Raw genomic sequence first — 132694 nt, 5'->3', positions numbered from 1 at the left:
TGTCTGCAATGCGTTTGGTGTCTGCAACACGTGCTCGATGCATGCAACACGTGCTCAGCATCTGCAGCACGTGCTTGGTGTCCACCATGCATGCTCAGCATCTGCAATGTGTGCTCGGTGTCTGCAACGTGTGCTTGGTGTCTGCAACGTGCACGCTGTCCGCCACACATCCTCAGGGTCTGCAACACGTGCTCGATGCATGCAACACGTGCTCAGCATCTGCAACACATGCTCAGTGTCTGCAACGTTCTCAGTGCATGCAATGTGCTCAGTGTCTGCAACGCATGCTCAGGGAGTGCAACACATGCTCAATGCATGCAACACGCACGCTGTCTGCAATGCGTTTGGTGTCTGCAACACGTGCTCGATGCATGCAACACATGCTCACTGTCTGCAGCACGTGCTTGGTGTCCACCATGCATGCTCAGCATCTGCAATGTGTGCTCGGTGTCTGCAACGTGTGCTTGGTGTCTGCAACGTGCACACTGTCCGCCACACATCCTCAGGGTCTGCGACACGTGCTCGATGCATGCAACACGTGCTCAGCATCTGCAACACATGCTCAGTGTCTGCAACGTTCTCAGTGCATGCAATGTGCTCAGTGTCTGCAACGCATGCTCAGGGAGTGCAACACATGCTCAATGCATGCAACACGCACGCTGTCTGCAATGCGTTTGGTGTCTGCAACACGTGCTCGATGCATGCAACACGTGCTCACTGTCTGCAGCACGTGCTTGGTGTCCACCATGCATGCTCAGCATCTGCAATGTGTGCTCGGTGTCTGCAACGTGTGCTTGGTGTCTGCAACGTGCACGCTGTCCGCCACACATCCTCAGGGTCTGCGACACGTGCTCGATGCATGCAACACGTGCTCAGCATCTGCAACACATGCTCAGTGTCTGCAACGTTCTCAGTGCATGCAATGTGCTCAGTGTCTGCAACGCATGCTCAGGGAGTGCAACACATGCTCAATGCATGCAACACGCACGCTGTCTGCAATGCGTTTGGTGTCTGCAACACGTGCTCGATGCATGCAACACGTGCTCACTGTCTGCAGCACGTGCTTGGTGTCCACCATGCATGCTCAGCATCTGCAATGTGTGCTCGGTGTCTGCAACGTGTGCTTGGTGTCTGCAACGTGCACACTGTCCGCCACACATCCTCAGGTTCTGCGACACGTGCTCGATGCATGCAACACGTGCTCAGCATCAGCAATGCGTGCCCAGCGTCTGCATTTTTGCTCGTGCCTTCAACGCCTGCAGCGCGCTGAGCGCGCACCCGGCCTGCACACGTGCTCAGCCGCAGCACACGCGGTTTGCACACGCGCTTGCCGTCTGCTCGTGCACGGGGCGTTTGCACGTGCATTCGGTGTCTGGCCGGTCGCGCGGCTCAGGCTGGGGCTGACGCCGACATCGAGACCTCTGCTTTCCGTCGTGCCCCAGACCCCACAGACGTGAGATTTGGGGTCCCCGTCATCTCCGCCCTGGTCCCTTGGGGGAAGGAGGGACAGGGAGCTGCTGCCGGGCCACGCGAGGGGAGCGGGGGGCAAGCAGGAGCCGCGGTGACGCCGCAGCGATGCTGGAGACCCCCCCTAAAGTCCCCAAGCCCAGGGAGGGCGCGAAGGGGCCCGGGCGCTTTGCAGCAGCAGCCCCACAGGCGCACCGAGCTGGGGGGTGCTCAGCCTTGGCCCTGCGAGGGGAGGAAGCCCAGCCAAGAGCCTGTCTCTCAGGAGCGGGATGGATGGAGCCTACCTACACCTCCCCTCTATATATAGAGCTGCGGGGGCGAGCGCCATGTGACACCTTGCACAGAGAAGTGATTAATTGCGGAGTCATTTACAAACAACTTAATAAATTCCCGACACCGGCGGTGTTTTAGCACCGAAGGGTGATTTCTAGCCCCTCCGCAGGCCGCGGGAGCCCGGGGCACGCGGCAGAGCCGGCAGCGGCCGTGCCCGTGGTCTGGCAGGAGCATCGGTGGCCGTGTGTGCCGAGCACACGCAGAGCACGCGCCAGGAGCTCGCCTGCCGCCGAGGGCGATGCTCGGGGAGCTCGACGCCAGCCCCCGGCTTCCCTCCAGCCTCGGCCGGCAGGGGGTGAGTCCCCGGGGGCTCAGCCCTTTGCACAGGGGGAAACTGAGGCGGGGGGCTCAGCCCCGTGCTGTGCAGGGTGAATAAAACACATTGCCATGGTCTAGTGTAACCGAGAGTTTGCTTTCCTGAGCAACACCCCGCCGGCTCCCCAGGGCTGGGCCGTGGCACCGGCTCCCCGAAACAGCCCTGGCCGGCTCCCACGGGCTCTGGGGTGGCGATGTGAGGGTTGCGGGCACACACTGCCTGCCCTGGGTGCTGCCTGCCCTGGGGGCTGCCTGCTCTGGGTGCTGCCTGCCCTGGGGGCTGCCTGCTCTGGGGGCTGCCTGCTCTGGGGGCTGCCTGCTCTGGGGGCTGCCTGCCCTGGGGGCTGCCTGCTCTGGGGGCTGCCTGCCCTGGGTGCTGCCTGCACTGGGGGCTGCCTGCCCTGGGTGCTGCCTGCACTGGGGGCTGCCTGCCCTGGGTGCTGCCTGCACTGGGGGCTGCCTGCCCTGGGGGCTGCCTGCACTGGGGGCTGCCTGCACTGGGGGCTGCCTGCCCCGGGGGCTGCCTGCACTGGGGGCTGCCTGCCCTGGGGGCTGCCTGCTCTGGGGGCTGCCTGCACTGGGGGCTGCCTGCTCTGGGGGCTGCCTGCACTGGGGGCTGCCTGCTCTGGGGGCTGCCTGCCCTGGGGGCTGCCTGCTCTGGGGGCTGCCTGCCCTGGGGGCTGCCTGCTCTGGGGGCTGCCTGCCCTGGGGGCTGCCTGCTCTGGGGGCTGCCTGCACTGGGGGCTGCCTGCTCTGGGGGCTGCCTGCACTGGGGGCTGCCTGCTCTGGGGGCTGCCTGCACTGGGGGCTGCCTGCCCTGGGGGCTGCCTGCTCTGGGGGCTGCCTGCACTGGGTGCTGCCTGCACTGGGGGCTGCCTGCACTGGGGGCTGCCTGCTCTGGGTGCTGCCTGCACTGGGGGCTGCCTGCTCTGGGGGCTGCCTGCTCTGGGGGCTGCCTGCACTGGGGGCTGCCTGCCCTGGGTGCTGCCTGCTCTGGGGGCTGCCTGCACTGGGTGCTGCCTGCTCTGGGTGCTGCCTGCTCTGGGGGCTGCCTGCCCTGGGTGCTGCCTGCTCTGGGGGCTGCCTGCCCTGGGGGCTGCCTGCTCTGGGGGCTGCCTGCACTGGGGGCTGCCTGCACTGGGGGCTGCCTGCTCTGGGGGCTGCCTGCTCTGGGGGCTGCCTGCACTGGGGGCTGCCTGCCCTGGGGGCTGCCTGCTCTGGGGGCTGCCTGCCCTGGGTGCTGCCTGCACTGGGGGCTGCCTGCACTGGGGGCTGCCTGCCCTGGGGGCTGCCTGCCCTGGGGGCTGCCTGCTCTGGGGGCTGCCTGCCCTGGGGGCTGCCTGCTCTGGGGGCTGCCTGCTCTGGGGGCTGCCTGCACTGGGGGCTGCCTGCCCCGGGGGCTGCCTGCCCTGGGGGCTGCCTGCTCTGGGGGCTGCCTGCACTGGGGGCTGCCTGCCCTGGGGGCTGCCTGCCCTGGGGGCTGCCTGCTCTGGGGGCTGCCTGCCCTGGGGGCTGCCTGCCCTGGGGGCTGCCTGCCCCGGGGGCTGCCTGCCCTGGGGGCTGCCTGCTCTGGGGGCTGCCTGCACTGGGGGCTGCCTGCCCTGGGTGCTGCCTGCCCCGGGGGCTGCCTGCCCCGGGGGCTGCCTGCTCTGGGGGCTGCCTGCACTGGGGGCTGCCTGCTCTGGGGGCTGCCTGCTCTGGGGGCTGCCTGCACTGGGGGCTGCCTGCTCTGGGGGCTGCCTGCCCTGGGTGCTGCCTGCTCTGGGGGCTGCCTGCTCTGGGGGCTGCCTGCTCTGGGGGCTGCCTGCACTGGGGGCTGCCTGCTCTGGGGGCTGCCTGCCCTGGGGGCTGCCTGCTCTGGGGGCTGCCTGCTCTGGGGGCTGCCTGCACTGGGGGCTGCCTGCTCTGGGGGCTGCCTGCACTGGGGGCTGCCTGCCCTGGGGGCTGCCTGCACTGGGGGCTGCCTGCTCTGGGGGCTGCCTTCCCTGGGGGCTGCCTGCTCTGGGGGCTGCCTGCTCTGGGGGCTGCCTGCTCTGGGGGCTGCCTGCCCTGGGGGCTGCCTGCACTGGGGGCTGCCTGCTCTGAGAGCTGCCAGCACTGGGGGCTGCCTGCCCTGGGGGCTGCCTGCACTGGGGGCTGCCTGCTCTGGGGGCTGCCTGCACTGGGGGCTGCCTGCCCTGGGGGCTGCCTGCTCTGGGGGCTGCCTGCACTGGGGGCTGCCTGCTCTGGGGGCTGCCTGCACTGGGGGCTGCCTGCACTGGGGGCTGCCTGCTCTGGGGGCTGCCTGCCCTGGGGGCTGCCTGCTCTGGGGGCTGCCTGCCCTGGGGGCTGCCTGCTCTGGGGGCTGCCTGCCCTGGGGGCTGCCTGCTCTGGGGGCTGCCTGCCCTGGGGGCTGCCTGCCCTGGGGGCTGCCTGCTCTGGGGGCTGCCTGCCCTGGGGGCTGCCTGCACTGGGGGCTGCCTGCCCTGGGGGCTGCCTGCTCTGGGGGCTGCCTGCCCTGGGGGCTGCCTGCTCTGGGGGCTGCCTGCTCTGGGGGCTGCCTGCCCTGGGGGCTGCCAGCACTGGGTGCTGCCTGCCCTGGGGGCTGCCTGCTCTGGGGGCTGCCTGCTCTGGGGGCTGCCTGCCCTGGGGGCTGCCTGCACTGGGGGCTGCCTGCTCTAGGGGCTGCCTGCCCTGGGGGCTGCCTGCTCTGGGGGCTGCCTGCCCTGGGGGCTGCCTGCTCTGGGGGCTGCCTGCTCTGGGGGCTGCCTGCCCTGGGGGCTGCCTGCACTGGGGGCTGCCTGCCCCGGGGGCTGCCTGCACTGGGGGCTGCCTGCTCTGGGGGCTGCCTGCCCTGGGGGCTGCCTGCTCTGGGGGCTGCCTGCCCGGGGGCTGCCTGCACTGGGGGCTGCCTGCTCTGGGGGCTGCCTGCCCTGGGGGCTGCCTGCTCTGGGGGCTGCCTGCTCTGGGGGCTGCCTGCCCTGGGGGCTGCCTTCCCTGGGGGCTGCCTGCTCTGGGGGCTGCCTGCACTGGGGGCTGCCTGCTCTGGGGGCTGCCTGCTCTGGGGGCTGCCTGCACTGGGGGCTGCCTGCCCCGGGTGCTGCCTGCTCTGGGTGCTGCCTGCCCCGGGGGCTGCGTGCTCTGGGGGCTGCCTGCCCTGGGGGCTGCCTGCCCCGGGGGCTGCCTGCTCTGGGGGCTGCCTGCCCTGGGGGCTGCCTGCCCTGGGGGCTGCCTGCTCTGGGGGCTGCCTTCCCTGGGGGCTGCCTGCACTGGGGGCTGCGTGCTCTGGGGGCTGCCTGCCCTGGGGGCTGCCTGCCCCGGGGGCTGCCTGCTCTGGGGGCTGCCTGCCCTGGGGGCTGCCTGCCCTGGGGGCTGCCTGCTCTGGGGGCTGCCTTCCCTGGGGGCTGCCTGCACTGGGGGCTGCCAGCACTGGGGGCTGCCTTCCCTGGGGGCTGCCTGCTCTGGGGGCTGCCTGCTCTGGGGGCTGCCTGCTCTGGGGGCTGCCTGCACTGGGGGCTGCCTGCCCTGGGGGCTGCCTGCACTGGGGGCTGCCTGCTCTGGGGGCTGCCTGCCCTGGGGGCTGCCTGCCCTGGGGGCTGCGTGCTCTGGGGGCTGCCTGCCCTGGGTGCTGCCTGCTCTGGGGGCTGCCTGCTCTGGGGGCTGCCTGCACTGGGGGCTGCCTGCCCTGGGGGCTGCCTGCACTGGGGGCTGCCTGCTCTGGGGGCTGCCTTCCCTGGGGGCTGCCTGCTCTGGGGGCTGCCTGCTCTGGGGGCTGCCTTCCCTGGGGGCTGCCTGCACTGGGGGCTGCCAGCACTGGGGGCTGCCTTCCCTGGGGGCTGCCTGCACTGGGGGCTGCCTGCTCTGGGAGCTTCCTGCTCTGGGGGCTGCCTTCCCTGGGGGCTGCCTGCACTGGGGGCTGCCTTCCCTGGGGGCTGCCTGCCCTGGGGGCTGCCTGCCCTGGGTGCTGCCTTCCCTGGGGGCTGCCTGCCCTGGGGGCTGCCTGCACTGGGGGCTGCCTGCACTGGGGGCTGCCTGCACTGGGGGCTGCCTTCCCTGGGGGCTGCCTGCACTGGGGGCTGCCTTCCCTGGGTGCTGCCTGCTCTGGGAGCTTCCTGCTCTGGGGGCTGCCTTCCCTGGGGGCTGCCTGCCCTGGGTGCTGCCAGCACTGGGGGCTGCCTGCTCTGGGGGCTGCCTGCTCTGGGGGCTGCCTGCCCTGGGGGCTGCCAGCACTGGGGGCTGCCTGCTCTGGCGGCTGCCTGCCCTGGGGGCTGCCAGCACTGGGGGCTGCCTGCTCTGGGGGCTGCCTGCCCTGGGGGCTGCCTGCTCTGGGTGCTGCCTGCTCTGGGGGCTGCCTGCCCTGGGGGCTGCCTGCTCTGGGGACTGCCTGCCCCGGGGGCTGCCTGCTCTGGGTGCTGCCTGCCCTGGGGGCTGCCTGCCCCGGGGGCTGCCTGCCCAGTCCCTTGTAGGAAAGTACCGTGATGCCCCTGTCAAGAAGCAGCTCGATGCCCCCAGCGATCCCTCGGTGCTGCCAGAAACGGGCGATGCTTCGTGCACCCCGACAGGTACTGCTGCCTCTCGTTGAGGGGGAGCACCCCATATTCACCCTTCCTCATTTTGGCTACCCTCAGGGTGGGCTGCGTAATGCCGGCAGCCTGGCGCAATGCCACAGCCATCCTACGGCACCCGTACGTGCTCCCCCGTGGGTTCCCCCCACGCCGGGCCAGCTCTGCCCCCCTCGTGCATCCCGCACCCACGGCAGCTCAGCCCCCAGCCCCGCAGCCAGCCAAGCGGCTGCTTTTCCCCCACCACAGTAATGAACTCAGCAGATTATCAGCTCCCGGATTTAATAGAGGTGCAGCCACACTCCAGCAGACTTTAAAACAGTCATTATTTCATCAGCAGCCCCATTAAACTGTCACTGGCTTTTATCAGGCGCTCTCACATTTATCTCCCCCTTCTTTTCCCTCCTGCCTTTTCCCCATCGCTGGTTTTTTATCGGAGCATGGGGCTGCCTCCCTGCTCGGGATGCTACCATGGGGTGACCAGGGATGGAGGATCACCACCTCCCTCTGCTCTCGGTTTACCCGCCCATAAAATGGGCTCAAGCTGGGGAAGGATTTGGGGAAACCCTCTGAAAACACAACCGCCAGCTCCATTCCCAGACCTGGCAGAGACGTCCAGGGTCTCCCACCCACCCCGCAGCTCCACTCGCTTCCAGCCCAGCCAGAGCGGTGGGAAGGGGCTCCAGATAGTGGGGAAGGGGCTCCTCATGGTGTGGAACAGGGAGAAAAGCCACTTGAAGGGTTTTAAGAGCAAAAAGTGATGGGGCAGGGGAAGGACCCCACTGCTTGAAGCCTTTTATCCATCCCTGCGCTCCCCCCGTCTCCCTGCGCTCCCCTTCTCCCTCCCCGGCGGCCGCCCACTCGCCGCTCCTGGCTTCGTAGGAAAAATAAAGGAGATTTAAATCACTAAATCAATGCTGAGCAGGCGCAGGGGAGAAGGGGGTGCAGAGGCGGGCTGTGCCCGGGGAAATGCCCCCTGTGGGATGGGGGGATCCGCCTCTCCCCACTGCCGGGGGGCACTGGCGGCAGTGGGGGGCTCGGAGCCGGTGATGGGCGGCGGGGGCTCGGCACCAGGCGGCTCGTGGGGATGGAGAAGGAGGTGTTTGGGTGGGGGTGGCTGCCCTTGGCTCGGCACGACCGGAGCTGGGCGAGGAGTCATGGCCAAGGCCAGCCGGTGGTGGGTGGCGGAGGCAGGAGTCAGGCTGGGCTATTCCCAGTCTGAGGAACCCAGTGCCCCCAGTACTGTGGGGTGCCCAAGGGCCCGTCCCAAGGCCAGTGCTCTCTTTTGGGGTGGGGGGACAGGCGGGAAGTGCTGCTCCCCGGGGACTGTGGGGCTGCGGAGGGCACCGGTGCTGCCGCTGTTGCCCCGGCTCCTCGCCCCGCCGGCGGCTGCGGCGTGGGGCTGATTTTCACCCGCCTTCATCGCGCTCGCTGCGAGGAGCCGGGCTTGTCTTCCTCCATTAAGCCGACATCAATTTGCAATTTATTTAAAAATAACAGAGCTTTCAATCTCTCTGTTAGCATCGTCTCCCGCCCCAGCCGCCCCGCAGTGATGCTCCGGGGTTGTCAGCCCGGAGAATTCCCCGCTCCGTCCTTGTCCGGGGCTGGGATGGGTGCCAGGCGAGCAGGGTGGGACCCCCAGGGACACGTGCACCATGTGGGATGTGCAGATATATCTAATTACTGACTCAGCACGGCCCTGGGCTGCTCCTGCAGCCAAAGCTGGTTGGCAGCCTTACAGGAGCAGGGCACGGCTCTGCTTCCCCACCCACGAAGGATGAAGCCTGCGTGGCACCCGCCTGGGGCCCGAGCTGCCGCCGGGGGGTGGCTGTCACCTCCCGCGGTAAAACGCGGGTCGCCGGGACTTGAAAACCCCCGTTTTCCCCTTGATCCATCCCCTGGGAGATCGCGCCGAGTGGCAGAGCGGGAGGGCCTGGAGCTGCAGAGGCGCCCGCGCCGGGCTGCGGCTGCCCTAACACACGCTCGCGCCGGCACGGGTCTGCACATGCAATTCCACGCAGGCGTGGAGCGCGGGAGCGAGCGGGCGGGGTGCGTGCCCAGGCATCCGAACACGTGCACCCACGCGCATTTATTTATCCAGGCTCGCGTGGCTGAATAACTGCCCGGCCGAGGAGCGGCGCTGTGCACGCGCGGCCCAGCACGGCCCAGCGCCCGCGGAACACTCTCCCCCCGCTTCCAGATTTGCTGCCACCGGGATAAACCCGCTTTGTTTCATTTAACACAAAGAAGTGTCGTGAGTCCCCGCCACATGGCAGCGATCAGACCTTGAACGCAACATAAAAGGAAAAAAAAAGAGGAAAAACCTTAAAAACCATCGGGACTCGCTCACATGCATATAAAAAAATAGCTCTTTGAGGAGAATCACTTTAAATTGGCTATTTATCGGCGCAGCATCCCGCGGGGAGGTTTCCATGGCTACCTGGAGCTCTGAGAGCCCGCCGCTGTCCCCGCGGGCCCACCGGTGACAAACCTGTTGCTGTTGGCGCTCGGCAAAGCCCACGGAGCTCAGCCCCGGCGTGGGGAGCCGATCCCGGACCCGAAGGGTCGCTACCGATCTGGGGAGATGCCGCTGGGCATCCCACGGGATCAGAGGCTGGAAACGGGAGGCGTTGCAGGTCCACAGCCCTGCTCCGAGCCCTGGAAGAAGGGCCAGCGATGCAGGTTGTGTGGCTGTAACATCCCAGGGCTCTGTGAGACCCCCCTGCAGCGCCGCCTCCAGCTCGGGGCTCCTCAGCACGGGACAGACACGGGGCTGTTGGAGCGGGGCCAGAGGGGGCACAGAAATGCTCCGAGGGCTGGAGCCCCTCTGCTGCGAGGCCGGGCTGGGAGAGCTGGGGTTGTTCAGCCTGGGGAAGAGAAGGCTGCGGGGAGACCTTATTGCGGCCTCCCAGGGCTTAAAGGGGGGCTGTAGGAAGGAAGGAGATGCTCCAGGGATGCTGCGGAGATGCTCCAGGGATGCTCCAGGGATGCTGCAGGGATGCTGCAGGGCTACCGGTCCCTTCTGCAGCCCGGGTGGTCACAGGGTCTTCCCACCACCCCTGGAAACCTCAGCCCTGCTTTCCCCCACAGCGATAAGCCCTGGCGCACGGCGGGGAGTGGGGCTGTCACCCAGGGGACATGCTCTCGCTGCCCCGCGGGGGCTGAGCTGCCCCCTCCCCACTTGCAGGCTGTGGTTCGGGGCAGACGGATTGGCAAGGGGACCCTTGGAAAGCGGCTTTCGGCGCCTCGTGCCGTCCCTCGGGGATGCTCCCGGTGCCTTCGGGGGGACGATGTGTGGGAGCGAGCGCGTTCTCCAGCTCAGCGCTCGCTTGGGCTCACTTCAGGGCTGGGGACGCTGCCGGGGGGAGCAGGAGGTGGACGGGACGTTTCCCAGACCCCACTGAAGCTAAGGGCTGACCCCGGCTACGGATGTCCCAAACCCCAGGCGGTAGGTTTTATCCCTTCCACGGCCCCCAACGACCGCCCCAAAGGCAGCCCCTGTCCCGCGGGACCCCCATCGCCGCTGCCGGGACAGGGTGTCCCTGGCGCTGGCTGGGGCAGGCGACAAACCCAAGCGCACGGGTGCCACCGACCCCGCGCTCCCCCGGGGCTTGTTCAACGACAAGATGATGATTTGCAGGGCTCCGCGCAGCTCGTCGCTCAATCACCGCCCAACAAAAGCCCCCGCCGCCACCTGGCACGGGTTTTGTGCAATCCATTACTGCCTTCTGCACGCTTAATCCCGCTCTGCTCCCCTTTGTGGGAGCCAACCCGCGCGTGAAGGAGGCGGGCAGCGATGCCGCTAATTTCCACGGCCTCGCGTCTGGCTGAGCAAGGGCGGGTATTTAATTTGATTTTTAGGTTTTTTTAACCTCCTTCCTGATTTTTCCCCAGCATCCACCCATCGTGCTTTTTAGCCCTTGTTTTTTCCCGGTGCACTGATGGGGCCGTGGGGACGGAGGGGCTCACGGTCCCGTCCTGCACCCTGGGTGCACCCGGGGACGTGCCACAGGGACAGTGAGGGTGCAGGGGCACCTCCTCTCTGCACCCCAGCACTGTCAGGGTGCACGGTGCCAGGACACCCCTTCCCACAGGCACAGAGCCCCGTCCTCCTCCTCCCATGTCCCGGGGGCCGCGCCGTCCCTGCCCCACCCCCTGTCCCCAGCCTTTCCCAGCCTCATCCGCCACCCACCCTGGGGATGGGGGGCGTGCTGGGTGGAGAGGAAAAGCCCCCCATCACCCCCAAACCAGGTGAGGGGCCCCTGCCTCTGGGTGATGCGCAAGGGGGCAGCGGGGATTTGGGACGCCGGGGCTCAGCCCGCACCCCAGCGCCACGGAGGAGCGGGTGCCCCCTGCGCTCCCCGCCACGGGCAGCGATGCGAGAGCTGGGGAGGGCTCAGGGGTGACAGCGAGGAGCTCCAAAACCTCAGACAGCTTCAGGATGGGGAACTGGTGGAGGGGGACAGAGCTGGGGTCCACAGGATGGTGGAGGGTCCAGGGGATGGTGTCGGGAGCGGGGTACCCGGCAGAGCCCCGGGAGGAGGCTGGGAGCACCCTGTGAGCAACCCGATGATTCCCACGGCCAGGCCAGGTCTCCCCAGGTCTGATCCTGCAGCCCTGCTTAAACTCCTGCTTCCCACCGCCCGTGTGATGGGGGTCACCGCGCCGGCACAGCCTGGGGACGGATGGCACCGCGGGGAGTTTGCACCAGCCTTCGGCCTCGGGGACACATCGCACCACGGCAGGCGGGAAGCGTTTGATGGGGGATGAAAACAGAGGTTGGAAAGTGGGGGGCAGAGGGTGCCCCCAGCCCCTCGCCGGCCACGAGCGCCTCGTCTCCCCAGCTCGGCGCCGGGCAAGGGCACCCATGTGAAGTCCTCGGCGCGATGAAGCCGGCGGGTCGCTGTCCCCTCCCCGCAGCCCGGCTGACAGATGCGACCAGGCAGGGGGCACCGGGAGGGGCTGGAGGGCACGTTCGGTGACAAGTGTTGGATGCGGCCCCGGGGCCCTGGGACCAGCTGCCCTCCTGCTGCCCCTGTCAACGCAAGGGGAGCTGCGGGGGGGCTGCTGGGACCAGCCTGGGGCGAAACCAGCCTGGCGAAGGCAGCTGACTCAGACCCTCTTCTTCCCCCTCCCCTTCCCGCTCCAAACCACTCTCACCCCTGCCCACTCCGGGCTACCCAGAGCCCCTTCCTGGGGCTTTTGGGATGCTCCATCGCCAGCCGAGCCGGCCGGATCCCGGCACCGCAGCCGTGGGCTGTCCCAGGGCCGCTACGGTGGCCACAGAGCCCCGGCACCGTCCTGGCAAGCGGCACCGAACCGGGGCCAGACGGTCCAGGGGGTGGGAAATGCACCGGCAATTCGGATGGCCAAGGGAGCGCCGCCCTCTGCTCTCGTTTCTGCTCCTGGGGAACAGAATGACAGCAAAAAATACGGAAAAAAAATAAAATAAAGGTGGGGTATTTACTGGGGGGTGCTGGGAGGGAACAGGGCTGCTGGCCATGATCAGGGTGCCGATTGGAGCCCCCCCCCCCCAAGGATGCCCCCGCCAACACCTTGTCCTTATTCGACGCGAGCCGGCGAGCAGGTCGCCTCTCCCTGCGACGCTGGGTTTCATTTCCCTTCCCTAATCTGGTCAGAGAATCTTTTCATCAGCAGCTTCCTCAGCTGCCGGCCGCCACGCTGCTCCGATTGCCCCCCGTGCCGACGGGGCAGGGGATGCCGAGACCCCCCCCCCAAGCCTCCCCCCGACGCCCCTTTGTCCTGGGTTGCTTTCGGGGAAGGCAACAACCAGCTTCGGCGCAGGACGGGGTGGGTGGGCACCAGCGAGAGCCGGCGCCGCATCCCACCTCTCCCTGCAGCATCTCCCCCGGCGCGGGGACGGCGATGCAGCAGGATGCTGCACCCCCAAACAACCCCAAACAGCTCCTCGGGACCCCCAACCCTGCCCTAAAATACATGGGGGGGGCGGTTCTTCAAACCCCACAGCAGGGCTGTTGCACCTGCAGATGCAGGAAATCATTTTCCCGATCATTGAGGGTTTCTTTCTTTTTTTTTTTTTTTTTGAGAACAGCTTGTACCGACCTTGCGATAAAAACAAGGCTCCGGGTTCCTCTGGGTGTTTTTTTCTGTTCTTTTTCTGTTCCCAGGATAAATGTCAGTGAAAATGGAAAAGCTTTTCTCCATTTCGCCATTTTCTTCCCTCCCTGAAAGGCTCCTCGGGTTTTCGGGCGTGCTGGGGAAAACGGTGGAAAAATCAGAGAGGGGAAAAAAGAAACAACTCAACTTGCTGAAATCGAACTTTCTCGCCAGTATTTCTAGAGGTGCGACAGGAGCAGCCCTTCCTTCGCTGGGAATAGGGACAATTTTGGCCACGACCCGTGGGGCCGCATCCATCCCGGGCGGGCGGCTGGGCCGGGTGGGGCTCACCTGCAAACCAACCACGTCCAACACCACGCAAAAAGCACTGGCGCTTCCCCAAATTCCTCCCTCTTGCCCCCGGCTGGGGGCTCAGGCCTTGACAAAGCGCATGTTGGGGCGCGAGGATCTGCGGGGGGCGGTGGGGGGGGGCGGTGGGGGAGGCACCGCCAGCCCTCGCTTTCTCCCCGAGCTCGCCTGAGCGCGCTGGAGGCTTGCAGGGAGGATGCATTTCGGTGCAGGAGCAACAGCCAGGGCTGCAAAGTGACCTGCAATGGAGCTCCCGAGCCTGATGCTCTGCCCTCCTGCCTGTGGGGACTGTCCCGGGCCCCCAGCACCCCCAGCACCCCCAGCACCCCCAGCACCCCCAGCACCAGCTGCCCTGGCGCCGCGGCAGCACCCAGCATTCAGCCCCTGCCTCCTCCCCCCGCAGCGTTTATTCAGGGCGCGCGGGGCGGTGGGTGCACGCGGGGGGGATGCTTGAGAGCCGGCCGTAGGAAACCCTGGAAGTAGGAAAGCAGAGTGTGGCTCTGCCCCGGGATCATCCCGGGACGCTGGGCTGAGCTGCTGGGGTATCTCCGGAGGAAGCAGCGCTCCAGCTCTGAGGGCAGGGCGGCAGCGGCGCCGAGCCCTCTTGTAGGGGAAGGATCAGCAGCACAAATTGCTTCGTATCAGCGAATACGTCTCCATTAGTGGTGGAATTGGTATCCCGCACAATGAGCATTCGAGGGCAACGCACGCTTATTGGGAGCTCAAAAAATTCAATCCCGTAGCTGAGGAGGCTCCGCAGAAGTCAAAAGCAGGGCTTGTTTCATATTCACGCCGCCAGTACTGGTGCGAGGGCACGCAACCGTAACGATGCCTTTGAAACACCGGCAGCGCTTCGTCTTCCTGACAATAAATAAAGATGTACAGCCCGCGCCAGCGCCGGGAGCGGGGACTGCCCTGAGCGCCGTTCGGAGGGCGTTTGCTGCGTCTAGCGCAGAATCGCGCGGGGAAACACGAGGGGTTTGTAGGGAGCGCCGTGTTGGACCCTCCCGGGGTGAGGTGCTCCCGTGGGATGCGCCTGGGGGAGGTTTCTCGGTGGATCTTGCTGCCCATCGCATGGAATCATCGAATCACAGAATCATTTAGGTTGGAAGAGACCTCTCGGATCATCACGTCCAACCCCCAACCCAACACCCCCAGGCCTCCTAAACCATGGCCCCAAGTCCCACGGCTACACGGTGGTTGAACCCCCCCAGGGACGGTGACTCTCCCACCTCTCTGGGCAGCCAGCCCCTGCCCTGCAGCGACCCTGCTAGACCCAGCCGTGCCCACCAGCGGCCTTATGCCCGTGGTGCTTCAGGGTTTCTGTGGGAGGTCAGAAAGCCGGGGACGCCTGCAAACATCAAACAGCAGCTTCTTGGGGAGGCGCAGGCTGGGAGGTGGCGGATCTGAAGGGAGCAGGTAGGGACCGGTGGCTTTATCTGCCCACAGAGCGCAGCACCCGGAGGAGGAGAACCTTTGGTGGGTGCAGGGGTGGCGATGGAGCCGGCTGGGTGTCTCCATCACGATGATGAGGAGCTGAAGCACAGGCAGGGGCCGAGAAACCTCCCCAAGACGCCGCATGAAAGCCAAAGCTTGGGTGCTTCAGGTTCCTCTGCCTCCGGCATCTCCGAACCAGCTGCCCCTTTTCACAGCGACCACCAGAAGGTCACCCCCTGCTGACGCCTGCGACACCCCTCGCCCGGGTGGGAGCCTGTAGTCCTCGGTTGCTTATGAAACCAAGCCAGAATTCCCCCGGCTCCTCAAGGTGCCAGTCCGCCCCCGCACCCCACCGGGTGCTCCCAAGCAAGAACGAGCAGGGATTTATCTGAAAAAAAAAAAAAAAAGAAAAGAAACAACCCCAAAACCGAGCGTTTTTAATGAAATGCATCAAAATATTTTCAAAGCGGTAGAAGCGTTCCGTCAGGCTATTTGAATTTCTCAGCATTTGTGCAATTCCCGGGGCTGCACAGGCTGAAAGGAGGAAGCGTGTCTCCCAGGGAGCGAGCCCGAGCGCCCGCCCTGCCATTTGCAGAAGGGCTCTCAGAAGCTGCCTGGATACGGGGCCGAGTTTTCTCTTGAGGAGAAAATAGTACAGAGTGACGTGGAGCCGAGAAAACCACGTCTTCTAAATACCGGGAATAATATTCGGATAGGGGAGAGAGCCAGGCATCGTGCCGGCCGCACGGGAGGGATCCACGGGGTGGGGTGGGGGGGGTTGGGAGGAGGTGGGATGCTGGGGATGGGCAGATGCGGCGGTCCCTGCCTCGCATCTGGGGAGGGATGGATCCTGCTGGTGGGCCCTGCGCCCGGCTCTGCCCTGATCCGCTCAGCTGCTCCTGGCTGGGGACTGTTGCCAGATAAAAGTGCCTCTTGGGAATAAGAGAGCCTGGGATAAACAACCACGGGAACCAGCTTTTCTGGGAAGGAGGGGACTCCCCGTATGTGTTTTCGTGCCAAGACGATGTGGAAGGGCGGCTCCGGCGCAGGGCGGTTAGCAGGCTCGGCGGGCATCGCACGGCTCGTAGGCGGCACCCGCCTCGCACCCCGCGCCGCTGCGGGGCGAAGGGAGCGGGTCAGCCCCGCGGCATCTGCGAGGCTCTCCGGACACATCCCCTGCGTCGCAGGCTCGAGGTCAGCCTGAGGTTTTGGGTTCTAGAAAGCCTGCGAGAAGCAACAGCAGAAAGCAAGGCAGTGCCAGCCCTCCCGCCCCGTCCGCGCCTCCGCCGGAGCCCAGGAACTGAGAAAGATGGAAAGTCGCTGCAGTCTGGGTGCATTAAAACCAACGCTAAGTGCAACCGTGCGGTGACAGCCTGCTCAACCTGCCCGGGCCGGAACGAGAACGCTCGCGCAGCTGTTTTCCCCCAGGATGCCGGCTGCCGGAGGAAATCAAATAATAACAGCATGGGAAAAAACAAAAACAAACCAAAAAAAAGAGTGAGAGCGATAAATAAAATCACTGAGTTGAATGTTTGAGCTTTCTGGGGCTTTAGCCACGCTCGGGCTGGCACCGGCCACGTAGGTGGGAGAGGATGGGTGAGCACTGGGATGGCTCCCGGTCCCCAGGGCATCCCACGGTGTCCCACAGCTGCTCCCCCCGCCACAAAGGAGGGCAGGATGTGCTCCAGAAACCCAGGTGAGCTCAGCCAGAGGATGAAAACATCATTAACCCTGAAATTCAGGATGGAATTAGGGATTAGATTAAAGTGATGGTCCTTCAAATAATCTCAAATTAGGCCTGGCTCTACTATCAGTCCTTGGGATAAAATCTGGGCAAGCCATCACAGGTCTGGGCCTCGCTTTCTCCCTCCGGACAAAGCTGGCAGAGGATCTCGTGTAATTCACGCTATAAACCGCCGATTTATGTGGACCGTGGGGATATTAATCCTTGTGAATTTGTCAGGAACCGCTGTGATTTGAGCGCTAATCTCTTAGCATCTATAGTAATCTCTTAGGATCTATCGCTGCTCTAAAGCCCCAGCTGGTGGGTTCACAACGGAGCAGGGGAGTAGCAACATATCCACGTTGATTTTAAAGCACGTTCCTCCCCTCTCCTGGGAGAAAACGTGACCCTGGAGGGATGGAGACCCGCAAGGCTAGTGAAGAGCAACCAAAATGGCTCCTTTCGGTGCAAAAATCCGTGAAGCCTAGCTCCCAGTTGGGTGGGATGCTGCAAAGCCTGCAGCCCCCGGATGCTCCTGGGGACTGACGTCAGGGTGGTTGTACTGGCTCGAGCCAAAGGTCGGTCGCTCCGCCTTGCCAGCGGCCGAGAGATGCCAAGGGCGAGTGTAAGAGCAGGGCAAGTACATGCAAAACTTGCCCGAGGTCTCTCCTGGCCTCTGACCAGGTGGTGCTCGGGGATGTCCCGAGCTACTGGCGGTTGCTGTATCATTGTGTGCGTGAAAACTCTGCCCTTAAGCCATGGGAGCTTTTAGCATCTGCAAGATCCTGAGGCAAGAAGTTCTGCTCCTCACCTTCCGTGGGATGACCTCCTCCCCTGCTTCGGTGAGGTTCCTGTTAGCTTCGCCTGCTGTCTCTAGCGCTTGCATTGGAAGGAGCTGAAATGCTTAAGTATCTTTAAAAGTCCAGGCTGCTCTTGCTCCTTCTTCATTCCCTCCCCTCGCGCCAGGAGATGTGGGGTTTCGTAGCAGGCAAAGCCTGCTCTGACCCTCCGACCGTCCCACCCTGGGGACAGCTCACCCTGACAGCCCCCGGCCCAGGGCGGCCCAGAGAGGGAGATCCCGGCGTGGCTCTGGGGCCCAAACCCACCCGACGTCCTGCAGGACCGGACGGGCAGTGCAGCGGCTCCTCCAGCACAGCCAAGCCAAGCTGCGGCGGTGCTCGGTGCTGCACGCGTGCAAAGGGCCGTGCGCTCGGCAAGACTCCCAGAAGGAAGCTGTTCTACCTCGGGAGGTGCCAGCACAGGCACGGAGTGGTGCTGCAGGCACCTGGGGGGCTCCTGCTCCTCCACTGCAGCCCCGCCTGCGAGTGGGCTGGGGTCTGGGAAAGGTTCAAGCTGGGGGCTCACCCGTGTGGGGTGGCCAAGGGCTCAGCATCCCCTCTGTGCTCTTGGCCCCGCTTAGCAATGCAGCGGGCAGCATCCCGCAGGCAGTAGCTCCACACCTCCTGGACAGCCCGGGCAGGGAGCTGCTGTGGGGGCGCAGACAGCCCCGTATCACCTGGGCTGGGATCTGTTTGCAGGATGATACCGCCCTGGCAGGGACATACATGTGGGCCAGCGCTGTCCAATACTGCTCGGTGCCACCCAGCACCCTTGGGAAAGGAACCTGCCTGTGGGTCGGGTGCTGCCCGGTACACCTGGGGCAGGGACCTGTGGGACCAGTGCTGCCCAGTATCTTGTGGCAGGGACCTGCCTGTGGTCCAGTGCTGCTCTGTAGTGCTCGATGCTGTCCGGTGTCCCTGTAAAAGGCTTGTGGGTCTGGTGCCGCCCAGTACCCCTGGGGCAGGGACTTGCCTGTGGGACCGGTGCTGCCCAGTATGGCCCTGCGGAGCCCAGTATGGCCCTGTGCTGCCCGACGCCGCCGGGGCAGGAGCCGTGCAGAACGGGCTTGCAGTCCCAGCGGGCGGGGGGCGCCGGCGGGGCGACCACCAGCGCGGGGCGGGCAGGGCCCGGCTGAGCCTCGCCAGACAAAGGCGGCGGCCCCGCGGAGCGGCGCGGCGCGGCGGGCGAGGCCGGGCGCGGCGCAGGGCGGGCGGCGGCGGGCGGCAGGTGCGGACCCCTTCGGCCCCTCCGCGGGAGCGGCGCGGCCCCCGCCCAGCCCCGCGGAGCCGCAGCGGCGCTGTCAATCAGCGGCGCCCCCCCCCCGCCCTTCCTCCCTCCCCTCCCGCACGCCTCGGCGCGCTGCATCGGGCTGGGTGACAGCAGCGAGCTGGAGACACCCTCGCCGAGCGCGGCGGGAGGCTTCGTTCCCAGCCAGCAGCGAGGACCGGGTGCAGCGGCGGCTCCTCGCTGCCCGCAGCCCGCCGGCAGCCCTCACCGAGCCGCCCGCCTGGCAGGGCTGCCGAAGCATGCGGAGCCATGGGCCAGGGCTGCGGACACTCCATCCTCTGCCGGAGCCAGCCGTACCAGGCGGCCGCGTCTGACCTGTGAGTCCCCTCCCGCCGGCACCGGGGCTGGGGGGAACCGCGCCGAGAGGGAGGGATGCTCCGGGGGTGATGCTGGGTGAAGGAGTCAGGGAGACGCTGGGGAGAAGGGAGGCAGGAAAAAGTTCCTCCTGCCTGACAGCTTGGTGGGGATGGGGTGGTTGGGGACGGGCGAGCGGCTGCCATCCCCCCCCATTTCCCCAGTAGCCAACTGTGTTAGTCCAGGGCAGGTCATCGCTGGCAGCTGGCTGAAGGGCTCTGTGCCGGAGGGCTGGTGCGAAGAGCATCTCCCCGTTTCCCCTCACCCCGTGGTGGTTTCCCGCAGGGGCAGAAGGCTCCTGGCCCGGCGGTGGGCTGCGATGGAGGGGGGCGGTCCGGGTGACTTTGTGAAATGCAGGTCAGGCCTCTGAATCGTGGTTTCGGTGGCTCCACGCAAGACAAGAAAAGCCACCCCACACACCCCCACCCACGCAACAGGTCTGGGGGTCCCGGTGTTGCTGCACCCGTTTGCACGCAGCGAGGCAGGGAGGGGACCCTGGGGGTCACGGGGATCTTGTTCCGCAGCGCTGGCACGAGGGGCTTTGCGCTTGAGTGTGGGGTGACCTTGCTAAGGGATGACAGTGCTCCCTGGAAGCCGGGAGGGGTGATGCTCCAGAAAGCCCACGTGGGAAGAGGGGCTGAGCTGGCTAACGGGAAGCATGCGGTGCCTGAATTCCCATCACCCGCGGCCTCGGCTGAGGATGGTGGAGACCCCCCGGCTCTGCGCGCGCGCGTGTAGCGCTCACGAGGCTCCGCAGCTGCTGGGTAGCAGGCTGCGTGCAGGCGGTTTGCAGTACGTGGGTGCTCTGCCTCCCGGGTACTGGGAGATGCCGGGTGCTCCCAATCCCTTGCCCCCCTGCCCCGCCCCGGCGGTTGCTGGGATCAGACCCCACATTGCCAGAGGGGTGAGCTGATCCAGCGGGGAAGGAATGTGGGTGCAGGGGGATGAGGAGGAAGGCAGCTCGGTGCTCGGATTCCTTTGTCTGGCGGTGCCAGCTCCACATGCTCGGGCACCGGCCGAACCGCTCGGCGCAGCAGCCTGCGCCGGGACCACCGCACCCAGGGGCCACCTCGCCGCGCGGGCATCGGCCCAGGAACGGCCTCCCGCCTCCTGGAGCGGGTGCTTTGGGCGATGACAGGACCATCGGGGTGCGAGGGAAGTGGCCGCCTGCTCCTGCCCCAAGCCCCACGTGTTTCCCTCCGGCACCACCAGGTTTTCGCACCTTCGCGAGGTGACCTTCAGATAGGAAGTTTGCCTTTCTCTCTAGAAAACAGCCTCCAGCATCCCTCCTGCCTACACGTGGTGTGGGGCTTAGACCCACCTTCTGGAGGCACCAAGAGCTGCGGATCCCCCTACGCTGCTGTGGGTGCCGGGCCTGATCTCTGCGGGCAGCATCCTTCCCCCCCCAGCTCTCCTGGCTCACCCTCCGTGCGCTTTGTTCCCCGCAGGGAACCTTCCGTGCTGCCACCAGAACGTGTGCCCATGTCCTTTTCTTTAAGCAAAACACACAAAGGTCTTGAAATGCCGCGCTGTCCCCGCGTTTCCTCCGGCTGGAATGCCTCTGCTGACTCGCAGATGCTCTTTAATGGCTTTTAAGAAAGGTGGACGCTGTAGAAACTTAGCGTAGCTGGGCCGGCTGCGCCCCTCAAGCCGACCAGGGCAGGAGAGGCAGGAATGCCGGGATGCTTCCCCCTTTTACCCAGGGTACAACCTAATGTCCTTCCTAGGAGGTGTTTGTTGCTGTTCCCGCACACCCTGGGGGATTTATAGAGGCGGAAAAGCTTCCCAAGTGCTTTCAGGCGATGCCCGTGCAGCCCCCCGGGCGCTCGGCCGGAGCGGGCGTCCCCGGCGAGGCCGGCGCCGTGGGGTGATGCCGCCTGCTCCCTGCCTCCGCTCGAGCCCCGCGTTGTTTAGCGCCGCCTTGGCTCGTGCGCTGCCGGCAGATCCTAGCGACGCGGACGCCCGCCCTCGCAGCGCGCCGCTGCCCGGCTGCGGGTGCTGCGGGCGGCCGGGATCCGTCGGTGGGCCAGGTATCCCACGTGAGGGGTCGATAGGCTTTGATTTATCTCAGGGGAGCGTCGGGTGGCAGCCAGTCAAGTGCCATTTTGCATTATCCAGGTCACGTTTTAACCCATTTCCTCCTTTTTTTTCCCCCGGTGGGAAGCGTGTTCCTGGGCGGGCGGCTCCTGACCCGGTTAGTGGTGGGTGGGATGCCAGGGTGCCCGGAGCTGCTGCTCTCGCAGCATCTGGGGCTGGAGGAGAAGCAGCTGAGCTCCATGGATTGAAAACACGGAGGAGGAGATGTCACTCTGAGCATCCCTGCAGGGAAGGGCCCGGCTCAGCGGAGCCTGGGGAGAGGTCAGGGCCTCCTCTGGGGAGCGGGCAGGGCTGCCTGCTCCTCGTCCCGCTCTCCCCGCTGCCTGCTTGGCTTCTGGCAGCTGCCTGCGGGATGTGTGAACTGGGCAAGCGTCACCGTGCTCAGCGCCAGGCCAGCGACGGCGTCGGTGCCAGGCGTGTGACGGAGGAGGGACCGTGGCTGTGGCCACAGCTGGGACGAGGGGCTCCATCCTGCCCGCGGCACGGCCCCCCAAGCGGGGGACAGGGGAGGGCCCGATGTCCTGCAAGGGGACAAAGATGGTTCTTACGCATCTTTGCAGGAGCCCGTTAGTCTCTGTGCCGGTTATTCCAGGTCGAGGCCAGGATCTGGATGGCGTGTCCCTGCCAAGGCTCGTGCACGGGCGACGTGCAACGCACCGTCCCCATTTTACCTCCCCGATGCACCCACCTGGGAGCTGCTTCCTGCGGGGTCCCGGCCCCGGGGGGTACCCAGGGGGGCAGCTGGAGGGGCTGATGGCACGTGCTGGCAGCAGAGATGTGGCATCCATGGGGGTTGGGCTAGGTGGCCTTTAAAGTTCCCTTCCAAACCCCCCCCCCATTCTAAGGTTCTGTGATTCTGTGGCTTCCTCGGGTGGCCTTAACTCCGCAGGTACCCAGGGAGCAGTGCTGGCTGGGGCGTGGAGGGCGCGAGCTGCCTGGCAAAGCCGTTCGGCTGCCTTTTGGAGGTCTCCGAGCATCTGTGAAGCCGCTGGAGCCTGCCCTGAACCTCTGCCTCGTGGTTATTGCCAGTCCCCGGGTTGCATGTTTAAAGAGCCATGGACAATACGGACTCCTTCACCCTGTCCGGTGCCAGGGCAGCCTGGTCCCCCACCGCTGGCCTCCTCGGGGTCTGCGAGCAGCTGCGTGTGATGTTCTCCAGGCTTTTGCAAAGCCTCAGGCTTTTCGTGCCTCTGCCTGGTGCCGGCACGTTGGCTGGGGGGTGTCTGGGGCACTTCAGCATCACCCGCCTGTGTAGGCACCTAGCCCTGGAGCTCGGAGGTGTCTGGTGGAGAGGATGGAGGGGAAGCTGTGAGCTTCCCGGCACCCTGCGCATCCCCATGCCCGGGGAGGTCCCCTGGATGGGGGGAACACGGCCGGCAGCTTCCCCTCCATCGCCCTGGGACATCCCCCTGAGCATCCTCAGCTTGAGAGCAGCGGGTGGTTTTAAAAGTGTCGAGGAATTAACCTGCGGTGCTTGCCGGCTGCTGGCCAGATGCTCGCGCAGGTGCAGGCAATCAGGCCGGCCTCCGCTCCGCCGCGCAGGCTGGCACGCCGTGGGGCTGGCCGCGGCCCGGGGCGGCGGCACCGGCGGCTCTGGCGGCGAGGGGCTGCACCGAGCGCATCCTGGCCATCCCCCCGAGCCGAGCCCCCCGCGCATCCCCCCCACCAGCTGCGCCTCTGCACCGTCTCCAGCAGGACAAGCATCCACCCGGGGCGCGCAGCCAGCTCTCCGGCAGCTCCTCCGTGGGGCACGCGGGATTCCCCGGGGCAGCGATGGATGCAGCAGCTCTTTCTGGGAATCCCTCCTGCCTCCCGCTTTCCCCCAGCCCTGCTCCCCGCTTTTGCTTTTGTCTCTTTCCCGGCTCCCACGTGGCTCGCCGAGAGCCGTGCTGGGCTGCAGCCAGAAACGCAGGCAGGGCCGGAGCTGCCTGGGACTTTCTGCCTCTCCAGCTTTCTCCTACAAAGGGCTGAGCTGTCCTCGTTAATGGATGGGTCTGTCTGGAGGGGGGGAGTGAGGGGGATGCAGAGCGCTGGGAGATGCTTTGTCTGCTGCCGTGGCTCCATCCCTACGGCAGCGGGGAGGGGGTTAGGCGATGGAGAGCTGGCAAAGCGCAGGCAACGGGCAGCCTGGCAGCTCAGACCCCCCCTGCCGAGGTGTTGAGGGTGGGTGAGGGTCTTGCCTGCCTTGCAATGGGTGACGATCCCAAGATTTGCTGCTTGGGTGGGTTGGAGCTGGGGTCAGGGGCCTCCGGCTGGTCCTTGGGCAGCCATTCCCGGCCGATGGTGGTCCACCATATTGTGACATCCCCAGGCAGCAGGAAGGGGTCCCCAAAACTTGTCACCCCCCCTTGTCACCCCCCCTCGCGGGATGGACCGGCCTGCGGGGCTCGCTGAGCGTCGGCTCAGAAATGCCACAGGGGCTGGTTATTTGCCAGCAGCGGCTCTTGGTCCTGCCCCCGTCCCCAAATCCTGTGCCCTGCCCTGGCACAGCCTGGCAGAGCCCGGCCTGCAGCGCCGGCGCGGGGAGGCGGAGGGGAAAGGATGACTTGAGATCTTCCAGGGAGCGTTTTGGGTGGGTTCAAGCCTTCTGGGTCTTTGTCAGTTTATGTTTTCTATAATACATCAAATAGAAAAGGGAGGTGGTTTCGCGTGGGTGCATTTCCCACAGGAGATATTAAAACCTGATGTTTTTTGCCTGGGGCTAGGCGGGGTTCAGGGCTTGGCCTGGGTGTTGCTGCCGGCAAGGACAGCCTCGCGGCGTGTTCCGGCCCCCCCAAAGCCCTCCGCTCGCCAGATGTGGTGGAGGACCGTTGCACTCGAGGAGGGTAAAAGCAAACAGCAGCTGCCGGTGCAGCCTTGTCACAGAAGTGATGACTTAGCCAGAAAGCCTCCCCTGGCTCGTAATCGCTTCCCAGCCCCTTCCCAGTTCCTTATTAGCTTGCATGTTTCAGCTGGGTGACTCAGAAGACACCAAGGAGCTATTTATAATGAGCCTCTGAAAGGTTAAGACCGGTGGAGGGCTTTTTTTCCCCACTACCTCTTTCCCTGAGCTGTCGCCAGCCAAATGCGGCTGCGTTCGCCGTGGCCGCGGGCAGGAGCGGCCCTGGGGCAGGCGGGTCTGGAAGGGGACCCGTCCCCGTCCCCTGAGGTTCAGGGTCTGGTTGCTCCGGGGTGAAGATGCTGATGCTCCCCTCTGCCTGGCATGCAAAGCCTCCGTGCAAACCCCTCCTTGCTGACGGGCACCCCCGAACCTCACCCGTGGCACTAACGCTCCTGCCTGCGGGGAAAAGGTACAGGCAGGGCTGCCCAAACCCGCACCTCCGGGGATCCCAGGGAGCTGCAGGCTGGGACGCGAGCCCTCGCTGGCCTGGACGGCACCCAGGCTGGCTCCGCGGGCGCGAAGCCCTGCCAAGCGGTGGGTTCGATCAGCTCGCTGGGGATGTCGCGCTGATGGAGCCCGGGTGTGTTTGGGGACGAGGCCAGCGGCTGCTCGGCGATGCACCGGCCCGAGCCGCAGCCTCCGCTCCCCCCCGAGCGGAGCTGGGACATCCCTACGGCTTCGCAGGAGTTTGCAGGCTGGGGTTTATTCCCCGTGAGGGGATAACGCCGTGTCCCTGGGCCCACAGGTCCATCCTTGAGCTGATACTGAGCTGGAGCCCGGCTGGAAGGACAGAAGCCACGGGTGCTGCCCTGCTTTTCCCTGCTCTCCGATAAAACGGGGCCTTTTCCCGTATTTGTTTTTCACCAACGATAACGCAGCCAGGCTGACGGCAGCATCCTTCCGTGTGGAAAGAGCAGGTGGAAGCCGTGCCGCCTTTAAATAAGAAACCAGTGCCAGAGCAAGGCAGCTCCGGCGCTGGGGAGAGGTGTCGGTACCAGCGAGGTCGTTAATCTCCCGGCTCAAGCAGGGTGACGATACATCCCCGAACGATTTTATTATCAGCTACTCGAGGCAAGAAATCCCTGCCCTGTCCCCGCCAGCGAGCTGGGAGCTCCTGCTGCCCAACGGGCTGCGGCTGTGGGGTGCCGGCGATGGGACCTGCAGCTCAGCGGGGGCTGGGAGGCTCTTTGGTCCCGAGCGGGATCGCCCGGGGGACCCGCGGGACACGGGGACCCCCTCAGTCCTTCTGCAGCACCTTGGGGTTCTGGTCAGGTGGGGAATTGGGGTGCGGGGAAGCTCGGGGCTGCGGTTCTGGTGCGCGGGAGATGGGCTTGGCCTCCCTCCGGCTGCTGTGGGGCTTTAGGGCTAAGTTTAGGGTTAGAGCTAGGACTAGGGTTAAGGTTGGGGCTCCCAGGATAGGGGACCCCCAAAACTTGAGAGTTTTGTTAAAGCCCGAGCCAGGAGTGACAGCGCCGGACTGGGGGCGCTTGCAACAGCCCACAGATAAAGCGGAGTCAAGGCGTGAGAAGTCACACGGGTCGGCCGCGGGACCATCTCGGTGCCAGACGCCAGGGTGATGGGCGGCTGGGCGTACCGCGTTTACTCGCAGAGGCTTTCGGTTGCTCCAGCCCACGCCTGCAGCTGCCAGCAGAGCTGCGAGCGTGCACCGGCTCCTCTCCCCATCGCCCCCCGCGGCTGCCGTCGGCTGCAGAGCATCCCGGGGGTCCCTCGGGAGGGAGGGGGTCACGGCAGGCTCGGCCACCGCCGCAGCTCAGCAGTGTGAGCCAGGAGCGTCGTGACCTTTGTTAATTAAATTCGTGCTCTTTTGATTTCCCCTGGTCCCCTCCAGCGCTCTGCGCCATCAGAGGCTTGGGCTCCTCCAGCGGCGTGATGCAGTGTGTTAATTAAGGGGTTTCTTCCGAGCCCGCCCGCACCGTGGGCGCTGCCGCCCGGCCGTACCCCCGGGGCGGCGGGTCTGGGCTCCGGCCGGCCGTTGTGCAGGTGGACACCATCGCCCATCCCAAGGAAGCCACGAGATACTAGCGGGGGAATTCACAAGGGGGATGCTTGGGGTCAGGCAAGGCTCCTGCCCCAAAGGAAATGCCAGCCCAGCTGCTGAGGGTCGAGCAGCCCCCGAAATAAGCATGAGCACCCTAAGGTGCCCTTTGGGTGCCGGTTTCCCTTGGCTAAACATGGGGTATGGAGCGGAGGCGATGGCAGATCTGAGCAAGCACCCGCTTGGGAAGATGCTGCGGGGAAAAAGGGGGTGCCGGTGGTGGGAGCCAGGGGTGAGCTGGGATCGCTGCGCCTTGGTGGGGGGGTTTCAGAGAGAGGCCGAGGGGGGCTGCTGGTGGGGCTGGCTGTTCCCAGGCGAATGGCACTCCCGGGAACGGCTGCGGCTCCTCGCCAGGCACCCGGCTCCCATCCTGCTCCTGGCAGATGGACGGGATACCCGTGGGGCTGCCCAGCTGCCTGCGGCCCCCCAGGGAGAGCGGGGGTAGGATGCGTGCCGCGCCGCGCCGTGGGGTGGGCGGAGGGGGCACCGGTGCCAGCGGCTCCGCGCGTGCCCTCCCACACCCTGGGAGCTGCGTCAGGGCAACGCCGGGGGCACGTCCTTGGGCTCCCCCAGGTCCAGCCGTGACCGTCACCCCCTCTTCAGGCGGCCGGAGCAGGCTGTCCCGCTGCATCGCTCCCATGGGAATGCGGGGGTGGGAAGGGGGTCTCTTCCCTCCTGGGGGTAGCGTGGGAGCGGGTTCGTGGGGAGCGTGGGTGGGCTGCGGCCACGGCTGTTTCGGTGAGGACGGAGGGGCTCTGCGGAGGCGGGGGCTTGGCAGGGGCCCGCGGCGCTGCTGGGGACCCCCCTCCCCGCCGCGCTGGCAGGGAGATGGGACAGCAGGTCCGTGGGCTGGCGAGCCCGCAGCTCGGCGAGGAGTGCGAAGTCAGGCGCGCTCGTGCACCCGCTCGTGCGCGGGAGTCGGGAGCGCGCTGGGGAGCAAACCCCGCGTTCGAGGCCAGCGTGCGGAGAGCCTGTGCTGGCCCCCAGCCGTGCCCCCCGCTCCCCTGCAGCCCCCAAATCTGCAGGCAGAGCAGAGGCGCGGTGCTACCGAGAGGGCCGTGGGACCAACGGGCTACCCCGGGGACCCCGTTTCATCCCTCCCCGCTCCATCCTCGGTCGGATCCTGGCACCGCCGCTCCTGCACCGCAGCAAAGCAGACCCTGCGATGGGGACCCCACCGAAGGGGAGGGGACAGGGCTGGGGACACTTGCCGGGGAGGGCGAGCACCCAGCTGGCAGCCCTCCTGCAAGTGCCCCGGCCGGGCACGGCATGGCAGAGAGAGCTGAAAAGCCATTAATTCATAGAAAGTGCAATCCAGCATTAATAGCCTGACCCGCTCCAGCGCTGGTCGCACCGACAGCAGCACCCGGCCACCCTGCCGAGCGGATTGAAGGTCATTGCTGGAGAGCCGGTGCCGAGGGGGCTTTGGACAGCACCAGGGGCCACGGCCGAAGGATGCGGCACCTCCGTGCCCACCCCAGGGCTGAGCCGCCCACCTTCCCGGCCTCCCCCTCGGCATCAGGACCCGTGTCCCCCCTGTGCGGGACAGCTGCGGGGCTGGGGACGGCTGCCAGTGCCCCACTGGAGAAGGGGGTCTCTCCCTCCGCCTGCTGCCCACATCACCCCCCAAGAGAGATGGGGGGGGAGCGTCTGCTCCTTGCGTAGGCGGCTCGGGCAGACATAAAACCAGCTCCATCACTTGATGAAGGAACAAGATGCGCTGCCGTCCCCCGGGGCATCGCAGCGGCCGGTGGCGCAGCCCCCGTCCCGGGGGGCTAACGTGCCCCTGCGTCGCCCTGCCAGCCCCGGCCCTCCGCCGAGGCCGGTGCCAGCCCTGGCGCCCACGTCCCCACTGCTGTACCCCAGCCCCAAAGGCATGAGCATCTTGTCTCTCCCCTCCCCTGATGGTCCAGATCCCCGGGCTTGCTCTGGCTAATATTAGTATGTTGTGTTTGCACGGTGCCTGCGAGGGGAAAGCGCTGCGTTGATTTCCTCGGCCTTGGGATGCGGCTCGTTTCGGAGGGGAGGCCGACCCGGTGAGCGGCTGCCGCTTGCGCCGCGCTCAGACATGGAGGCTTCCGTGAGAAATCCAGGGCGTTGCAGGGCGGGGGAGGATCCCTGCTCCGGGGGTGGGGGGGCTGCGGTTCCCAGGGAGGTGCGATCCCAGGGGCGGGATGCTGGGGTCCTGCTCTGTTCCCATGGGATTTTGCTGATGGCAGCAGGTGGAGGGGTCCCGGAGCCCGAATGCGGGGTTGAGCCCGATTCGGTGCTGGGCAGGGATGGGCAGTGGGGCTGGCTGGGAGCCGGGATGGGTAGGATGGGGAGGGGGCTTGGGAAAGGGGGTTAAAAAAAAGCCAGGAAAGGGAAAAAACAGCAAACCGCTGGGAAGATAATGAACACACGCTAAAACACCACCTCCGGCTCCTTTTTTTCCCCCCCGGTTATCAAATAAATGTACTAATTGAAAGATGAGTTGGCAGAGTCTGTAACGCTGCATTTATCCGAGGACAATTCTCCGGAGATTCAGGGTAACCGTGTGTTTCCTTCCCCCCGCCTCGCCGCACCCGCCGCGGCTCCTGCCTGCCTGGGTGCCGGGGCTGTGGCGCGGGCACGGCTCTCCCGGGGTGCCGGTGGCCTCGCTCGGTGGTCCCCGGGGTGGTGGCACCCTGCCTCCCTCTCCTCCTGCTCCGGTGCCACCAGACAGAGCTCGCTGGGGGGCTCAGGGCTACCCTCCCGCTTCCAGCGAGCTGGGTCCTGATGTCGTGGGGTGCCGTGCAACGGGTATGGGGAGTTACAGGCATGCCATGCAACAGGGGTGGGGGTTTGCAGGTTTGCAGGGCTGCCATGCAACAGGGGTGGGGGTTTGCAGGTTTGCAGGGCTGCCATGCAACAGGGGTGGGGGTTTGCAGGCTTGCAAGGCTGCCATGCAACAGGGGTGGGGGTTTGCAGGTTTGCAGGGCTGCCATGCAACAGGGGTGGGGGTTTGCAGGTTTGCAGGGCTGCCATGCAACAGGGGTGGGGGTTTGCAGGTTTGCAGGGCTGCCATGCAACAGGGGTGGGGGTTTGCAGGCTTGCAAGGCTGCCATGCAACAGGGGTGGGGGTTTGCAGGCTTGCAAGGCTGCCATGCAACAGGGGTGGGGGTTTGCAGGCTTGCAAGGCTGCCATGCAACAGGGGTGGGGGTTTGCAGGCTTGCAGGGCTGCCATGCAACAGGGGTGGGGGTTTGTAGGTTTGCAGGGCTGCCATGCAACAGGGGTGGGGGTTTGCAGGTTTGTAGGGCTGCCGTGCAACAGGGATGGGGGTTTGCAGGCTTGCAAGGCCGCCATGCAACAGGGGTGGGGGTTTGCAGGTTTGCAGGGCTGCCATGCAACAGGGATGGGGGTTTGCAGGCTTGCAAGGCCGCCATGCAACAGGGGTGGGGGTTTGCAGGCTTGCCGGGCTGCCATGCAACAGGGATGGGGGTTTGCAGGCTTGCAAGGCTGCCATGCAACAGGGGTGGGGGTTTGCAAGGCTGCCATGCAACGGGGTGGGGGTTTGCAGGCTTGCAGGGCTGCCATGCAACAGGGGTGGGTGTTTGCAGGCTTGCAGGGCTGCCATGCAACAGGGGTGGGGGTTTGCAGGCTTGCCGGGCTGCCGTGCAATGGGGATTTGCAGGCTTGCAAGGCTGCCATGCAACAGGGGTGGGGGTTTGCAGGCTTGCAGGGCTGCCACGCAACAGGGGTGGGGGTTTGCAGGCTTGCAGGGCTGCCATGCAACAGGGATGGGGGTTTGCAGGCTTGCAGGGCTGCCATGCAACGGGGGTGGGGGTTTGCAGGTTTGCAGGGCTGCCATGCAACGGGGGTGGGGGTTTGCAGGTTTGCAAGGCTGCCATGCAACGGGGGTGGGGGTTTGCAGGTTTGTAGGGCTGCCGTGCAACAGGGGTGGGGGTTTGCAGGCTTGCAGGGCTGCCATGCAACAGGGGTGGGGGTTTGCAGGCTTGCAGGGCTGCCGTGCAATGGGGATTTGCAGGCTTGCAGGGCTGCCATGCAATGGGGATTTGCAGGCTTGCAGGGCTGCCATGCAACAGGGGTGGGGGTTTGCAGGCTTGCAGGGCTGCCATGCAACGGGGTGGGGGTTTGCAGGCTTGCAGGGCTGCCGTGCAATGGGGATTTGCAGGCTTGCAGGGCTGCCATGCAACAGGGGTGGGGGTTTGCAGGCTTGCAGGGCTGCCATGCAACGGGGTGGGGGTTTGCAGGCTTGCAGGGCTGCCATGCAACGGGGTGGGGGTTTGCAGGCTTGCAGGGCTGCCATGCAACAGGGGTGGGGGTTTGCAGGCTTGCAGGGCTGCCGTGCAACAGGGGTGGGGGTTTGCAGGCTTGCAGGGCTGCCGTGCAATGGGGATTTGCAGGCTTGCAGGGCTGCCATGCAACAGGGATGGGGGTTTGCAGGCTTGCAGGGCCGCCATGCAACAGGGGTGGGGGTTTGCAGGCTTGCAAGGCTGCCATGCAACAGGGGTGGGGGTTTGCAGGTTTGTAGGGCTGCCATGCAACAGGGGTGGGGGTTTGCATGTTTGTAGGGCTGCCGTGCAACAGGGGTGGGGGTTTGCAGGTTTGCAGGGCTGCCATGCAACAGGGGTGGGGGTTTGCAGGCTTGCAGGGCTGCCATGCAACAGGGGTGGGGGTTTGCAGGCTTGCCGGGCTGCCGTGCAATGGGGATTTGCAGGCTTGCAGGGCTGCTGGGCTTTCCAGCCCCATCAGACCGGGCTGGGCTGCATTCCTGTGGCTCCTGGAAGCCCCGGGGAGCGGCTCTTCCAGCCTGGCAGCGAAGGCAGCTGCCTGCACGGGACCTGCCGCTTAAGGGCCGGGCAGCACCCAGGAAAGCGCGTTTGCTCTGCAAACAGAGCTCAGCCCTTCTGCAGACTTATCGAAGGCACTTAGGGCTCGATGCGTTTGTTAAGCAAATAAATCGCGCCTGGCAAAGCTTTGGTGACACCGTTCCCCCTTCCCCCCCGTGCTCCTGCCAGCTGGCGTGTCACCGCCCGGCAGCCTGCAGCACCTGCCTATTAATGTGCAGGCCTGTAATTACCCGGAGCTGATGGTGGCTTCAAATTAAGCACGGGAGCGCAGCAACCATCCCTGCCTGTCCTGCCTGCGGATGCCGCGGCGAGGCTCAACCGAGGGGCACCCCCGTGCCCGCGCCGTGCTCCGTCCCTCGGACGCGCGCGGCGACGTCCTTCGGCTTCAGGCCCGGCGATTGCAGCAAACAGGCAATTTTCTGTCGCTGTTTGAGGCTGGGGAAGATGAAATGCAAGTCGGCAGGTGCCAGCGTGGGAGGTTGGCTGCCTCCGGGTGCTCTTCGCTGCTGAAGGATGGGGGGACCCCGGAGCTCCCCATCGATGCCTGCTGCTCCGCTGGCCTCAAACACCCTGAATTCGCTGCTCCCCCTGCCCCGGGCTGTCCCGTGCTCCCTTAGTATCTCCCCCCTGCCCCATCCTGTCCCCCCGCCCAGGTCCTTGTCCCCCCCATCCTGTCCCCCCATCCCCAGTCCCCCCACCACACGCTGCCCACGCCGAGGGCTGTATTGCGGCGGGGGCAGATCCCATCTCCCCCCTTGGCTTTGCCGGTGAGCGGGTTATCTGATCGCGGCCAGCCCGCGGGTCCCTCTGGCCCGGGCTCCAGCTGCCGTGTTCCTCTGCTTCCCATTTCTCTCTCCCTTCCAGATACGCTCTCGAGCCTCAGCCACGTGCGGAGCCGGGGCTCCGAGCGCGCTCCCCTCTCCCCGGCGCTGGTGCCCACCCCAGGCCATGCCCCCTCTCGCAGCTGGGGTGATGCCCACGCTGCCCCACGTCCCCAGGGACCCGCTTTTCCTCCTGCTCCCTCGTACGGGAGGCATCGCCCGCCGCCTGCCTTCGCCCCCCGAGCATCCTCCGCAGCGAGGCCCCGCTCGCTCCTGCGCCCTGCCCGCTCCTCCCGGCACAGCCCGGCTCTGCCGGCACCCCGGTCACCGCCGGCACCTCCCGCGGGGACACCGGCTCTCGCCCTGCCGAGCACCTCCCGGCTCCAGGGCCGAGCCACCCTCCGGGTTTCCAGCTCCTCCGAAGTCACCGGAGTCACTCGTGCACTTACGGGCCACTAAGTGCTGTAATTACAGATATGCTTTAATTAGCGTAATTGCGTTTCTACACAAATAAAACATTTGGCGTAGTTAATTCCCAGCCTGCGGAGCCGAAGCTGAGGCTTTTCCCCCCCACCTCGGAGGCAGGGAGCAGGCAGCTGCCCGCAGCGAGGGCTGGCAGGGGCAGGGGAGGGGGCTTCCCATCCCCCCAGCCGGTGGGTCCCCCCCAGTCCCTCGGGGGCCTGAGCCGGAGCCCCCCACTCACCCCCCAGTGGTGAGGGTGGCTGGGGTCCCCTTCCCTGCGGCTTCCCTTTGACTTGCTGGGACACAGCACTGGGCTTGCTGGGGATCGGTGCTGGGCTGGCTGGGATGCACCACGGGGGTTGCTGGGACGCACCATGGGGGTTGCTGGGACATGGCACTGGGCTTGCTGGGATGCAGCACTGGGATTGCTGGGACATGGCACTGGGCTTGCTGCGACATGGCAGTGGGCTTGCTGGGACACATTACTGGGTTTGCTGGGACACAGCACTGGGCTTACTGGGAGGCAGCACTGGGATTGCTGGGATATGGCACTGGGCTTGCCAGGGATCGGTGTCGGGCTTGCTGGGACCTCTGGGATCTCTGGGACATAGCATTAGATCTGCTGGGACATGACACTGGGTACTCTGGGACACCACTGGGCTTGCTGGGATGTACCGCTGGGATTACTAGGATATGACACTAGGCTTGTTAGGACATGGCACTGGGTTAGTTTGGATTCAGCACTGGGCTAACTGGGAGGCAGCGCTGCATTAGCGGGGAGGCAGGGATGGGTTAGCGGGGAGGCAGGGATGGGTTAGGGGGGAGGCAGGGATGGGTTAGCGGGGAGGCAGGGATGGGTTAGGGGGGAGGCAGGGCCGGGTTAGCGGGGAGGCAGGGCCGGGTTAGCGGGGAGGCAGGGCCGGGTTAGCGGGGAGGCAGGGATGGGTTAGGGGGGAGGCAGGGATGGGTTAGCGGGGAGGCAGGGATGGGTTAGCGGGGAGGCAGGGATGGGTTAGGGGGGAGGCAGGGCCGGGTTAGCGGGGAGGCAGGGCCGGGTTAGCGGGGAGGCAGGGATGGGTTAGCGGGGAGGCAGGGATGGGTTAGCGGGGAGGCAGGGCCGGGTTAGCGGGGAGGCAGGGCCGGGTTAGCGGGGAGGCAGGGATGGGTTAGCGGGGAGGCAGGGATGGGTTAGCGGGGAGGCAGGGATGGGTTAGCGGGGAGGCAGGGATGGGTTAGCGGGGAGGCAGGGCCGGGTTAGCGGGGAGGCAGGGCCGGGTTAGCGGGGAGGCAGGGCCGGGTTAGCGGGGAGGCAGGGATGGGTTAGGGGGGAGGCAGGGATGGGTTAGCGGGGAGGCAGGGATGGGTTAGCGGGGAGGCAGGGATGGGTTAGCGGGGAGGCAGGGATGGGTTAGCGGGGAGGCAGGGCTGGGTTAGCGGGGAGGCAGGGCCGGGTTAGCGGGGAGGCAGGGCCGGGTTAGCGGGGAGGCAGGGATGGGTTAGCGGGGAGGCAGGGATGGGTTAGCGGGGAGGCAGGGCTGGGTTAGCGGGGAGGCAGGGATGGGTTAGCGGGGAGGCAGGGATGGGTTAGGGGGGAGGCAGGGATGGGTTAGCGGGGAGGCAGGGATGGGTTAGGGGGGAGGCAGGGCCGGGTTAGCGGGGAGGCAGGGATGGGTTAGCGGGGAGGCAGGGATGGGTTAGCGGGGAGGCAGGGATGGGTTAGCGGGGAGGCAGGGATGGGTTAGGGGGGAGGCAGGGATGGGTTAGCGGGGAGGCAGGGATGGGTTAGCGGGGAGGCAGGGCCGGGTTAGCGGGGAGGCAGGGCCGGGTTAGCGGGGAGGCAGGGATGGGTTAGCGGGGAGGCAGGGCCGGGTTAGCGGGGAGGCAGGGCCGGGTTAGCGGGGAGGCAGGGATGGGTTAGGGGGGAGGCAGGGCCGGGTTAGCGGGGAGGCAGGGATGGGTTAGCGGGGAGGCAGGGATGGGTTAGTGGGGAGGCAGGGCCGGGTTAGCGGGGAGGCAGGGCCGGGTTAGCGGGGAGGCAGGGATGGGTTAGGGGGGAGGCAGGGCCGGGTTAGCGGGGAGGCAGGGATGGGTTAGCGGGGAGGCAGGGTTGGGTTAGCGGGGAGGCAGGGATGGGTTAGCGGGGAGGCAGGGCTGGGTTAGCGGGGAGGCAGGGATGGGTTAGCGGGGAGGCAGGGATGGGTTAGCGGGGAGGCAGGGCTGGGTTAGCGGGGAGGCAGGGCTGGGTTAGCGGGGAGGCAGGGCTGGGTTAGCGGGGAGGCAGGGATGGGTTAGCGGGGAGGCAGGGATGGGTTAGCGGGGAGGCAGGGCCGGGTTAGCGGGGAGGCAGGGATGGGTTAGCGGGGAGGCAGGGTTGGGTTAGCGGGGAGGCAGGGATGGGTTAGCGGGGAGGCAGGGCTGGGTTAGCGGGGAGGCAGGGCTGGGTTAGCGGGGAGGCAGGGATGGGTTAGCGGGGAGGCAGGGATGGGTTAGCGGGGAGGCAGGGCCGGGTTAGCGGGGAGGCAGGGCCGGGTTAGCGGGGAGGCAGGGATGGGTTAGCGGGGAGGCAGGGCCGGGTTAGCGGGGAGGCAGGGCCGGGTTAGCGGGGAGGCAGGGCTGGGTTAGCGGGGAGGCAGGGATGGGTTAGCGGGGAGGCAGGGCCGGGTTAGCGGGGAGGCAGGGCTGGGTTAGCGGGGAGGCAGGGATGGGTTAGCGGGGAGGCAGGGCCGGGTTAGCGGGGAGGCAGGGCTGGGTTAGCGGGGAGGCAGGGATGGGTTAGCGGGGAGGCAGGGCCGGGTTAGCGGGGAGGCAGGGCCGGGTTAGCGGGGAGGCAGGGCCGGGTTAGCGGGGAGGCAGGGATGGGTTAGCGGGGAGGCAGGGATGGGTTAGCGGGGAGGCAGGGCTGGGTTAGCGGGGAGGCAGGGCTGGGTTAGCGGGGAGGCAGGGATGGGTTAGCGGGGAGGCAGGGCCGGGTTAGCGGGGAGGCAGGGATGGGTTAGCGGGGAGGCAGGGTTGGGTTAGCGGGGAGGCAGGGATGGGTTAGCGGGGAGGCAGGGATGGGTTAGCGGGGAGGCAGGGCCGGGTTAGCGGGGAGGCAGGGATGGGTTAGCGGGGAGGCAGGGCTGGGTTAGCGGGGAGGCAGGGATGGGTTAGCGGGGAGGCAGGGATGGGTTAGCGGGGAGGCAGGGATGGGTTAGCGGGGAGGCAGGGATCGGTTAGGGGGGAGGCAGGGCCGGGTTAGCGGGGAGGCAGGGATGGTTTAGCGGGGAGGCAGGGCTGGGTTAGCGGGGAGGCAGGGATGGGTTAGCGGGGAGGCAGGGTTGGGTTAGCGGGGAGGCAGGGCCGGGTTAGCGGGGAGGCAGGGATGGGTTAGCGGGGAGGCAGGGCCGGGTTAGCGGGGAGGCAGGGATGGGTTAGCGGGGAGGCAGGGATGGGTTAGCGGGGAGGCAGGGATGGTTTAGCGGGGAGGCAGGGATGGGTTAGGGGGGAGGCAGGGATGGGTTAGGGGGGAGGCAGGGCCGGGTTAGCGGGGAGGCAGGGCCGGGTTAGCGGGGAGGCAGGGCCGGGTTAGCGGGGAGGCAGGGATGGGTTAGGGGGGAGGCAGGGATGGGTTAGCGGGGAGGCAGGGATGGGTTAGGGGGGAGGCAGGGATGGGTTAGGGGGGAGGCAGGGCCGGGTTAGCGGGGAGGCAGGGCCGGGTTAGCGGGGAGGCAGGGCCGGGTTAGCGGGGAGGCAGGGATGGGTTAGGGGGGAGGCAGGGATGGGTTAGCGGGGAGGCAGGGATGGGTTAGCGGGGAGGCAGGGATGGGTTAGGGGGGAGGCAGGGATGGGTTAGCGGGGAGGCAGGGCCGGGTTAGCGGGGAGGCAGGGATGGGTTAGCGGGGAGGCAGGGATGGGTTAGCGGGGAGGCAGGGCCGGGTTAGCGGGGAGGCAGGGATGGGTTAGGGGGGAGGCAGGGCCGGGTTAGCGGGGAGGCAGGGCCGGGTTAGCGGGGAGGCAGGGATGGGTTAGCGGGGAGGCAGGGCTGGGTTAGCGGGGAGGCAGGGCCGGGTTAGCGGGGAGGCAGGGATGGGTTAGCGGGGAGGCAGGGATGGGTTAGCGGGGAGGCAGGGCCGGGTTAGCGGGGAGGCAGGGCCGGGTTAGCGGGGAGGCAGGGCCGGGTTAGCGGGGAGGCAGGGCCGGGTTAGCGGGGAGGCAGGGCCGGGTTAGCGGGGAGGCAGGGCCGGGTTAGCGGGGAGGCAGGGCCGGGTTAGCGGGGAGGCAGGGCTGGGTTAGCGGGGAGGCAGGGCTGGGTTAGCGGGGAGGCAGGGCCGGGTTAGCGGGGAGGCAGGGATGGGTTAGCGGGGAGGCAGGGATGGGTTAGGGGGGAGGCAGGGCCGGGTTAGCGGGGAGGCAGGGCCGGGTTAGCGGGGAGGCAGGGCCGGGTTAGCGGGGAGGCAGGGATGGGTTAGCGGGGAGGCAGGGATGGGTTAGCGGGGAGGCAGGGATGGGTTAGGGGGGAGGCAGGGATGGGTTAGCGGGGAGGCAGGGATGGGTTAGGGGGGAGGCAGGGATGGGTTAGCGGGGAGGCAGGGCCGGGTTAGCGGGGAGGCAGGGATGGGTTAGCAGGGAGGCAGGGATGGGTTAGCGGGGAGGCAGGGATGGGTTAGGGGGGAGGCAGGGATGGGTTAGTGGGGAGGCAGGGATGGGTTAGCGGGGAGGCAGGGATGGGTTAGGGGGGAGGCAGGGATGGGTTAGCGGGGAGGCAGGGCCGGGTTAGCGGGGAGGCAGGGATGGGTTAGCGGGGAAACAGGGATGGGTTAGCGGGGAGGCAGGGATGGGTTAGCGGGGAGGCAGGGATGGGTTAGCGGGGAGGCAGGGATGGGTTAGGGGGGAGGCAGGGATGGGTTAGCGGGGAGGCAGGGATGGGTTAGTGGGGAGGCAGGGATGGGTTAGGGGGGAGGCAGGGATGGGTTAGCGGGGAGGCAGGGCCGGGTTAGCGGGGAGGCAGGGCCGGGTTAGCGGGGAGGCAGGGATGGGTTAGCGGGGAGGCAGGGATGGGTTAGGGGGGAGGCAGGGATGGGTTAGCGGGGAGGCAGGGATGGGTTAGCGGGGAGGCAGGGATGGGTTAGGGGGGAGGCAGGGATGGGTTAGCGGGGAGGCAGGGATGGGTTAGCGGGGAGGCAGGGATGGGTTAGCGGGGAGGCAGGGATGGGTTAGCGGGGAGGCAGGGCCGGGTTAGCGGGGAGGCAGGGCTGGGTTAGCGGGGAGGCAGGGCCGGGTTAGCGGGGAGGCAGGGCCGGGTTAGCGGGGAGGCAGGGATGGGTTAGCGGGGAGGCAGGGATGGGTTAGCGGGGAGGCAGGGATGGGTTAGGGGGGAGGCAGGGCCGGGTTAGCGGGGAGGCAGGGCCGGTTTAGCGGGGAGGCAGGGATGGGTTAGCAGGGAGGCAGGGCCGGGTTAGCGGGGAGGCAGGGATGGGTTAGCGGGGAGGCAGGGCCGGGTTAGCGGGGAGGCAGGGCTGGGTTAGCGGGGAGGCAGGGCCGGGTTAGCGGGGAGGCAGGGATGGGTTAGCGGGGAGGCAGGGCCGGGTTAGCGGGGAGGCAGGGATGGGTTAGGGGGGAGGCAGGGATGGGTTAGCGGGGAGGCAGCGCTGGGTTAGCGGGGAGGCAGGGATGGGTTAGCGGGGAGGCAGGGATGGGTTAGCGGGGAGGCAGGGATGGGTTAGCGGGGAGGCAGGGATGGGTTAGGGGGGAGGCAGGGATGGGTTAGCGGGGAGGCAGGGCCGGGTTAGCGGGGAGGCAGGGATGGGTTAGCGGGGAGGCAGGGATGGGTTAGCGGGGAGGCAGGGCCGGGTTAGCGGGGAGGCAGGGCTGGGTTAGCAGGGAGGCAGGGATGGGTTAGCGGGGAGGCAGGGATGGGTTAGGGGGGAGGCAGGGATGGGTTAGTGGGGAGGCAGGGATGGGTTAGCGGGGAGGCAGGGATGGGTTAGGGGGGAGGCAGGGATGGGTTAGCGGGGAGGCAGGGCCGGGTTAGCGGGGAGGCAGGGATGGGTTAGCGGGGAAACAGGGATGGGTTAGCGGGGAGGCAGGGATGGGTTAGCGGGGAGGCAGGGATGGGTTAGCGGGGAGGCAGGGATGGGTTAGGGGGGAGGCAGGGATGGGTTAGCGGGGAGGCAGGGATGGGTTAGGGGGGAGGCAGGGATGGGTTAGGGGGGAGGCAGGGATGGGTTAGCGGGGAGGCAGGGCCGGGTTAGCGGGGAGGCAGGGCCGGGTTAGCGGGGAGGCAGGGATGGGTTAGCGGGGAGGCAGGGATGGGTTAGGGGGGAGGCAGGGATGGGTTAGCGGGGAGGCAGGGCCGGGTTAGCGGGGAGGCAGGGATGGGTTAGCGGGGAGGCAGGGCCGGGTTAGCGGGGAGGCAGGGCTGGGTTAGCGGGGAGGCAGGGCCGCGTTAGCGGGGAGGCAGGGCCGGGTTAGCGGGGAGGCAGGGATGGGTTAGCGGGGAGGCAGGGATGGGTTAGCGGGGAGGCAGGGATGGGTTAGGGGGGAGGCAGGGCCGGGTTAGCGGGGAGGCAGGGCCGGGTTAGCGGGGAGGCAGGGCTGGGTTAGCAGGGAGGCAGGGATGGGTTAGCGGGGAGGCAGGGATGGGTTAGCGGGGAGGCAGGGCCGGGTTAGCGGGGAGGCAGGGGTGGGTTAGCGGGGAGGCAGGGATGGGTTAGCGGGGAGGCAGGGATGGTTTAGCGGGGAGGCAGGGATGGGTTAGCGGGGAGGCAGGGATGGGTTAGCGGGGAGGCAGGGATGGGTTAGCGGGGAGGCAGGGCCGGGTTAGCGGGGAGGCAGGGATGGGTTAGCGGGGAGGCAGGGCTGGGTTAGCGGGGAGGCAGGGCCGGGTTAGCGGGGAGGCAGGGATGGGTTAGCGGGGAGGCAGCGCTGGGTTAGCGGGGAGGCAGGGATGGGTTAGCGGGGAGGCAGGGATGGGTTAGCGGGGAGGCAGGGATGGGTTAGCGGGGAGGCAGGGCTGGGTTAGCGGGGAGGCAGGGCCGGGTTAGCGGGGAGGCAGGGATGGGTTAGCGGGGAGGCAGGGCTGGGTTAGCGGGGAGGCAGGGCTGGGTTAGCGGGGAGGCAGGGCTGGGTTAGCGGGGAGGCAGGGATGGGTTAGCGGGGAGGCAGGGATGGGTTAGCGGGGAGGCAGGGCCGGGTTAGCGGGGAGGCAGGGATGGGTTAGCGGGGAGGCAGGGATGGGTTAGCGGGGAGGCAGGGATGGGCTAGCGGGGAGGCAGGGATGGGTTAGCGGGGAGGCAGGGATGGGTTAGGGGGGAGGCAGGGATGGGTTAGCGGGGAGGCAGGGATGGGTTAGCGGGGAGGCAGGGCCGGGTTAGCGGGGAGGCAGGGATGGGTTAGCGGGGAGGCAGGGCCGGGTTAGCGGGGAGGCAGGGCCGGGTTAGCGGGGAGGCAGGGATGGGTTAGCGGGGAGGCAGGGATGGGTTAGGGGGGAGGCAGGGATGGGTTAGCGGGGAGGCAGGGATGGGTTAGCGGGGAGGTAGGGCCGGGTTAGCGGGGAGGCAGGGATGGGTTAGCGGGGAGGCAGGGATGGGTTAGCGGGGAGGCAGGGATGGGTTAGTGGGGAGGCAGGGATGGGTTAGGGGGGAGGCAGGGATGGGTTAGCGGGGAGGCAGGGATGGGTTAGCGGGGAGGCAGGGATGGGTTAGCGGGGAGGCAGGGCCGGGTTAGCGGGGAGGCAGGGATGGGTTAGGGGGGAGGCAGGGATGGGCTAGCGGGGAGGCAGGGCCGGGTTAGCGGGGAGGCAGGGATGGGTTAGCCGGGAGGCAGGGATGGGTTAGCGGGGAGGCAGGGATGGGTTAGCGGGGAGGCAGGGCTGGGTTAGCGGGGAGGCAGGGATGGGTTAGCGGGGAGGCAGGGCCGGGTTAGCGGGGAGGCAGGGATGGGTTAGCGGGGAGGCAGGGATGGGCTAGCGGGGAGGCAGGGTCCGGGTTAGCGGGGAGGCAGGGCCGGGTTAGCGGGGAGGCAGGGATGGGTTAGCGGGGAGGCAGGGATGGGTTAGGGGGGAGGCAGGGCCGGGTTAGCGGGGAGGCAGGGATGGGTTAGCGGGGAGGCAGGGATGGGCTAGCGGGGAGGCAGGGATGGGTTAGCGGGGAGGCCGGGCCGGGTTAGCGGGGAGGCAGGGATGGGTTAGCGGGGAGGCAGGGATGGGTTAGCGGGGAGGCAGGGATGGGTTAGCGGGGAGGCAGGGCCGGGTTAGCGGGGAGGCAGGGATGGGTTAGCGGGGAGGCAGGGCCGGGTTAGCTGGGAGGCAGGGCCGGGTTAGCGGGGAGGCAGGGATGGGTTAGCGGGGAGGCAGGGATGGGTTAGGGGGGAGGCAGGGATGGGTTAGCGGGGAGGCAGGGCCGGGTTAGCGGGGAGGCAGGGATGGGTTAGCGGGGAGGCAGGGATGGGTTAGCGGGGAGGCAGGGCCGGGTTAGCGGGGAGGCAGGGATGGGTTAGGGGGGAGGCAGGGCCGGGTTAGCGGGGAGGCAGGGCTGGGTTAGCGGGGAGGCAGGGCCGGGTTAGCGGGGAGGCAGGGTTGGGTTAGTGGGGAGGCAGGGATGGGTTAGCGGGGAGGCAGGGCCGGGTTAGCGGGGAGGCAGGGATGGGTTAGGGGGGAGGCAGGGCCGGGTTAGCGGGGAGGCAGGGATGGGTTAGCGGGGAGGCAGGGATGGGTTAGCGGGGAGGCAGGGATGGGTTAGCGGGGAGGCAGGGATGGGTTAGCGGGGAGGCAGGGCCGGGTTAGCGGGGAGGCAGGGATGGGTTAGGGGGGAGGCAGGGCCGGGTTAGCGGGGAGGCAGGGCTGGGTTAGCGGGGAGGCAGGGCCGGGTTAGCGGGGAGGCAGGGTTGGGTTAGTGGGGAGGCAGGGATGGGTTAGCGGGGAGGCAGGGCTGGGTTAGCGGGGAGGCAGGGCCGGGTTAGCGGGGAGGCAGGGTTGGGTTAGCGGGGACGCAGGGATGGGTTAGCGGGGAGGCAGGGATGGGTTAGCGGGGAGGCAGGGATGGGTTAGCGGGGAGGCAGGGCCGGGTTAGCGGGGAGGCAGGGTTGGGTTAGCGGGGAGGCAGGGATGGGTTAGCGGGGAGGCAGGGATGGGTTAGGGGGGAGGCAGGGATGGGTTAGCGGGGAGGCAGGGCCGGGTTAGCGGGGAGGCAGGGATGGGTTAGCGGGGAGGCAGGGCTGGGTTAGCGGGGAGGCAGGGCCGGGTTAGCGGGGAGGCAGGGATGGGTTAGTGGGGAGGCAGGGATGGGTTAGCGGGGAGGCAGGGCTGGGTTAGCGGGGAGGCAGGGCTGGGTTAGCGGGGAGGCAGGGCTGGGTTAGCGGGGAGGCAGGGATGGGTTAGCGGGGAGGCAGGGCCGGGTTAGCGGGGAGGCAGGGATGGGTTAGCGGGGAGGCAGGGTTGGGTTAGCGGGGAGGCAGGGATGGGTTAGCGGGGAGGCAGGGCTGGGTTAGCGGGGAGGCAGGGCTGGGTTAGCGGGGAGGCAGGGCTGGGTTAGCGGGGAGGCAGGGATGGGTTAGCGGGGAGGCAGGGATGGGTTAGCGGGGAGGCAGGGCCGGGTTAGCGGGGAGGCAGGGCTGGGTTAGCGGGGAGGCAGGGATGGGTTAGCGGGGAGGCAGGGCCGGGTTAGCGGGGAGGCAGGGCCGGGTTAGCGGGGAGGCAGGGCTGGGTTAGCGGGGAGGCAGGGATGGGTTAGCGGGGAGGCAGGGCCGGGTTAGCGGGGAGGCAGGGCTGGGTTAGCGGGGAGGCAGGGATGGGTTAGCGGGGAGGCAGGGCCGGGTTAGCGGGGAGGCAGGGCTGGGTTAGCGGGGAGGCAGGGATGGGTTAGCGGGGAGGCAGGGCCGGGTTAGCGGGGAGGCAGGGCCGGGTTAGCGGGGAGGCAGGGCCGGGTTAGCGGGGAGGCAGGGATGGGTTAGCGGGGAGGCAGGGATGGGTTAGCGGGGAGGCAGGGCTGGGTTAGCGGGGAGGCAGGGCTGGGTTAGCGGGGAGGCAGGGATGGGTTAGCGGGGAGGCAGGGCCGGGTTAGCGGGGAGGCAGGGATGGGTTAGCGGGGAGGCAGGGTTGGGTTAGCGGGGAGGCAGGGATGGGTTAGCGGGGAGGCAGGGATGGGTTAGCGGGGAGGCAGGGCCGGGTTAGCGGGGAGGCAGGGATGGGTTAGCGGGGAGGCAGGGCCGGGTTAGCGGGGAGGCAGGGATGGGTTAGCGGGGAGGCAGGGATGGGTTAGCGGGGAGGCAGGGATGGGTTAGCGGGGAGGCAGGGATGGGTTAGGGGGGAGGCAGGGCCGGGTTAGCGGGGAGGCAGGGATGGTTTAGCGGGGAGGCAGGGCTGGGTTAGCGGGGAGGCAGGGATGGGTTAGCGGGGAGGCAGGGTTGGGTTAGCGGGGAGGCAGGGCCGGGTTAGCGGGGAGGCAGGGATGGGTTAGCGGGGAGGCAGGGCCGGGTTAGCGGGGAGGCAGGGATGGGTTAGCGGGGAGGCAGGGATGGGTTAGCGGGGAGGCAGGGATGGTTTAGCGGGGAGGCAGGGATGGGTTAGGGGGGAGGCAGGGATGGGTTAGGGGGGAGGCAGGGCCGGGTTAGCGGGGAGGCAGGGCCGGGTTAGCGGGGAGGCAGGGCCGGGTTAGGGGGGAGGCAGGGATGGGTTAGCGGGGAGGCAGGGATGGGTTAGGGGGGAGGCAGGGATGGGTTAGGGGGGAGGCAGGGCCGGGTTAGCGGGGAGGCAGGGCCGGGTTAGCGGGGAGGCAGGGCCGGGTTAGCGGGGAGGCAGGGATGGGTTAGGGGGGAGGCAGGGATGGGTTAGCGGGGAGGCAGGGATGGGTTAGCGGGGAGGCAGGGATGGGTTAGGGGGGAGGCAGGGCCGGGTTAGCGGGGAGGCAGGGATGGGTTAGCGGGGAGGCAGGGATGGGTTAGCGGGGAGGCAGGGCCGGGTTAGCGGGGAGGCAGGGATGGGTTAGCGGGGAGGCAGGGCCGGGTTAGCGGGGAGGCAGGGCCGGGTTAGCGGGGAGGCAGGGCCGGGTTAGCGGGGAGGCAGGGATGGGTTAGCGGGGAGGCAGGGATGGGTTAGCGGGGAGGCAGGGATGGGTTAGGGGGGAGGCAGGGCCGGGTTAGCGGGGAGGCAGGGCCGGGTTAGCGGGGAGGCAGGGATGGGTTAGCGGGGAGGCAGGGATGGGTTAGGGGGGAGGCAGGGCCGGGTTAGCGGGGAGGCAGGGCCGGGTTAGCGGGGAGGCAGGGCCGGGTTAGCGGGGAGGCAGGGATGGGTTAGCGGGGAGGCAGGGATGGGTTAGCGGGGAGGCAGGGATGGGTTAGGGGGGAGGCAGGGATGGGTTAGCGGGGAGGCAGGGATGGGTTAGGGGGGAGGCAGGGATGGGTTAGCAGGGAGGCAGGGATGGGTTAGCGGGGAGGCAGGGCCTGGTTAGCGGGGAGGCAGGGATGGGTTAGCGGGGAGGCAGGGCCGGGTTAGCGGGGAGGCAGGGATGGGTTAGCGGGGAGGCAGGGCCGGGTTAGCGGGGAGGCAGGGATGGGTTAGCAGGGAGGCAGGGATGGGTTAGCGGGGAGGCAGGGATGGGTTAGGGGGGAGGCAGGGATGGGTTAGTGGGGAGGCAGGGATGGGTTAGCGGGGAGGCAGGGATGGGTTAGGGGGGAGGCAGGGATGGGTTAGCGGGGAGGCAGGGCCGGGTTAGCGGGGAGGCAGGGATGGGTTAGCGGGGAAACAGGGATGGGTTAGCGGGGAGGCAGGGATGGGTTAGCGGGGAGGCAGGGATGGGTTAGCGGGGAGGCAGGGATGGGTTAGGGGGGAGGCAGGGATGGGTTAGCGGGGAGGCAGGGATGGGTTAGCGGGGAGGCAGGGATGGGTTAGGGGGGAGGCAGGGATGGGTTAGGGGGGAGGCAGGGATGGGTTAGCGGGGAGGCAGGGATGGGTTAGCGGGGAGGCAGGGATGGGTTAGGGGGGAGGCAGGGATGGGTTAGCGGGGAGGCAGGGATGGGTTAGCGGGGAGGCAGGGATGGGTTAGCGGGGAGGCAGGGATGGGTTAGCGGGGAGGCAGGGATGGGTTAGGGGGGAGGCAGGGATGGGTTAGCGGGGAGGCAGGGCCGGGTTAGCGGGGAGGCAGGGATGGGTTAGCGGGGAGGCAGGGATGGGTTAGCGGGGAGGCAGGGCCGGGTTAGCGGGGAGGCAGGGCTGGGTTAGCAGGGAGGCAGGGATGGGTTAGCGGGGAGGCAGGGATGGGTTAGGGGGGAGGCAGGGATGGGTTAGTGGGGAGGCAGGGATGGGTTAGCGGGGAGGCAGGGATGGGTTAGGGGGGAGGCAGGGATGGGTTAGCGGGGAGGCAGGGCCGGGTTAGCGGGGAGGCAGGGATGGGTTAGCGGGGAAACAGGGATGGGTTAGCGGGGAGGCAGGGATGGGTTAGCGGGGAGGCAGGGATGGGTTAGCGGGGAGGCAGGGATGGGTTAGGGGGGAGGCAGGGATGGGTTAGCGGGGAGGCAGGGATGGGTTAGGGGGGAGGCAGGGATGGGTTAGGGGGGAGGCAGGGATGGGTTAGCGGGGAGGCAGGGCCGGGTTAGCGGGGAGGCAGGGCCGGGTTAGCGGGGAGGCAGGGATGGGTTAGCGGGGAGGCAGGGATGGGTTAGGGGGGAGGCAGGGATGGGTTAGCGGGGAGGCAGGGCCGGGTTAGCGGGGAGGCAGGGATGGGTTAGCGGGGAGGCAGGGCCGGGTTAGCGGGGAGGCAGGGCTGGGTTAGCGGGGAGGCAGGGCCGCGTTAGCGGGGAGGCAGGGCCGGGTTAGCGGGGAGGCAGGGATGGGTTAGCGGGGAGGCAGGGATGGGTTAGCGGGGAGGCAGGGATGGGTTAGGGGGGAGGCAGGGCCGGGTTAGCGGGGAGGCAGGGCCGGGTTAGCGGGGAGGCAGGGCTGGGTTAGCAGGGAGGCAGGGATGGGTTAGCGGGGAGGCAGGGATGGGTTAGCGGGGAGGCAGGGCCGGGTTAGCGGGGAGGCAGGGGTGGGTTAGCGGGGAGGCAGGGATGGGTTAGCGGGGAGGCAGGGATGGTTTAGCGGGGAGGCAGGGCCGGGTTAGCGGGGAGGCAGGGATGGGTTAGCGGGGAGGCAGGGATGGGTTAGCGGGGAGGCAGGGCCGGGTTAGCGGGGAGGCAGGGATGGGTTAGCGGGGAGGCAGGGCTGGGTTAGCGGGGAGGCAGGGCCGGGTTAGCGGGGAGGCAGGGATGGGTTAGCGGGGAGGCAGCGCTGGGTTAGCGGGGAGGCAGGGATGGGTTAGCGGGGAGGCAGGGATGGGTTAGCGGGGAGGCAGGGATGGGTTAGCGGGGAGGCAGGGATGGGTTAGCGGGGAGGCAGGGCTGGGTTAGCGGGGAGGCAGGGCCGGGTTAGCGGGGAGGCAGGGATGGGTTAGCGGGGAGGCAGGGCTGGGTTAGCGGGGAGGCAGGGCTGGGTTAGCGGGGAGGCAGGGCTGGGTTAGCGGGGAGGCAGGGATGGGTTAGCGGGGAGGCAGGGATGGGTTAGCGGGGAGGCAGGGCCGGGTTAGCGGGGAGGCAGGGATGGGTTAGCGGGGAGGCAGGGATGGGTTAGCGGGGAGGCAGGGATGGGTTAGCGGGGAGGCAGGGATGGGCTAGCGGGGAGGCAGGGATGGGTTAGCGGGGAGGCAGGGATGGGTTAGGGGGGAGGCAGGGATGGGTTAGCGGGGAGGCAGGGATGGGTTAGCGGGGAGGCAGGGCCGGGTTAGCGGGGAGGCAGGGATGGGTTAGCGGGGAGGCAGGGCCGGGTTAGCGGGGAGGCAGGGCCGGGTTAGCGGGGAGGCAGGGATGGGTTAGCGGGGAGGCAGGGATGGGTTAGGGGGGAGGCAGGGATGGGTTAGCGGGGAGGCAGGGATGGGTTAGCGGGGAGGTAGGGCCGTGTTAGCGGGGAGGCAGGGATGGGTTAGCGGGGAGGCAGGGATGGGTTAGCGGGGAGGCAGGGATGGGTTAGCGGGGAGGCAGGGATGGGTTAGTGGGGAGGCAGGGATGGGTTAGGGGGGAGGCAGGGATGGGTTAGCGGGGAGGCAGGGATGGGTTAGCGGGGAGGCAGGGATGGGTTAGCGGGGAGGCAGGGCCGGGTTAGCGGGGAGGCAGGGCTGGGTTAGCGGGGAGGCAGGGATGGGTTAGCGGGGAGGCAGGGCCGGGTTAGCGGGGAGGCAGGGATGGGTTAGCGGGGAGGCAGGGATGGGTTAGCGGGGAGGCAGGGATGGGCTAGCGGGGAGGCAGGGTCCGGGTTAGCGGGGAGGCAGGGCCGGGTTAGCGGGGAGGCAGGGATGGGTTAGCGGGGAGGCAGGGATGGGTTAGGGGGGAGGCAGGGCCGGGTTAGCGGGGAGGCAGGGATGGGTTAGCGGGGAGGCAGGGATGGGCTAGCGGGGAGGCAGGGATGGGTTAGCGGGGAGGCCGGGCCGGGTTAGCGGGGAGGCAGGGATGGGTTAGCGGGGAGGCAGGGCCGGGTTAGCGGGGAGGCAGGGCCGGGTTAGCGGGGAGGCAGGGATGGGTTAGCGGGGAGGCAGGGCCGGGTTAGCGGGGAGGCAGGGCTGGGTTAGCGGGGAGGCAGGGATGGGTTAGCGGGGAGGCAGGGATGGGTTAGCGGGGAGGCAGGGCCGGGTTAGCGGGGAGGCAGGGATGGGTTAGGGGGGAGGCAGGGCCGGGTTAGCGGGGAGGCAGGGCTGGGTTAGCGGGGAGGCAGGGCCGGGTTAGCGGGGAGGCAGGGTTGGGTTAGTGGGGAGGCAGGGCCGGGTTAGCGGGGAGGCAGGGATGGGTTAGCGGGGAGGCAGGGATGGGTTAGCGGGGAGGCAGGGCCGGGTTAGCGGGGAGGCAGGGATGGGTTAGCGGGGAGGCAGGGCCGGGTTAGCGGGGAGGCAGGGATGGTTTAGCGGGGAGGCAGGGATGGGTTAGGGGGGAGGCAGGGCCGGGTTAGCGGGGAGGCAGGGCTGGGTTAGCGGGGAGGCAGGGCCGGGTTAGCGGGGAGGCAGGGTTGGGTTAGTGGGGAGGCAGGGCCGGGTTAGCGGGGAGGCAGGGATGGGTTAGGGGGGAGGCAGGGCCGGGTTAGCGGGGAGGCAGGGCTGGGTTAGCGGGGAGGCAGGGCCGGGTTAGCGGGGAGGCAGGGTTGGGTTAGCGGGGACGCAGGGATGGGTTAGCGGGGAGGCAGGGATGGGTTAGCGGGGAGGCAGGGATGGGTTAGCGGGGAGGCAGGGCCGGGTTAGCGGGGAGGCAGGGTTGGGTTAGCGGGGAGGCAGGGATGGGTTAGCGGGGAGGCAGGGATGGGTTAGGGGGGAGGCAGGGATGGGTTAGCGGGGAGGCAGGGCCGGGTTAGCGGGGAGGCAGGGATGGGTTAGCGGGGAGGCAGGGATGGGTTAGCGGGGAGGCAGGGCTGGGTTAGCGGGGAGGCAGGGCCGGGTTAGCGGGGAGGCAGGGATGGGTTAGTGGGGAGGCAGGGATGGGTTAGCGGGGAGGCAGGGTTGGGTTAGCGGGGAGGCAGGGCCGGGTTAGCGGGGAGGCAGGGATGGGTTAGCGGGGAGGCAGGGCCGGGTTAGCGGGGAGGCAGCGCCGGGTTAGCGGGGAGGCAGGGATGGGTTAGCGGGGAGGCAGGGCCGGGTTAGCGGGGAGGCAGGGATGGGTTAGCGGGGAGGCAGGGATGGGTTAGCGGGGAGGCAGGGCCGGGTTAGCGGGGAGGCAGGGCCGGGTTAGCGGGGAGGCAGGGATGGGTTAGCGGGGAGGCAGGGATGGGTTAGCGGGGAGGCAGGGATGGGTTAGCGGGGAGGCAGGGCCGGGTTAGCGGGGAGGCAGGGTTGGGTTAGCGGGGAGGCAGGGATGGGTTAGCGGGGAGGCAGGGATGGGTTAGCGGGGAGGCAGGGATGGGTTAGCGGGGAGGCAGGGATGGGTTAGCGGGGAGGCAGGGGCCGGGCAGGTGGGTGCCTGCCCCAGCCTGGCAGGAGGTGCCCGGGCTGGGCACCACAGACCCGGTGGAGCCTCGTGGGTGCCACCACCCCCACAGAGCCAGCCCCAGGGCACTCTGCCCCCCTCCGGATCCCCCGCCCCCCCTAGACCCCCTTCAGCATCGCCCCGGCGCCTGCCGGACTCACGAAAGGGTTTTGCCTGAGGACGCGAAAGGGGGCGAGGAGCCGCCGGCGACGGCGTCGCGGCCCTTCGCTGGGAAAATGCAGGGGGAGTTGGGAAGATGGCCGATGCCGGTGCGCTGGCGGGGTTTGCTGGATGCCCTTTTCATTAAAAAAAAAAAAAAAAGAAAAGAAAAAAAAGAAGGAAAAAAAGAAAAATCCATTTTTCTCGAGCTGAAAATGAAAGTGATTATGTAACGAGCAATAAATTACTTAAAGAGAATGACTCATTAGAGCAAATACAGAAAAAGTCACCGCGTATTTTTAGCTCGAACGCCCCATGCTGTACGCGGCGTTAACCCTTGCGGGGCGCAGCCTGGCCCCCCCCAACCCCATCACCCCCAACGTGGGCTCGGGCGACCCCCCCAACTCCCCCCGGAGGTGCCACCTTTCGTTCCGTTAAGGATTTTATCCCCGTGACATATTCCCGAGGGAGCGTGGAGGCGACGGGGCTGGTGCGGCTGAGCCCTGGGTCCCCCCATCGCCCCCCTCCCCATCGGTGGGGTGCTCATGGGTGGGCCCGGGGATGCTGCTCGCCCCGATCCTGGGATGAGCCCCGGCTCCGCTTCTCCCCCCCGTTATTCCCACCGGGATAACTAACCCCGCTCCCTTCGCGAGCAGCGCAGACCCCGGGCGCCGCTTTCTCCCTGCCAAAGGGCCCGATGAGTTAATTTGGAAACAGAAGCGACGAACAAATTAATTGGAAGCGAACAAGCAAGCCGGTTTTAATCCAGGTTAAATTGGTGAGCGACCGCATCGTTAACAAAAGGGAGATAACGAGGGGGAAATGGAGCAGGCAGGTGCCAGGCGAGAGGCTGGGCTGTGGGACGCCAAGGGATGCCCACGGAGAGCTGTCCTGAGAGGGGGAAAAGCCAGTGGGAACCTGCAAGAGGGAGGGGAGCGAGAGCCGGGTGTCACCCCCACACGAGGGTCCCTGGCGCCGCCCACGTCCCAGCTCGTCCCTTTGCCGGAGCGGAGTGTCCTCGTGGCCTGATTTGCCTCCCGGGAGATTTCCACAGGGTGGGAAGTGCCTGAATGTGCTTGGGAAGGACTGGGGGTCCCCTTTTGTCCCCCTGGGCGGGGGAGACAGGCTGAGACGTGTGTGCTCATGCTGCTGGAGTGAGAACCCTGAAGTGGGTGCTGAGTGGGTGCCCTTCTGAGGAAGGCGTCTGTAAATCAACCGAACCTGCCCTCCTGTTGGTGTGGGAGGGGGTGAGCGGGTTTGGGGTGGGGGTGCAGGCGCCTGTGCTGGCCACGCACACCCAGGCTGGGATGGCTTCGGTGGGGTGCTCAGCGGCCCCAGGTCGGGGCTCGGAGCATCCCCGGGGTCAGGGCTCGGAGCATCCCCGGGGTCAGGGCTCGGAGCATCCCCAGGTCGGGGCTCGGAGCATCCCCGGGGTCAGGGCTTGGAGCATCCCCAGGTCGGGGCTCGGAGCATCCCCGGGGTCAGGGCTCGGAGCATCCCCGGGGTCAGGGCTCGGAGCATCCCTGGGGTCAGGGCTCGGAGCATCCCCCGGTCAGGGCTCGGAGCATCCCCAGGTCAGGGCTCGGAGCATCCCTGGGGTCAGGGCTCGGAGCATCCCTGGGGTCAGGGCTCGGAGCATCCCCGGGGTCAGGGCTCGGAGCATCCCCGGGGTCAGGGCTCGGAGCATCCCCGGGGTCAGGGCTCGGAGCATCCCCAGGTCAGGGCTCGGAGCATCCCCGGGGTCAGGGCTCGGAGCATCCCCGGGGTCAGGGCTCGGAGCATCCCCAGGTCAGGGCTCGGAGCATCCCCGGGGTCAGGGCTCGGAGCATCCCCGGGGTCAGGGCTCGGAGCATCCCCAGGTCGGGGCTCGGAGCATCCCCAGGTCGGGGCTCGGAGCATCCCCGGGGTCAGGGCTCGGAGCATCCCCGGGGTCAGGGCTCGGAGCATCCCTGGTGCCAGTGATGTTATTGTTCAGGTCTGCTTTTGGGAAGCCCATGGATTAGGATGTTCATGTGTGAGGCCTTGTTCCTGCTCCCTGCACCAGGCACCCCTGCCCCTCTGCTCTCCAGAAGAGCTCCCCAGCCCTGCCCTTCTCCCTGGTGCCAGGGCTCGCTGCTGGGCCGTTTGCAACGTGTGCTGAGCCATGCTCCATCCCAGTTTGAACCTTCTCCCCTGGGATTTGCATTAGCACGTTGCTGCAAGCACGGAGCAGCATCTGGGCCGTGCCCAGGAGCATCCCTGCATCCCGCAGCCTCCATCAGCTCGAGCGCGGGGACAGGGACCCTGTTCCTTGCGCGCCAAATCTCTCAGCAGTCTCAAAAGCTGATGGAAACTAGCCCCGCTTCTCCGTCCCCGAGCAGAGCCCAGGTGCTGGCGGTGGCACCTCAATCTGTTGTCACCTGGGAGCAACCCCCCTCCCCGAGGGGCCGAGGGGAGCGGAGGCACAGCCGGGAGCGGGTGGCAGAAGCGCCCGTGCCCTGCAGCTGGAGCGGGGCCAGCAGGCAGCGGCACAGCCCATGGTTAATGGGCATCGCCCGTTATTCTTTTATTTAATCTGGCAATAAATTCACGTCGTCCGTATGCCTGGACCCGTCTGGGGTCTTCCTTATTGCTGCTTGGCCACCTGGAATAGCCGGCGTGGCACAATCATTAACGCGCTAACGATTTGCGTAAGTACTTCTGGAAGAACATTGCCCGCCTGGCTCGGATGCTTCATTTATTTTTCGCGTAAAATTTATCAGAAGAGAAATTTACAGCGATAAAAGGTGGGGAAAAAAGACAAGGCAAAACTAAATGCAGCTGCTAAATGAGGCTCCCGTCGTGCTGAGATGGGTTGATCTGCACCCCAGTGCCATGCTCGCGGCCCGGGGCGGCCCCAGGGGCTTAGGGCTGTCTTCCCTGGGGGAAACTGAGGCACAGGGGGTGCTGGAGGCAGGCCAGGCTCTAAGTTTCGCTCTGCAGCGTCCCAGCCTGTTGTCTGGCGTTGAATAACTCGCAGCGGGGGCTCATGGGGCCGGGGGTCACCCTGCACCCTGCTGCACACGGTGCTGGGGGGCTGTGCGTTGGGGTGTGATAGGGCCCTGGGCGCTTGCTGTCCCCCGAGGGCACGCAGTCCCCTCGATGCATGCAGACCCTGCTGGTGCATGCAGTGCACCCTGGCCCTCCGGATGCACGCTCTCTCTCCAGGCACGTGCTGTCCCCAAAATGCATCCTGTCCCTCCAGACACGTGCAGTGCCTTCAGGCAACTCCTGTCCCTCCAGACACGTGCCGTCCCTTGAGACACATGCCATCTCTCCGGGCACGTGCTGTCCCTCCAGACACATGCTGTCCTTTCAGACACCTACTGTCCCTCGAGAACACATGCTGTCCCTTAAGACACACACTGTCCCCAAGGTGTGTGGTGTCTGCCCTTCCAGATACATGTTGTCCCCAGACAAAAGTTCCTCCAGATGCTCGCTGTCCCCTGGATGCTCGCTGTCCCCTGGATGCTCGCTGTCCCCATGGATGCTCGCTGACCCCCTGGATGCTCGCTGTCCCCTGGATGCTCGCTGTCCCCATGGATGCTCGCTGTCCCCTGGATGCTCGCTGTCCCCTGGATGCACACTGACCCCCTGGATGCACACTGACCCCCTGGATGCTCGCTGTCCCCTGGATGCACACTGTCCCCCTGGATGCTCACTGTCCCCTGGATGCACACTGACCCCCTGGATGCTTGCTGTCCCCTGGATGCACACTGACCCCCTGGATGCTCGCTGTCCCCTGGATGCACACTGACCCCCTGGATGCTCGCGGTCCCCTGGATGCTCGCTGACCCCCTGGATGCTCGCTGTCCCCTGGATGCACACTGACCCCCTGGATGCACACTGACCCCCTGGATGCACGCTGACCCCCTGGATGCTCGCTGTCCCCATGGATGCTCGCTGTCCCCTGGATGCACACTGTCCCCCTGGATGCTCGCTGTCCCCTGGATGCACACTGACCCCCTGGATGCTCGCTGTCCCCTGGATGCTCGCTGACCCCCTGGATGCTCGCTGTCCCCTGGATGCACACTGACCCCCTGAATGCTCGCTGTCCCCATGGATGCACGCTGTCCCCCTGGATGCTCGCTGTCCCCATGGATGCTCGCTGTCCCCTGGATGCACACTGTCCCCCTGGATGCTCGCTGACCCCCTGGATGCTCGCTGTCCTCCTGGATGCACGCTGACCCCCTGGATGCTTTCTGTCCCCTGGATGCACACTGTCCCCCTGGATGCTCGCTGTCCCCTGGATGCACACTGTCCCCCTGGATGCTCGCTGACCCCCTGGATGCTCGCTGTCCTCCTGGATGCTCGCTGACCCCCTGGATGCTCGCTGTCCTCCTGGATGCACGCTGACCCCCTGGATGCACACTGACCCCCTGGATGCTCGCTGTCCCCTGGATGCACACTGACCCCCTGGATGCACACTGACCCCCTGGATGCACGCTGACCCCCTGGATGCTCGCTGTCCCCATGGATGCTCGCTGTCCCCTGGATGCTCGCTGTCCCCCTGGATGCTCGCTGTCCTCCTGGATGCACGCTGACCCCCTGGATGCTCGCTGTCCCCTGGATGCACACTGTCCCCTGGATGCTCGCTGTCCCCATGGATGCTCGCTGACCCCCTGGATGCTCGCTGTCCCCTGGATGCTCGCTGTCCCCATGGATGCTCGCTGTCCCCTGAATGCTCGCTGTCCCCTGGATGCACACTGACCCCCTGGATGCACACTGACCCCCTGGATGCTCGCTGTCCCCTGGATGCACACTGTCCCCCTGGATGCTCACTGTCCCCTGGATGCACACTGACCCCCTGGATGCTTGCTGTCCCCTGGATGCACACTGACCCCCTGGATGCTCGCTGTCCCCTGGATGCACACTGACCCCCTGGATGCTCGCGGTCCCCTGGATGCTCGCTGACCCCCTGGATGCTCGCTGTCCCCTGGATGCACACTGACCCCCTGGATGCACACTGACCCCCTGGATGCACGCTGACCCCCTGGATGCTCGCTGTCCCCATGGATGCTCGCTGTCCCCTGGATGCTCACTGTCCCCCTGGATGCTCGCTGTCCCCTGGATGCACACTGTCCCCCTGGATGCTCGCTGTCCCCTGGATGCACACTGACCCCCTGGATGCTCGCTGTCCCCTGGATGCTCGCTGACCCCCTGGATGCTCGCTGTCCCCATGGATGCACGCTGTCCCCCTGGATGCTCGCTGTCCCCATGGATGCTCGCTGTCCCCTGGATGCACACTGACCCCCTGAATGCTCGCTGTCCCCATGGATGCACGCTGTCCCCCTGGATGCTCGCTGTCCCCATGGATGCTCGCTGTCCCCTGGATGCACACTGTCCCCCTGGATGCTCGCTGACCCCCTGGATGCTCGCTGTCCTCCTGGATGCACGCTGACCCCCTGGATGCTTTCTGTCCCCTGGATGCACACTGTCCCCCTGGATGCTCGCTGTCCCCTGGATGCACACTGTCCCCCTGGATGCTCGCTGACCCCCTGGATGCTCGCTGTCCTCCTGGATGCTCGCTGACCCCCTGGATGCTCGCTGTCCTCCTGGATGCACGCTGACCCCCTGGATGCACACTGACCCCCTGGATGCTCGCTGTCCCCTGGATGCACACTGACCCCCTGGATGCACACTGACCCCCTGGATGCACGCTGACCCCCTGGATGCTCGCTGTCCCCATGGATGCTCGCTGTCCCCTGGATGCTCGCTGTCCCCCTGGATGCTCGCTGTCCCCCTGGATGCTCGCTGTCCTCCTGGATGCTCGCTGTCCCCTGGATGCTCGCTGTCCCCTGGATGCACACTGACCCCCTGAATGCACACTGACCCCCTGGATGCACACTGTCCCCTGGATGCACACTGACCCCCTGGATGCACACTGACCCCCTGGATGCTCGCTGTCCCCCTGGATGCTCGCTGTCCCCATGGATGCACGCTGTCCCCCTGGATGCACACTGACCCCCTGGATGCTCGCGGTCCCCTGGATGCTCGCTGACCCCCTGGATCCACACTGTCCCCGTGGATGTCACCTGTCCCTCCGAGCATGCAGCAGGTGCATGCTCTGACCCCACGCGTGCAGGACGCTCTCAGGGGACAGGCTGTGTGTGTGACAGCAGGGCTGAGCCACCCAGGGTGCAAAATCCCCTTCCAAGCTGAGCTGGCGATGCCTGTGGCCACCACAGCCGGGGCTTGCTCATGCCCAGGGACTGGCTGAGCTGGCTCCATGCGGGGGAAGCAGGTGAGGAGCAGAATGAAGCTGCTGTCGGCCGGAGAGGGACGGAAACGGAGCAAACAGCCATTTAAACCCTGACCAGCCGGCCCTGCGGGGGCCCAGCCGCCTTCTTGGGAAGGGAAATCAGCGGCCGGGGAGCAGAGAGGGCTCTGCCATCACGCTCATCCTAATTAGCCCTGGCTCCCCGGCCGCGGCTCTGGGATGCGGGGGCTGCCAGCGGCCCCCCACCGCGCTCCGAGCTGTCTCCATAGAGACCCTCCAAGGGCTCCATCACTTATTCGTCACCGGCATCGCTCGCTCAGCCGGGCTCCTTTGTTATCCAGCTCAAAACCCGGCGATAGCAATGACAGCAGCAACGGCAGCAGCGAAACCTTCCCCGCCTGCGCCCGGGACGTGCTGCCACCGGGTCCCTGCAGCTGGCATCTCCCAGGGACTGTCCCTGCCAAGGGGATGGGTGCCAGGACACCTGCGTCCCTGCTCGGCCCCGCGTTTGTGCCCTGCCTGGGCTCCTGCGGTCGCACCCCCTGGCCTGGGTGCGGGGTACCCGTGGGGCTCACAAGCGTGACCGGGGTGATGGGTGCCGTCAGCTCCTGGGGTGGCAGCGATGGCAGGAGCGGCCCCAGGGATGGCTGGGATGGGGATGGGGGGCTCCGTCATCCCAGCACGTGGCGCAGGGTAAACCGGCTGCCCCCGGTCCTGCTGGAAAGGGAAGGGGTGTCCCTGGCCAGCGCAGAGCCCGTGCCCCGGTGCAGGCAGATAGGGGGGCTCAGGGTGGGGCTGGGCTGCCACGGGGCTGCACAGGGTGCAAGCACCGAGCTGCATGGGGTGCAAACACTGGGGTGCAGATGTGGGGCTGCATGGGGTGAAAACACTGGGGTGCAGAGGGTACAAGAGTGGGGCTGCACAGGGTGCAAATGCAGGGCTTCGTGGGGTGCAGAGGGTGCAAATGCGGGGCTGCATGGGGTGCAATCACTGGGGTGCACAGGGTGCAAATGTGGGGCTGCAAACATGGGCTTGACAGGGTAAAAATGTGGGGCTGCAGAGGGGCGGGGGAGCAAATATGGGGGTGCAAGGGGGCAAATACTGGGCTGTTGCCCCCAGAGCTGCTGCTCCTCCCTCGCCGTCTCGGGGAACCACAGCAGCCCCCTGGGAAGTGGCCGGCTGACGCGGGGCGGGGGGGGGGGGGCTGTGGGGCAGGGGCTGTGGTGCTCCTGCTGCCCGTGGCGGGTTTGGCGTGCCCGCGCTGGCTGTGGGGTTGGCCTCGGCGATGGGAGGGCAGCGGGGAAGGCGGGGAGCATGCGTGCCCTCACACCCGCACACATGCACATACAGCTGATGGACGCAAATACAAGCCCCAACACATGTGCAACCCCATGCATGCACCCCCCCACCCATCAGCATACACGTGCCCCCCAAATGCACACAGGCAAATACTCCCCCCCATGCATATACGCACCCCACGCTTGCACAAACACACCCACACGTGCATGTCTCTTGTGCATGTGCGCTCTGCCTGCATGCACCCCCATCCTTGCAGTGTACCCTCATGCATCCCATGTGCATGAATCCCCGTGCATGCACCTCCCATGCATACACCCCTCCTTGCATGCACGCACCACATGCATAAACACCCCCTTGCACACACCCCCTTGCATGCATGCACACCCCATGCATACACACCCCCTTGCACACACCCCCTTGCATGCATGCACACCCCATGCATACACACCCCCTTGCACACACCCCCTTGCATGCATGCACACCCCATGCATACACACCCCCTTGCACACACCCCCTTGCATGCATGCACACCCCATGCATACACACCCCCTTGCACACACCCCCTTGCATGCATGCACACCCCATGCATACACACCCCCTTGCACACACCCCCTTGCATGCATGCACACCCCATGCATACACACCCCCTTGCACACACCCCCTTGCATGCATGCACACCCCATGCATACACACCCCCTTGCATGCATGCACACCCCATGCATACACACCCCCTTGCACACACCCCCTTGCATGCATGCACACCCCATGCATACACACCCCCTTGCATGCATGCACACCCCATGCATACACACCCCCTTGCACACATCCCCTTGCATGCATGCACACCCCGTGCATACACACCCCCTTGCATGCATCCCATGCATACACACCCCCTTGCATGCATGCACACCCCATGCATACACACCCCCTTGCACACACCCCCTTGCATGCATGCACACCCCATGCATACACACCCCCTTGCACACACCCCCGTGCATGCATGCACACCCCATGCATACACACCCCCTTGCACACACCCCCTTGCATGCATGCACACCCCATGCATACACACCTCCTTGCATGCATGCACCCCCCTTGCTTGCATGCACCCCCTTGCATGCCGCACCCCCATGCATGCACCCCCTTGCATGCATGCACCCCCTTGCATGCATGCACACCCCCCCATGCATTCACACCCCCCCTTGCACACATGCATACGTGCACACAGGGAACACGCCCGCCCGTTCACACGCACGCAGGGTTCCGAGGGGGCGCCCCAGCAGGCGCAGGAGCAGCCCCTGCCCCGCCAGCCCCAGCGCCCCCAGACCCCCCCAGACCCCCCCAGACCCCCCCAGACCCCCCAGCAGCGATGCCCCGCCGCAGGTCTGGGTCCCCCTGCGCACGCCCAGCTCTCCCCGCGGGCAGGGGGTCCCCGCTCCCCCCCAGCAGCAGAGGGGTCTGTAACGGGAGAGGAAGGAGCCGGCGGCGCCCCGAGCATCGCCCCGCACCCCCCGCCCCGCTCCGGGGGGCGTTAGCTGCCGAGCGGGGGGGGCAGGTGGATTTATTTCCACCTGGTTTTATTGCTGGCAGAGTCCCCCCGATCCGCACCTCCGGAGAAATAACACCTCAATTTCTCTGCGGATACAGCATCTCGACTGAGGGCCGCGTCCCCAGAGCTCCGCTGGAGCCCGCTGAGCCCAGTCGCCCCGCGGCGGCCCCCAGCATCCCAGTGCTCCCAGTATCCCCGAAGGCACCGCGGCGGCCCCCAGCATCCCAGTGCTCCCAGTATCCCCGAAGGCACCGCGGCGGCCCCCAGCATCCCAGTGCTCCCAGTATCCCCGAAGGCACCGCGGCGGCCCCCAGCATCCCAGTGCTCCCAGTATCCCCGAAGGCACCGCGGCGGCCCCCAGCATCCCAGTGCTCCCAGTATCCCCGAAGGCACCGCGGCGGCCCCCAGCATCCCAGTGCTCCCAGTATCCCCGAAGGCACCGCGGCGGCCCCCAGCATCCCAGTGCTCCCAGTATCCCCGAAGGCACCGCGGCGGCCCCCAGCATCCCAGTGCTCCCAGTATCCCCAAAGGCACCGCGGCAGCACCCAGCATCCCAGTGCTCCCAGTATACCCAGTATCCCCGAAGGCACCGCGGCGGCCCCCAGCATCCCAGTGCTCCCAGTATCCCCGAAGGCACCGCGGCAGCACCCAGCATCCCAGTGCTCCCAGTATCCCCGAAGGCACCGCGGCGGCCCCCAGCATCCCAGTGCTCCCAGTATCCCCGAAGGCACCGCGGCGGCCCCCAGCATCCCAGTGCTCCCAGTATCCCCGAAGGCACTGCGGCGGCCCCCAGCATCCCAGTGCTCCCAGTATCCCCGAAGGCACCGCGGCGGCCCCCAGCATCCCAGTGCTCCCAGTATACCCAAAGATGCCACTCTGGGAACACGTTTTGGCCACTTCCCCTCCTACACACAACCTGCAAAGGGGTCTGGCTGTAGGGAAAAACCTGCTGCTGGTCTTTTTGGGGCTACGTGGGCTTTGAAGGCTCAGCCCTGCTTCTTGCCCCCCCCCCAAAATCCCCCGGCTTTGGTGCTTTGCTGCCGTTTGCTGCCAGCACCTCCTGCTCCCCGAGGGAAAAGCCGAGTTGTGGGTCTTAAAAACACCGAAGGGGGTTTCTCCCGGCGTTTCTTGTGTGAAATAAGGGTTAATATTTCCTAGGCTGCATGAACCTTGCTCCCTCCTGCCATTAAACTGCCTCCAGCTGAAGCGGGGCTGGGGGGCCTGGCAGGCGGCCGCCCCGAGTCCCCGGGGAGAGGCACGATGGGCACCGCCCGTCCATCCACCCCGGCTTGGAAACGGAGGAAGCACAGCTGGGAAACGCGCTCCTTGGCCTCTCCCCAGCAGCTCCCGGCCCTGTGCAGGGGTCGGGGAGGGGGGGCCCGCTGCTGCCTGTCCCCCACCCGCCCGACTGCGACGCTCCCCGGGGGGCTGCGTGAGCGGGGGAGCCGGAGCAGCGCGGGATTAGGGATTACGGCGGGTCGTTAACAAACCGGCCGGGGAACCGAGCTCTGTTGCGTGCTGGCTGAGGAGCAAGCGGCTGCATGCAACGGCAGCGCGGCACCCCCGCATCCCCATGTCACTGCACCCCCGCGTCCCCGCACCCCCATGTCACCGCACCCCCGTGTCCACGCACCCCATGTCACTGCACCCCTGCGTCCCCGCACCCCCATGTCACTGCACCCCTGCGTCCCCCCACCCCATGTCACTGCACCCCTGCGTCCTCGCACCCCCGCATCCCCATGTCACTGCACCCCTGCGTCCCCGCACCCCATGTCACTGCACCCCTGCGTCCTCGCACCCCCGCATCCCCATGTCACTGCACCCCTGCGTCCCCGCACCCCTGCGTCCCCGCACCCCTGTGCCACCGCACCCCCGTGCCACTGCACCCCCATGTCACTGCACCCCCGTGTCCCCGCACCCCATGTCACTGCACCCCTGCGTCCTCGCACCCCTGTGCCACTGCACCATGTCACTGCACCCCTGCGTCCCCGCACCCGTGTCACTGCACCCCCGTGTCCCCACACCCCCGTGTTCCTGCAGCCCCGTGTCCCTGCACCCCGTATCCCTGTACCCCCATAGCCCCACACACCCGTTTCCCCACACCCCCGTGTCCCCGCACCCCCGTGCCACTGCACCCCCCGTGTCTCCGCACCCCCGTGTCTCCGCACCCCCGTGTCACTGCACCCCCGTGTCCCCGTACCCCATGTCACTGCACCCCTGCGTCCTCGCACCCCCGCATCCCCATGTCACTGCACCCCCGCGTCCCCGCACCCCCATGTCACTGCACCCCTGCGTCCCCGCACCCCATGTCACTGCACCCCTGCGTCCTCGCACCCCCGCATCCCCATGTCACTGCACCCCTGCGTCCCCGCACCCCCATGTCACCGCACCCCCGTGTCCACGCACCCCATGTCACTGCACCCCTGCGTCCCCGCACCCCCATGTCACTGCACCCCTGCGTCCCCCCACCCCATGTCACTGCACCCCTGCGTCCTCGCACCCCCGCATCCCCATGTCACTGCACCCCTGCGTCCCCGCACCCCCATGTCACTGCACCCCTGCGTCCCCGCACCCCATGTCACTGCACCCCTGCGTCCTCGCACCCCCGCATCCCCATGTCACTGCACCCCTGCGTCCCCGCACCCCTGCGTCCCCGCACCCCTGTGCCACCGCACCCCCGTGCCACTGCACCCCCATGTCACTGCACCCCCGTGTCCCCGCACCCCATGTCACTGCACCCCTGCGTCCTCGCACCCCTGTGCCACTGCACCATGTCACTGCACCCCTGCGTCCCCGCACCCGTGTCACTGCACCCCCGTGTCCCCACACCCCCGTGTTCCTGCAGCCCCGTGTCCCTGCACCCCGTATCCCTGTACCCCCATAGCCCCACACACCCGTTTCCCCACACCCCCGTGTCCCCGCACCCCCGTGCCACTGCACCCCCCGTGTCTCCGCACCCCCGTGTCACTGCACCCCCGCGTCCCTGCACCGCCGTGTCCCCGCACCCCCGTGTTCCTGCAGCCCCGTGTCCCTGCACCCCGTATCCCTGTACCCCCATAGCCCCACACACCCGTTTCCCCACACCCCCGTGTCCCCGCACCCCCGTGCCACTGCACCCCCCGTGTCTCCGCACCCCCGTGTCTCCGCACCCCCGTGTCACTGCACCTCCGTGTCCCCGTACCCCCGTGTCCCCGCACCCTGTGTCATTGCACCCGTGTCCCCGTACCCCCGCGTCCCTGCACCCCCGTGTCCCCACACCCCCGTGCCACTGCACCCCCCGTGTCTCCGCACCCCCGTGTCACTGCACCCCCGTGTCACTGCACCCCCGTGTCCCCGCACCCTGTGTCATTGCACCCGTGTCCCTGCACCCCCGTGTCCCCGGGCTCCCGTGGGCGAGCCCTTGGACAGGCTGGGCAGAACCAGCAGGGTGATGATGATGATGCTCGGGTCCCTGCAGCGGGGTGTCCCCAGAGCTGGGGACCCCAGCGCTTGATTTTGGGGACCCGCGGTGGCCCGCTCCACTCCCCACGGTGAGACCCTGTCCCGTGGGAGCTGATGTGGGGTGCAAGGCTTGAGCACCCAGCCCTGGGGTTTGAAGGTGGGTGCTGGCTGGCTCTGCCCTCGCCCCCCGCCACCCCTCCCCCCCCCCCCCCCCCACGCTGTGGGGTGCCGAGCCGTGGCCCCACCCTGCCGTGGGGTGCCGAGCCGTGGCCCGGCGGCTCCGGGGTGCCCTGCTGCTGCTGCTGCTGCCTCGCCAAGGGCTGCGGCTGACGAAGCTCCCCGCCCCCCCCCCCCCCGCTGCCATCTCTAATTAGAGCCCAGCTGGAGGGTGACTCATCAGGGTGACACCACCACCCACGGGCGCCCCATCCCTGCCCCTCGCCCACCCCGATCCCCCCGGGGGGACTCGAGCTGTAGGAGCCGCTTGGGGACGGGGTGGGGGTGGCGGGGTCCCTCCCCACGCGGCGCAGGGGTGCTCCCCACCGGCACCCCAAAGCCCGGGGGCAGCTGAGGGCTGGGGACCCCCCGGGGCGGGACCCCTCTGCACGGGTGGGGCTGCCCCGGGTGATCCCCCCCCCGGGGTGGCCCTTGGCCACTAGATGGCCCTGCGGCTCCGCTGGCCACCGTGACACCCCCCCCCACCCACCCCCCTCCGCGCTGGCCCCGGCACCGCCCGCGGGCCGCGGGGTGCAGGGAGTGGGGTGTGGGGTGCAGGGAACGCGTGTGGGTTTAGGGTGTGGGGTGCAGGATGGTGGGGTGTAGCATGGAAGGAGCAGGGTGGAGGGAGCAAGGTGTGGGGTGCAGGGAGTGGGTGTGGGCTGCAGGGAGCGAGTGTGGGGTGCAGGGAAGGGGTGTGGGTTGCAGGATGGTGGGGTGCAGCATGCAAGGAGCAGGGTGCACGGAGTGGGGTGCAGGGAGAGGGATGTGGGGTGCAGGGTGCAGGGTACAGGCTGCAGAGTGTGGGGTGCAGGATGGTGGGGTGCAGCATGCGAGGTGCGGGGTGCAGGTGGGAGAGTGCAGCATGCAGAGCATGGGGTGCAGCATATGAGGTGCATGGCTCAGTACGCAGGGAGCTGTGGGGTGCAGGGTGCAGGATGTGGGGTGCGGGGTGCAGGATGTGGGGCGCAGCGCGCAAGGTGCAGGTTGCATCACACAGGGCGTGGGGTGCAGGTTGGATGCAGGTTGGCACATGCAGGGAGCAGGGTGCCGGTGTGGGGTGCACGGAGCAGGCTGCAGGTACTCTCCACCCTTCAGTGACGTTTCTGCCCCCCCCAGCAGCCGGGCTTTTGTGGGTTCGGTGTTCCCCTGAGGGTTGTGAGACAATGTGAGAGGGGTTGAGACCCTACGAGCCACTAGCGCATCCCCAGAGCACCCTGGCCTGGGGAGGGCGTCCCTCCCTGCTGACGGCAGGCAAAACCAGGGACCTGCGCTTTTCCTCCGGTCAAAGCTCCCCCTGTGCGTGGGGCAACACCTGCAGCCACCAGGGGCTGCATGTGTGTATTCTCTGATGTCTGATAGCGTGGCTGTGCATGTGGCATTAGCACATAGGAGGGTCTCTGGGGTGTTTTGCAGCGCCTGCGGCGCAGAGGTCCTGGAGACACCCCTCTGTGGCGGGGCTGAGTGTTGGGGCCCTGCGAGCCAGGATGCACTGCCAAAACCTGTCAGGCCGAGGGCAGCGCCGGGCGCAGGCAGCCGCAGTCCTGGGGTGCGGGGCCAGGCACCCTGCGAAGGGCCCTGCACCTGCCGGCTTCCCCCCGCCACCGTGCAGCCCCTCTGCTAAGCCTGGCTGAAGAATTGGCTTAAGATAAGGCTGGCAAGAGCCAAGCAGCCCCTGGGAGAGGATAAGAGCATGAGCAGCACTTAAGCAACTGTTACTGGTGGCTTAGGCCGGTTTAGCTCCAATTTAGCCGATCTGGGTATGGAGGAAGAGCAAGGAGGCCTTCCTCCCCCAGCCCAAACCTTCCTCCTTTGCCCGGAGGAGATGGTGGCGGGATGCCAGCCCTGGCGGGCCCTGCCGTTGTGGTCACTGGCCTAATGTTTTCTTGGCTCGCAGGTTTCTCTCCTGCCCCTTTTACGGCCCGTTTCTTTGCGTTTTCACTCGGTGGCACTGCCCGCACCCCTCTCGCAGCATGGCGGGGGGCTGCACCCCTCCGCAGGGACCCCTCGCCGTGCTGGGCGAAGCCCTTCTAGTCTTGCTCCGTCATTGCCAAAGCACCCCCCCTCTTCTTCGGGGTAGGGTCCCCGAGCTGAGCCCGCAGGGAGGGTGAGGATGAGGATGGCGGGTGGCAAAGCACCCCTCTCCTCTGTAGGTGCTGCGGCAAGGTGGCCCCCGGGGTCCCCATACAGCTCAGGCTGGGCACCCCCGAAATCTGGGTGCTTGTCCCTGGAGAGGGTGGGAGACTCGGGGGGGAGGGGTGTTACTTCCCACCCAAGGCGATGGGGGGTGTCCAGGAGGCTGGGGGTAAAGCCCCTGCATCCCTATGGGGGTCCCCAAGTGGGGTCTTCTCCAGTGTGTAAGATGGGGGTGCTCTTCCAGTGTTGGGGTGGGGGGAACACCCCTGATATCCCCCAGGAATGGGGGACGGGGGGGTCTCAGTACCAGGCCCTCCAGCAGTCATCCCCCAACCCCCAGAGCCAGTCCCTGGCATCCCTGCCCAAAAATGGGGTGAGACTTTCAGCACCCGATGGGGGGATGGAGGGGGAACCCCCACCCCAAGCCTGGGGCACAGCTCTTAAGGGGAGTGTCGCTTTAGCTGGGGGCTGCAGGGGGTGGGGGAGGAATTGGGGGGCGACCCCTGCTCAGGAAGGGGGGAGGCACCTCCCAACCTGAACCCTCTGCCCCAAACCCAACAGAGTGGGAGGATTCCCGCCCCACAACGGGGAACGAAGCCCCAACCCCCACCCTATACCGGGACCCCCACCCCACACCAGAGAGTGATGCCGGGACCCCCACCCCACACCAGGACCCCCCCACCAGGAGCGACCCTCCGACTCCCACCCCACACCGAGGACCTCCACCTTGATCCCCTCCCCAAACAGGGGAGCGACATCCCAGCCCCCACCCAACACCAGGACGCCCACCCCGGCCCCCACCCCACACTGGGGACTGATTCTCCAGCCCCCTCCCCGTACTGGGACACCCACACCGGCCCCCACCCCACACCGGGGAGCTACTCCCCAGCCCCCTCCCCAAACCAGGACCCCCAGCCCGGCCCCTGTCACACACCGGGGACCCCCACCCTGGTCCCCTCCCCATCCCGGGACCCCCACTCCGGTCCCCTCCCCACCCCGGAGACCCCCACCCCGGCCCCTTAGGACCCCCTCCCCACCCCGAGGACCCCCTCGGCGGGGTTCCCCCGGCCCCTCGGGACCCCCCCCCCGGGCCCTCCGCCCCCAGGGCCCCGCGGAGCCGGCGCGCAGCAGGTGCGGGGCGGAGCGGGGCGGGGAGCGGAGCGGAGCGGAGCGGCGGCCCCAGCCCGGGGGCGGGGAGCGCGGCCGGGCCGAGCCGAGCCGAGCCGAGCCGAGCCGAGCCGAGCCGAGGCAAGGCGGGATGGTGCCGGGGCTGCAGCACCTCCTCACCGCCCTCCTTCACTTTTTCAGACGGGGCCAGCAGGTTTTCTTGAAGGTGGAGGACGCCGTGCCCGGCTCCGAGGCGCTACAGGTAGGGACGGTGGGACCCCCACGGGGTGTCCCCTCGGGTCCCCCCACACTCCCCACCCACCGGGGACACCCCACCCCGACCGCCTCCCCTCCCACCCGAGACCCCCAGCCCACCCGGGACCCCCATCCCAACCGCGTCCCCTCCCACTCGAGACCCCCTACTCACCTCACCTCCCACCCGAGAGCCGGGGAAGCGGCGACCGTGGCAGCCTTGCTGAGCCCACTCCCCACCCGCTGCCGGGGGTCCACGGGTTTATTTTTTTGGGGGGTGGGGGGCTCCGGGTCAGCCGTGCTCGGCGCCGCACGGAGTGGGGGTGCGGTGGGATGGGGGGTGCGGGACCCCCCCACCCCACGCCGGGGCTGAGCTCCCTGCTGGGCTGGGGGAGGGCTTTCCCGAGCCCGCTCACCCCCCCCCCCCCAAACCTCAGCGGAGGGCTGCGAGACCCCCCGGGAGCTTCCCGGTGGGGAAACTGAGGCGCGGAGCTGTGGGAGCGGCCCGGGCGGGGTCGGGGGGGTGTGTGTCCCGGCTGCAGGGTGAGACCCCCGTGGGCTCGGTGGATCCAGGAGTGGGGGGTCTGGAGGCGGGGGGGGGCGGGTCCCACCGGGGTGCGGAGCGCCTTGCGGGGGGCGGGGAGGGGGCAGCTGTGTCTGTGTGTCCCTCCCCGGGGCTTGGGGACACGCTGGGCTCCGTGTCGTCGTGTCCCGTCCCCCCCCGCAGCCACGCAGGAAGGAGGCGGCGGGTGGGGGGCGGGAGGGGGGTGCGGATCCCGCCGGGCCGGAGGAAATGGGCTGGACCGGGCGGTCCCGGTGCGGGTCCCGCAGCGCCCACCCGCAGCCGCGCCATGGGCACCCCCCAGGACACTGTAAGCGACCCCGTTTTGGGGGGCGGGGGGGGGGGGGCTGCACCCGGCCCCGTGAAAGTGGGGACCCCGGGGTGTCGGTGGTCTCGGGGCCGGGGGTGGAGGGGGCCGGGGGTCCCACGCATGCCAGAGTCCCTTGTGCGCTGAGGGTTTGGGGGTGCGGTGCGTTTGGGAGCGCCCGGGAATGCGGGTCCCATGTGTGTCGGGGGGTATCGGGGTGCTGGAGTCGGGGTCCCCCGCTCCTCCGTGTCCTTCTGCCCGGCTCCGCTCACTGTGGGAGCCCTGAGAGCTCGGCCGCAGGCAGGGCGCATGTCCCACCATCCACGGGGACCCAGTCCTCGAGGTGGGGGGGTGGTGCTGTGAAGGGGGGACCCCCCTCGCACCCCCCAGCAGCACCCCATCCTGAGTCGTCCCCTCCCTCCTTGCATATTTCGGGGTGGGGGGGGGACACACGCTGCACCCCAATCCGTGGATGGAAAAACATTTGGTCCTTTGTGCTCCTGCGCCTTCAAACGTGTCCGAATTTGGGGAAGGGGCGGCTCGGAGGGATTCAGCCCAGGCTGGAGGGCTCCCACCCCGCCTCGCCGTCCGTCTGTCCGCCGGGCCGGATCCCTGACCCAAGTGCCAGGCAGCGCTGATGGTTTGGGGTGTGAGAGCTGCGGTCCCCCCCTTTGCGGGCCCGGGGCCAGCCCAGAGCTGCGGTGGGCTTGGGCCGGGCAGGGCTCCGGGGGGCTCCGGCTTCAAGGCTGGAGCGAGGCAGCGACCCAGGGCTTTGCGCTGGGAAATAAAGGGAAGGAAACGCTCTCCGGGAAACAGCCGAAAGCTGCTGACGGTGGGAAAGGAGCTGGCCCGCGCCCGAGGGCGGCCGGTGCTCGCCAAGCCCCCCAGGAGGGGCAGGATGAAGCTTGGGGACATCGGAGCTGTCACCCAGCACGGGACGTGTGACTGGCCGGGGCGAGCAGCCCCTCTCTGCGGTGTTGGGGTCCCTGTGACCCCTCTTGGTTCCAGACCGCCCCAGCACCCAACTAGCTCTGACCTAGGAGGGGGCTTACAGGTGGGTGGGCACCGAGACCTGGCTGAAGCCCCCCGCCCCCCGCAAAAGGGGACCTAGAGGGGTCGGGGGGACCTGGAGGGGAGCCACAACCCCTGGTCCCAGGGGAGCAAACGCCACCCAGATGCGGGGTGGGGGGCTGGTTTTAACCTGCACCACCAGCCTGGGCTGGGGGCTGCTGGGGCGGCACTGAAGAGGAGGAGGAAGAAGGGGGGACGCGCGATGGGGCAGAGCTGCCCCCCTGGCGTATGAGGCTGCAGCAGCACGGGGCAAAGGGACATGACCAGGGACATACGAGGGCTCAGTGGTGGGGGCCCAATCCTGTCGGGCTGCCCCACTCCAGCACACGCCAGCCCGGGGCGGGGGGCAAGGAACGGCTCATCCCCCCCCCAAAATGCTCCAGGACCCCAGTCCTTGGCAGTGCCCTGGGTGCTGGCTGCGCTTGGGACCCCCCTCCCCGAGCCTGGGTGGGGTCTTTAGGGGTGCCTATAGGGCTTGGGGCTTCTTGCCCTCCCCGCCAGCCCCCCCAACCACCCCGCTGTGGGGTGAGGCTGAAGATGTCTGTGCCTCTTCTCCCTCCCAGCCGCCGGCCACAATGCAATTACCCACTGACTGGCCCATGAATCAAACCCTAATTGATACGCGTTCGCAGCCTGGCTAAGCAGGAAGGAGCTGGGGGGGGCCCACGCTGTGCCCAGGGGCTGGGGGGGCGGCCACGCTTGGGCGCTGCCTCCCCCACCCCCCACCCACCCCCCCCCAGCTCCCCATCCTACCCCAGGGGATACCAGGGCTCGGGGTACCGATGCCGGCGACGCGGGGCTGCTCCTGCCTCAGTTTCCCCACGCATGGGGCCGGCGGGCTCGCTGGGGCGGGGGACCCGTCGAGGGCGGCGTGGGGACATGCGTGTGCGGGCGTTTGTCCCGGCGCTGCCGGCGTTTCCTCCGGCGGACACAAACACATCAGCAGGGCAATAAAGGGGAGGAAAGGGCCGCGGTGCACAATACGGCACGGGCGCTTCTTTCCATGACGCAAGGCAGGGCCGGCTTCCTCCCCCACCCCGCCGAGCCGCAGGGCCGGGGGGCACAGCGGGACCCCCACACTGGGGTGGGTGGGGGCACCCTGCTGGTCCCCAGCTTGGGGGTCCCCACCGGAATAAGCTCTTTCTGCACGGCTGCTCCAAGGATCGACTGCTGGCGGGTGCAGGATCAGCCCACGCTGGGTTGCATGTGCCCCCGGCGACGCTTTTTTTGGGGGGGGCTGCGGGGTTCGGGCCGTGGGTCCCGGCCTTCTCACGCCCTACGGTGTCACAGCAGGCTTGTGGCACGGGGAGAACAGGCTGGGGGGCAGAAACGGCCCGGCCACGGTGCCACAGCCCTGCACCGGTTGGGGGGCTGCAGGGCATGGTCAGAGCCTGGCTGGGGTGGGGGTGCTGCTGCTGCACCCCATGGGTGGAGGAGCTGGGCTGGGGGTGCTCCTGGTGCACCCCATGGATGGAGGAGCCGGGTTGTGGGTGCTCCTGGTGCACCCCATGGATGGAGGAGCTGGGCTGTGGGTGCTGCTGCTGCACCCCATGGGTGGAGGAGCTGGGCTGGGGGTGCTGCTGCTGCACCCCGGGGATGGAGGAGCCGGGCTGTGGGTGCTCCTGGTGCACCCCGGGGATGGAGGAGCCGGGCTGTGGGTGTTCCTGGTGCACCCCGGGGATGGAGGAGCTGGGCTGTGGGTGCTCCTGGTGCACCCCGGGGATGGAGGAGCTGGGCTGTGGGTGCTGCTGCTGCACCCTGGGGATGGAGGAGCCAGGCTGTGGGTGCTGCTGCTGCATCCCATGTATGGAGGAGCCGGGCTGTGGGTGCTCCTGGTGCACCCTGGGGATGGAGGAGCCGGGCTGTGGGTGCTCCTGGTGCACCCCGGGGATGGAGGAGCCGGGCAGAGGGTGCTCCTGGTGCACCCCGGGCACCGGGAGATGGGGAGGTGGGGCGGTGGCAGCTGGTGCTGGGCAGGATTTGACCTTTGGCGTTTGCTGGAGGGGAGGAATTTCTCACGCTGGGGCCGGCAGCGTGGCATCGTCCTCCCAGCCACGATGGGCACCGCGACCCAGCTCGGCTGTTTAGCGCCGAGCTGAGACATTTTGCGGGGAGGTGACGGCAGAGATCCCCCGCCTGCGGCCGGGCAGCTGAGCCGGCTGCCTGCCAGGCCAGTTCGGGGGTGCCTCAGGCACCCGGCGGGCTCGCTGCAGGGACAATGGCATCCCTGGCAGCCCAGGGAGGAGAGAGGGGTGAACTCAGTGGGGTCTTCTCATCCAGCCCATACTGATGTGGTTGGGGTGTTACTGGGGAGGGTGTTACTGGGCAGGCTGCGTCTCACCTGAGCCTCCCTGGGCATCCGCATCCCTAAAATGGGCTCCGGGGTCGAGGAGCCGAACCAGCTCTGGGCCGAACCTCTCAGAGGTGGGTCCATGGACCTGGGGACAGGGCTGGGATCTGGAGCCCCGTGGGCATGGAGGAAAGGATGCTGGGGACCTGCCCTGAGGAGGCCGCGCGGGGAGGGGGATGCTGGGGGGATGCAGAGGGGAGCAGATGGGGAGCAGGCCTGGTTCCGGAGACTCCCTGTTCTTGGCGCAGGAGAGGGTATCGCTGCTCCCAGCCCGGCTCCGTCGGGATGCTGCCAAACCCAGGAGCAAATCCTCCCCGGCAGCTGTGTGTCAGACAGAGCGGGGATTTTCTCTCTGCTTTTTGGCTCGGGCAGGCGCATCCCTCTGCCACCCGTGTGCTGGGCAGGCTGGTGCCTGCGACTCTGGCGGGTGCATGGTGCCTGGCACCTTTGGGTGCCCTGGGCATGGCTTTGGGACGGGCCATACATGAAGGGGTTGGAGACTGGCCCTCCAGCTGGGTGCTGATCCATTTAATGGGTGGCTTCGGGCTTCCCTTGGCCGCGCCTCAGTTTCCCCATGGGAGTAGTGAGACCCCTGTGATTCCCAGACCCCTCCCCAGAGGCTCAGAGCAGGATCCCGTAACCAAACCCCTTGATATACGGAAAATAAGAGAGGTCCCCGCGCATGCAGAGCAAACCCCCCGAGGGAGGCAGCCGTGCCAGCCCCTGGCTGCCGCGCTGCCCCAGATTGAATTCCTCCTCATTTGCAGATGGCCGGGAATTTAATTTTCCCAGATCCCATCAGAGGCTGATAAATGAGCTCCCTAATCACCGCGCAGATCCCATTAGCGCTGGGAGGGGATGCGGGAACATCGCATCTCCCCTTCCCACCCCACTGCTCAAAGTCCTCCCACCATGGGACCCCTCTGTCCCCGTCCCCCCCAAGCCCCAAATCCTTTGGGGAGGAGGTTTTGCCACGATGCTCCGGAGCAGAGCCAGGCCAGGGGAGCCTCAGCACAGCCAATCCGCCAGAAAACATATAAGAAAATCCTTAAAACCCAGCCGGGAGGTGCTTGGTGGGGACAGGAAAGGGACAGCGTGCTAGGGAAAGCCTTCCGGGGTGCCACGTCCCGGGGGGGTGCGTGGTGCTAGCCCCCCTCTGGCACTGCCAGCGGTCCTGCGGCAGCGATGCTCAGCCCCACGCCCAGCTCTGCTGCCGGGCAGCAGCGAATTTTGGAGGCCGCCTGTGGCGAAATTGAGAGGCAGAGCAGGAGGGAACGTTTGGATTTTTGGGAGGCTGGGTGGGCGCAGACCCCCCGCGTTGATGTGCCCGTGAGTCCAGCCAGCCACCCTCCGCAGCTGGGTGCCAGGGTGGGCGCGGTGGCCGCTGCAAACCTCCGCGAACCCCCGGGATGAAGGCGGTCGGGTACCAGGGATGCTCCTAAGGATGGAGCGGTTTCCTCGCGGCTGCCTCGGGAGGATGGAGAGGGCTCCGGGGCTGCAGCTGCGGTGCCCATGGGGTGAGGGGAGGGTTTTAGGGAGCGGCATGGCTTTGCCCTCGCCCTGCCCGATGGCTGCCGAGCCCTGGTACGGGGCTGGCGTCGTCTGCCGGGATGCGGCCGGCGCTCTGAGCTCGTTCAGGACCATTTTCTGAGCTCTGGGTTTGCAGGATGGAACCCCCCAGCCCATCCATGGGATCATCCCCCTTCGCTGGGTCCGGGCACCCCTGTGTACCCCACAGCCAGGCCTGTTCCCACCCCGTCCCCGCCTGTCCCCATCCTCTGGCGTGTGATTTATTGGCACTGCAGCCTTGCAGGGCCGGCAGCTCCGTGCCAGGAACAGAAGGGCAGCGGGGTCAAGTCCCTTCCCGAGGACGCCGGGGTGCCACTGCAGCACCGCTGCACCCCCAAAACGGGCTGGGGCAGGAGGCGGTGGGCTGACAGGGCTCCGTATCCCACTCCCCACACCAGGACATGGGTCAGGGACAAGTGACATGGGGCTGAGCGGGGTCCGTGTCCCCCTCCTGCCATGGGTTAGGGGCAGGAGGTGGGCTGGGCAGGGTGCAGGCAGCAGTGCAGGCAGCACCCACCCTGCCCTGGCTGTAGGGTGCACCGGCGGTCCCCGGGGGGCCGCGGGGAAGGGAGCTGGGGGTCCCTGGGGTGCAGTGGTCCCCACGGGCGGGCAGGCCTGGCTGACCAGCCATTTTATCTGCTCCTCGCAATTGGTTTCCCACCGAAATAACAACTTCCTTCCCTTCCCTGCGGGAGAGACCCTCGGCCCTTTCCAGCTCGGCTCTTTATCAGCAACTAATTAGAGGCAAATCGTTTGGCCAGCCCGGCCGGGGACTGCTGTGCCAAGAAGGCCGCGATGTTCTTGGGGACGGGAAATCCTTGAGGAGGACGGCCGCGGTCCAGCTGTTTGTCCTGCCCGACAAAGGGACATCAACAGGAAGCAACCTTGACTCCGGCCCCGTTCCATCAACCCTGGGGGGCGAGGCCGGGATGCGGGGGGACGACGTGGGGAGCACCCCCGAAGGTCTCGGGGGATGACGGAGGCTGGAAAATTGTAAAATTCAAAAAAAAACCCCAAAAAACCCCAAAACCCTGCTCAGAGGTTGTGGCATCCCCAGGGAGCGTCAGTTCACGTGGTCCCAGGCTGTGCAAATGCCCTGTGCAAATGGTTTGCACTGCCTGTACGAACTGCCCTGTGCAAACTGCCTCATCCAAATGGCCTGTGCAAATGCCCTGTGCAAACGGTTTGCACTGCCCATAGGAACTGCCCTGTGCAAATGGTTTGCACTGCCCGTATGAACTGCCCTGTGCAAATGGTTTGCACTGCCCATATGAACTGCCCTGTGCAAATGCCCTGTGCAAATGGTTTGCACTGCCCGTATGAACTGCCCTGTGCAAATGCCCTGTGCAAACGGTTTGCACTGCCTGTATGAACTGCCCTGTGCAAATGCCCTGTGCAAACGGTTTGCACTGCCTGTATGAACTGCCCTGTGCAAATGCCCTGTGCAAACGGTTTGCACTGCCCGTATGAACTGCCCTGTGCAAATGCCCTGTGCAAACGGTTTGCACTGCCCGTATGAACTGCCCTGTGCAAATGCCCTGTGCAAACATTTTGCACTGCCCGTATGAACTGCCCTGTGCAAATGGCCTGTGCAAACGGTTTGCACTGCCTGTATGAACTGCCCTGTGCAAATGCCCTGTGCAAACGGTTTGCACTGCCCGTATGAACTGCCCTGTGCAAATGGCCTGTGCAAACGGTTTGCACTGCCCGTATGAACTGCCCTGTGCAAATGCCCTGTGCAAACGGTTTGCACTGCCCGTATGAACTGCCCTGTGCAAATGGCCTGTGCAAACGGTTTGCACTGCCCGTATGAACTGCCCTGTGCAAATGGCCTGTGCAAACGGTTTGCACTGCCCGTATGAACTGCCCTGTGCAAATGGCCTGTGCAAACGGTTTGCACTGCCTGTATGAACTGCCCTGTGCAAATGCCCTGTGCAAACGGTTTGCACTGCCCGTATGAACTGCCCTGTGCAAATGGCCTGTGCAAATGGTTTGCACTGCCCGTATGAACTGCCCTGTGCAAATGGTTTGCACTGCCCGTATGAACTGCCCTGTGCAAATGCCCTGTGCAAATGGTTTGCACTGCCTGTATGAACTGCCCTGTGCAAATGCCCTGTGCAAACGGTTTGCACTGCCCGTATGAACTGCCCTGTGCAAATGCCCTGTGCAAACGGTTTGCACTGCCTGTATGAACTGCCCTGTGCAAATGCCCTGTGCAAACGGTTTGCACTGCTTGTACAAATTGCCCTGTGCAAACTGCCTCATCCAAATGGCCTGTGCAAATGCCCTGTGCAAACGGTTTGCACTGCCCGTATGAACTGCCCTGTGCAAATGGCCTGTGCAAATGGTTTGCACTGCCTGTACGAACTGCCCCGTGCAGATCTCCCTGTGCAAACTGCCCCGTGCAAATGGCCCCGTGCAGATCTCCCTGTGCAAACTGCCCCGTGCAAACTGCCCCGTGCAAACGGCCTTGTGCACATTGCCCCATGAAGACCACCCTGTGCAGAAGCCCCGTGAGCACTGCCCTGTGCAGCCCACCCCGCACTCCCCGCTGCGGCTTGCGAGCCCGCCTGCCCGCCGTGTGCCCGGCAGGGCGATGCCACCCCTCTCTGCCGGGCTTAACCGCGATCATAGCGGTTATATGGCAGCCTCATCAGCTGGGACTCGCTAATAGACCGAGAGCACCTGAAATGGCTTTTAAAGCGCTGGCTGAGGAGAAGCCAGCCGTGCACGCTGGTGCGGAGGCAGCTCCCCGCGCCGGTCGAGGCTGCGGGCCGGTGCATGGGCGAGGAGGCCGGGGTGGAGCGCTGGGCTCGGCTCGGGGGTCGATGCTGGGCTCAGCACAGCCCTTCCCGTCCGGAGCCGAGCCCAGCGCCGCGCTGGTCCTGCACGGCTGCAGCCCTCGGGGGCACCGAGGCAGGCGTGGGCGTGCAGGGCTCCTGGCGTGGTGGTTTTGGGTGCCTGATGCCCCAGGTTTGCACCCTCCGGCCCTGGGAAGGCTCAGCCCAGCCTCGCTGGGTGCCGGGGCTGCGTCGCTCCAGCCCCTGCCCGCGGGGCCCAGCTCCTCATCCATCTGCTGCACCAGGACCCCGGGCAAATGACCGTGGGGAGGCAAGAGATATCCCAGAAGTGTTTCCTTCCCATTTACGCTCATTATCCCCCTATAAAAGATGAGGTAATTAAGGAGCTACCTCGGGTTACAGGTTGTTGTTGCCTGATTAGATTAAAGCAATGTAATTTGGGACCGAAAGCAGTGCTCTAATCCGGGATGGGCTGGCTCGGGAGGGATGGATGTCTTCCCGGCCAGGGTCGGGCAGAGCTGCCGGCTTTCTCCATCTCTCTGTCCGTCCATCGCTCCATCCTCTGGCCCTCGCCCCGTGCTCGCCCCAGGGGTGCTGCTGCCATATCCCCGCCCCGAAGGAGAGGATTCCCAGGGGAGCTGTGCCTGTGGGGCTGGGGGAAGGATCCCGGAGCGGTGCGGGGACAGGGGTGACAGCCGTGCCAGCAGTGTCGCTCAGCCCACGGCAGAGCTGGCGACGGCAAAGCTCCCCCCGCGGTGGGACCCGCTGCCTTCAGGAGTCGCTCCCCTGCTCCGTGCCTCAGTTTCCCCACTCGCACCGCAGCGGTTTGGCCCGGCGATGCTCTCTGCCCGCATGAGGCTCTCCTGCCTGGCCCTGCCTGCTTGTTGTCAGCTCCGCGTTGCTAACACACAGCCAGAGCTTGGCTATATTTAACCGCCGCGGCCGGAGCACGGGGCCGTGCAGCTGGGGGGGAGGGGGGGGCGGCGGGGAGCAGCCCCCCGGAATGGGGAGCGGGGCGGGGGGACTCGGCATTGCCGGAGGAGAGGGGGAGGAGGGACAGGAGGATGAATCACGGCTCGGGGATATTTTTAACATCGCCAGATTGCTCGGCAAATGCTTGGGCAGGGCGGCGCGGGCGCTGGGGCTGGGTGTTTGCTTGCAGCTGCCGGCTGCTGGGGCTCAGCTCGGGGGTCCGGGGGGGGCTACGGGGGGGGCTCGGCTGCTCCCTTGGGATCCTGGGGTGCGAGGGTGGTGTTGTCACCCTGCTGCCACGCACTGGAGAGGTGGCCAAGGCAGGGATGTGGGTCCCTATGCTCTGGGAGCCAACCCTGGGTGCAATCGGTGGGGGCAGAAGGGGGTCCTGGACCAGCATCTTCCTCTGCAAAGAGGAGGCGGGAGGGGAGAAAGTGCCCTGGAGAGGGGAAAGCGGTGGGGAAAGCCAGAGCTGTGGCATGGGAGGATCGGGGTGTCCCTGCTTTGGGGAGGGGGACAGGCGGGGAGCCCCTGGGGCTGGCCTGGCAAGGGGGGGTGACCCAAGCAGGCGGGTGTCCCCGGGCTGGGGCCGTGGGGACGGGCGAAGGGCCGTGCTGGCGGAGACAGGCTGCCTCCCACACGGCAGCAAGCGGCAGCAGGAATACAAACGCGATTTGCTTTTTGCTTGTCAAGACGGGAGAGCTTTTACGAGATCCAGAGGCTGGCAGCTGCTGTCGGGCTACAAACGCATCCGATGGGATGAACCCAAGGCGGGAGGGAGCCGAGCCCCCAGCCCTGGCTCAGCAGGACCGGGATCCTGGTCGGGATGGTCCAGATGTGGTCGTCTCCCTCGCCGAGGGCTCTGCTCTGCAAGGGATGCCCCGACCAGCAGCAGGGTCTGGGAGATGCTCCTCAGCCCTTGACGCCTGCGAACACCCTGCAAGAGGCAACTGGGCTGGTGTGAGAGGGGCTGGGGGCTGGCAGTGGGGTCCTGGCTGCAGCGGGGCTCTGCCGGCTGCAGGGCTGCCATCGCTCCCCCCATCTGCCGGAGAGGGCTTAGGGCAAGGCAATAAATGGGGTGTGGGGGTGTGGGGGGCTTTTCCCTGCCCCAGACCCACCCCTCCCTGCACGCCGTGCTCTCAAGCATCCCCATCCCTTTGCAAATACATCGGGCAGTGTCTGCCTGCCCTTGGGTGGGGATGGTACCCACGGGACTTGGGTACTGGGGCGGGGACACACATGATGGCCGTGGGCACGGAGATCTGCGGATTCAGCATCTCGGATGCTCTAATTTGATTTGGGTGCCCCAGCTCGGGGAGTGAAGCCGTCCAGACGGAACGATGTCCGGCCTCATCGCGAAGGCGATCGCTCACGCTGGGGATAATGCACTAATCCACTTACAGAATTAATTGGGATCATTTCCCTCGCGTTCCCAGGTGGATAAAGTCCTGCGGGAGGGGTGGGAGCCCGACTCCGAGGGCTGGCGGGGAGACGGACGCCTCCGAGCTCAAAGGGTCGCGTCGGTCAAATAATTTACTTGCGGTTTTTACGGCGAAGCTGGGCTGGAAGCTCGGCTGGGGGATGATTCATTTCCTTGAGGTTCCTCGGCCCTGCAGCGAGCGGGGGCTGCTGACCCCGCGGGGACGGCATGGGGAAGGACGCTGCAAGAGTCTGCTGCTGGAGCCTGGGCTGATGCCAGCGTCCCTCCCTAGGAGCCAGCACCCATGGGTGCTCCCGCAGCGATGGCAGGATCCATCCGGGCTGTGGATCTGCCCCCCCCCTCCCCGCAGCCCAGGACCCCTGTCTCCAGTAGGCCCCCCAGCCCCATCCCACCCTTGCAAGGCAGGGCCCTACAGCCCGGCTCCGCGTCCCTCCGGGAGCAGGATGCTCCCAGGTGCCGGTATCGCCGCCTCGCTTTCCGTGCCTCAGTTTCCCCCTCCCCAAAAGGGTGCTGAGCATCCCAGCGGGTACCTCGCTGCCCTGGATCCCACCTCTGCTCGCTCCGGGGAGGGGGCTCCTCCTCACCCTGGGGGTGCTCTGGGCAGGGGAGCATCACCCTGGGCTCCCCCATGGGGGAAATACCACCTCCGTCCATCGCCTGGGAGTGAGGCCAGGGGGATGGGCACAAGCCCCGAGGTGTGAGAGCCAGCCAGTGCTGGTGCTCGGGGGGGGGATGTGGGACCCCCCCGGTCTCCGTCCTTCCCCGTGGCAGGCGTGAGAGGAGCCTTTCCGGAGAGGAAGCCGGCCAGGATGGGATTTCTCTCTTCCATAAACATCCAGAGAGGCCCTGGGGGGGGCCGGGGGGGGCTGAACCCAGCTGCTGCGGCCGGTGGGTCTGAGCAGGGGGATGGATCCGTCCCCAAAATCCCCACCCAGTGCCTGGCCATCCCTCCCCGGAAAAAGCCACGGTTTTGCTGCCCGTGAATTCCCTTCGCTGGAAAAGATGCTCTTCCGTCCTGGCGGGGTCCATCGGAGCCTGGGGGGGCGGCTGGGATGAGTCGGGGGGGCCGCGCTGGGGGGCCGCACCCTTGTGTGGCTGGGTGCGGGGTGCTGCCGCCGCTCTCCCAATGGAAAAAGGGGGGGGGGGGGGGAAATAACGGAGCAAACAGGGTGCCATTTTCCACGGGGAGGAGGGCAGCCTGTGGTCCGGCCGGCTGGGCCGCGGTGGAGTCTGGCTTTGCCGAAGCCGCGGGGTTTTGGAGCAAAGACGAATTGCTTACTCTAATGAGATGAACGGCTTCGTTAATCACCTGGTGGCTCCGTCGGGAAATACTGAGGCAGATACGGCTCCGGCGTTGCGCCGTGCCGGGGGATGCTGGTGTGCGCCAGCCCAGCCGGAGCGGGAGCAACCCCCACGGTCCCGTGGGGAATGGGGTGGTCGGCGATGGGCCGTGGCAGCCCGTCGGTTTGTCGGTTTGGGTGTCTGGCAGAGCAAGGCCGGCGGCCCCGACCTTCCAGGCCAGGGCAAAGGTGACGCCAGTGTTGGGTTGATGGTCCCACGGGCCACGGCTGCTGGCCGCGCCACGGGGATGGGGCGCAGCTCTCCCCCTCCTGCCTGCTCTGCAGGAGCAGCATCCTCAGCTCCTGGGGCTGTCGGCAATGCCCAGCGCCACGCCTTGCCCCACGTTCTCTGGGTCTGGCCCCGAATCCCCCCCGGCGCCCCTCTCCAGGCACCCCATTTCCGTGCCGTGTCTTCCTACGGGGCACGAAGGCCTCGGGGTGAGGGTGTTTGCCTCTGCTCTGACAGCTGGGAAATGTAATCGCTCCACGCTTCCCCCCCACTCTGTTGAAGTTAACTGACCCCCCCCGTGCCCCCCTGGGAAGCGTTATTACGGCTCTGCCCTCTAGGGAAGCTGGGAGGCAGAGCAGGCACCGGCACCGGAGCCTCTCCCGGGAAGGGTTTTGGCCCCCTGCCCCGGTGGGTGCGGGTCCGGGGCTGCGGTGAGCCCAGCTCGGTGGGTCCCGGTGCCGTCCCCAGAGACGGGGATGGGGCGGCCGCGGGTTTCGTCCCGCCAGCCCAGCCCAGCCAAGCGTCCGCGGGAGCCGGGGACGGGCCCGGAGCACCCGCTCCCCCAGCCCTGCCCCACAGCTCCCACACGCAGCCCCCAGACGCGGTGCGCGGATGGGGCCCGTGGGGCCGAGCGCCGGGGGGAGGCGTGGGGGACGCCGCCCCCTCGCTGCCCACCGCAGCGGGCTCCGCTCGCCGTGCCGGTGCCCGGCGTTGGGAACCCAGTTATCCCCGTAATCAGCTCCCTGGCGGAGGTAGAGCGGGCGGAGGTACCCGCTGGCACTCGGCGGGTGGGGGGCTCCCTGCCCGCTCTGGGGGTGTGGGGGGATGGATGCGACCCCCCACCGTCTCCCACGGCCGCCGGGGAAGGGCGCAGCGCGCTGCCTGCGCGTTGCCTGCGGTGGGGACCCAGAGCGGGGATAACCCCCTCCCCGGTGCTGGGGCACCGGCACCCCGAAACGCTGGGGGGGGGGGGTGGGGGGGGGACGCCCCCATCCCATCCGTGCCCTCCTCCCCGGTTTGCACGACAGCCCCAGGACGCGCCGGCACCGGCGGACCCGGCACATCACCGCATCCCGCATCCCCTTCCCCATCAGGAGGAGGAATTGGGGGGGGGGGGGGAAGCTGTGCCCCCCACCCCGTGCCGTGCGTGGCTCCGAGCTCTCCCAGCGCCTCGGGCGCCCACAGGGACTCGCCGCTTCTGCTCCCGCGTGGGGTCATTAAATAAAAGCGATAAACAGAGCTGACAGCGGGCCCCAGCCGGGCTGAGCCGGCGGCGCGATCGGCCCGGCCCGAGGCCACCAGGGAATACTATTTATGGCAATAAATGTGATGTGGCCGGGGTGGCGGCCCCGGCCGGGTGCTGGCTCCCTGCCCGGCGCCGAGCGGGGCGGCATCCCGGCACCGAAAGGGTGCGGGGGCCCGCCTGCGGCTCGGCGGCATCCCCGGGGCTGAGCAACGCGGCGAGGGCGTGGGGAGAGCTGCCCGGGGGGAGAGCGGGCGGGGGGAGCCGGGCGGGGGGCGGGGGGTGAGGGGGTGAGGGGGTGAGGGGGATGAGGGGGATGGGGGAGATGGGGGAGATGTGGGGGTGAAGGAGATGAGGGGGATGGGGGAGATGGGGGAGATGGGGGGTGAAGGAGATGAGGGGGATGGGGGGGATGATGGGGATGAGGGAGATGTGGGGGTGAAGGAGATGAGGGGGATGAGGGAGATGTGGGGGTGAAGGAGATGAGGGGGATGAGGGAGATGTGGGGGTGAAGGAGATGAGGGGGATGAGGGAGATGTGGGGGTGAAGGAGATGATGGGGATGAGGGAGATGTGGGGGTGAAGGAGATGATGGGGATGGGGGAGATGTGGGGGTGAAGGAGATGAGGGGGATGAGGGAGATGTGGGGGTGAAGGAGATGAGGGGGATGGGGGAGATGGGGGAGATGTGGGGGTGAAGGAGATGAGGGGGATGGGGGAGACGGGGGAGATGTGGGGGTGAAGGAGATGAGGGGGATGGGGGAGATGTGGGGGTGAAGGAGATGTGGGGGTGAGGGAGATGTGGGGGTGAAGGAGATGAGGGGGATGGGGGAGATGTGGGGGTGAAGGAGATGTGGGGGTGAGGGAGATGTGGGGGTGAAGGAGATGAGGGGGATGGGGGAGATGTGGGGGTGAAGGAGATGTGGGGGTGAGGGAGATGTGGGGGTGAAGGAGATGTGGGGGTGAGGGAGATGTGGGGGTGAAGGAGATGAGGGGGATGAGGGAGATGTGGGGGTGAGGGAGATGTGGGGGTGAGGGAGATGTGGGGGTGAAGGAGATGACGGGGATGAGGGAGATGTGGGGGTGAAGGAGATGAGGGGGATGAGGGAGATGTGGGGGTGAAGGAGATGAGGGGGATGAGGGAGATGTGGGGGTGAAGGAGATGAGGGGGATGGGGGAGATGTGGGGGTGAAGGAGATGAGGGGGATGAGGGAGATGTGGGGGTGAAGGAGATGTGGGGGTGAGGGAGATGTGGGGGTGAAGGAGATGACGGGGATGAGGGAGATGTGGGGGTGAAGGAGATGAGGGGGATGAGGGGGATGTGGGGGTGAAGGAGATGATGGGGATGAGGGAGATGATGGGGATGAGGGGGATGTGGGGGTGAAGGAGATGATGGGGATGAGGGAGATGTGGGGGTGAAGGAGATGAGGGGTTGAGGGAGATGATGGGGATGAGGGAGATGTGGGGGTGAAGGAGATGAGGGGGATGAGGGAGATGTGGGGGTGAGGGAGATGTGGGGGTGAAGGAGATGAGGGGGATGAGGGGGATGTGGGGGTGAAGGAGATGATGGGGATGAGGGAGATGTGGGGGTGAAGGAGATGAGGGGGATGAGGGAGATGTGGGGGTGAAGGAGATGTGGGGGTGAAGGAGATGATGGGGATGAGGGAGATGTGGGGGTGAAGGAGATGATGGGGATGAGGGAGATGTGGGGGTGAAGGAGATGAGGGGTTGAGGGAGATGATGGGGATGAGGGAGATGTGGGGGTGAAGGAGATGAGGGGTTGAGGGAGATGATGGGGATGAGGGAGATGTGGGGGTGAAGGAGATGAGGGGTTGAGGGAGATGATGGGGATGAGGGAGATGTGGGGGTGAAGGAGATGATGGGGATGAGGGAGATGTGGGGGTGAAGGAGATGATGGGGATGAGGGAGATGTGGGGGTGAAGGAGATGAGGGGGATGGGGGAGATGTGGGGGTGAAGGAGATGAGGGGGATGGGGGAGATGTGGGGGTGAAGGAGATGAGGGGGATGGGGGAGATGTGGGGGTGAAGGAGATGAGGGGGATGGGGGAGATGTGGGGGTGAAGGAGATGAGGGGGATGGGGGGGATGTGGGGGTGAAGGAGATGAGGGGTTGAGGGAGATGATGGGGATGAGGGAGATGTGGGGGTGAAGGAGATGATGGGGATGAGGGAGATGTGGGGGTGAAGGAGATGAGGGGGATGAGGGAGATGTGGGGGTGAAGGAGATGAGGGGGATGAGGGAGATGAGGGGTTGAGGGAGATGATGGGGATGAGGGAGATGTGGGGGTGAAGGAGATGAGGGGTTGAGGGAGATGTGGGGGTGAAGGAGATGATGGGGATGAGGGAGATGTGGGGGTGAAGGAGATGAGGGGGATGGGGGAGATGTGGGGGTGAAGGAGATGAGGGGGATGGGGGGGATGATGGGGATGAGGGAGATGTGGGGGTGAAGGAGATGAGGGGGATGAGGGAGATGAGGGGTTGAGGGAGATGATGGGGATGAGGGAGATGTGGGGGTGAAGGAGATGACGGGGATGAGGGAGATGTGGGGGTGAAGGAGATGAGGGGGATGAGGGAGATGAGGGGTTGAGGGAGATGATGGGGATGAGGGAGATGTGGGGGTGAAGGAGATGATGGGGATGAGGGAGATGTGGGGGTGAAGGAGATGATGGGGATGAGGGAGATGTGGGGGTGAAGGAGATGAGGGGGATGGGGGAGATGTGGGGGTGAAGGAGATGAGGGGGATGGGGGGGATGATGGGGATGAGGGAGATGTGGGGGTGAAGGAGATGAGGGGGATGAGGGAGATGAGGGGTTGAGGGAGATGATGGGGATGAGGGAGATGTGGGGGTGAAGGAGATGACGGGGATGAGGGAGATGTGGGGGTGAAGGAGATGATGGGGATGAGGGAGATGTGGGGGTGAAGGAGATGAGGGGGATGGGGGAGATGTGGGGGTGAAGGAGATGAGGGGGATGGGGGGGATGTGGGGGTGAAGGAGATGAGGGACATGTGCATGATGAGGGGGATGAGGGAGATGAGGGGGATGAGGGGGATGTGCATGATGAGGGGGATGAAGGAGATGAGGGACATGTGGGTGATGAGGGTGATGAGGGGGATGTGGGGATGAGGGGGATGTGGGGATGAGGGGGATGAGGGGATGAGGGGGATGAGGGGGGGTGAAAGTGGGACAAACGGGGTGAGCAGGATGAGTGGGACCCTGTGCCCCCTGCTCTGGGTGTGCCTGCTCAAGCAGGGGGGTTGGATGAGATGATCTCCAGAGGTCCCTGCCAACCCCCGCCAGTCTGGGATCCTGTGGGACGACTGGGATGAGCGGGATGAGTAGGATGAGCAGGATGAGTGGGATGAGCGGGATGAGCGGGATGAGCGGGATGAGCGGGATGAGCGGGATGAGTAGGATGAGCAGGATGAGCGGGATGAGCGGGATGAGCGGGATGAGTGGGATGAGCGGGATGAGCGGGATGAGCGGGATGAGCGGGATGAGCGGGATGAGCAGGATGAGCGGGATGAGTAGGATGAGCAGGATGAGCGGGATGAGCGGGATGAGCGGGATGAGTAGGATGAGCGGGATGAGTGGGATGAGCGGGATGAGCGGGATGAGCGGGATGAGCGGGATGCCCTTCCTGGGCCAGTCTCGCTCCCCCTGCTGCCTCCCTGTGCGGCAACCACTCCTGCCTGCCCCCAACGCTCGCTCCCTCCTCTTGGGGATGGTTTTTTAAGATCCTGCAGCTTTTCCCACCCGCTCCGGGGACGGACCCGCATTCCTGGCCCTGTTAAAGCCATCACCCGCCTCCAGCTGCCACCTGTCCATCCCCGCGCCGAGCGTGCTGCCGGCATTTGATGCTCCCAACAGCCCCGGGTGTCCCGCTCGGGCTCTGCCCCGTCTCCCCCTGCGCGCGGCGGGGATGCTGAGCCGTCGCGGAGGGACAGAGGGACGGTGGGACGGACACGCGGCCGAGGCCTGGCTGTATTCTACAGTGCATGTGTCTCCAGTGTGAGTAAGCGACTGGAGATGCAGCCCTGTTGGAATAACAGCCAGCGCCCATGTCTTCAGCTGGAAGCTCCCGCCCGCCGCCCGGATCCGGCCCCGAGGCCGAAGATGCTGCGGGGGCAGGCGGGTGGCACGGCCCCGGCAAGGGGCTGCCGTCGCGGCCGGGGTCCCTGGGGTGCGGGATTGGGGACGGACCCCGGAGGGACCCCACCGGTGACACCGGGGCCGGGGGCAAAGGCAGGGCCGAAGGAAGAGCAAAGCCCGGCGCCGTTAGCCGGTGCCCGACTCGGAGCCTCCAACAATTCCCGTAACCACATTATCCATATCCCGGTGTCCCAGATGAGGGCTGGAGGTGGGAATGGAGCCGGGGGCAGGGGGTCATGCCGCAGACCCCCCCCTGCTCCCCCCAGCTTTGGCGTGCTCTGTGGGGAGAGCTTTGAGCGCCCGCGACCTTTCCCCGACTCCCACCACTCGTCCTCCCCGTCGGCGATCGATGGCCGAGGGTTGTCCTGCCCGCGGGGGTCCCTTCTGGGTGCCTGGCAGGAGCCGCGCCCCGGCACCCTCCGGCAAAGCCAAGGGGGGTGGGGGGGAGCAAGGGGGGAGTGTGCACCCTCCATGCTGTGCACCCTGTGGGCGCCCCGGGGTGTGGGAGGGGGAGGGGGGAGCCGGGCTCGGCCCCCCTTTATTGATGAACAGGAACTGGAACCTGCTGCCCCTGCCTGCCCCTGCCTGCTCCTGCCTGTCCCCTACCTGTCCCCTGCCTGCAGCTGCCTGCCCCTGCCTGTCCCCTGCCTGTCCCTGCCTGTCCCTGCCCGTCCCCTGCTCATCCCTGCCTGTCCCTGCCTGTCCCTGCCTGTCCCTGCCTGCCCCTGCCTGTCCCCTACCTGTCCCCTGCTGCCCCTACCTGTCCCTGCCTGTCCCCTACCTGTCCCCTGCTGCCCCTGCCTGCCCCTGCCTGCTCCTGCCTGTCCCCTACCTGGCCCCTGCCTGCCCCTGCCTGTCCCCTGCTGCCCCTGCCTGCAGCTGCCTGCCCCTGCCTGCCCCTGCCTGCAGCTGCCTGTCCCCTACCTGTCCCCTGCCTGTCCCTGCCTGCCCCTGCCTGCCCCTGCCTGCAGCTGCCTGTCCCCTACCTGTCCCCTGCCTGTCCCTGCCTGCCCCTGCCTGCCCCTGCCTGCAGCTGCCTGTCCCCTACCTGTCCCCTGCCTGTCCCTGCCTGCCCCTGCCTGCAGCTGCCTGTCCCCTACCTGTCCCCTGCCTGCCCCCTGCCTGTCCCCTGCCTGCAGCTGACTGCTCCTGCCTGTCCCCTGCCTGCAGCTGCCTGCCCGTCTGCTCCTGCCTGTCCCTGCCTGTCCCTGCCTGTCCCTGCCTGTCCCCTACCTGTCCCCTGCCTGCCCCTGCCTGTCCCTGCCTGTCCCTGCCTGCCCCTGCTGCCCCTGCCTGTCCCTGCCTGTCCCTGCCTGTCCCTGCCGGCAGCGCGGGCAGAAGCTCAGCCGCCGGTGGAGGGTTGAAAAATTATGATGAGGAAAGAAGCAGCTGGAGGGAGACAAGGCGTCGGTGTGGCCAGTGCAGGTGTCGGCGTGGCCAGTGCAGGTGTCGGTGTGGCCAGTGCAGGTGTTGGTGTGGCCAGTGCAGGCGTTGGCGTGGCCAGTGCAGGTGTTGGCGTGGCCAGTGCAGGTGTCGGTGTGGCCAGTGCAGGTGTCGGTGTGGCCAGTGCAGGCGTCGGTGTGGCCAGTGCAGGCGTCGGCGTGGCCAGTGCAGGTGTCGGTGTGGCCAGTGCAGGTGTTGGTGTGGCCAGTGCAGGCGTTGGCGTGGCCAGTGCAGGTGTTGGCGTGGCCAGTGCAGGTGTTGGTGTGGCTAGTGCAGGTGTTGGCGTGGCTAGTGCAGGTGTCGGTGTGGCCAGTGCAGGTGTTGGTGTGGCCAGTGCAGGTGTCGGTGTGGCCAGTGCAGGTGTTGGCGTGGCCAGTGCAGGTGTTGGTGTGGCCAGTGCAGGTGTTGGCGTGGCCAGTGCAGGTGTTGGCGTGGCTAGTGCAGGTGTCGGTGTGGCCAGTGCAGGTGTCGGCGTGGCCAGTGCAGGTGTTGGTGTGGCCAGTGCAGGCGTCGGTGTGGCCAGTGCAGGCGTCGGTGTGGCCAGTGCAGGCGTTGGCGTGGCCAGTGCAGGTGTCGGCGTGGCCAGTGCAGGCGTTGGCGTGGCCAGTGCAGGTGTTGGTGTGGCCAGTGCAGGTGTTGGCGTGGCCAGTGCAGGTGTCGGCGTGGCCAGCGCAGGTGTTGGTGTGGCCAGTGCAGGCGTTGGCGTGGCTAGTGCAGGCGTTGGCGTGGCCAGTGCAGGTGTCGGCGTGGCCAGTGCAGGTGTCGGCGTGGCTAGTGCAGGTGTCGGCGTGGCTAGTGCAGGTGTCGGTGTGGCCAGTGCAGGTGTCGGCGTGGCCAGTGCAGGTGTCGGCGTGGCTAGTGCAGGTGTCGGTGTGGCCAGTGCAGGTGTCGGCGTGGCCAGTGCAGGTGTCGGCATGGCCAGTGCAGGTGTTGGCGTGGCCAGTGCAGGTGTTGGTGTGGCCAGTGCAGGTATTAGCACGGCCAGTGCAGGTGTTTTTGTGGCCAGTGCAGGTGTTGGCGTGGCCAGTGCAGATGTCGGTGTGGCCAGTGCAGGTGTTGGTGTGGCCAGTGCAGGCGTTGGTGTGGCCAGTGCAGGTGTTGGCGTGGCCAGTGCAGGTGTCGGTGTGGCCAGTGCAGGCGTTGGCGTGGCCAGTGCAGGTGTTGGCGTGGCTAGTGCAGGCGTTGGCGTGGCCAGTGCAGGTGTTGGTGTGGCCAGTGCAGGTGTTGGTGTGGCCAGTGCAGGTGTCGGCGTGGCTAGTGCAGGTGTCGGTGTGGCCAGTGCAGGTGTCGGCGTGGCCAGTGCAGGTGTCGGCGTGGCTAGTGCAGGTGTTGGTGTGGCCAGTGCAGGTGTTGGTGTGGCTAGTGCAGGCGTTGGCGTGGCCAGTGCAGGCGTTGGTGTGGCCAGTGCAGGTGTTGGTGTGGCTAGTGCAGGTGTTGGTGTGGCTAGTGCAGGCGTTGGCGTGGCCAGTGCAGGTGTTGGTGTGGCTAGTGCAGGCGTTGGCGTGGCCAGTGCAGGCGTTGGTGTGGCCAGTGCAGGTGTTGGCGTGGCTAGTGCAGGCGTTGGTGTGGCCAGTGCAGGTATTAGCACGGCCAGTGCAGGTGTTTTTGTGGCCAGTGCAGGTGTTGGCGTGGCTAGTGCAGGTGTCGGTGTGGCCAGTGCAGGTGTTGGCGTGGCCAGTGCAGGTGTTGGCGTGGCTAGTGCAGGTGTTGGTGTGGCCAGTGCAGGTGTTGGTGTGGCTAGTGCAGGTGTTGGTGTGGCCAGTGCAGGCGTTGGTGTGGCCAGTGCAGGTGTTGGTGTGGCCAGTGCAGGCGTTGGTGTGGCCAGTGCAGGCGTTGGCGTGGCCAGTGCAGGTGTTGGTGTGGCCAGTGCAGGTGTTGGCGTGGCCAGTGCAGGTGTTGGCGTGGCTAGTGCAGGTGTCGGTGTGGCCAGTGCAGGTGTTGGTGTGGCCAGTGCAGGTGTCGGTGTGGCCAGTGCAGGTGTTTTTGTGGCCAGTGCAGGTGTTGGTGTGGCCAGTGCAGGTGTTGGTGTGGCCAGTGCAGGTGTCGGCGTGGCCAGTGCAGGTGTCGGTGTGGCCAGTGCAGGTGTTGGTGTGGCTAGCGCAGAGTTCTGGGTGGCCGCAGGGCCCCCTCCCCGCCAACTGCGCTGCCTGGGGACACCCACCCCACGCCACGCCCGCAGGGCCGGGTCTCCCCAGTGCTCCCAGTATGCCGGCAGGCTGCGCCCAGTGCCCCCCTCCACCCCAGTGCCGAAGCCTCTCCCACCTTTTGGGACCCTCCCGCCTCCCCCGGTGATGGGTATTGACCAAAACCAACATTTTGTCCCCAAAAAGGAGCTCGGGGGGGCGGGGGGCGGCGGGGGGGGGGGGAGGGCCCGTGACGCGGGGGGATGGGGACCCCGGTGCCCCTCACCGTGGCTTCGGGGCGCCGCCACCCCCCGCTCCGCTCTCTCCCCAGGATGCCCTGCTGAGCCTGGGGGCCGCGATCGACGCCTCGGGCCTGCGGGACGCCCTCCGCCATGCCCTCGTCGCCCTGCTGCCCAGAGTGGTAGGTGGGCGCGAGGCGGGGCCCGATCCGGGGGACACCCCCCCCCACCCCCTTCCTCCTGTGGGGGGCGTGGGGGTGGGGGGTGGGAGCGTGCTGTGCCTCGGGGAGCTGCGGCGGCAGGGGGTGGGGGTGCAGGGCAGCCCCCCCAAGCTGCTGGGGATTTGTTGGGTCTCTGAGACACCCCACCACTGGGGCTGGGTGGGGGGAACCCGGTGGGTGGTGGATTCTCTGCTGGCTGATACTGAGATTGAGCCTGGGGTGGGGTGTCCTCCCACCCCAGTCCACCTCAGTGTCCTCCCACCATACAGGCCACATACCACCAGTCCCCCGGTTACCATCTTAAGTGTAAAATCACTCTTGGGTTGACCTTTCTGAGTGTCACTCCATGGTCCTCACCAGCCACCTCCCAGTAGTGGGCAGGGAGCAGCACAGAGCCCCCCAGGAGTGGCAGGACCATCAATGCCCTTGTGGCCCTGGTGCTGGTGGCCCTGGGATACTGGTGGTGGCCCTGGGGTGCTAGTGGCCCTGGTGCTGCTGGTGGCCCTGGGATGGTGGTGGCCATGGGGGCTGGTGGCCCTGGGGTGCTGGTGGTGGCCCTGGGGTGCTGGTGGCCCTGGGATGGTGGTGGCCATGGGGGCTGGTGGCCCTGGGGTGCTGGTGGTGGCCCTGGGGTGCTGGTGGCCCTGGGATGGTGGTGGCCATGGGGGCTGGTGGCCCTGGGGTGCTGGTGGTGGCCCTGGGGTGCTGGTGGCCCTGGGATGGTGGTGGCCTTGGTGCTACTGGTGACCCTGGGATGGTGGTGACCCTGGGATGGTGGTGGCCATGGGGTGCTGGTGGTGGCCCTGGGGTGCTAGTGGCCCTGGTGCTGCTGGTGACCCTGGGATGGTGGTGGCCATGGGGTGCTGGTGGTGGCCCTGGGGTGCTAGTGGCCCTGGTGCTGCTGGTGACCCTGGGATGGTGGTGGCCATGGGGTGCTGGTGGCCCTGGCACTTGTCGTGACCCTGGTGGTGGCGTGCACGTGTGCGTGTGCACGGGGGGCGGGGGGCAAGCGTGCCTGCGGGTGTGTACACACGCGTGTGCAGGTGTGCGTGTGTGTGCGGGTGAGCGTGCACCTGTGCGTACACGGGTGTGTATTCGCGTGTGGGTGCATGAGCGTGTGAGTGCACACACGTGTGTGTGCACGCGTGTGCTGGTGTACACGTGTTTGCACGTGGGGTGTCGTGGCTCTTGCCTTGGAAGAGCCCTGTGCACCTGGGGAAACTGAGGCACGCAGCACCCCAGAGCCGGGCTGGGGGATCCCAGGGTGGGACGGGGTGCAAGGGCTTGCTGAGCCTGCGGTGGGATGGGGGTGAGGGTCCGGGTGTGGGGGGGTCCCCATCCTCCGGTGCTGCCCACTCTCCCCCCCCCAGGAGCATGTCTACATCTACCTGCTGGATGGAGAAACCCGGCTGATCTGTGATGACCCCCCCCACGAGCTGCCGCCTGAGGGGAAGCTCAGGTGAGCCCCAGTCCCCCCCCGGCCCCGGGGGGGAGCCAGGTTTCCCAGGGGACACGGCTGCTGCCCCCTCCAGAAGCCGCCCCCTCCCTGCTGCGAAGCTGGGGTCCCCCAGGAGGCCAGAGACCCCTCCCCGACGGGACGGGCAGCAGCAGTGCTGCCCCGCAGCTGGGAGGGGGGCGGGAGGGCTGGTGGGCCACCGCTGTCCCCCTCCTGTCCCCATCCCCATCCCCACCCCGGTCCCTGTCCCCGTTCCATCCCCTTCCCTTTCCCCATCCCCATCCCATCCCCAGCGGGGTGGCCCTGCCCGGGGGGGGCCGTTGGGGTCCCCCCGCGGGGGCGGAGGCTCAGGGTGTCGCTGTCTCCGTAGGGATGCGGTGCGGAGACAGAAGCGGCTGGAGTGCGGGGGGCTGCCCCCCGCCGAGCTCCCTGGCCAGCAGCTGGGACCCCTGGCAGCACCCCTGGCCCCTGGCACGCAAGGTGGGGGGGGTAGGGGGGAATGGGGGGCGAGTGGGGCATGGGGGTGGTGTGGCTGTGTGGGTGGGCATGGGGCTGGGTGGGTGCGTGGGGGAACGGGTGGGTGACGCATGGGGGCACGGGGTGGGGGGCCGTGCACCCCGAGGGCTCGGCGCTCGGGACAGACCCTCTCTCGGCTTGCAGTGCTCGTCATCCCGCTGGCGGACAAGGACGGCGGGGCCGTGGTGTGCGTCATCCTGGTGAGCGCGGGGACCGGGGCAGGACGCGGGGGGATGCGGGGACTGGGGTGGGACACGGGGGTCCTCACGCCACCCCCACCCCACCACCCCACCCCCCAGGTGCACTGCGGCCAGCTGAGCGACTCGGACGAGCAGAACCTGCGTGCGCTGGAGAAACACGTGAGTGACGCTGCGGTCAGGTGCACCCTCAGCCTGTGCGCAGGTGGCACCCAGCTCAGCTGGGTGAGGTTTAACAAGGCCCAGGGCCGGGTCCTGCCCTTGGGTCACCCCAACCCCAGGCAGCGCCCCAGGCCTGGGGCAGAGGGGCTGGGAAGTGCCCGGCGGAGAAGGCCCTGGGGGTGCTGGCTGACAGCCGGCTGGGCATGAGCCAGCAGTGCCCGGGTGGCCAAGGAGGCCACCAGCCCCCGGGCTTGTGTCAGCCCTGGTGTGGCCAGCAGGGGCCGGGCAGGGATGGGGCCCCTGTGCTGGGCCCTGGGGAGGCCCCACCTCGAATGCTGGGCTCAGGTTTGGGCCCCTCGGGACAAGAAGGGCCTTGAGGGGCTGGAGCGTGTCCAGAGAAGGGCAGCGGGGCTGGGGCAGGGTCTGGAGCACAAGTGTGCTGGGGGGCGGCTGGGGGAGCTGGGGGGGTTTAGCCTGGAGAAGGGGGGGCTGAGGGGAGCCCTTCTCGCTCTCTGCAGCTGCCTGAGAGGGGCTGGAGTGAGGGGGGGGCTGGTCTCTGCTCCCAAGTCACCAGTGACAGGGCGAGAGGGAACGGCCTCAGGCTGCGTCAGGGGAGGTTTAGGTTGGGTGTGAGGGAAAATGCCTTCCCTGCCAGAGGGGTCAGGCCCTGGCACAGGCTGCCCAGAGAGGTGGGGGCGTCACCGTCCCTGGGGGGGTTCAACCACTGTGTAGCCGTGGGACTTGGGGCCATGGTTTAGGAGGCCTGGGGGTGTTGGGTTGGGGGCTGGACGTGATGACCCGAGAGGTCTTTTCCAACCTTAATGGCTCCGTGATTTGATGACTCGCCGTCCCTTACGCCCCACCTCGCAGACCCTGGTGGCGTGCCGGCGCCTGCAAGCCCTGCAGAAGCTGCAGCCCTGGCCCCAGGTCAGCCTCTCCACCAGCTCCTCCCAGAACTCCCTGGCCAAGCCCGAGAAGGCGCCCGACAGCAGCTACAGTGCCCTGGACTGCAAGATCCTGCAGCTCTGCGGTGAGGCCGGGGGGGACACCGGGGCGGGGCGGGGGGAGCATGGGAAGGGTGAAACCGGGGTGCTGAGCCCCTCACGACGCTCTCACCCCCTCGTGCAGGTGAGCTGTACGACCTGGATGCCGCCTCGCTCCAGCTCAAGGTCATCAACTATGTGAGTAGCCCAACCTGATGGCGCCCCACCCTGCCCCCAGCCCCACAGCACACCCCATTTTATCCCCCTCCCCCAAAAACAGAAAATCCCCCAAAGCAAAGAAACGTTTCAAGTGTGAGCTGTGCAGCCATCAGTAGTGACCAGAGTGAACATAACCATCAATAGTCTCAAGGGTGAATCAGATCAGACCCAGGGGAGAGGATCGGTGGGGGGGGGCACCCTGCTGTCTGTGGCACATGTGGGTGCTGGGAGGTAGAGGAAGGGCCAGATCCTGCCCTCGGGGGCTGGGGGCAGGTTGGGGTGCTGACCACGCCCCTCCGCCCCCCGCCCCAGCTGAAGCAGGAGACCCAGTCGCTCTGCTGCTGCCTCCTGCTCGTCTCCGAGGACAACCACCAGCTCTTCTGCCAGGTGGGTGCCACCGGGCTGCTCCCCCCACCCTGACCCCCACCCACCACCGGGAGCACAGCTCCGTGGGGCTCGGCCACCGTGCCGTGGCAGCTCACCCCGCCGCTCCCCATCTCTGCCAGGTGGTGGGGGACCGCGTCCTCGAGGAGGAGATCAGCTTTTCGGTGAGCGGGGTGAGGGGGTGGCGAGGGGTGTGTGGGGGGTGGGGGTGGCAGCGGGTCCCACCCCGTGGGCTCACCCGTCCCCTCCACCCCGCAGCTCACCTTCGGGCGCCTGGGGCGGGTGGCGGAGGACAAGAAATCCATCACCTTGAAGGACATCAGCGAGGTGGGTGCCCGCTCTCCTCCTCGGGTGGGGGCTGTCCCCTCACCCCCACACCCCGGGGACGTGGGTGGGCTTCCCACTGTGGGTGTGTGGGGTGGACTGGGGGGTCCCATCTCGCCTTCTCCCCCCCCACAGGAGGAGCACAAGCAGCTGAGCAGTATGTTGGGGTGCGAGGTCACCTCCATGCTCTGCGTCCCCGTCATCAGCCGGGCCACCTCGCAGGTGGTGGCACTGGCCTGCGCCTTCAACAAGCTGAGCGGGGAGAGGTGAGCCTTGGAGGGGGGTCCAGGATCGGGCCCACACCCCTTCCCCTCCGCCCTCAGCTGCGGCTGCCTTTCGGGGTGCCGGAGCATCGCCGCTGTGCAGGAAAAGGGGGGACAGGCGTGGCGTGGGGGCAAGGGACTGAGGTGTGTCCCCCGGCCCTGGGGGGTCTTGTGTGTGTGTCCCCCCCCAGCTACACAGAGGCGGATGAGCACAAGATCCAGCACTGCTTCTGCTACACCTCCACGGTGCTCACCAGCACCTTGGCCTTCCAGAAGGAGCAAAAGCTCAAGTGCGAGTGTCAGGTGAGCGCCCGTGGGGCCGCGCGGCGCCGGGCACACGCGTGTGCACGTCCCATGTCGCGCCGGCGGCTGACGGCGTCCCCTCTGTCCCCTCCAGGCCTTGCTGCAGGTGGCGAAGAACCTCTTCACGCACTTGGGTAGGTGCAGGGAGCGCCCGTGCTGGGGGTGGGGGGCAGGCCCCCCCCCCCAGCCCCCCTGGGGACGGTGGCACTGGGGATCCCAGCCCCATCCATGGCACAGAGCCCTGTTTGCACTGACGCTGCACGGCTGCAGGCGTGCACGTTGCACGAGCACAGAGCGCTACATGCACTTAGAAACATGCTTGGACGTGCGTGCTGCTGCGGGCATGCACCACTGCAGGCACAGAGGCGGAGCTGCACACTCTCATGCACTGCTGCACACACACTGCTGCACACGTATGTGCTGCTGCATGCACACATGCACAGCTGCACAGAGTGCTGCACAGGTACACACTGCTGCATGCACACACATGCTGCTGCAGGCACACGCGCCCCACACAGAGCTGCACGCTCACATGCACTGCTGCATGCACACGCACACGCACACGTGCAGTGCTGCACATGCTGCTGTTTGCACATGCGCTGCTGCTCGCACACATGCTGCTGCATGCACAGGCCCCCGAGCTGCACACTCACACTGCTGCACACGTATGTACTGCTGCTGGCACACATGCATGCTGCTGCATGCACATGCACCCCCCGCAGAGCTGCACGCTCACATGCACTGCTGCATGCACACTGCTGCACACATGCGTGCTGCTGCTTGCATGCACGCTCTGCTGGAAGCACACATACACTGCTGCATGCACAAATGCGCACAGCTGCATGCACACACCCCCCACAGATCTGCACACTCATATGCACTATTGCTGCACTCATACATGCTGCTGCATGCACACATGCTGCTGCTTGCACAAATGCTTGCTGCTGCACACACAGAGCTGCACGCTCACATGCACTGCTGCAGGCACTCTGCTGCACATGTACATGCCACTGCATGCACACACGCTGCTGCACACACACTTTGCTGCATGCACGTACACTCCCCCCCCAGAGCTGCACACTCACCTGCATGGCTACATGCAAACTGCTGCACACATACATACTGTCACGCGCTGCTGCAGGCACATGTGCACACAGCTGTATGCACATGCACCTCCCGCAGAGCTGCACGCTCACATGCACTGCTGCATGCACACTGCTGCACACATGCGTGCTGCTGCTTGCATGCACACTCTGCTGGAAGCACACATGCACTGCTGCATGCACACATGCACACAGCTGCATGCACACGCGCCCCACACAGAGCTGCACACTCACATGCACCGCTGCAGGCACACACTGCTGCACACGTATGTGCTGCTGCAGGCACACACATGCTGCTGCTTGCACACACGCTGCTGCAGGCACAAACACCCCCCACCAAGCTGCACACTCACATGCACAGCTACCCGCACACTGCTGCACATGCATGCACTGCTGCATGCACAGATGCACTGCTGCATGCACAAATGCGCACAGCTGCATGCACACACCCCCCACAGATCTGCACGCTCATATGCACTACTGATGCACACATACATGCTGCTGCTTGCACACATGCTGCTGCTTGCACAAATGCTTGCTGCTGCACACACAGAGCTGCACGCTCACATGCACTGCTGCAGGCACTCTGCTGCACATGTACATGCCACTGCATGCACACACGCTGCTGCACACACGCTTTGCTGCATGCACGTACACTCCCCTCCAGAGCTGCACACTCACCTGCATGGCTACATGCAAACTGCTGCACACATACATACTGTCACGCGCTGCTGCAGGCACACGTGCACACAGCTGTATGCACATGCACCTCCCGCAGAGCTGCACGCTCACATGCACCGCTGCACACACGCTGCTGCACGTGCACATGCCACTGCGTGCACACACATGCTGCTGCATGTTGCAGGCACACACACAGAGCTGCGTGCACATGCACCCCTCTGAGCCGCACACTCACATGCACAGCTGCACACACACTGCTGCACACGCCTGTACTGCTGCTTGCACGCACACGCTGCTGCATGCACACACACTGCTTGCTGCAGACACACATGCACACAGCTGCATGCACATGCATCCCCCACAGAGCTGCACACTCACATGCGCGGCTACACGCACACTGCTGCACAGGTATGTACTGCTGCTTGCACACACGCTGCTGCACACATGCACACACAGAGATGCAAGCTCACATGCACCACTGCAGGCACACACTGCTTCACATGCACGTGCTGCTGCATGCGCATACATGCTGCTGCTTGCACATGCTGCTGCATGCACATACACCCCCCCCCTCGAGCTGCACACTCACAGGCATGGCTACACACACACTGCTGCACATGTACATACTGTTGCTTGCACACATGCACACCGCTGCACATGTGTGTACTGCTACATGCACACACTCTGCTGCGTGCATACATGCACCCCGAGCTGCATGCTCACATGCACTGCTGCGTGCACACTGCTGCACATGTGCCTACTGCTACATGCACACACTCTGCTGCATGCACACACTCTGCTGCATGCACACACGCACTGCTGCGTGCATACATGCACCCCGAGCTGCATGCTCACATGCACTGCTGCGTGCACACTGCCGCACATGTGCCTACTGCTACATGCACACACTCTGCTGCATGCACACACGCACTGCTGCATGCATACATGCACCCCGAGCTGCATGCTCACATGCACTGCTGCGTGCACGCTGCTGCACATGTGCCTACTGCTACATGCACACACACTGCTGCATGCACACACGCACTGCTGCATGCATACACGCACTGCTGCATGCATACATGCACCCCGAGCTGCATGCTCACATGCACTGCTGCGTGCACACTGCCGCACATGTGCCTACTGCTACATGCACACACTCTGCTGCATGCACACACTCTGCTGCATGCATACATGCACCCTGAGCTGCATGCTCACATGCACTGCTGCGTGCACACTGCCGCACATGTGCCTACTGCTACATGCACACACTCTGCTGCATGCACACACTCTGCTGCATGCATACATGCACCCTGAGCTGCATGCTCACATGCACTGCTGCGTGCACGCTGCTGCACATGTGCCTACTGCTACATGCACACACTCTGCTGCATGCACACACTCTGCTGCATGCATACATGCACCCTGAGCTGCATGCTCACATGCACTGCTGCGTGCACGCTGCTGCACATGTGCCTACTGCTACATGCACACACACTGCTGCATGCACACGCTCTGCTGCATGCATACATGCACTCTGAGCTGCATGCTCACATGCACTGCTGCATGCACACTGCTGCACATGTGCCTACTGCTACATGCACACACTCTGCTGCATGCACACACGCACTGCTGCATGCATACATGCACCCCGAGCTGCATGCTCACATGCACTGCTGCGTGCACACTGCCGCACATGTGCCTACTGCTACATGCACACACTCTGCTGCATGCACACACGCTCTGCTGCATGCATACATGCACCCTGAGCTGCATGCTCACATGCACTGCTGCGTGCATACATGCACCCTGAGCTGCATGCTCACATGCACTGCTGCGTGCACGCTGCTGCACATGTGCCTACTGCTACATGCACACACACTGCTGCATGCACACATGCGCGCTGCTGCACACACACGCTCACGCACACCTTGCTGCGTGCACACACGCTGCTGCAGGCGAACGTGCGCTGCCGCATGCACCCACGCCCCCCGCTGCATGCACGCAGTGTTGCTGCGCACCCACGCCCCCCCCTCCGCACAGCTGCAGTTCGCGCTGCACACGAGCTCCCTGCGGCATTGCACGCTTGCACGGGCTGTGTCACCCTTCGGCGCGCGCACACACGCACGCGCACGCACGCACACGCTCCGTGCAGACCCCATCCCGCTGCGCCCCCGCAGTGGTGGGGTGCCGGCACCGCCCGCTCAGCGCAGGCTGAGCTGAGACCCCCTGCTTTCATTGCACGAGTGGGGAGAGGGGGCGGGCAGCAGCCGCCTGGCCGGGGGCTCCCTGACCCCTTTCCCCCCCCTCACCCCGCAGACGACGTCTCTGTTCTGCTCCAGGAGATCATCACGGAGGCCCGAAACCTCAGCAACGCCGAGATGTGAGTGGCCCTGGCGTGGGGTGGGGGGGGGGGGGTCCGGGACACACGGGTGGGCACTGGGTGGGGGTGGGGGGGGCCGGGACCCCCCCCCAGTGGGTGCGAGCGCCCACGACATCTCTTGCAGATGCTCCGTGTTCCTGCTGGACCGGCTCAGCCACGAGCTGGTGGCCAAGGTGTTCGACGGCGGCGTGGTGGACGACGAGGTGAGGGTGCGGAGGAGAGGATGGATATTTTTTGGGGGGGGGTCGTGGGGTCCCACGCCGTGCCGGTGACCCCCCCCCCTCCTCCTCGCTTGCAGAGCTACGAGATCCGCATCCCCGCGGACCAGGGCATCGCCGGGCACGTGGCCACCACCGGGAAGATCCTCAACATCAAGGACGCCTACTCCCACCCGCTCTTCTACCGCGGCGTGGACGACAGCACCGGCTTCCGCACCAGGAACATCCTCTGCTTCCCCATCAAGAACGAGAGCCAGGGTGAGGGGGCGGCCGGGGGGCGCGGGCGGCCGGGGGGCGCGGGGTGCTGGCACCCTGCGGGGGCACCGGGGCCTTCGCCGGCTTCCCCAGCGCGGGGCTGTGACCCTGTCCCTGGTGTGTGGGCACGATCCTGGCCCGGCGCGGGGCTGTGACCCTGTCCCCGGTGGGTGGGCACGATCCTGGCCCCAGCGCGGGTCTGTGATCCTGTCCCCGGTGGGTGGGCACGATCCTGCCCCCAGCGCGGGGCTGTGACCCTGTCCCTGGTGTGTGGGCACGATCCTGCCCCCAGCGCGGGGCTGTGATCCTGTCCCCGGTGGGTGGGCACGATCCTGGCCCGGCGCGGGGCTGTGACCCTGTCCCCGGTGTGTGGGCACGATCCTGGCCCGGCGCGGGGCTGTGACCCTGTCCCCGGTGTGTGGGCACGATCCTGGCCCCAGCGCGGGTCTGTGACCCTGTCCCCGGTGTGTGGGCACGATCCTGGCCCGGCGCGGGGCTGTGACCATGCCCCCAGTGGGTGGGCACGATCCTGGCCCCAGCGCGGGGCTGTGATCCTGTCCTCGGTGTGTGGGCACGATCCTGGCCCCAGCGCGGGGCTGTGACCCTGTCCCCGGTGTGTGGGCACAATCCTGGCCCCGGCGCGGGGCTGTGACCCTGTCCCCGGTGTGTGGGCACGATCCTGGCCCGGCACGGGGCTGTGACCCTGTCCCCGGTGTATGGGCACGATCCTGGCCCGGCGCGGGGCTGTGACCCTGTCCCCGGTGTATGGGCACGATCCTGGCCCGGCGCGGGGCTGTGACCCTGTCCCCGGTGGGTGGGCACGATCCTGGCCCCAGCGCAGGGCTGTGACCCTGTCCCCGGTGTGTGGGCACAATCCTGGCCCCGGCGCGGGGCTGTGACCCTGTCCCCGGTGTGTGGGCACGATCCTGGCCTGGCGCGGGTCTGTGACCCTGTCCCCGGTGTGTGGGCACGATCCTGGCCCCGGCGCGGGGCTGTGACCCTGTCCCCGGTGTATGGGCACGATCCTGCCCCCAGCGCGGGGCTGTGATCCTCTCCCCGGTGTGTGGGCACGATCCTGGCCCCGGCACGGGGCTGTGATCCTCTCCCCGGTGTGTGGGCACGATCCTGGCCCGGCGCAGGGCTGTGATCCTGTCCCCGGTGTGTGGGCACGATCCTGGCCTGGCACGGTGCTGTGACCCTGTCCCCGGTGGGTGGGCACGATCCTGGCCCCAGCGCGGGTCTGTGATCCTCTCCCCGGTGTGTGGGCACGATCCTGGCCCGGCGCAGGGCTGTGACCCTGTCCCCGGTGGGTGGGCACGATCCTGGCCCGAGCGCGGTGCTGTGATCCTGTCCCCGGTGTGTGGGCACGATCCTGGCCCCAGCGCGGGTCTGTGATCCGCTCCCCGGTGTGTGGGCACGATCCTGCCCCCAGCGTGGGGCTGTGATCCTGTCCCCGGTGTGTGGGCACGATCCTGGCCCCAGCACGGGGCTGTGATCCTCTCCCCGGTGTGTGGGCACGATCCTGGCCCCAGCACGGGGCTGTGATCCTCTCCCCGGTGTATGGGCACGATCCTGGCCCGGCGCCGGGCTGTGACCCTGTCCCCAGTGTGTGGGCACGATCCTGGCCCGGCGCGGGGCTGTGACCCTGTCCCCGGTGTATGGGCACGATCCTGGCCCCAGCGCGGGGCTGTGATCCTGTCCCCGGTGTGTGGGCACGATCCTGGCCCCGGCGCGGGGCTGTGACCCTGTCCCCGGTGTGTGGGCACGATCCTGGCCCCAGCGCCGGGCTGTGACCCTGTCCCTGGTGTGTGGGCACGATCCTGGCCCAGCGCGGGGCTGTGACCCTGTCCCCGGTGTGTGGGCACGATCCTGGCCCCAGCGCCGGGCTGTGACCCTGTCCCCAGTGTGTGGGCACGATCCTGGCCCGGCGCGGTGCTGTGACCCTGTCCCCGGTGTGTGGGCACGATCCTGGCCCGGCGCGGGTCTGTGACCCTGTCCCCGGTGTATGGGCACGATCCTGGCCCGGCACGGGGCTGTGATCCTGTCCCCGGTGTGTGGGCACGATCCTGGCCCCAGCGCGGGGCTGTGATCCTGTCCCCGCTGTATGGGCACGATCCTGGCCCCGGCGCGGGGCTGTGACCCTGCCCCCAGTGGGTGGGCATGATCCTGGCCCCAGCGCGGTGCTGTGACCCTGTCCCCGGTGGGTGGGCACGATCCTGGCCCCAGCGCGGGGCTGTGATCTTGTCCCCGGTGTGTGGGCACGATCCTGCCCCCAGCGTGGGGCTGTGATCCTGTCCCCGGTGTGTGGGCACGATCCTGGCCCCAGCGCGGGGCTGTGATCCTGTCCCCGGTGTGTGGGCACGATCCTGCCCCCAGCGTGGGGCTGTGATCCTGTCCCCGGTGTGTGGGCACGATCCTGGCCCCAGCGCGGGGCTGTGATCCTGTCCCCAGTGTGTGGGCACGATCCTGGCCCCAGCACGGGGCTGTGATCCTGTCCCCAGTGTGTGGGCACGATCCTGGCCCCAGCACGGGGCTGTGATCCTGTCCCCGGTGTGTGGGCACGATCCTGGCCCCAGCACGGGGCTGTGATCCTGTCCCCGGTGTGTGGGCACGATCCTGGCCCCAGCGCCGGGCTGTGACCCTGTCCCCGGTGTGTGGGCACGATCCTGGCCCCAGCACGGGGCTGTGATCCTGTCCCCGGTGTGTGGGCACGATCCTGGCCCGGCATGGGGCTGTGACCCTGTCCCCAGTGTGTGGGCACGATCCTGGCCCGGCGCAGGGCTGTGACCCTGTCCCCGGTGTGTGGGCACGATCCTGGCCCCAGCGCGTGGCTGTGATCCTGTCCCCGGTGTGTGGGCACGATCCTGGCCCCAGCGCGGGGCTGTGATCCTGTCCCCGGCGTGTGGGCACGATCCTGGCCCCGGCGCGGGGCTGTGATCCTCTCCCCAGTGGGTGGGCACGATCCTGGCCCCAGCACGGGTCTGTGATCCTGTCCCCGGTGGGTGGGCACGATCCTGGCTCCAGCGCGGGTCTGTGATCCTGTCCCCGGTGTGTGGGCACGATCCTGGCCCGGCGCGGGGCTGTGACCCTGTCCCTGGTGTGTGGGCACGATCCTGGCCCCAGCGCCGGGCTGTGACCCTGTCCCCGGTGGGTGGGCACGATCCTGGCCCCAGCGCCGGGCTGTGACCCTGTCCTCGGTGGGTGGGCACGATCCTGGCCCCAGCGCGGGTCTGTGATCCTGTCCCCGGTGTGTGGGCACGATCCTGCCCCCAGCGCGGGTCTGTGATCCTGTCCCCGGTGTGTGGGCACGATCCTGGCCCCAGCGCGGGGCTGTGACCCTGTCCCCGGTGTGTGGGCACGATCCTGGCCCGGCGCGGGGCTGTGACCCTGTCCCCAGTGTGTGGGCACGATCCTGGCCCCAGTACGGGGCTGTGACCCTGTCCCCAGCTCATGGATACGATCCTGTCCCTCAGCACAGGGTGTGATCCTGTCCCAGCATGTGGGCACAATCCTGCCCCCAGCGTGTGAGCGTAATCCTGTCTGCCACCGCATGGGCACAATCCTGTCCCCAACACATGGGCACGATCCTGACCCCTGTCCCCCCCTCTGCTCCCAGAGGTCATCGGGGTGGCGGAGCTGGTCAACAAGATCAACGGCCCCTGGTTCAGCAAATTTGACGAGGACCTGGCCACCGCCTTCTCCATCTACTGCGGCATCAGCATCGCCCACGTACGTGCCCAGGGGGGTCCCCAACCCGGGGAGGGGGCAAGGGGAGCCCTCCGCTCTGCCCCGGAGCTACCACAGCGCAGAGGGATGGGATGGGGGGATGTGTGCGGTCCCCGTTCCTTGGGGACGAGCGGTGGTAGCGATGGGATGGGGAGGGCACAGGTGGGGAGCGTGGATGTGTTGGGGGGCCAGGGTGGGCTGGGAGGGGTGGGGGGGGGGTCTGCCCACCCCCAGCACTCCCATAACCCCCTCCTGCTCCGCAGTCGCTGCTGTACAAGAAGGTGAACGAGGCGCAGTACCGCAGCCACCTGGCCAACGAGATGATGATGTACCACATGAAGGTGAGGTGGCACGGGGACGGGGACGGGGATGGGGGACAGGGATGGGGGACGGGGATGGGGGACAGGGGTGGGGACGCGAGCCTGCACCCCCTGTACCACCTCCATGCCAGCACAGCAGCCCCATGCTCCACCCCGAGGTGGTGGCATGGGGAGGGTGGCGGTGACACCCCCAGGCTCTCTGCTCTCGCTGGGGCTGGTGTGGCCCAGGGGACAGCTTGGGGACGCCTTGGGGACCCGGTCCCAGCGCGGGCCACCGGCAATGGCTCCCGCAGGTGTCGGACGATGAGTACACCAAGCTGCTGAGCGAGGGCATCCAGCCCGTGTCGACCATCGACCCCAACTTCGCCAGCTTCACCTACACGCCGCGCTCGCTGCCCGAGGACGACACGTCCATGGTGAGGGCCACGGGGACGGTCCCCAAGTGCCACTGCCCCCCACCTGCCCTCGGCAGGTGCCCCGACCCCGGCGTGCTGGGGGGCTGGGATGGGGGGATGCAGCTGCACCCCCGAGCATCTCCCTGCCTGCCAGGCGGGGGGTGGCACAGTGGGGGGACGCTGCTGGGCGTTGTGACCCCTTGCCACCCCCCGTGTCCCCTCCCAGGCCATCCTGAGCATGCTGCAGGACATGAACTTCATCAACAACTACAAGATGGACCGCCAGACGCTCACCAGGTGGGTCCCATGCCCACCTGTGGGACCCCTGGGCAAAGCGGGGGGGGTCCCTGGGGGGTGAACCCCCACTCTCCTCATGGTCCGGTGTGTCGTCCCCCCCAGGTTCTGCCTGATGGTGAAGAAGGGCTACCGCGACCCCCCCTACCACAACTGGATGCACGCCTTCTCCGTCTCCCACTTCTGCTACCTGCTCTACAAGAACCTGGAGCTCGTCAACTACCTGGAGTAAGGCCAGGCGTTGTCCCCATCCCCGTCGCCATCTCCTGGCCCAGCCAGGGCTCTCCCTGCCCTCCCACCTGCCTCAGTTTCCCTCCTTCCCCCCCAACCAGAGACATCGAGATCTTTGCCCTCTTCATTTCCTGCATGTGCCATGACCTGGACCACAGAGGCACCAATAACTCCTTCCAGGTGGCCTCGGTGAGCCGAGCCCAGCGCTGGGACGCGCATGGGTGGGGGGGATGGGGACGGAGCTGGGGGGGTGGTCTTCACCCCCGTAGCGCCGTGACTCTGGCCACTCTCCCCTGCAGAAATCGGTCCTGGCCGCGCTGTACAGCTCGGAGGGCTCTGTCATGGAGGTAAGGTCACCCCCAAAACCTCCCCCGTGCCCGGCTCCGGGGCTCCAGCTGTGTGGCAGCACCCCCGCCTGCTCCCACCGCCCTGGCTTCTCCCGCAGAGGCATCACTTCGCCCAAGCCATCGCCATCCTCAACAGCCAGGGCTGCAACATCTTCGACCACTTCTCCCGCAAGGTGAACCCCCAACCCGGCCCCCTCTCCCGTGCCACCCCGCTGAGCCCCCTCATGCTGCTCTGGGCCTGCCCCCCCCCAGCTCCCCACCCTTCATCCCTTGGGGTGCAGGGGCCGGCAGGGGCATGGAGCTGGTCCCACCAGTCGCCTCGCCCGGCCCTGCAGGACTACCAGCGCATGCTGGACCTCATGAGGGACATCATCTTGGCCACCGACCTGGCCCACCACCTGCGCATCTTCAAGGACCTCCAGAAGATGGCAGAAGGTGAAGCTCCTGTGCTTGGGGTTGGGGCTGTGGTGGGAACTCATCCCACCAAGGCTGGGAGGTGGCACGGCGGGTCCCCCAAAGTCCTTGTGTGGAGGGTGATAGGGGTTTGCGGGGCTCCTTCCCGAGCCCCCCGCCCCAACCCTCGCCCCGCTCCATGCCTGGCAGTGGGCTACGACCCCAAGAACAAGCAGCACCGCAGCCTGCTGCTCTGCCTGCTCATGACCTCCTGCGACCTCTCCGACCAGACCAAGGGCTGGAAGACCACCAGGAAGATCGCGGTGAGTCTCCTGACCCCCTGAACGCCACCCCCCCGCCCCCTCCCGCCCCAGGCACCCGCATGTCCCCAGCCTGCCCCTCCCAGGAGCATCGTGCCCCGTGGACGGGGGTCCCTCCATACAGGGATCCCCGGACCATGCAGCAGCCCCCCCCCAACTCCGGGAGCGTGTCCTTGCCCAAGCAGAGCCGTTCCCCTGCAGCCGTGGAGCGGGGTCTGGAGGGCAGGCGGGGTGGGGGGGGCCCCTGGGCATGCACCCCCCGTGCTGACAGCTTCTCCCTTGCAGGAGCTGATCTACAAGGAGTTCTTCTCCCAGGGTGACCTGGTAGGTAGCACCAGGGCTTGGTGTGGGGTTGGGCTTGGCCAAGCACCGAGGGGGCTCCGATGAGGTGTGAGAGGGGTGGATGGGGGGGGGGTCTTGCCCCGGAATGGGGAGGGGAGGGCCATCGGTGTTGACCTCCCCCTTGCCACCGCTGCAGGAGAAGGCCATGGGCAACCGCCCGCTGGAAATGATGGACCGGGAGAAGGCCTACATCCCCGAGCTGCAGATCAGCTTCATGGAGCACATCGCCATGCCCATCTACAAGTGAGCCCGAGGGCTGGCGCCGGCGTTGGGGAGGGGGGGCATCACCCCCCCCATCACCCCCGCCTTGCCATGCCAGGGTGGGCCGGAGGGTGGTGGGCTGGGGGTCTTGCAGATGTTAGGGGGGCGGTTCTAAACAGCGGGGATGGGGGGAGCGGGGCTGCGCCCATCTAAGGGGGTGCAACCCTGTGCTGATGGGGTGCCCCCCCCCCCCCCAGGTTGCTGCAGGACCTCTTCCCCAAGGCGGCGGAGCTCTACGAGAGGGTGGCCAGCAACCGGGAGCAGTGGACGAAGGTCTCCCACAAATTCACCATCCGGGGGCTGCCCAGTAACAATTCCCTGGACTTTCTGGATGAGGAATACGACCCGCAGGCCCCCGACCCCCAGCTCAACGGCTGCCTGGAGCCCGAGGGGGGGCAGCCCGAGGCGGGGGCTGAGTGAAGGGGGTGATGGGGGGGCGCCGGGCCGGGGCTGCAGGCCAGGAGCATCCCCAACCCTCATCCCCCAGCCCACCGGGAGGAGGTTTGGGGGGTCATCAGTGACTCTGGACCGCCACCGTGAGGTCCTTCCCTACCGGTGGGTGACTGTCCCCTCCCTCCGGGGCAGGTATTCAGGTGTCCCCCCCCATCCGGTGGTCCCTGGACCCCTCTTTGCTGGGACTCTGCCTCGGTGGCTGGGAATGCTGGGGGGTACTGTGGGGCTGGGGGATGGATGTGCTTTAAATTGCCTTAAGGCTGCAGGTCCTGTCCCCACGGGGCGGCAACGGGGACGATGTCCTCGGTGGAAGCACCCCCCGGGGGGGTCATCCCCCTGAAATGGGGCTGGCTGTGGGGGTCAGCGGGACCGAGGGGTTTGGCGTGGGGCAGGATGGCGAGGGGCAGTGGGAGTGCTGTTGGGGTGGGCTGCGGGGCACGTTGGGGGTCCCCGTGGACCCCAGAGAGGGCCTGTGGGAGGGGGGCTGGGAGGTCAGAGGAGCCAGGATCAGGCCCACGGAAGAAGGGCTGGCTCTGGCTGGAGGAGGGAAGAGGTGCCTGGAGCGGGATGACCACGGCCGTGGGGATGCTCTGCCTGCACCCCCTGCCAGACCGGCCCCCACCACGCACCAGAACCAGCTCCTGCCTCTTCCCAGCAGCTGCCGAGCATCCGTTGGCTAAAAGACACCCCTCCCCGCCCCCCCAGGACCCCAGACCCATTCACCCGTGGAAGGACCCGTGCCCAGCCGGGTCCCACGCGGCCACGTCCCCTGCAAGGGCTACACGCGTGCCAGGGCTGGCGGGGCTCCGGCTCCTGGTTTGCACGCATGGGGGGGGGCTGCGCTCCCATGGGGACACCACAGAGGGTCTGGTGCCCACCGTGTCCCCAGCGCGTGGGTGTTTCTGTGGCTTGGCACCGTGGTGCCCACCCGGGAGCCTCCTCTCTGCAAGCGGCTGTGCCTGGTGACCAACATGTCCATGAGCGTCCCCAGCTTGCAGCGGCTTCACAAGTCATGCCATGCAGACCACCATGCATGGACCCTGCTGGTGTCCCACGGCCCCTCCAGTCCTGCAGACCACCATGCATGGACCCCGATGGTCTCCTGTGGTTCCTCTGGTCCTGCAGACCACCATGCATGGACCCCGATGGTCTCCTGTGGTTCCTCTGGTCCTGCAGACCACCATGCATGGACCCCGATGGTCTCCTGTGGTTCCTCTGGTCCTGCAGACCACCATGCATGGACCCCGATGGTCTCCTGTGGCTCCTCTGGTCCTGCAGACCACCATGCATGGACCCCGATGGTCTCCTGTGGTTCCTCTGGTCCTGCAGACCACCATGCATGGACCCCGATGGTCTCCTGTGGTTCCTCTGGTCCTGCAGACCACCATGCATGGGCCCTGCCAGTGTCCCACTGTCCCTCTGGTCTTGCAGATCACCATGCATGGAGCCTGCTGGCATCCAATGATCCCTCTAGTCCTGGAGCCCACCATGCATGGACCCTTACGGTCTCCTGTGGTTCCTCTGGTCCTGCAGACCACCATGCATGGACCCCGATGGTCTCCTGCAGTCCTTCTGATCCGATCAACTGCCATGCATGGACCCTACCATCCTCCCATGGACCCTCTGGTCCTACAGACCACCATGCATGGACAGTGATGGCCTCCTGTGGTCCCTCTGGTCCTACTTAGCACCATGCATGGACCTCGCTGGTCTCCCACCATCCTGCCTACACTGCTGACTGCCTCGCATGGACCCTGCCATCCTCCTGCGGTCCCTCCGGTCCTACAGATGATCATGCATGGATGGTGATGGCATCCTGTGGTCCCTCTGGTCCTACAGACCACTGCGCATGGACCCTGCCATCCTCCTGTGGTCCTACAGACAACCCATGCATGGACAGTGGTGGCCTCATCATGCATGGACGGTGATGGCCTCCCATGGTCTCTCTGGTCCTACAAACCACCGTGCACGGACACTGCCGGCCTCCCCGCGGTCCCTCCACTCCCACACCCCACTGTGCGTGGATCCCCTCAGCCGTGGGGGCTCTGCCCCACCACCCCTGCAGGGTCCCTCCGGCTGTGTGTGTCCCAGCCCCGTGTCACCCCAACCAAAGCCACCCAAAGCACCCACGAGCCGGGGAAGCAGGGCAGGGTGAGCCCCCCCGAGCAGCTCGCCTTGCCGGGGTTGAGCCGAAGGAGGGGCTGGGGGTGCAGGTGGATGCTGAGCCCCAAGGGATTGGGGTGCACTGAGCACCCCTGGCTGCATCACCCGGCTGACGGCAGCCGGTGGGATTCACCGGCCCGGTGAAATCCTGGTGCTGCCGGGATCGGTCCCGCCAGGGTCGGTGCCACGGGGGCTGGTCCCAGCAAGGTCAAGGGCAGCCCAGGGGCCGTTGGCTGCCCCGTCCCCGCTCCGCCGCGGCATCCCTCGGTACCATCCCCGCGCCGAGCCCCGGCGGTGCCGCAGCGGGTCCCCGGGGCACGGCGATGCTCCCGGCGTGACGGGGCCCTCCCGGATTTGGGGTGCGGGGTGGCTGTTCCGCTCATCGTCTCGTCTGTAAGCATCGCCTCGCCTGTTTTCTTGGGGTACCGGGAGCGCGTGCGTCTGCGGGAGCCGCGGGACACCCCGAAGCCGAGCTGCTCCCCCGGGGACGAAGTGAACTGAATTCCTTTTGCCTTACCTACTCGGAGATGCCTTTAGCGAGATGCTTTGCCCAAACCCCGGTAGGACCCGCCCGGTGACCACGGCTGGCTGCTGGCCCATGGCTTCGTCTACGAGACCCCCCCCCTCAAGCCCTTCTCCCCCCCTCCCCACGCCGCCGTGCAAGGACACGGAGTGGGGGGACACAGGGACGGTCCCAGAAGGCAGCGAACCCCCAAACTGCAAGAGGAGGAAGGCGGCTCTGGTGGTGTGTGTAGATGGGCGATGCTTTCCCAGCTCCCACCCCTGTACATACCCCTGTGGATGCTGGTGGGGGGGGGCGCGGCCGGCACCCGGCCCGGCTCACCCACGAGTGGGCGCGGGCGTGCGTGGGCGTGCAAAACCTCCTCTGGCTTTCCTGTCCTCCCCTCTCGCGGCGCTCGTTGTTCTGGGCTCCAACGGAGCCCGAGGAAGAGGCTCTTCTCCTTCCTCTCCTCCTTCCTCTTCGTCTCTTCCTCTTCTTCTCCCTCCTTTCCTTCTCCTTCCTCTCCTCCTTCCTCTTTTTCTCCTTCCTCTCCTGCTCCTTCTCCTCCTCCTCCTTCCTCTTTCTCCTTTTTTTTTTTTTTTTTGGTGGGTTTTGGTTTTCCTAAATAAATTTCATACGTCGATCTCCCCGCGGTGGGTTGGTGGGTGCCTCATGTCGGGGGGCCCAGGCGATGCTCCGGGGGGCGGGGGGGTGTCCTCAAGGGTGCGCAGCGGCACCGGGGAGGGACCGCTTGTGTTTGGGGATGAGCCTGGATGTGCGTGGGCTGGGCGAGGCGTGCGGGGCAGAGCGTGCAAGGTGCGGGCTGCGAGCGAGGACGGCACGGTTTGGGGGTGCAGGCAGGGATTTGGGATGCTCTGGACCCCCAGGATGCACCGGACCCCCAGTACGCTCCAGACCCCCGAGATGATCCCAGCCGCCCAGGATGCACCAATCCCTTGGGATACTCTGACCCCCTAGAACACTCCAGCCCCCCCAGATGCTTGGCTCCCCCCCCAGCCCCAGTGCCATCCGATGGGTGGGGACCCCCACATGCTAGATTGAGGGCCGCATTGGGACCCCCCTCCATTCCTATGGCAGCAGCTGGGGCTGGGCCCAGGCCAGGATCTGGCCTGAACTGGGCATGCTGCAGGACCCCGGGCTGGGATGCAGGATGAGGCCCACGCTGGGACCCCTCTGTGCCTGGGCTGGGAGTTGGGGGGCAGGATCTGGCCCACAATAGGACACACACACACACACACCTGGCTGGGAGTGGGGGCTGGAGCAGCTGGGCTGGGCAGGAGTTTATTACCTGGGATCAACTCAGCACTTTTATCCCGGCCCGAGGTGAGGGAGGAAAAGTCCCCGAGGTTTTGGTGCCGTGGGAACGGCTGAAATTGGGGTGAAAAACTGCAAAACCTGCTAAGTGTCCCCCAACCCTGCTCACGGCCACGGTTAAACCCGGCAGCAGAGCTGAGAGCAAGGCCCAGGATTAAATCCTGCACGTCGGCTTTACTGCGGGGCAAGCCGCGGAGCAGGGCTCGGTGCTGCCGGGGGGACGCCCGCAGGCTTGGGGACCCCCCGGCCACAAGCTCCCCCCCCCCCGCCTCCGACACTGACGGCTCCGTGCCCTTGGTGATGCCCCTTCGCCTTCCTGGGGCCCGTGGGGTGCCACAGGCACGTGACACCCATCCTCGGGGCTGTCCCCCCCCCCCCCCCGCGTGTCTCAGCCACCGCTGTCTGTCTGTCCTTCCCTGGCTTTGCACCCATCAGGGCAGCCTTGCAGTGGGGTGCTGAGCACCCGCGGGTGCCATCCTGCAGCGCTGCACCGCACGGCAGGGCTGCCGCGGCCCTGGTGCCCCCCCCCGCGCCCCGGGTGCGGGCAGGGTGCGGGCAGGGCGGGGGCAGGGTGCGGGCAGGGTGCGGGCAGGGCAGGGTGCGGGCAGGGCGGTGCGGGGGCGGTGCGGGGGGAGGGTTCGGGCAGGGTGCGGGCAGGGCGGGGGCAGGGCGGGCGGAGGATGAGGGCAGGGTGCGGGCAGGGCGGGGGGTGAGGGCAGGGTGCGGGCAGGGCGGGGGCAGGGCGGGCGGAGGATGAGGGCAGGGTGCGGGCAGGGCGGGGGGTGAGGGCAGGGTGCGGGCAGGGCGGGGGCAGGGCGGGCGGAGGGTGAGGGCAGGGTGCGGGCAGGGCGGGCGGAGGATGAGGGCAGGGTGCGGGCAGGGCGGGGGCAGGGCGGGCGGAAGATGAGGGCAGGGCAGGGGCAGGGTGCGGGCAGGGTGCGGGCAGGGCGGGCGGAGGATGAGGGCAGGGTGCGGGCAGGGCGGGGGCAGGGCGGGCGGAGGGTGAGGGGAGGGTGCGGGCAGGGCGGGGGCAGGGCGGGCGGAGGATGAGGGCAGGGTGCGGGCAGGGCGGGGGCAGGGCGGGCGGAGGATGAGGGCAGGGTGCGGGCAGGGCGGGCGGAGGGTGCGGGCAGGGTGCGGGCAGGGCGGGGCCGGGGCGGGGCCACACCCGCTGCCGCCCCGGAGGCCTCGGGGTTGCGAAGCCGCAGGCGGGAAGTGCCGCGCCCCCCGGGGGCCCTGCCTAGCACAGCCCCCCCACCGCTCCGTGGGTGGGTTCGGGGGCGGTGGGGGGAGATTTGGGGGTGCCCGTGGGAATAAACCGATTCCCATCCCCACAGCGGCTCTGATTGGCCCCTCTGTTGCGGGAGGCGGGACAATGGGGAGGAGGCAGCCAATCAGAAGGGGAGGAGAGGTGTCGCCGGCAGGCAGGGCTGAACTTCATTGGAGGAGGGAGATGACGGGGGCGGGCCTGGGGGGACCCCACGGGGGACGGACCCCACGGGGGGCGTGGGTTTGCGCGGGGGGGGGCCGGTGAGCGCAGGAGGGTGCGCCTGGAGGTGGTGTGCGGGTGGGGGTTGCGTGGGGGGCGTTTCCCCGTGGGGGGCGTTTCCCCGTGGGGGGCGTTTCCCCGTGGGGGGTGTTTCCCCGTGGGGGGTGTTTCCCCGTGGGGGGCGTTTCCCCGTGGGGGGCGTTTCCCCGTGGGGGGCGTTTCCCCGTGGGGGGCGTTTCCCCGTGGGGGGCGTTTCCCCGTGGGGGGTGTTTCCCCGTGGGGGGCGTTTCCCCGTGGGGGGTGTTTCCCCGTGGGGGGCGTTTCCCCGTGGGGGGTGTTTCCCCGTGGGGGGCGTTTCCCCGTGGGGGGTGTTTCCCCGTGGGGGGCGTTTCCCCGTGGGGGGCGTTTCCCCGTGGGGGGTGTTTCCCCGTGGGGGGCGTTTCCCCGTGGGGGGATGCCTGCACGCAGGGGGTTGGGGAGGGTGGGTGTCCATTTGCACGTGGGACTGTGTGTGCAGGCACGCTGGTGTGGGTGTGCACGCGAGTGTGCGTGCGTGTGTGCGTGTGCAGGTGCCTCCCTCTGTGCGTGGACATCCTGCTGTGGGTGCGCACGCGTGTGTGCGTGCGTGTGCACCCCCTCCACGAGTGCGCCCGCTGGTGTGTGCGTGTGCAGGGACCTCCCTCTGTGGGTGCGGGGGTGCACGCGTGTGCACAGGTGCGCGTGTGTGCAGGCACCTCCCTCTGCGCACGCACACCCCGCTATGGGTGCGCACGCGTGTGTGCACGCGTGAGCGTGTGCGTGCACCCCCCGCTGTGCGTGTGCACGCTGCTGTGCGTGCGCGCGTGTCCGTGCGTGTGCGCGCGTGTGCGCGCGCAACCCCCGGTCTGTGCGCACGCTGGTGCGTGCGTGTGCAGGCACACCCCTCTGCCCGTGCACGCCCTGCTGTGGGTGTCCACGGGTGCGTGCACGTGTGTGTGCACACAGGTGTGTACGCGTGCAGTCCGTCCCCCCCCCCCCCCGCCCGTGGGTGCGTGGGCGCCGCCGTGGGTGCCCCCACCCACCTGTGCGTGTCCGCGTGCAAGCACGGGGAGGCGCACTTCGCCCTCCAAACCCGCCCCGCGCGCGCGCGCAGGGCGGTGCACACCCACGCCCCCTCCCCCTCCCCGTTCCCCCGTGTCCCCCCCCCCCCCCCCCGGCACCCCTCCCACCCGCGCGTGTGGCCCCGCGCGTGCCGCTCCCCCCCCCCCGGGACCGCGCCGTTCGGGGGCGGGCGGAGGCGGCGGCGGCGGCGTCCGCACCGGAGCCGAGCTCAGCCGAACCCTTCCGAGCTCAACCGAACCGCTCCGAGCCCAGCCGAACCCGCTCCGAGCCCAGCCGAACCCGCTCCGAGCCCAGCCGAACCCGCTCCGAGCCCAGCCGAACCCGCTCCGAGCCGAGCCGAACCCGCTCCGAGCCCAGCCGAACCCGCTCCGAGCCCAGCCGAACCCGCTCCGAGCCGAACCGAACCTTCCCGAGCCCAGCCGAACCCTTCCGAGCCCAGCCGAACCCTTCCGAGCCGCCCTGAGGCGGGCCGAGCGCGGCCGCACCGGCCGTACCGAGCCCCGCCGAGCCCCCCCGCTGCCGCCGCCTCTCCCCTCCACCAGCCAGCCAGTAATTTTCCAAGCCCGGTCGGGCGCTTCCCGGTTGAGTTTCCCGGAGGATCGGCGGGGCCATGGGAGACAAAGGCACCCGGTGAGTGGGGCTGGGGGCGGGGGGGCACCCCGGGGTGGGAGCCCCGGGCATGGCGGCGGCGGCGGAGGAGGAGGAAGAGGGGGGGGGGAATCCCGGAACGCCTCTGCTGCCCGTGTCAGCGCTGCCGGCCCCCGCCTGCCTGCCCCGAGCCCGCGGGGCTGCCCCCGGGGTCAGCTGCAACATCTGGCCACCGCTGCCCCGGGGAGGGGTGGGTGGGGGGGTGTCCCCCAGCGGGGTCCCCTCGGCGCTGGGGTGCGAGGCGGGAGCCGGCGGCTGCATCCCGAGGGGCCGGTGGGGTCCAGGGGGACGCGGGGAGTTTGGGGAGCGGGTCCCGCACCCCTGCCCACACCCCCAGCCCGCTCATTTGGAGCCTGGATGGGGGTTTTTTTTTGGGGTGGGGGTGGGGTGCAGGGGGGTGCACCCCAACTCTTCCCACTCGTGGTTCGGGTGGGAGCCTGCGGTGACCCCTCGGAGCCGGACCCTGGACCCCCCGCCGGCATTTTGGGGGTGTCAGGCAGCACGTGCCAGGCCCGGAGGCGCGGGGACCATGACGGCGCACGACGCCTCGGTCCCGGGGGGGCCGCCGCGATGGCTGTCATCCTTTGGGGACCCCTGTGGCGACAGGGACGGGGGTCCCTCCGGCTGCCCTTTGCCCCCCTGGGGCTCGGGGTGCAGGGCACAGCAGGCGCACCACCCGCGGAGGCACCCACCTCACGAAGGGAGTTTTGGGATTTCGGGACCCCGTGGGAGAGCCCGGTGACCCCTGCCAGCCCCTGCGCTGGGGGTCCGGGGAGGGTCTGGGGATGTCTGCCTTGACACCCCCTCCCCGGCTGTCATGGTGGGGTGGCCAAGGGGTTAATGCTCATCACCCGGGTCCCCTGAGCCTCCCGATCATTCATTATTTAGGGCTAGGTAATTAGGGGAGGCTCCTGACACCAGTGGGTGGGGAGGGGGTGGCATTGCCCTCCCCTTGGTGCCCCCCACGGCACCTGGGTGTTGGGACCGGGGGGCTCCGGTGCAGCCGACACCACGGCCGTGACCCACAGCAGGAGAATGACGCCTTGGGGGGGGGTGTGGTGTGTCTGGCCCTGCTTTGGCAGAATCTTCCGGAAATGCTGCAGCATTTCGAGGTGGCAGGATGGGATATGGGGAGATCCCGCTGACCCCCCACCATTGCAGGGAGGGGTTGGTGCTGCTGGACGGGCTGCTCGGGTGCCATGCCCTGGATGTGGCCGGCAGCACCCGCGTCCCCCAGCTCAGCATCCCTAATTCATCAGAACTGGTGTGTTGCAGCCCCAGAGTTGGGGGGCTGGCAGGGGGGAGACCCCTGCTTTCGGAGCAATGGGGCTGGGACTGGAGCACCCACTGGGTCCCCGGCCCTGGGTGCAAGCCGGTTGGGTCCCAGGAGGTGTTTGGGTGCCTGGGAGCGCGGACGAGGAGCATTGCTGTACGCTGGCAGCGGCCGCGGGCATAGGAGGCGTGAGCTGATCTTCCCCTGCCCATGCAGTGCATATGGGGGGAGCTGGGGGGGGGAATTAGGCTGGCAAATCTTCCCCCCCAGTCTCCCTTTCCACTGCGGTTCAATGCTCTGGCCCCAAATCCGCTCGGATTCATCCCAAAGCTGCCGGAGAGAGGTTGGGGGGTTTGGCCGTGGGAGCCGATTTACCATCAGACACCTCAAACCCCATCATTTCTGCTGATACCACCAGTGCCAGTGTAGCACCCACTTTTCTTGGGGGGGGGTCACTGCTCCCCATCTGTGGGTGTTGGGCCTCGGTGCCATGAGGCTTGGGGTCCCCCTGTGCCCGGCACGGCCCTGGGTGCTCCATGTGGGGTGAGGAGCACATCCAGGGTGCAGGCGAGCATGGGGTGTGGGTTTGGTGGGGTGCCGGGGGGCTCCGTGCGTCATCCCAGCCTCCTGTCGAGCCTCCTGTGGTGGGAAGAGCCGGAGGAAGCGGCTCGGCGGAGCAAACAGGCGACTTTGTGGCTGCTGGCACCGCCGGGGACCCAGCCAGCCCCAGCCGCCGCCGAAAGCGTCGCCTAATTATTTACAGCTTCTCCAAAAGCACGCATTTTCCCCCGGCTCCGGCTCCTCCCAGCCAGCACCCATCACCCAGCCAGGGCAGCAGCAGCCCCACGGGCGCCCGCTGGCCTTGGTGGGCCGGTGGGATGCTCGGCCCATGCTTTGAGTTGTGGCAGAGGGTATTTTCCCGGAGAAAAGGCCGGAGCTGGAGTTGGAGAAGCATCACAGTGGCTCCGGCGCAGCAGAGCCCACCTCGGTCGGCACTGGGCACCCTCCCGTTCCCTTCCCCGCGCCCCCCAGTCCCAAACCGCGCTTGGGCCCCGGGATGCTTTGCAGTCCCAGCATCCCGTGCATCTGTAGGGTCTGGGAGCGGGACAGGGAGGAGAGGGAGCTCTGGAAGGTGGCCCAGGAGGGGAGACTCCTGCTTCCTGAATGTTGTTTGGAGAACAAACTGTGGTAATAACAGCAGGATCCAGACACATCCCGGATCCCACAGCCAAGGCGTTTCCTTGCCAAGGAAGCCGGCGAAGCTCCGACACGGCCGGGGGATGCTGCCGCCGAGCCTGGCAGGGGATGCAGCGGGGATGCAGCGGGGATGCGGGATGCTCGTGCTTTGGGATGGGTTGGCGCGGTGCTGCAGGCTTGTCCCGGCGCGGCTGGCGCGGAGCCACCGGCCGCCGCGGTGGCGGGGTTATGCCGGAGCGTGTGATGTGGTTGCTGGCGGCTCCGTTATCCCCGGAGGTCCCTTCTGACGCGGCGCTGGCTAATTAGATCTGCCCGCCGGCCCCATTAGCGTGAGAGCCCGTGAAAACCCCAGCTCTTCCGCCCCTGAGTTCAAAGGCAATCGATGGCGTTGCTGTCCGACCCCGCTCCGATGCCCAGGGGAATCAAATCCTCATAAATCTTCCCAACGGAGATCAAACGGACCCCACTCAATTATCAGCCACCAAATAAAGCGATCGTTAGCCCCGGGACGTTTCCCTAACGAGCTCATTAAGGTGCCGGATCAATGGCAGGTGGGCAGGGGAGCAGGATGGGGCCTTGGGCAGTGTGCCAGGGGGCTTGGGGGGCACCAGCCCACGATGTGGGGCCCCCGGGTTGGAAATCACCGATGGGCAGCGGCGGCGGCGGCGGCTTCCTGCCTCGTGCCTCCGGCGTTTCGACACCAGGAAGGGCTGAAAGGGGAGGGAAGGCTCTGCGCTTCCTCCTTCCCTCCCTCCGGATCTGGTGGTGGCGGGCGAGGGTCCCCCCGGCACCGAGGAGCGAGAGGCGACCGTGTCCCCGCGTGCCCCTTCCCTGCGCCTGTGGGTGCTTCCGAGACGGAGCTGGCCCGTCGGGGTGTCCATCCACGGGGGTCTTTCTTGGGGGCAGCCCAGGCTTCTGCACCCATGGCGTGGGGCTCTGTGGGGCTCCTGCGCCCATAGCATGAGGCTGTGCACGACTCCTGCACCCATGGCGTGGGGCCGTGGGGGGTCTCGGGCTCTGTGGGGCCCCTGTACCCATAATGTGGGGCTGTGCAGGGCTCCTGCACCCATAGCATGGGGCCATGTGGGTTTTGGGCTCTGTGGGGCTCCTGCACCCATAATGTGGGGCTGTGCAGGGCTCCTGTACCCATAGTGTGGGGCTGCGTGGGACTCCTGCACCCGTAGCGTGGGGCCATGTGGGTTTTGGCCTCTGTGGGGCTCCTGCACCCATAGTGTGGGGCTTTGTGAGGCTCCTGTACACGTATCATAGGGCTCTGTGGGGCTCCTGCACCCATAATGTGGGGCCACTCCCAGTTCGTGCACCCGCAGTGTGGGGCCATGTGGGTCTCGGCATCTGTGTGGCTCCTGCACCCATCGCATGGGGCCAGCCCAGGCTTGTGCACCCAAGGCGTGGGCCCGTGCACGACTCCTGCACCCATAGCGTGGGGCTCTGTGGGGCTCCTGCCCTCGGCGTGGGGCCAAGGGTGGGCGGGTGCCAGGGACGAGTGGTGAGTAATTGTTTCCTGCACTTCTGCAGCGCCCGCCATCGATCTTGCCTTCGCTGGGGTTCGTTAGTGGCTTCGTCTGTGTAACGAGGGCTGGGCAGGAGGCACCGCCACTCCCCCCCCCCCACCGCAGCGTCCCCGGGCCGGGGGGGCGTCCTGGCGGTGGGACCCCCTGACCCTCCATCCTTTGGCTGCATTTCCCCGGGGCTTCCCGACGTGGCTCGGGGTCAGGATCCGGCATGGCGAAACGTCCTGGTGTGAGCCCGCTCCGGGGTCTCCCCTGGGTGCTGCTCCCCGGGGAGGGGGATGCGGGGTGACGGGGGGTGACAGGCTGGCTCCCCACCCTGCTTTTATGTAACGTCTCATTAATTGCCTGGAAAAAACCCCGCTGTTAATTGCTCCGGGCTCTCAGGAGGATGGCATCACCCCCTCCCTCCCTGGCTCTCGGGGCTGGGTGCCCTGATCACCCCTTGGCCTTAAAAAATGATGCAGTAATTAATTGTGGGGAAGGGGAAACACTGAGTAACGCCGCTGCCGCCCCTCCCTGCTCAGCCCAGGCCCTTTGTTCCCCCCCCCACCCCCTATTTATTTAATTACAGCACCGTTCCCGCTAATGCCGGATCCGGCCCTCGCTGGGGACCGTGGTGCCGGCAAACCCTCGCGCCGAGCATCCCGCCCGCGGCAAAGCTCTCCCACCTTGGCTGGGGAAACTGGGAAGACGCCACCCGCCACCGTCCCGGCGAGGAGAGGCCACCCGGGAAGGGCTGGCGGGGTGTGCCCGGCGTTCCCGGGGCCCGTGGGTCGTCCCCCGTGCTTATGCACCTGGCAGACGGTTTATCGACAGCCCCTGTTGTCTTCTGAGGTCAAGGGAATAAGTGTGGTGGTGCGGTCCAGCCCCCCCCGGTACCCCCAGCCCCCTCGGCAGCAGCCTGACGGCCGGGCCCAATCCTGCTGTGCTCCCCGGGCAGGGCTCGGCCAGGCCATGCTGGGCCCCACAGCTCTCGAGGGGGTGGGATGTGGGGACACGGGGGCGCAGGGTTCCAGTGGCACAGGGATGTGGGGTACGGGGATGCAGAGGTATGGGGGTGCAGGGGCACAAGAGATGCGGGGACATGGGGACACAGGGACACAAGGATGTGGGGGTGCAGGGATGCTGGGACACAGGGACATAAGGATGCAGAGATGTGGGCGTGCAGGGGCACAGGGACGTGGGGACCTGGGGATGCAGGGATCGGGGATGCTGGGACCCAGGGATGCTGGGACCAGGGAATGCAGGGATCAGGGATGCTGGGACCGGGGAATGCAGGGACCGGGGAATGCAGGGATCAGGGATGCTGGGACTGGGGAATGCAGGGATCAGGGATGCTGGGACCCAGGGATGCAGGGATCAGGGATGCTGGGACCGGGGAATGCAGGGATCGGGGATGCTGGGACCCAGGGATGCAGGGATCGGGGATGCTGGGACCGGGGAATGCAGGGATCGGGGATGCTGGGACTGGGGAATGCAGGGATTGGGGATGCTGGGACCCAGGGATGCTGGGACCGGGGAATGCAGGGATCAGGGATGCTGGGACCGGGGAATGCAGGGATCAGGGATGCTGGGACCCAGGGATGCAGGGATCAGGGATGCTGGGACCGGGGAATGCAGGGATCGGGGATGCTGGGACCCAGGGATGTAGGGATCGGGGATGCTGGGACCGGGGAATGCAGGGATCGGGGATGCTGGGACCGGGGAATGCAGGGATTGCGGATGCTGGGACCGGGGAATGCAGGGATTGCGGATGCTGGGACCGGGGAATGCAGGGATCAGGGATGCTGGGACCGGGGAATGCAGGGATCGGGGATGCTGGGACCCAGGGATGCAGGGATCGGGGATGCTGGGACCGGGGAATGCAGGGATCGGGGATGCTGGGACCGGGGAATGCAGGGATCGGGGATGCTGGGACCCAGGGATGCAGGGATCGGGGATGCTGGGACCGGGGAATGCAGGGACTGGGGAATGCAGGGATCAGGGATGCTGGGACTGGGGAATGCAGGGATCGGGGATGCTGGGACACAGGAATGCAGGGATCGGGGATGCTGGGACACAGGAATGCAGGGATCGGGGATGCTGGGACCGGGGAATGCAGGGATCAGGGATGCTGGGACGCAGGTATGCAGGGATCGGGGATGCTGGGACCGGGGAATGCAGGGATCAGGGATGCTGGGACGCAGGTATGCAGGGATCAGGGATGCTGGGACACGGTGCCGCAGGGCTGTCAGGACACAGGGACCCTTGAGCTGCCCCTCCCCTCCTGGGCCCTGTGACAGCCTGCGCAGGTCTTCTTGATGGTTTTCCGTGTTGGGGCATCCTCGTGCTCCCCGCTTTCCCCGGCTCAAGGGCCGCACCCTCTCCAGTGTGTAACCCCTCACTCTTCCTGCAGACGCCCAAGGGCAGGGGCTGTGGGGAAACTGAGGCACAGCCAGGCAACGGGTCTGATGCACGGCGTAAGAGCATCCTCCTCCCTCTGGGGTGGGTGATCCAGGGGTTTGCTGGAGCAGCTCAGCACCCAGCCCTCCTCCAGCCTCGGCTCAGCACCCTGCCCAGCCCCCTGCCCTCCTCCTCCTCCTGCCTGGGCTTCCCCGGCGTGGGAGCTGCTGCCGGAGGAGGTGGCGGCGGAGCTGGAAGCAGATGAAAGAAGGGCCTTTTCCCGGCAGAACCAGGCATTTTTGCTTGGAGGGAATGCTGAACTTCAGCAATCCCCGTTTTTCCTCCCTTTCCACAGTTGCTGAGGGAGGAAATCTCTGTGCTGAGCCCCTTCCCTGTCGCGGCTGGGGAGAGCGACTCCTGTCCTGGGGATCTCAGCTGCCTCCCAGAACGTCCCTGGGATTTCAGGGATGGTGGAAATTTGCTCACTGAAGGAGCAACGTCGCTTCGTGCCGCTCCCTGGCCGGCTGCCTGTGCCGCGGAGCCGAGCGGTGCCCCGCGGGTGCTCCGCTCCCCGGGGACCTGGCGGTGATGCCTGTTCGTGCTGGTGCCACTGGGTGTGATGGGAGCTGGGGGATGGATGTCCCTGGGAGCCCAGGGCTGTGCCGGTGCTGGGGCTTGGTGGCACTCGGGAGCGCTCTCGGCACTGCTGTCCCTCCTGCACGAGCCAACCGGGGACGAGGGTCCGCCGGGATGTGCAGCAGGTCTTGGTTGGACTCAGTGATCCTAAAGGTCTTCTCCAACCTTAATGATTCCATGATTCTAGGTCTGTGGATGCTCCTATCGAGGCTCAAGGCACCGAGCTGCCGGTGCTTGCCTGCGCAAGGACCCTCGGCGGCGTCCCCCCGGCGCATCCGCCCCACTGCCGCGGTGACGGTCCCTGTTTAACCTGGCCCAAACCAGCACCGCTGGTTTTTTTGCACCGAGCAAAACCCACCGGCTGCCGCTTTCCCCTGCCCACCCCTTGGCGGGTGAGGGTCCCTCCCGGCCGCGCTGAGCGGCTGCCCTGGGAATTGTTCTTCCCAGCCCTAACAGCTGTTGCTAATCTTCCCGGATGGCTTTAATGGAATTTAAAGGCGAGGAGGGATTATCCGAGGAGAACCCATTACGGGTGGCTTCGTGCCAGGGCAGGCTCTGAACAGCCTCCGAAACCAGGCAGTGCTGGCCGAGGGAGCCCTGCCTGCCCCTGCCCTCTCCTGCCTGCAGCGGGTGGATCGGGGATGCTCCGGCTTTCCCAGCACTTGCAATGCCGTGCTGGTGTGTTGGACCCACGTCTGTCCTCTGTGGGGTCTTGAAGCAGGATTTTGGGGGGGCGAGGGGGGCACCTGGGGGCTGTTCCCGTGGTGCAGGGTATCCCCTGGGATGGAGGATGGATGGAAAGCCCCAGGGACAGGAGCGCCCCGGTCCCTCTCGCCTCTCTGGTGGTTTTGGGGTCCATCCGTGCGCTCCACGGCCTGTGGGGCAGAGGTGGTGGTGGGGACTGTCTCCCCACAGCTGCGGCAGGTGCAAACATGCTGGGGTGGGGGTCCATCCCTCGGGGTGCCCCCGTCCTGGGCGACGTGTCCCCGTGGTCCCACGGGGGCTCCCCAGGCTCGCACCCATCCCTGGGGGAGCCGCTGTGCTGCAATGCTGCAGCCTCACCCCAACCCCCTTTTTAATACCCATGTGTGTGGTGCAAACCTTATTTTTAATTTAATTTCAAGTAATTAAAAACAAATTAAAGCTATAAATGGTGAGGAAGGTGCTGGAAGGCAGCCGGGTGGTGGGATGCGGCCCCACTGCCTGCAGGCTGCCCATCGCGGTGGTATCTGGGCGCCTTCCCCGTGCGATGTGCTGCGCTGGCTTCCCGACACCTCTGTTCTCCGGAGCAGGGAGCTGGCAGCAGCTGCGGCTGCTCCTTCGTCGGGATGCCAAGGGTTGGCTGGGTCCTGGCATCCAGCGGGTGCTTCTCACCCCCACCCTGCACCGCTCGGGCTGGGCTGGAGAAACGCCGACCCTCTCCTGGGGTGGGCTGAGCAGTTCTGCGTGCCGGGGGGGCTGTACCGCTGGCTGGGGGCTGCCCCTCTGCCTCGCTGTTCCTCGGCTTGCAGAAAGCCTGGCTTTACATGGCAGGGCCTTTGCAGGGCACCTGGCATGACACCTTGCATGGCAGGGGCTTTGTACGGCACCTTGCGCAGCACCTTGCACAGCAAAGCCTTTGCAGGACACCTTGCGCTGCACTTTGCACAGCAGGAGCTTTGTGCAGCACCTTGCACGTCGCCTTGCATGGTACCTTGCACTGCCCCTTGCACAGCAGGGTCTTTGCAGGGCACCTTGTGCTGCACATTGCATGGCAGGGGCTTTGCACGGCACCTTGCACAGCAGGACCTTTGCAGGGCACTTTGTCCTGCACTGTACGCGGCAGGAGCTTTGTGCAGCACCTTGCACTCCAGATCCTTTGTGCAGCACCTTGTATGGCAGGGCTTTTGCACGGCACCTTGCACTACACTTGGCACGGCAGGAGCTTTGTGCAGCACCTTGCACGGCACCTTGCAGTGCCCCTTGCACGGCAAAGCCTTTGCAGGGCGCCTTGTGCTGCGCTTTGCGTGGCAGGGCTTTGCGCAGCCCCTCACCCAGCCCCTCGCCCAGCAGCCCCTGGGTGTCCTGTCCCGCTCAGGGCAGACCCATGCAGGGCCCCCCCCCCGCCCCAAAGGACGAGCCCCCCAATGGGGCAGCCGCTCTCCCTGCTGCAGGCGAGGGGCCAAACCCCCCCCTTGGTGTAACCGTGCTGCGGGAAGGCCTCCTCCGGCCCCACCTCTGCCCCCCCAGCCCCACTGTATCACCCGGGTGGGAAACCGAGGCGGGGGGCTGGGGCTGGCCACTGCCGGGGCGTAAGGGGTTGGGTGGGATGGCCGGGCACCCCAGCGCCACGGGGGCTGGGGGTCAGGCTCCCCGTCCCCCCCTATGGTGTTTCAGGGGTCGTGGGTCTGTGCCCCACAGCGCTATACAGGCTCTGGTACCATCGCCTGGCTGGTGCTGCCCTGGCGTGATGCAAACACGCCCCGCAGCACCCACGGGTGCCCCGTGCCCCCACCGCTAACCCCTTCCTCCCCCACCCTTTGCTCTTTTTCAGGGTGTTTAAGAAAGCCAGTCCCAACGGGAAGGTAAGTGGGAGACTGGCGGCTCCCCGGGGAGGTGGGGGGGGTGGGATGTGGGGGCGAGCTGGTGCTTCCAGGGGTGATCCCCCCACCAAATCCCCCGAGCACAGCCAGGAGCGGGGGATGGGCGCGCACACAGAGCCCGAAGCCGCCCCTGCGAGCTGCTGGCTGCCCGAGCATCCTGCAGCGCCAGCGGGAGGGGAAACTGAGGCACGGCGGGGTTCTGGGGGGGGGCTCGCCCAAAGTCTGGAGCTGGTGCTGGTCTCCGTCCTGCCCGGCATCCCGTGGCGCTCCCCGGGTTGGACCACCCTCGGGTGATGTGCCCGTGCCTCAGTTTCCCCATCAGGAGAAAGCCGGGAGTGTGATGCCGTGGGGTTCAGCCCCACTTGCCGGCGAGACCCCCAGGGATGAGCCCATGGGGTGTCACCTGAGGCTTGACCTTGACCCAAATATTCCCCCGACACCGTGTGCCACCAAGTCTTGGGGATACCTGGAGGGGTTCCAGGCTTTGCCTGCTCCGGGGCTGGGGCAGCATGGCTGGCTTTTGGGTGCTGCAGGGACAGGGTGGCACGTGGGGACCATGGGGGGGGTGTGACCAGATGGGAGGTGACCCCAGGACACCCCCAGAGCGCTGCTGGCACGGATCTGGCCACAGGAGCCCTGGGGTGGTAGGGGGGGCTGCTCTGGGCATCCCTGAGCCCCCCCCCATCCCTCCCTGCAGCTCACCGTTTACCTGGGGAAGAGGGATTTTGTGGATCACATCGACGTGGTGGATCCTGTGGGTACGTGGGGCCGGAACTCAGCTTAGGTGGGGGGACATGCCGGGGTGGGCCGGGCTCGCTTGAGCTTGCGTGGGTGGGAGGAAGGGATTTTGGGGAGCGGGGACCCCCTGAGAGATGCCCCGGGGATGTCCCCGTCCGCTGGCACTGGCCGCATCCCTGAGGGACGGCCGCTGGAGAAGCCCCCGCGCCAGAGGAGTCAGAAAACAGCCCAATTTGAATAATATTCCTGTTTTATTACTCATTTAAGACATCTGCAGCTTCCGTGGATTAATTACCGCAGGAGGCAGAGCCCAAATCCCCCCATATCTCATCCTGCAGAGAGAAGGTCTCAAAAATATATATAAATTTAAAAAAAATTATGTAGATGCTGAGTTCCATCCGTCTTCAGTGGCACACGAGGAACTGGGCACTGCGGGGCTGCCGGGGTCCCCCAGCCCTGCTGCCACATCCCCCTAACGCCGCCAACGCGTCCCCCCCGTCCCGGCCGGCGCGTCCCCTGACCCCGCGGTGTCCCCTTGCAGACGGAGTGGTGCTGGTGGATCCCGAGTACCTGAAGGAGAGAAAAGGTAACGGCTCCTTGCGGGGTCCCTCATTGCCTGGGGGCACGGGGGTGGCCCCACCGCCGGTGACGGCCAGTGTCCCCACGCGGTCCTGCCCCGGCGTTGGCCTCTCTGGGCCCTCGGGGTGGCATTTTCCAGCCCGCTGTTGCTGCGGTGGGTCCCTTGTCCTGCCGAGGATGGGGGACCTGTGGCGGGCACCCCAAGCGGTCCCGGGACTGCGTCCCTGTGTCCCCCCCCACGGCACCTCGTGGGAGCCACCACCGCTCCGCGGCGCTGGTGGGACCGGGACGAGCCATGATGCCACCCCACACCGTGATGCCACCCCACACCGTGATGCCACCAACCCCTTGCCACCCTCCCCAGTCTTTGTGACGTTGACCTGCGCCTTCCGCTACGGCCGCGAGGACCTGGACGTGCTGGGGTTGACCTTCCGCAAGGACCTCTTCGTGGCCAACGCCCAGGCCTTCCCGCCGGTCCCCGAGGAGAAGAAACCCCTGACGCGGCTGCAGGAGCGGCTGATCAAGAAGCTGGGCGAGCACGCCTACCCCTTCACCTTCGAGGTAGGGTGGCGATGCTCCCGGGTGCTCTTCCCTTGCTGCCGGAGGGGAAGGTGACCCCCTCCGGGGGGACATCGGGGTCCCCCCCAGCCCTGTAGGGTCGTGGTTGGGGGCGAGATGCTGCCACCCGTGATGAAGATGCAGTTTTTGTTAGTGGATCTTAAAACTTGGCAGCAAAAAGCAACCGCCAGTGGGGAAAGTGAGGCACGGGGTACATGCCGGTGCAGGGTGGGGTTAGACCTCCCCCATTTTGTGCACCCGCACCCCAATTTCCCCATCGCAGCTCTGGCAATGGAAGCTGCTGCCCCCCCGCTCGCCCCGGAGCCACTGGGGACCTGGTGGCATTTTCCAGGCTTGAGCCCCGTGGGCTTGCAAACGGCCCTGACCCCCGGCGAAACAATCTTTATTCCTCCAGATCCCCCAAATTAACAACAACAAAAAAAAGCCACCCCAAAATTTTTGCAGCCCTTTGGGTTTTGGGTATGAGGAGACTGAGCCGCTGCCCAGGGCGGATCCAGAGCGGGATGTGGGTTGAAATACGGGCGGAAGGAAAAGGGCACGGTGCAATTAGCCAATGCAATTAAGAAAATTAGGAAATCCTTCCTGGCCGGTCCCGGGAAGGGGTGCAGCGCCCGGCCCCGCAGCCGAGCGGGTGATCCTGGGGGTCTCCGGGGCAAAAAGCCAGCTCGGGGATGGGTCCCCCAGCCCTGATCCGAGCCCTGCTTTCCTCTTCAGATCCCCCCCAACCTGCCTTGCTCCGTCACGCTGCAGCCGGGCCCGGAGGACACGGGGAAGGTAAGGTCCCGCCGTCCTTGTGCAGCCGGGCGGTGGTGACCGGCCGTTGGTTGGGGTCACCTCTCGGCGGGGTGCAAAGGGGTTTCTCTGCCTCCTTCTCTGCCCCCTCCTGGATTCCAGGCCTGCGGCGTGGACTATGAGGTCAAAGCTTTCTGTGCGGAGAACCTGGAGGAGAAAATCCACAAGAGGTGAGCGGTGAGGATCCATCCAGCCTGGGTGGGAGCAGCGTCCTCGGGGTGCTGGCAGGGTGCTGGAAAAGGACACCCCGGTTTGCATCCGCAGTGGGTGGGATAGGATTGGGATGGAGATGTCCTCCAGGCTGGGAGTGGGATGGAGATGCCCTCCAGGCTGGGAGTGGGATGGAGATGCCCTCCAGGCTGGTGCTGGGATGGAGATGCCCTCCAGGCTGGGAGTGGGATGGAGATGCCCTCCAGGCTGGGACTGGGATGGAGATGCCCTCCAGGCTAGGATTGGGATGGAGATGCCCTCCAGGCTGGGAGTGGGATGGAGATGCCCTCCAGGCTGGGAGTGGGATGGAGATGCCCTCCAGGCTGGGAGTGGGATGGAGATGCCCTCCAGGCTGGGAGTGGGATGGAGATGCCCTCCAGGCTGGGAGTGGGATGGAGATACCCTCCAGGCTGGGAATGGGATGGAGATGCCCTCCAGGCTGGGAGTGGGATGGAGATGCCCCCCAGGCTGGGAGTGGGATGGAGATGCCCTCCAGGCTGGGAGTGGGATGGAGATGCCCTCCAGGCTGGGAGTGGGATGGAGATGCCCTCCAGGCTGGGAGTGGGATGGAGATGCCCTCCAGGACAGTTTTCCCCAGGTCAGAGGTGGGATGGACATGCTTTCCAGGGCAGGGATGGGTGAGAGATGATCTGGGGGCTGGGATGGAGACATCTGCTGCGCTGCAGGCGAGGAGCCCAGCCCTGCCAAGACGTGGGGCCACACGGGCAGCCTGCCACGGCCGTGGGGCTGCCCCTTCACAGCCCAGGCGAGCTGGGCGTCCAGCCGGGACCCCCCACGACATCCTTCTCCTGACCCAGCAGAGCAGAAGAAAAGAGGGATTAGACCCCGAAACGGGCCAAGAGCGAGGACAGCCTGCTCTGCCTGCCGGCAGCCGGGCGCCTGGGTTCTCCTCTCGCCGTCTCCCCCCAGGAACTCGGTGCGCTTGGTGATCCGTAAGGTCCAGTACGCGCCGGAGCGACCCGGCCCCCAGCCCATGGCAGAGACCACCCGGCAGTTCCTCATGTCGGACAAACCGCTGCACCTTGAGGCCTCCCTGGACAAGGAGGTGGGCGAGGACTGGGGAGGGGACGCTGGCGGGGTGACCCTGGTGAGGACGGGGACCTCACCGTCCCCCCACTCCTTTGCTCCCTGCAGATCTACTACCACGGAGAGCCCATCAGCGTCAACGTCCATGTCACCAACAACACCAACAAGACGGTGAAGAAGATCAAAATCTCAGGTGAGGAGCATGGCTTCGCCCCCCCGGCTGCCCTCCCCGTCCCTGCGGGGGCCCTCCCCGACCCCAGTTTCTCCATCTCTCGCCCCAGTGCGCCAGTACGCCGACATCTGCCTCTTCAACACCGCCCAGTACAAGTGCCCGGTGGCCATGGAGGACGCTGAGTGAGTGCTCGGGGACATCGCGAGGGGCCCCGGGGACCTCGGAGGAGCCTTGGGGGGGCTCCTGCCGCAATGCAGCACCTTCAAAGCAGTGGGATGTTGCATTCAGCGAGCAGGTCCTGGTGGGAGGAGGAGGAGACTCTCTCTTTCAATGGCACCCTGGGGAACATCACCCTCTGCGTCCCTGCGGCCAGGGGCGACCTCCAGGCTGGGCCAGGGACAGAGGCGTCCGCTGCGTTGGGTCTGGAGTTGGGATGGAGGTGCCCAGGGTGGCCCCGGGGATTGCTGGAGGGGTGGGGGGAGCTGCAGGGGTGCCACAGGGCTCTGGCTGATGGTGGCTCTTGTCCCCAGCGACATGGTGGCCCCAAGCTCAACGTTCTGCAAAGTCTACACCCTGACCCCCTTCCTCGCCAACAACCGGGAGAAGCGGGGGCTGGCGCTGGACGGCAAGCTCAAGCACGAGGACACCAACCTGGCCTCCAGCACGCTGTGAGACCCCCGCCCCGACCGCCCCGGGGTTCCTGCTCCCTCTGGCAGCACGGGGAGGGGGGCTTGGGGGAGGACTGAGCCCTGGTGGGCACCCAACCGCTGCTCCAGGGGTGATGCTTGGGGTGGGGAAGTCACCGTCCCTGGGGGGGTTCAACCACCGTGTAGCCGTGGGACTTGGGGACATGGTTTAGGAGGCCTGGGGGTGTTGGGTTGGGGGTTGGACTTGATGATCCAAGAGGTCTTTTCCAACCTTAATGATTCTGTGAGGAGAGCCGGCGTGGGGGGACCTTCAGGAGAACGGGGGGCTGGTCCCCACGGGCACCCCTCGCTGAGCCCCGCCTGCCCCTTCCTCCAGCTTAAGAGACGGAGCCAACAAGGAGATCCTGGGCATTATCGTCTCCTACAAGGTGAAGGTGAAGCTGGTGGTGTCCCGAGGAGGGTGAGTGTTGGGGACCCTCCGCCCCGTGCTGCACCCCTCTCTGCCCTTGCTCTCCCCTGGGCTTGGGGCCGGCCTCAGGGCGACCCCCCCAGGGATGCTGCGAGGTTCCCGGGCGGGGAATGGCGACGCCGCGGCAGAGCCCGGCTCTGGGCGAGGGGGGCCCTTTGTGGGGACACCGGCATGGCCATCGCTGGGGTTCGGGGGGGTCATTAATCCTTACAACAGCCCCGCTCCCCCCCCCTTCTCTGTGCTGCAGCACCTTTTGCAGGATGGGGCGCCGCTTGCAGCCCTCCCGTGCCGCAGATGGGGCCCGTCACCCCCCCCAGACCCCTCCTGGGACTCTGCAGCGTGGGGGGGACACGCGTGGCGGGGGTCGGGGGGCACGTGTCTTTGGGGAGCGGTGACTAATGTGTTGTCTCCTTTGACCCACGCCAGCCTGCTGGGAGACCTCGCCTCCAGGTAACGCCCGCGCCGCTCCCGCCGAGCGCCCCCGAATCGCCGCCGCAGCCCCCCTGTCGCACCCCCCCGCCCCGGCCCCTCCGTCCCCACTGCTGCCACCCCGGCCCCGCGCTCGTCCTTGGGTGGGGGCCGGATCCTGAATCCCCTCCCCGTGCCGAGCCAGGGCGGCGTGAGAAGGGCCCGTGGGTGCTGCGGGGCTCCTCGGGGCTGAGCATCTCCGGCCCTGGCGAGGAGGGTCTCCGGGGCTTTCCTGGTCTCCACCCTCACGTTGCTGCCCTCCCACGGGGGACCGTGGATCCCGGTGCCCGCTCGCCATTCCCAGGGGACGCCGGGGCTGCGGCTGACACGCACGACACGCTTTTCCCCACCTGCTGCAACACGCTTGCGGGTGGAAGAGGCACAGCTCCGTCCTGCCCCGTCCCCGGAGGAGCTGGGGGCCGTGTTCGGGCTGTCCCACCCCGCCATCACTGTGCCCTGCTGAGCACTGGGAAACTCGGCTCACCCCCTCCATCCCTCCCGCCGTTGACACGGCGCTGCCAGCACACAGCCTAAACGCGGGGGATTTGGATCCCCAGCTGCTGATAAGCTGCTAAAAGGCCGATTTTTGCTGCGCTGATCCCCTCCCTCGTGGCCGGAGGGGGTTTGTGCTGATCCCAAACCACGGGATCAGGCTCCAGCAAGAAGCGTGATAGCTCTGTGCAAGAAGTGATAGCTCTGAAGAGGCTTTCTGGTCTCCCCGGCAGCTGCAATGTGGGATGCTGCTCTGCCCCCACCCCAAATTCGCCCCCCCCCCACCTGCAAAGCAGGGGCAGCCCCGTGCTTTACCCTGGCATGTCTTGCAGCGACGTCGCGGTGGAGCTGCCCTTCACGCTGATGCATCCCAAACCCAAGGAGGAACCGGCGCACCGGGACGGTGAGTGTCCGGCCCTGCGTGTGGGGCAGCCCCACCGCGGGGTGCTGTGTGGGGAGGGGGGAGGGGGGGCCGAGGGGTCAGCCCGCTCCCCTGTCCGTGCCAGCGAGGCTGCGCGGTGCCCGACGGAGATTTCGGCTCCCGTGGCGCCCCGTTGGCCGGGCAGCAAGTCCTGGGGGTTTGGGGGTGCCCCCTATCACCCTGGTGCAGCCTGGGCGGGGGGTTGCAGCTACCCGGTGACCGCCCCGGTGTCTGCAGTGACTAACCCCATGCCATACTTCCCTCTCTTCAGTTCCAGAGAACGAAGCTCCCATAGATACCAATCTGATAGAGCTTGACACAAAGTAAGAGACAAAACCCCCGCGCCGGGGCCCGCGTGGGAATGCGAAGCTTTCACAGGGGTTGCATGGAGCCCCCCCACCCCGCTAACGCTGTGCCGCGGGATCGGCCCGCGACGACTAACCCCGCGCACGTAACCCCTCACGCACGCCGCGCCCTCCTCTCTCCTCCCCTCCCTTGCCAACTCCCCCGCATGGCTTTCCAAAAAACAAACCCAAACCCAACCAATCCAGGAGAAATCGCAGTAAGAACGCGCCCGCCGGGGTCGTGCGTGGGGGCCGGGGCTTCTCCGCGGTGTCCCCGGGGATGGGGTGGGGGGGGGGGTGTGCGTGCCCCGGAGCTTGGCACTGCGCGGATTAATCCCCAACTGCGTGTTTGTGCTGGAATAAGGGGTTTTGGGGAGGGTTGTGCGGCGGTTTGCCAACGCAGCCGCTCTCCGTGGGGCTGCGCCCGCCGCGCGTCGCCCCTGGGCTGCTCAGCGAGCAAGCACCGAGGCAGCCCGCCCCCCCCCCAATCTGGGGGGTTTTATTTGGGGGTGCAGAGGGCGAGCATTGGTAAAGCTCTGAAAAAACCGAGGCTGTTTGCTGAAGGATGGGGTTTTAAGAGCGCTCTGAGCTGCTGAAATACCGCGGTGCAGGCTGAGCGGGTGAGAGCAACACCTGCCTTCACCGTGCGAGCAGCAGCAGCCTTGCGGTGGGTGCGCCCCCCACCCCAAATCCCGGCCTCGCCGCACATCCCCCTTCCCCCCGGCCCATAAAACCCCTCTCCCTCGTGTCTCCGCTAGTGACGACGACATCGTGTTCGAAGACTTTGCCCGCCAGCGACTCAAAGGCATGAAGGACGACAAGGAGGATGAGGAGGAGCGGACAAACTCCCCGCAGCTCAACGACAGATAAGCGAGCCCCCCCCCCCGCCGCAGCTCGCCGGGCCGCCGCGCGCCAGTAACACCCGTGCATTAGGCTTCTTCTCTTTTGTATAACGATTAATTTTGTTTTCTACCTGTACCGGGAGCCTATGGATCGCCCGATGGCGACAGCAATTATAACCTTCCAGCTGTGCCGTGTTGTCACTCTTCATCCAGCTGCCAGAGCTGCTGTTTCCCGGGCAGGGCACGGCCGGAGGGGTGCTGGAGGTGGGGGGGGGGCTGCGGGGTCGCAGCACCCCTCGTTTTAGCTCCTCCCCCGCTCCCCATCCAGCCCCCAGCCCCTTCCCCACAACGCTCGGAGCCCTTTCCTATGAGCTGCCTCTTTTATGTGTTTTATATAAGTCCAGTCTCAACACCAGTTTGCTACGGGGAGTGGGGGGGTGCAGCAGAACGGGGGTGGGGGGGGGTCTTTTCTAGGCAGCCTGCTCGTGGGAAAGGGCACCCGCGCACCTCGGACGTCCCCTCCTTTCGCCCACCGCCTGCCCCCTCCCGTCTGACCCTGCTGCATGTGTCCCCTTCCCCGGGATGCACGAGCCAAGCCTGGCTTTGAGCCTTAGACCCTGCCCGAGGCCTGAGCCCGGCTGCTCCCCGGCAATGGCTCGGCCCGGCCCCAGGGTTCGGAGCCAGCGAGACGGGCGGGCATCGCTCCCCCTGCTCTTACCCCCCCAAATCCCCCTAAAGCGGCCAGCCCGGGGGGGTTTATTCAGCTGCATCGCTTCGTAGCCCACCCCCCCTGGAGGAAGCGAGCTCAGAGCCGCGAGTTGCCGGCGCCGGGTAAGGCCAGCGGACTCGGAGCCGGCCCGTGGGGACGGACGGGGCTGGCGGTGGGGAATCGCGGCCCCCGTGGGTCCGTGCCATCGGCCGCACGACGCTGCTCCGGGGGAGGCTGCGGACGCCTCTTCTCAGCTCGGCGGGGTCGCGGCGTGTTCCCAGGGCCGCTTTGCCACCCGCCGCACGCTGCAGAGCTCCCCTGGTTGATGTTTCCCCCCCCTCCCCATGCCTGCATGGGGGTCAAGCACCCATTTGGGGGTAGGGGGACACAGCATTTACCACCTAAACAGTGTTTCACCAGACGCTTGTGCCTCCCGCCTCAGCAGTGCCCGTCCTGGGGCTCCCTTGCCGGGTGCGCGGGGACCCAGCCCACCCCCTCCGGACCCCCACCGGCATCTGTCGGGGGGGTCTCGGGTCTCCCACCACCGACCGAGAGGCTGTTCTCACTATTTATTGTGCCGTTGCGGTCAGCGTTGTCATCTGAGAGCAACCCATGGGGATAGCTGTGTGTCCCCCATCCAGGGGGGTGCGGAGCCGAGCCCCTCCGCGCCGTTATTTTTGGGTAAAGCTGATGGGCAGCGTGGTACTTCTTTTTGTACAGTGGTTACTTTGTACTGTTCATTGATACCTGCTTCTTTGGTTTCTCCACCATATCTGTGATGTTTCTGTGATCTGTCAAATAAATTATTCTAGTTTATTAAACTCAGAAAAAACCAAAATAATAACAGAGTCCCAGCGCCTGGACGCTTCTGTGGGCTCGGGACAGGGGGGGTCTTCCACACCGTGGCACCCCATCGCGGTGCCCTCGCCCCCCTCGCTGCTGCTCGGTCCCACCCCAGGAACTCCAGCGCAAAGTCACGAGCGCTTTCCTCGTCGCAGCACCTCGCGGTCCCGCTGCTGCTGTCCCCAAACTGCACGGCTCCTCGCTAGCAGATTAATTTAGTCATGCGTTAACGCGCAGGGACGTCTCCAGCAGCAGCCCCCGTGTTTCCAGCGCCGCCGTGGCCGCTGCCTGCCCGTACCTCGGAGCTGGGACGCCCCTGCCTGCCTCAGCTGCCCCTCCAAACCCCCCCGCCCCAGTATCGGGCTGTAGGAGACTTTGTCCATCGGTTCTCCCCGCTCCCCGGCGTGGCCTGGCTTCCGAGCTCACACAGACACAGCGGGTAAATGCCAGCTTGGCTCCTGTCCGCAGCTCACACCGAAATGTCCGCGTGTGTCCCCGTGTGTCTGCGCGCACTCTGCAAGCTTCAGGCTGTAGGAGAAACCACACAAATCGATGCTGAAATGCCACAGGACTCGCACCGAGCCGGCTCTTACACAGGAGGGGAGCACAGGAGAGCCGCCTGCCCCGCCACAGCTCCCACCACCCTCGTTGTGCTCAGCTAATCTTGGTTATTTGGGTGAGCAATGATTAACGCAGCTTCAGCCCGCCCTGCCCAGGCTCCCCGCCAGCAGGGACAGACCCAGGGCAAGGCACCGCTCTCGCCGCCCAGCCCCAGAAATGCTGGCGTCTCTCCATCCCTGGGATGCCCTCCTAGACGGCGGGTGCAGATGGACACGGCCCCCCGCAGGGGATCCCGCTCCTGCCACAGACCGGGGTGAGCAGCAGCACCGGCCCTGCTCACGGCCCCGACGCCCCATCCCTCTCCCACCCCTCAGGGCAGCACCGATCCTAGAATCACAGAAGGGTTTGGGTGGGAAGGGTTAGAGCTCATCCAGGCCAACCCCCTGCCACGGGCAGGGACATCTTCTGCTCCATCAGGTCGCTCAGAGCCCCGTCCAGCCTCACCTGGGATGTGCCCAGGGACGGGGCATCGACCACCTCTCAGGGCAACCTGGGCCAGTGTCTCACCACCCTCAGCGTAAAACATTTCTCCCTTCGATCCAGTCTGAATCTCCCCTCCTTTAGTTTCAAACCATCCCCCCTTGGCCTGTCACAGCAGGCCTTGCTAAAGAGGTCGCCCCCACCCTTCCTACAGCCCCCCTTTAAGCCCTGGGGGGCCGCAATAAGGTCTCCCCGCAGCCTTCTCTTCCCCAGGCTGAACAACCCCAGCTCTCCCAGCCCGGCCTCGCAGCAGAGGGGCTCCAGCCCTCGGAGCATTTCTGTGCCCCCTCTGGCCCCGCTCCAACAGCCCCGTGTCTGTCCCGTGCTGAGGAGCCCCGAGCTGGAGGCGGCGCTGCAGGGGGGTCTCCCAGAGCGGGGCAGGGGGGCAGCACCCCCTCCCTCGCCCTGCTGCCCGCGCTGCTGGGGATGCAGCCCCGGGCACGGGTGGGGGTCTGGGCTGCGAGCGCACGTTGCCGGCTCGTGTCCAGCTTTTCACCCCCAGCACCCCCAGGCCCTTCTCGGCAGGGCTGCCCTCCATCCCCCATCCCCCAGCCTGTGTGGGTACCGGGGTGGCCCCAGCCCAGGGGCAGGACCCTGCACTTGGCCTTGTTGGACCTCATGAGGCTCTCCCAGGCCCCCCTCTCCAGCGTGTCCAGGTCTCTCTGGATGGCACCTCGTCCTTCTGGCACGTTAACCCTCTGGATGTGACCATCCAGCCAGTTCCTTATCCACCGAACAGTCTGCCCATCAAATCCGTATCTCCCCAGTTTAGAGAGAGAACAGCCTTCCCCTGGGCGCAGGGACACGCGGGTGTTTCACAGCATCCACAACAAAGACCCAGCGAGGAGACGAAGGTTTCCGTAGCCCACAGTGGTGACTGGGTATGATTTCGGAAACGAAATGCAAGGGCACGCGTTACCCGGCGAACACGAGGCATTAACGAGATGATACTTCTTCAACGAGCGATGTGCAGAGCGTCCTGCGGAGGAACTCCTCGCAGCTGATGGTTCGAGAAGTGGTGCCCTAAGGCGTGGATACACCCAGGAGCTGGTTCCCACAAGCATGAAGGAAGGTTAACCGTCAGAGCGCTCGTCATAAACCCCAACCTCCTCCAGGCAGCTGCGGGAACCGAGGTCTCTCGGTGCTGGGCTGCTGCATGTTCATACCCGGGGTAGCGAAAGGGAGGAGCAGCTCCCAGGGATGATGCCGAGAGCGGGATGCCAGGCCCGTGGCATTGCGGTGTGGGACAGGGCGGGTTGGATGGCCCTCGGTGCAATCGGAGGAGTCCTGGCCTCTCGAGGAGCAGAGGATGCTCCAGCTGCCGGGGGAACGGGCACATGTGGACACGGCCCTGCTAAATCCAGCCAAGGCCAGCCCGTGCCTGCCTTCTTTTGTGGGAAGGGACCTGGGGGTTCTGGTAGGGGGAAGCTCAACGTGAGCGAACAGTGGCTGCTGTGGCCAAGAAGGCCAACAGGGTGCTGGGCTGCATCAAAAAGGGCATCGCCAGCAGAGAGAAAGAAGTCACCATCCCGCTCTACTCAGCGCTGGCCAGGCCACACCTGGAGTGCTGTGTGCAGTTCTGGTCCCCGCTGTACAAAAGGGATGTGGCCAGGCTGGAAGGGGTCCAGAGAAGGGCCACCAGGATGATCAGAGGACTGGGAAGCTGCCGTACGAGGATGGGCTGGGAGAGCTGGGTTTGCTCAGCCTTGAGAAAAGGAGGCTCAGAGGGGATCTCATCCCCATGTACCAGTACTTAAGGGGCAGCTACAAAGAAGATGGAGACTCCCTTTTTACACGGAGTCCCATGGAAAGGACAAGGGGGATGGACACAAGTTGCTCTTGGGGAGATTCTGATTGGACACGAGAGGGAAATTTTTCACAGTGAGGCCAGTCACCACTGGAATAATCTCCCCAGGGAAGGGGTTGGCTCGGCCACGTTGGGCACCTTCAAGAGCCGCCTGGACAGGGTGCTGGGCTGTCTTGTCTAGACTGGGGTCTTCCTAGAAAGGTTGGACTGGATGATCCCTGAGCTCCCTTCCAACCTGCCATTCTGGGATTCTCCCCACAAACATGGCCTGGTGGTTTTAGAAAGCAACGCAAGTCCTCACAGCAGAAGTCCCCAGTCCTTAAGACCCTCCAGGCACCCTCCGAAAGGACCGTGGGCAGCCCGCTGCAAGCATCAGCCTCTTCTCAGCCGCTGCTGTGGCACAAAATAGTTGCATTAAGTTTCCCTCTGCTCTCACGATCTCTGGCTGCAGGGGCCCGAGCTCCTGCTCTCGCCCAGGCACGGGAGGAGACACGCAGAGCACGGCTTGCTCTGGGCAGCGCCCACAGCGCCGTTCGGGATCCGCTCCCTGCTGGGGAGCGTCTCTCCAGCCCTGCGCGTCCAGCCCGCTCGCTCTCCCAGCTGCGATGCCTTGCCCCAGGGTTCAAGCAGAGAGGCAACCTCTGCGGCCAGCTTGCCTCGGTAAAGACAGGGGTCCTGGAGGGACCCTTGCGTGGTCCCGTGGAGAGCAGAGGTTGGACCCAAACACGTCCAACGCAGCTGCGAGCTGCCC

General features: G+C 66.9%; 2 protein-coding genes across 3 annotated transcripts; both read left to right on the top strand.

Moving 5' to 3' along the window:
• The first annotated feature begins 18501 nt into the window (after positions 1-18501).
• On the top strand, positions 18502-106151 carry PDE2A (phosphodiesterase 2A). Of its 2 annotated transcripts, XM_064441605.1 has the most exons (31): positions 18502-18707; positions 64190-64250; positions 86189-86278; positions 87688-87776; positions 88144-88253; positions 88434-88489; positions 88589-88648; positions 89519-89678; positions 89777-89829; positions 90163-90237; positions 90357-90398; positions 90493-90561; positions 90694-90824; positions 91013-91124; positions 91219-91258; positions 95225-95288; positions 95413-95491; positions 95587-95764; positions 99378-99490; positions 99751-99828; positions 100101-100223; positions 100429-100499; positions 100602-100724; positions 100829-100916; positions 101027-101074; positions 101173-101247; positions 101410-101509; positions 101678-101790; positions 102073-102111; positions 102266-102372; positions 102588-106151. In XM_064441605.1, exons 1-31 carry the CDS (start codon positions 18640-18642, stop codon positions 102808-102810), a joined length of 2838 nt encoding a protein of 945 aa, XP_064297675.1. In that variant the 5' UTR covers positions 18502-18639; the 3' UTR covers positions 102811-106151. The 2 variants fall into 2 exon arrangements, with proteins under 2 accessions (XP_064297675.1, XP_064297677.1); XM_064441607.1 differs by lacking the exons at positions 18502-18707; positions 64190-64250 and adding an exon at positions 64926-65112.
• A 3423-nt stretch (positions 106152-109574) lies between these two features.
• ARRB1 (arrestin beta 1) lies at positions 109575-127673 on the top strand. The gene is made up of 16 exons (XM_064441603.1): positions 109575-110063; positions 119635-119665; positions 120381-120441; positions 120963-121007; positions 121365-121561; positions 122294-122353; positions 122474-122541; positions 123512-123647; positions 123737-123821; positions 123910-123982; positions 124331-124468; positions 124824-124907; positions 125343-125366; positions 126209-126279; positions 126569-126620; positions 127400-127673. The coding sequence occupies exons 1-16, from the start codon at positions 110044-110046 to the stop codon at positions 127509-127511; spliced, it is 1257 nt and encodes a 418-aa protein (XP_064297673.1). The 5' UTR covers positions 109575-110043; the 3' UTR covers positions 127512-127673.
• Positions 127674-132694: the final 5021 nt, after the last annotated feature.

Source organism: Phalacrocorax carbo, chromosome 1 (assembly GCF_963921805.1).
Source record: "Phalacrocorax carbo chromosome 1, bPhaCar2.1, whole genome shotgun sequence".
NCBI lineage: Eukaryota > Metazoa > Chordata > Aves > Suliformes > Phalacrocoracidae > Phalacrocorax > Phalacrocorax carbo.
Note: the sequence above shows the minus strand (reverse complement) of the source record. Positions and strands in the feature narration are given on the sequence as shown.

Bases quoted from the DNA above. Each gene is read 5' to 3' on its own strand.
- ARRB1 (XM_064441603.1), top strand. From the start codon at position 110,044: ATGGGAGACAAAGGCACCCG. The intron at 123,822-123,909 runs GTGAGGAGCATG...CTCTCGCCCCAG, and splicing joins GAAGAAGATCAAAATCTCAG to TGCGCCAGTACGCCGACATC. The intron at 126,280-126,568 runs GTGAGTGTCCGG...CCCTCTCTTCAG, and splicing joins GGAACCGGCGCACCGGGACG to TTCCAGAGAACGAAGCTCCC.
- PDE2A (XM_064441605.1), top strand. From the start codon at position 18,640: ATGGGCCAGGGCTGCGGACACTCCATCCTCTGCCGGAGCCAGCCGTAC. The intron at 99,829-100,100 runs GTGAGGTGGCAC...TGGCTCCCGCAG, and splicing joins TGATGATGTACCACATGAAG to GTGTCGGACGATGAGTACAC. The intron at 100,500-100,601 runs GTGGGTCCCATG...CGTCCCCCCCAG, and splicing joins GACCGCCAGACGCTCACCAG to GTTCTGCCTGATGGTGAAGA.